Genomic DNA, 110,798 nt, shown 5'->3' with positions numbered 1-110,798 from the left:
AGAAAGCTTAGTGAACGGACTGCAGAATAATCCTATTGCCACCCATATACATCGTGCATAAGGATCACAAAGACAGGATCAGGGAAATTAGCACTCATATAGAAGCACATAGACAGTTGTTTTTCTCTGGATCCCTTTGCTAGTGGAACAGGAAAGAAATAAATAGTTATGGTACAGATTACCCTGTGCCATGCAATGTATATTGGTTTATGGAGTATGTATGTAGATGTGGATGAACACATTTTTTGGTTGACTTATCCATATGCTGGTGCCATCTCAGTTTATCATCAATTTGGATGCCGAGGCAGTGTAGCCATGAAGCCTAATCTAGCATGCACCCATTGATTTTAATTCCTGATAACTTACGTTACTTTGATTTATTTATAATTGCATAATATGAGTTTTTCTAAGAGTAAGTGTCAGTGTGTTTGCTGTGGCTCAATTGTAAGAATGTTATATTACTCTCGTTTCTATATCTGATACAGATGTGTTTCGGTCCTTTATCAGCATACTAGTATCACAGTTTTTTAGGAGCCCTAAGTGTCCCAGATAAATCATTTACATAGACCTAGTACAAAATCTTGGAGCACACTTTACTTATTGTTTGCCCAGTCTGAATTTAGTCATATTTGTGTCACCAGTTGTTAGTGTGATCTTTTGTTCTTTACTGTCATGGTAACATCATCCATATGTACTATTTTAGTTTGCAAGATCATGTCTTACTGACTTACAAGAGAAAGCATTTACAGATACCAAAATTAGCTGCAGCATTCTGTTGAAGTTATCTTCTCAGAATTTTTTGAGAACATGGGGGAAGGGTATGTAATTAAAAGTTACTAATTTTTCTCCAATTTTATAAATGGGTGGTACTACCACACATTTCGGTCTTTCAGGAAATACACTTTTACCAGTAGACTGGTTACAAATGTAACTTAAGCCGGCACAAGATTTTAGTTCTTGCTTGAAATACCAATATAGCCAGTGAGTCACTGCTTTTTAGTGACTAATAGTTGTGATCTCAGATGATTTGGCAAAGCTGATATTTGCTGGTGGTGTATGCAGTATATATCTAAGTACAATGGATCTGCTTTCAGTCATCAATTTTTTGTCCATGTGTTTCAGTGTTTCATCTTCTATTAAATCTTTTGTTCTCATGTATCATAATTTTTCTCATTTGTTAAAATTCTGTCTTCAGTAGATTAAATCGGAAGAGTATTAATGATTCATTTTCATGCGCTTGGAGTAATGGTACTGCTGTGCTTGCTTACTTTCCGTGTCTGAACTAGACTTCAGACTTCCAAAAATCAGCAGCCAATATGGCCTTGTCATTTGCCTCCCATATGGCATTTATTGTGCAGGGCTGGTCTAAATATGGACAGATAAGCAGGTGTTGAGGATCCTGGACAGAACCACACAGACAGAGAGTGTTCTCATTCTCTTTTAGGAAACCCCATTGCTGCAGGTTTGTCTTGCACTTTGGCACTTCTACCCTCATACTGTTTAGGGTTCTCCAGACTGTGTATGGTTGGTCTCCACCAGGTGCCAGTTCTTCTTTTACATCTTTATGGGGGTTTCTGAGGCCGATTTCCCACCTTTTCAAATTATTCTCTGCAGCCGACCCTTTCAGGGCTCGGGTACGTGATGGAAACTCTTCCTCGAACAAAGCCGTCAGTCAGCTGGCTGGTGTCCAAATAAAGGGTGACGCATGTCCTTTTCTTGCTTGGTTTTTTTCGGCTTCAGCAGCGATGTCACATCGTATGTTGGGCGGTGCGATCCCCATGATTAAGTACATCTTGTGCACTGGGGTTGGCGTCAAGCATCTGGTAACAATCTGTGCCATTTCATTCACCGCGACATCAACTTTTCTCGCGTGTGTTGATGCACACCATACTGGAGCGGCGTATTCTACGGCTGACACACTAAGTGCAAGGCCTGAAATTCTCAGGACTTTTGGGTTTGCGCCCCATGATCCGCTTGTTAGTTTCCTGATGATGTTGTTTCTAGTTGAGACTTTTTCCCTTGTGGCATTACAATGATGTTTATAGGTCAGTGTGCAATCCAACGTGACACAAAGATATTTGGGCGTTTTACAATGCTTGAGACGATCACCTCTCCATATTACATTTAATTCAAGATTTTCCTCCCTGTTCTTTAAATGGAATGCACAGACCTGCGTCTTGGAAGGGTTCAGCCTTAGGTGGTTCGCCTCATAATACTGGGACGGAGGTTCCAAGGTACTGGTTAATTTCTCCTCTACATCCATGAAATTGTTACCTTGGGCTGAAACTGCAGTGTCATTGGCATACATAAATTGGCGTGTGATGTTTGGCACTGGTTGGTCATTTGTATATATATTATACAGAGCTGGGGTGAGGATGCTTCCCTGAGGTAGGCCATTCCTCTGATTTCTCCACCTGCTCTTCTTGCCCTGGAGACTGATGAAAAATCTCCTATTATGCAGGAAAGTACCTATCAGTGATGTTAAATGGTAATCTCTTGTCACATTATATACTTCCTAAGGAGCCTCTGATGGTTTACAGTATCATATGCAGCTGAAAGGTCTATGAATACCACTCCCGTGATCTCTTTCCTCTCAAACCCATCCTCAATATGTTGGGGTCAGGTTCAGGACTTGACCGCAGCACGGTTTGCCTGGTCGGAAACCTGCCTGCTGTGGGATGATCTGTTGTTCCTAGACTCTTTCTATGCAACTTAGCGTCAGGCATTCCAAGATCTTAAAACAGTGACATAAAAGAGACACAGGTCGGAAGTTTTTTGGATCATCAGAGTCCTTTCCTGGTTTCAGAAGTGCAACCACTCAGGCTTTCCTCCATATCTTTGGAATATGGAGCCTTTCTACTCATGCGTTTATGATATCTAGCAGCCACTGTAGGGTATTACTGCCAAAATTTTTAATTTGCTCGACTCTTAAGTTCATTGATACCAGGAGCTCTGTTAATCTTCAAGCGGGAAATGGCTGCAGTAAGTTCTGACATTGTAAATGGTGCCTTGAGGTGGTGATTTTTCTCTGTCGGATCACGTGCTAATGGTTCCTGGTACTTTCTGCCATGGGTTTTGCCATTCATAAGGAGTGCAGTGGCGACTTGGTCTGCCGTGACGTTAGTAAATTTATCATTTGACCTTGTGGCGCCACCGTTAAGGTTCTTTAACAGTTTCCAAGCCCACCTACTGTTCATTTTCATGTCCAGGTTCTCCATGAGGTCACACCATTTGGCTTTGCAGTTCTCAGCTATGACTGACATGAGTTCATTCCCTGCTAGAAGTGTCTCATCATCAAATGGGTCGTTATCGAAGAGTTTCTGGTGTCTTTCCAGTAGTGGCTTTGCGTCCTCAGACAGTCCCATAATGTAATGTGTTCTGCATCCTGACGGTATTGTTTTCCTAGACACCTTCTGAATGAGTTTGACAAAAGAGTCCTACATCTAAGGTTGTGGGGGGATTTTTGTTATTTCTACATCAATCAACTCTCTAAATTTCTTCCAATTGGCCTTTTTAAAATTGAACCTTCTTTTGAAAGGAACTTGTTCAGCCTTAACAACTGCATTGACCGTGCAAATTATGGGCCGATGCTGCGTATGGGGAATTGGCTCCCCAATCAGTTTTCCACATTACTAACAAAGATGTTATCGGGATTGTACCCTTTCTTCCATCTGCCACTATTAAAGGAGCTTGGCAGTTTCGGGTCATGTAGGAGCAGTAGATCATGTACCTCAGCCCAGGTCTCTAGTTCCACTCCGCTGCTGTTAGTTTCTTTATAGCCCCATGTAGTGCTCTGAGAGTTGAAATCGCCCAATACAAAATTAAAGTCTTGGTAGCTGAAATTACCAGGCTCGGTGAAGAGGTAATGTTATACTGCTGAGTTCGAATGGTTAATATCTCGATGTCAGTCTGTGATGCAGAAGTGACTCTAATTCCTGGCCTGGCGAAGATGGCACTACTGTACCATGCATGTGGTCTCTCCAAGATCATCTTCATTCCATCTATTTTGGATGTGTGTCTTGTACTGCCCTGATGAATTTTTTGAATCAGGAGGAAGTCACATTGATATTCTTTACACAAGTCAGATAATAAAACTTCTTTGTCTCTCGACATTCCTTCAATGTTTATCGAGATCATCACAAGTGGCCTTGAAAAGACCGTTTGAGTAGGTTCATATTGTTCTTCATTTTCTCAGAAGTCCATTCCAGTTGTTGAAGGCTTAGCCGCTGATAGATCAACGTTGCCCGGGGTGCGCCCGATTGCGGTTCTCTTTTGTGTATTGCTGTCACAATCTTCGGGGAGGCTTCTTCAATGCACCCCACTGCTGTGCTTAGGTTGATGCATACCACATTGTCACGCTACATACTGGAATTTTGCATTCTGTTTCCTCGTATTGTGATTTTGGACACATATTAAAATTCTATTTGTGATTATTTAAAGGGAAAGATCATTATTGATTTGTTCTTTTGCACATGGATTCAGTGAACAATTGCATTTATTAGGCAGAATAACAGCTTTGTTTTTAATGTGCAGTGAAATGGGCATCTTGGAAGTTTAACCATCTATTTGATGGCTGTGTCCTGTTGATCTGATGTGTGTAAAGTCCTCTGTAGTCATGCAGTTTTAGTTGAAATGTTATAAATTTTAAACTACTTCAGCTATGAGACTTCTTTCTAAAGATGTAGATGAAATCATACAAAATCTGTCGATAGGATGTTATTTGCTGCCATTGCAGTTGATTGGTGCATGTAACCTAGTTTTCACAAGAGGTGTGCTGCCACAGTTGTTGGTGACTGAACCTAAACTTGTCTGTGAGACAATGTGATATCAAGATGAAGGTGTACCATTTATTTATATTTATTCTTCATAATTACAGTCTGTGGCAGTTTCCAGCGACTATAGGAAGCCATGTGGTGCTGGTGTGCAAGACTCACACTCCCCCTTCATCATTGGACTTACTTGGAGGTGCTTTGCCGATCTTCTTTTCAGGACAGCCGGCTCTATCAATCTCCCCAACTTCTTCTCCGAAGATATAATGCTGTTTGGAGGAATTTTCTCTACTCTCAAAATGATTCTGTACACTCAAGATACTTTTAAATCAGTCCCACTATATTGTCACTGCCACAAACAGAACATCACATAATAGTATTCACATAAATAAACAATTTTTCGTACGCCCAATGACTCGCGGACCGTCAGAACTATTAAGTACTTTTACAGTAAATTCAGTTCCAGAAATCTCTCGAAGTTCTTGCAAGCCTACCATCAGAATCTCAAGAGAGTACGTAAGTAAGTGTCTTCTTGTTTTCATATAACGTAATTCAACTGTTCACAATAATGACTGACATAACACCATCACTGAGTCAGGCGTGCTTGCTCCTTGTGCTGGGCATGTAGCTCCTGTGGCAAGTGCAGCAACCATTTGCCTGTGTCGATCAACCGTCCACATTGTAGTATTCTCTTGATACACGTCCACCCTGTGCACACAGAAAACTGGCGCAAGGCAGACTCTCTCCCGTCTCTCACTCTCGTACATAAAATATCAGGTGTTTGAGATGGTGGAAAGCCAAGAGTCCCTAGAACTGGTGTCGAAATTCTCGAGGCACTACGTATCCCTCCCCTTATCTCGAACATGCAATATTTTATACATGTTCATTATGTACATTAAGATCATAATCTCATAACGCTAATTTACATTTCAGTCAGTTTATATAACCTTTTTTCTAGCAGTTGTGTATTTAATACATAGCTCTTCTTTTTTTGTTTTGATACTAACTATCTGAGCATCTCACCTAATGTTGAAGTTCATACTTTTATATCTAGGGATCATGTGGACAACATTTCTGATTTCCAATCACAAACTCCAGGTGTCTTAGACTTTTGATTACATCATTCTTTAGTATAATTCCCTGAACTATTTTTTTCTTTAATACTTAACAGTTTCATTCCGTACAGTAGCTTGTAGTCGGGGGAACTCTGGGCAAATGAAAATGCTTTTTTCGACACCGGAAAGTTCACATAAAACATAACAATGTGAGTGGAATAGAGAATAAAATCTTACCACAACAATCTCTACAAAATGTGTGACTTCTGTCACGATACTGTCCTTTTTCCTTTAGGAACATTACCTGTACCTTACTTATGGTTCCCCCTATGAATGCACTTCCTCCTTCTGTTTTGGTAGCTACGCCCCTTAAAATTCCTATTCTACTATGGTACAGGTCAATACCCTTCTTGGTGCCCCTGATCGCACAGTGTCGGTCAGCCCTTCTTGGGTCTGCCTACCTGTCCTTTTCCATCCAGTAAATGCTGGGTGCGCCCTCCTCCTCCTTCCTGAATAGGCTTCATAGTTCATTGCCCTAGTATACCGATTATACTGTAACTCAAAACTACTTGGAAATATTCAAATCCACCTCACTCTCCACTTGTGCTTCTTAATACTTCACTTCATGTCCTAGAGTCCTCCATTACATTGCCAATGTAATACCATCATAATAAACATTAATCCTCATAGTTCTTACCATCAGGTGGCTTGCTGAGTATGGATATAGATGTAGATACAAGCATATCCCTGTTCATGTCTGTATGCAGTGTGGAACTGTTACCGTAAAACAATGTGTGCATACTTCCTTATGTGCATTTACTTGCCCCTACAATACTTGATGGTTCTCACATTATCTCAAACTGCACTTTTCCTATTTGTGTCTTCGTGTTTCTTTGTGTGTAAGTGTATGGGTAGTCGTGTAGCTTGATTCTTTGGCCCACTTATGTAAAATAAGTTGAAGGGTATAGAAAACCACGGAAATTGAGAGGGACTTCAGCGGTAGAAGTGTATGCGTATGGAAAGAGGGAAAGATAGACCAGTACTCAATAGAGAAGTATGAAAGGAAAAAGTAGAAATGGTTGCTAAGATTGAAGAAGTGAAAGAAGATAGCCCAAAGACAGGAAACCCTTCCCACTTTCCCTTCGTCAGCGAGGGAAGGTGGTGTGTGTGTGTGTGTGTGTGTGTGTGTGTGTGTGTGTGTGTGTGTGTGTGTGTGTAGTGTTAGCCATGTTTGTACCTGCACTACCCACCCCTTTCAAAGCTAATACAAACCCTCCCCTCTGCATTACATCCTACAAAAGATATAGAATATTCTGTATTAAGTATAAAACTATGTATCATATTATCACAAATATATAATTATTCATACTAAATCGTATATTCCAGCTATCTAACATCTTTCGCAGTTTCTTTACTCAGGTTTCCATGAACAAACTGGAGAATAGATTACTCTCCAAAAATAGCTTAGGCCAGAATAAGACCTAAGTATACGCTGGTTGGCTTGGCAAAAATATGACCTAACTATACGCCAAGACTGCGTTGGCTGCTGTCGACATTACAGTCGAGACTGCAGGACAAGTCACAAAGACAGGCAAGGGCGCTCATGGAGTAAGTGAGGAGGATGTCATAAAATGTCCTAGAGGGCCCAACTCCCTACCATCTAACCACCAAAGACGATTTAAATACTTTCAGATACTTTGCGGGTCCAATTCCCCACTTTTTTTTTTTTTTTTTTTTTTAAATTCTTATCCGTTGCCATACATCAATACCTCTATACACAGGTTTGTATGGAAAACTGATGAAGAGATCACGTACAAAGACTAATTTAGGCAAAAATAAAACCTAAATATACATATTATGTGTTGTGTTATGTTTCCTCTAAATCTCTCTTCTTGTTAAACTAATATTTCTTAGTAACACCCATAGACAAAATTAAAATCTCATTATTATCGGATTCTAGATCCTTGATGACTAGAGCTGAGCATACTGTCAACTCCCATTTACATCAGGACTAGAGCAGAGTGTGCTGTCAACTTACATCTACATTAGGTATTAAGTGTTCTGGATGTAAATACGGATATACCTAATCGGCAATCCACTGCAGGCAAAGCTTAAGATTATCGCTGATTAGAGCGGAACATGCTATTGGCTTAGATACACCAAATAACATTTTATTTAACATTACGCTGTTGACTAGAGCAGAGCGTGCGGTTGACTTATATATTATGAGACATAACCATATGCTTCAGTCCTGATTTGATATAACAACAAAATCCATTAAGGTGATTATATAACAGCGAATCACAGTGTCCATAAAACAAGCAAGATTTTGTATGATGACGAGATCACTGATTTGCTGCAAATCTTTCTTGCCATGTTGAGATGAGTATGCAGTAATAAGTAAACTATACAACAGTATAAGAATTTGAGAATAGACTGCAGGATAGTATAAGATTTGAAGAGAATTCAGTGTAGGAAAACCAATATGGAAGTAACACCAAACACAGCTCGGGATCCAATTGTCATCATTCCGCCTGTTAACACAAAATGTTAACATCCCTGGGGTATATACAACTTTAGGTCTTTTACATTGTACTTTCCCTTTTCTGATCGATTTATAGGATCTACTAAAAATAGTGTCTTAGGATGAATTATTTTTTGTTCTTGGAAAGGTCCATCATACTTCCAAAAAAATTTATGCATTTCTTTCTTTAAGGCTGAGCTCTGAAGATGCTGCTTCACAAGAACTAACTTGTCAGCTTTATATTGCAGTTCGGTAGTCTTCTCGTTATATTTGCCCATTCGTTGTTGAGCTCTGTCAAGTATGTTCTTACAGACTGACTCCTGTTAAGTTGGAAGTCATCTACAGGTTGCTCGGGCCACACGAAACACTTAATAAGGGGTACTCTGACAAAGGGTTCAACTATTACCTCGAAAGGTGATAAGCCTGTTGATAAATGTGGTAACTCATTTAAAATAAGCTCAGTCTTTCATTTTCGTTGCCCATGGTGTATGTTTTTCATGGCAGCATGTGTGGCATAACTTCCCAATTTCTTTCATAACCGTTTCACAAGGGGTAGAAGAGGGATTGTAGTTGGAGATTGATGTTGGACAAATATTTTCCCTTGCTAGAAATTCCTTAAACTTTTTACTAGTAAACTGAGGTCCATTGTCAGAAAGGAACTGTTTCAGTTTTCCTACCTGGAGAAGGTACTGTTGCAGACAGTGTATTACTGTTGGTGTGTTTGCTACCTAAATAGGATATAACTTAACGTACTTATATCAACACTCTATGAGGACAAAAATGTATGCTGCTCCTGCCTTACCTTTTGGAATTGGTCCAAAGAAATCTGCAGCTGTTAGGTCATGTAAGGTTTTAGGAATGATTGGATACATTTCATATTTTACGTGAGTATTACTCTCTTTCACCTTTTGACAAATTTCACAAGTTTTAATGGCAGATGCTATTCTATATCCTAGTTCTTTAAAATAATAGAACTTATTCATATGAGCAATACATTTCCTTATACCGAAGTGTCCATACCCCTTATGAACGTACCACACTAACTCATCTTCTACTAAACTTGGTATGCATAAATGTCAATGTTGGGTTGTCTTACTGTCTCTCCAGAACAAATTATGTCCTATAGTCTTCCATTTTCCATCTTGATTAGGAGGCAATGACTTCTCAACGCACATAGCAAATATATCTGTGAAATGAGAATCATGTGGGACATTATTTGTTATTTTCTGAGCCATTTCTTGCACCTTGTTGAGTGGATATACTAGTGTTAAAAAAGTTAATCACAAAAATTGCGCCAGGTCCTTCTGTACGCTTTAGTTCTTTCATGCCTAGAATCTGTACCCAACTGAGGAGATGGTCCAGCTGATACATGACTAACTGTACTTGCTCCAACGGCGGGGTACAGAAGTATCCTTCTGCTGGGTGCCTGGTCATGTCGGCATATGGGGCAATGAACAGGCCGATCGGGCTGCCAAGGAGGCCTGCAGAGAGCAGGATGTGGTCCAGTGTCCTATTCCCTTGCAGTCAGTCATCGCTGCACTCCACAGGAAGTGCATGAAGTTGAGGGAGGATAAATGGCTGGCGGTGACGGCCAATAAACTGCGGTTGATAAAGTCAACTGCTCGGCCGTGGGGTTCCTCCTGCCGGTTGCTCAGGTGGGAGGAGGTGGCCCTCACACGTCTTCGGATTGGGCATTGTCCTGTCACACATAGCTTCTTATTACGGCGGTAGGATCCCCCGTTTGTGATGCTTGTGGTGTGCACATCTATGTCCGGCACATTTCTACAGACTGCATTTTATACCGTGATGCACGGGCAGAAGCACAGGTCGATGGGGATCTGCTTACTATTTTAGCTAATGATGAGACGTGTGTGTCTAGGGTTTTTAAGTTTTGTGATGTGTCTGGACTCTGGCCTCAACTTTTAGGCTGGAGGTTTTAGTGTATTGCAGAGTGGCTGACTCCTCCCCTTTTTTCCTTGCGGTCAGCCAGCCACTTCCATCTGCTACATTGTTTTAGCTCCCTCTATCATTTTCTTCCTGTGTTGTCCATGTTTTACTGCTGACGCTCTGCTTTATCCCACACTTTGGTGTGGATGACCACATGTTTTTCAACGATTGTTACCCATGTTTTCTGTTTCGTTTTATATTCCTGTTCTTGGATTTTTCTTGACACCCGTCTCACTATGTTACTGAACAGGCGCTGAAGACCTTGCTGTCGTTTGCCCAAAACCCCTCTACTACTACTACTACTACTACTACTACTGGTAGCCAAGACAAAGCATTGGGTACAATATTCTCCGAACCCTTTGTATACTGGATTTTAATGTCATATTCTTCAAGAAACAACATCCACCACGTCAATCTGCTATGTAGTAATCGACTATTCATTAAAAATGACAGAGCTCAGTGATCCGTATAGACATATATTTCGGACGCCCATATTAGTGTTTGGAATTTTTGTATACGCCATAGTATGGCCAATAATTCTTTTTCTGTTGCTGTATAGTTCAATTCATGTTTGTTGAGACTCCAGCTAGCAAAAGGTGTTGACCTATGGTCTGTACTTTCCAAACCCCCATTCACCTTGGAAAAGTTCTTTGGCTATACCATAGTCTAATGCATCAGTTGAAATCTTGAATGGTTCACCCATCACCAGATGTGCAGTATCAGTGATTCTGATAGTGCCCACTTTACATTTTCAAATGTATCATGTGCCTCTTTGTCCCATCACCATGGTATTTCCTTTCGTAATAAATGCAAAAGTCAAGGGTCGTTCAACTCTTGACTTTGTATATAGTGTCTGTAATACCCTTCCATTCCAAGAAGTCCCTTCAATTGTCTTATGTTTCTAGGTGGCGGACACTCCTTAATAGCCTCTATCCATGCTGGATCTGGTTTAATTCCTTGCAGACCTACTACATGTCCCAAGAATTTTAGCTCTTGCCACGCAAAGTGCAATTAAGACAGTTTTCTTGTAATAATTTTTTCCTTAAATCTTTGTACTGTTTTCTTCAAGGTCAGGCAATGCTCATCACAGGTGGGTAAGATTATCAGTATATCATCTACGTATATTATTAAATCCTTTAATAACTCTCTTCCTAACGCTTCATCTAATGTGCGTGTAAATACTGATACTGAGATATTTAGTCCAAATGGTAACCCATCAAAATGATAGGATTTCCCATCAAATAGAAATGCTGTGTATTTCTTTGAAACTGGATGTAACCAGCTTTGCCAATACCCAGCAGTCAGGTCCGTCGAGCTAAAATACTGTGCTTTCTCAAATTTGGACAATAACGCGTCGATGTTAACAGGTCTATCTCTTTCAGTTCCTATATGTTTATTTAGGGGGCGCGCGTCCAGTACCATCCACACACCTCCTGTAGCCTTTTCACTACTACCAGAGGATTATTTGTAATGCTCGTGCTGTGTTCTATTATTTTATTGTCTATCATTTTATCTCTCTCCTCCTTAACCGTTTCCTTTAAGCTTACCGGTATTGGGTAAGGTTTACGGAAGAACGTAGTATTATCTTTAATCTTAAATTTACATACATAATCACTGATACTACCCGAATTATTGGAAAAAGCCACAAATAGTACACAACATTTATAGTCTCCCGTTCCACAATAAAGCAAATTTCCCTCAAAATTTTTCACGACAAATTCTGATAGCCTATCTAAGCAAAAATTACACATTCCTATTAATATTTTCTACTACTTGGAGAGTTTGATGGAACGTATTATTGTTGATGTTACAATTTACTTGGGTTTTGTATTTGACAACCTTACTTCTAGTTCCAGTTATACCGATTATATATACTCCTGTTACTGATATTATAGCTAAGTCATGCTTAGTTCTTAATGTGTTAAAGAAACCCCAAGAAATAAGTGACACTTCACTACCCGAACCTGTAAATATGTTAACATCAAGATCTTCTACGCTTCCAATTATAATTGGTATTGGATTAATGCTGTTAACAGTATGTTCTTCTAGTAACAACCATTCTTTGGTGGGTACCTTATGCATAAAAGTAACATATTTATTATGATTTAGGGCTTCTAATGTATTTCTATGACCTGGGTCCCGACGATGGATCCAGATCACACTACGTTTTCCTCACTTTTTGTAATCACAGGCTGCTTACCAAATCGTGGTATGACATTCCTATTTTGTACTCTATTATTACTAGGTACAAATTTCTATGTAGTTCCTGGGCCTATATTGGAATGTGGATGTCTTGATAATTTTCGTTACCACTATTCTGATTATACCAGTGTAATCTACCCAAATTAGTTTCATGTCTTTTAAAATTATTATTATTATTATTATTATTATTATTATTATTATTATTATTCCTTCTGTAGTTCTGATTCCCAATTTGATGCACATTCTCATTTCGGTCCTTATTTATGGCATCAATTGCATCTACAAAGGATAACTGTTCTTCTACCTCCTTCCACCCACTACATAATATGTCTTTCCTAGCGTAGGTGGGTAATTGCCTTATCAAAATTATTACCAATCCCTCTTCCTCCATGGGTTTATGTCAATATTTCGATTGTGTAAAATGCCAGTCAGAGTATTTTCTCATCGTACCCCATGTACTATTATAATACTTTGGGTCCCACAAATCAGATATTAACTTTTCATTGGCACTTGTTGACCAATATTTCTCCTTAAACCTTTTCTGATAGTCGGCCCCTAGATGAAAAACTCTTGATGTTTACTGTGCCCCATTCTGATGCTTCTCCTAAAAGGTAACCTACTGCGAATTTATTATTTATTTATTTATTTATAGTCTTCCCAGTTTTTAGGCAAGGCTTGGTTAAATCGTTTCAAAAATGAGTTAGGTGTATGTCCCCATCTTTTGGAACTGCTTGGACAATCTTGAATTCGCTCCCCATTGTAAATCTGTTATGACTTCACTAATTAATATGATATTAGGAGAAGTCACCCTGTTACTTACTCTATCCTGCATAAACTTTAATTCTTTCTGTAACTCATTGACATTTTTCTTAGTGTCATGGAGTTCATAAGAGAGACTTGTAGACAAGTTGCTAGAGGTTACCCTCACGGCAGCTTTTCTGTATATCATTTCCTCGACCTGTTCCTCCAGACCACTTACATTTAGAGTGTCTGAAGTTACCACATTTTCATTAAAATTTCTCTCTATGTCATCAACTCAAGTGTTGATGCCTACAATTTGCGATTGGACAATAGGGATAATCTTATCCTGTCTTTCTGCGCTGTCTTTTAAGGCATGCAACCTTTGCATTGAATGTAAGATTGCATACATTTTGAAATGATCCAAATTTTTCAACAATTCCCATTTCTACATTATTACATTTATCTTCAATGTCAAATTCTAATTTTTTAGTTAAATCCTGAAAGTGCTCATCCTGTCTTTGTTAAACTGAGTCAATATTTGTTCAATGTGAGTAATCAAAGAACTGGTGAGTTCACTCTTTAAATCTAATTTCAGTTTTTCTACCTTATTATTTAAAGAGTCAAATTCAGTCTTTAACAAAACTATTTTAGCTGCTTGATTGTTCAACATTTTGCTTTGGTTACTTAATATTTCACTCTGAGCATTTAACTTGGTGTTCAATTGTGTATTTACTGAGTGTAATGTAAGACGTTGATTACCTAGTTTTTGTCTTAAAGAAGCACTTTGATCATTTAGTGCTTTTCGTAAAGAAGCATTTTCAGTATTTAAATCTGCTCCTTGAGCATCTAACTTAGCATTTAGTTCTTTTCTTAAAGCCGCTGAATCTGCACTCTGGGCTTTAAAATTCACTACCTCAGACCAGTCGGGTAGCTCTTTACTCAATGTCATAGCGACGGCTGGTTCTGAAGTTTCCCCTATTTTTTTTAATGCTATCCATATCTCTATTGATTTTCGATCCAGTGATCATATAAAGCAAATGGTTTTTATTTTTACTTGAACAATAATTTTTTTTTCACTCACCTGGCATAGGGTTAATGCTGCGTCAGCAAACAGGTGTAGAATCGGCACCAGTGAATAGCACAGACGCCGGCAGCATCAAATGCGGACGTGAAGTCAGCAACAGTGAACGACAGCCATTGCAGACAGCAATGGTGGCTGGTTACTGCATTGGCGTTGGTGGCTGGTTACTGTGTTGGCGTCAGCTGGTTACTGTGTCGACATCGGTGGCTGGTTACTGCATCGGCGTTGGCTGGTTACTCCGTCGATGTTGGTGGCTCGTTACTGTGTTTGTGAGAATTGCTTCCTTCCCACATCCAACTCTTCTTATCCGAAGTATTTTCTTCACCACCTTTTGTGTAGTATTTGCTAAATCATTCACCCTTTTTTCTGTTTGGGCTGCACCCATTTCCGCATAACAGTTTCTAAGTCTTGTTACTTTTGGTTGCTATGACAACTCCCAATATCTTCTTGTCTCAATTTGCTTAAAAAATTTCTCCTTTTTGAGTCCTGTCACATCAGTCACCATGTTATGGCAGTTTCCGTCGACTATAGGAAGGCATATGGTTCTGGTGTGCAAGACTCACACGTCCCCTTCATCATTGGACTTCCTTGGAGGTGTTTTGCCGATCTTCTTTTCAGGATAGCTGGCTGTGTCAATCTCCCCAACTTCTTCTCCGAAGATATAATGCTGTCTGGAGGAATTTTCTCTACTCTCAAAATGATTCTGTACACTCAAGATACTTTTAAATCAATCCCACTATATTTTCACTGCCACAAACAGAACACCACATAATAGTTTTCACATAAATAAACAATTTTTCGTAAGCCCAATGACTCGCGGACCGTCAGAACTATTAAGTACTTTCACAGTAAATTCAGTTCCAGAAATCTCTCGAAGTCCTCGCAAGCCTACCATCAGAATCTCAAGAGAGTACATAAGTAAGTAAGTGTCTTCTTGTTTTCATATAATGTAATTCAACTGTTCACAGTAATGACTGATGTAGCACCGTCACTGAGTAAAGCGTGCTTGCTTTGTGCTGGGCATGTAGCTCCTGTGGTAAGTGCAGCAACCACTTGCCCATGTCAATCAACCGTCCACATTGTAGCATTCTCTTGATACACGTCCACCCTGTACACACAGAAATCTGGCGCGAGGTAGACTCTCTTCCATCTCTCACTCTTGTATGTAAAATATCAGGTGTTTGAGACGGTGGAAAGCCAAGAATCTCTAGAACTGGTGTCAAAATTCTCGAGGCACTACAAGTCTGTTATCTGAAAAGCTAAAACAGGTCGTGTAAATCACATTTCCTTGGATAGAAATAAATTATTTATTAACTATTAATTACTTATTTATTTCAGATACTTAATTTTTCAAAAAAAGAGAGAGAGACAAAAAACTGCAATTACTTTTACTACTTAAAAACTACATTAACACTTTTAACCAATTACCCAGCTATTAATCTACTACAAATGTTTCAAAATTTGTTCTCTGTTTGTTCATTTATTCTGGTGCACTTAACTTGTAGATGGATGTCTCCACTACTTGATCTGCCCTCATACTAACCTGTCAACAGCCATAGTCTGCTGGATTCATTGGGCATCAGGCAGCACGACATATATGTCTGCTTGTGTCTGTGTATGTACGGATGGATGTGTGTGTGTGTGTGTGTGTGTGTGTGTGTGTGTGTGTGTGTGTGTGTGTGCGAGTGTACACCTGTCCTTTTTTTCCCCCTAAGGGAAGTCTTTCCGCTCCCGGGATTGGAATGACTCCTTACCCTCTCCCTTAAAACCCACATCCTTTCGTCTTTCCCCCTCCTTCCTGAAGAAGCAACCATCGGTTGCGAAAGCTAGTAATTCTGTGTGTGTGTTTGTGTGTCTTGTTCATTGTGCCTGTCTGCCGGCGCTTTCCCGCTTGGTACGTATTATAGTAGTTATATTACACGTTTATTACCTTATATATGTAACGTTTTTAAATTCGGTGCATTAGTGTTTGTAAAATTATTCTTTCATATAGCGTTAATCAAAAAAATGACATTCATTCCACCTGGGACCTGTGGATGCTACATTAGCTTATTTGTTTCAGCTGTAAATATTTGTCGTGTATTATTGTTTTTCTGACGTGTTCTACATGTTGGAGGACCTCCTCATTATGGATCAATTGCAACGAAAGTAAATCTAATCTAATCTAATCTAATCTAGATTCATACATGTGAACATTTTGTTTGATGTGCATAAGTACTATGATTTTGTGTAGCCTGGAGACTACATATTTTTTGCTCAACAAAATATTTTCAAAAAAAGTTCAGTTACTTAAGCCAAAAATCCACCCAGTAACTTTTTTTTTCTTCCAGAGGACAACTTCCTTTGCCCCAACAGCTTTTCTGCCAAGTGTAAGTCCGTATGGAAAGGGGATAAAATGTCATAAGCATTAAATATTTGCTCACACAATCCTTCAGTTTCCAAAGGAAATATAGAACACTCTTACCAATTTACTGCAGAGCATTTTTGTATGGGTATTCCAGCATAATTTTCTGCTCATGTAGATGCCAAAAATTTTTACAAAGGGCTTGAGTTCATTTTGTCCATTATTAATATATTTAATATTAAAGAGCATATTTTTGTTATTTAATGCTAACCTATTTTTGTGGGACCAATGAGCAGCCTTTTCCATAATGGAGCTGTTCAGTTGTTGTGCATCTTTCACTTCATTCTGTGATGTGACGAAAGTTGTATCATCAGTGTGCATCATGAATTTTTATGGCAGTATGTTAATTAGTTAATAATCAGCTAGCTAGTTACTTTCATGCTCCATGGATCATTTGCATAATAAATCGTAATGATGTGGTACGAGTCATTTTACGTAAACATTTTGTTTAAATTTGTACAGATGGGAGCTTTAGTTTGTTTTCAAATTTTCCTTTGCTGTCTGTTCGGCATTTTCTATCTTTGGGTTAGTGATCAAATATTTTTTGTTACACTATTGTGCACCCGTTTTTGAGCTAAACGTAACCTTAATGTGGGGTAATTAATATCATTTTCCTTTCTGATATTGTAATTACATGCCTCATTGCTTCTTTTGAACTGTAGTGGATTGTTTACAACAAACTCTCTGAGGAAATAAATACACTTTAAATAAGTAGTCAGAATACCCAATTCCTTAAACAGATGTGCACAACATGATGGTGGGTGAGCATGACATATTATTCTTATGGCACATTTTTGAACAATGAACACTTTCTTTCTTAAAGATGAGTTACCCTGAACTTCATTCCATATGACATTATTGAATGAAAATATGCAAAATATGTCATCTTACTGGTTTGCATCTCCCCAAGATTTGTATTGATTCTAAGTGCAAATGTGGCTGTACTAAGATTTTTAGGAATTCCTAAATGTGTGTGTGTGTGTGTTTTTTTTTTTTTTCATTTTAAATTGTGATCAATTTAAACCCCTGAGAATTTTGAATTTTCCACCATATGTATTATTCCCTCGCCATGTGTTACACTTATCACTGCTATAATACTTCTAGATGTGCAGAACTGAATACATTGTGTCTTCTTAAAACTGAGGTTGAGAACATTCATAGAAAACCAGTCAATGATACTTATAAGAACTTTGTTCACTGTTTCTCCTGTTTCTATGTGTATGCTTGGATTGATCACAATACTAGTGTCATCTGCAACAAAAAAAAAAAAATATTGCTTATTGTTTATTATATGGAAGGTCGTTTACATATGAGGAACAGTAGTGGACCTAAGGTTAAACCTTGGGGGACCCCATATGTTATTTCTCCCCTGACAGAATTATGTCCCTGGACTATATAGCTTGAATTACCATTCTTTTGGTTAGATATGACATTATCAGTTTGCTGGATAGACAATTACCTTCATAAAACCTGAATTTTTCTAGGAGCATATTGTTATTTACACAGTAAAATGTGTTGGATAGTTTGCAGAAAATATCAGACTGAGCTAATTTATTATTTTATGCTCGTAAAATTTGGTGAGTAAACATACAAATGCCATTATCAATAGAACAACTCTTCTGAAATCCAAACTATGGAGGATATGATTGTTTTCCAAGGTGAAATTCTGTTCTTGAATACATCATCATCTCAAAAATTTTGGAAAATTATGCCAACAATGATACAGGTTGGTAGTTGTTGACATCTCTCTTCTCACCCTTCCTAAACAGGTGTTTAACAACCGCATATTTCAATCTCTCTGGAAAATGCCTTGAGTTAAAAAATCATTACATGTTTCAGATAAGACTGTGCTTACTACATGGTAACAAATTTTTAGTAATGTACTGGAGACATCATCAAATCCAGATGAGCTTTTATTTTTGAGAGAATGTATAATCTTCTTAATTTCAGAGGGATAAGTTGGTAATACATTCATTTGGGCAAGCCATTCACTTAGACAATAAATGAGAATTTTATTGAAAATCAATTGCTTTATTTAATTTAACAACAACCGGTTGGCATCTGTTTTCAAATACGACCCAAGTAGTGCTATTTCTGTTTTAATTATTCCACATCTTTCAAGTTTCTGCATTGTAATGCTATGTGAGACAATTTCATTTCATTTTATTAGTGTATAATTTTCTATTCTATATAACTCAGAAAAATATATGTATTCTTATAGCTATATAAAAAATTGATTGAAGTTTTAACAGTGTTTTAAGGCCATACATTGTTGGTTGTAATGTTGCTGTCCGAAATGAACGGAGTGACGTCATCACGTTCGTGTATTCGATGCATACTTTTTTTTTAGTGCCATACCCAACACTTGTTTTCCAATGTTTTAAGTATTCTTTAATAATGGCACCTGCTGCATATCGCTTTCATCTTCACTGAATGCCTAAAAATCGAATGCCCAAATGTGTAGGTCTCTGAAAGTCATATTATCGATTCTAAACAAACCTACTTTGTGTTGAATATCTTTGAAATATTGTTGTTTCTCTTTCTGGGGAAGTTGATAAACGCTGCCAACTGCTGATGTGGTGAAACGTGTGCAAGTGCTTAATTTTTCCATGAGTTGAAGTACACATTACTTGAAGTGCAATTATTGGTGCCGCGAGCTATCGTAAGTGTTGTAATGATAAGTATTAGTATAAAGCGATGAAAGCGGTTAGAAAAGTTAAATATATCTACGTGTTAGGTGGATGTGCATGTGTTCCGACTACCGGCTTGCCCATTGCCTTGTATATTGTAAGTACGTGTCATACCGGGTTGTTGTAATGGGCTAATTTCATGGTTGTACATGCGTTTTGTAATTCTGCAAGCTACCTTCTGTGGGGAATTCCGATTTGATTATATGCGTGTGTTTGTACATTGTTTGCAGCTTTTCACTTACACAACATTTCTTCGTGAAATTCGAACATCTGGCAAGAGATATCGTTGATTACTAGGCCAGAGTTGGAATATAATTCTGAAATATAATATTGCACGTTATCAGATAAACATTACTACCTTTTAGAAGGGGTGAGAGAGTGGGAGGTGGAATGATATAATCCTCAAAGTTTTGGAGAAACCAAGTAACAATTCAGGTCTACATCTTCGGTTGTGCACCACAGTGACGATGTCTGACGCTGAATGTATAGTCTTATGGGTTTTTGGTTTGATACCAATATCTGGAGTTGTATACCTGGTTGATCTGTAGATACTGTACATTGTTAGAGATAAATTCACTGAGTTATGTTGTTTTGGAAACACTGTTTTTGTGTCACTTGTTGGTTGGTTATTGCATTGATTACAAGAAGTCCGTTCAGGGTGAATTGTTGACCCATTATGTACATGCTGTCTTTAGTCACACTGAGTACTCAGTCTTACTATACTTCTTTTGAGCTACATTATATCATGTCTCTTTTACACTTCATAAAAATAATAGATTTGTCAGTATGTTTATTTATAGGGATTTCTTATAACTTTGTGCTGCAGTGACACATAGTTTGCAAAGGACAGTGGGGCAGTGAAAGATTTTGAAATATGAACAAAGTAGATTTTTTGAACGTTAACTATCTGCTTTAAGTGACTTAATTTTGCGCCAGTGTATGTGTAATGACCATTCTTATGGTGTTTTGCTAGAAATCAAACATTTGTACTGAATCAAAATGTTTAACTCCTTGCAACAGAAATGCTACAAAGGGAAAGTAAGAGCTCTTCTGTGGTTTGTTACGTAGTGCCTACTAAGTGAGATGAAGCAGACGTCTAATGAACAATCCAAGTCATCATTCTATTCTTCAAGTTGTGATGTCATATGGTATCTGGAATGTTTTTGTTTGTATGTTTCAATTGTTGATTTCCGTTATGTGTCCCCCCCTACAATGTCACTTGGTGGTTCTTGTTGAAAGTGCATTTTTCAAAAGGCCGATAGTGTATAGGTAGGCCTGCAGTTGGCGGTTTATTGAGGGGAATGATGTCTTTGTTTTGTATATTATAGATATAGGCTAAAAGTTTTTTTTTTAATGGGTCATTTATTTCATCCAGAGGTTATTCACAGTAAGATTTCCTATCTCAATAGCTGAGTAAAACTCAACAGATCAAAGCTGAACACTTAAGTATATTAGGCCTATATAAGAATAGGGTAGTTATATTTGTGTCCCTGATGAAAACCCATATTTCCTCACTGTGATCCCATATTTTCAACTAGTGTTGTGAACTAAACCGCAGTTGTTAAATTTTTTTAATGTTAAAATTTGTATCTGTCCATTTGTTTAACGAAGAGCATAATTCTCACTGTGGTTGTTAAAGGAGCTTATATGCTTGTGCGCATTGTTTCAGCGTGTTTATTGGTACTTTGTATAGGCCTGCAGACTACATGTTTCGTGTTTCTACAGTTTTACCAACATTGTGATCTGTGGTTGATAATAAGATCAATGTACTTGCTGTATAATTACGTAAAGGTGTTATAACTGTCGTAATTTCTCTGCAGTTTGTGGAAAAATAGTCAAAACTTACAAAATGGGTATTTTATATTAGTTAACACCATTACTTATATGTATGTTCTTATGTAATTCTCTGTCCCTGTTTGTGGTAGTATCCTGTAGCTTTCCCCCCCCCCCCCCCCCCCCCTCCCCCACTCAGCAGTTAGTACCATGCTATAAATAATTTGTGCCAGAGATATAAATTTAAGAGTTATTGCTTATTCTTAATGAAATTGAGGATTTTCAGGGTCTGAGATGACTACTACTCATTGTGGTGTGCTTACGAGAACTCAGATGTTTGGTGCATTCTGCACAGAGGGCGCATAGTGTACTTTGTGGAATTTCCAGAGTGTTCTCTGCCTTTGTCTCACATCCAGTGCTCTATTTCTTGTCTGTATACTGATGATACTGGTGTTATGGTGATCCTGTGGTGTGTACCATATTGGATACTGATGACTCCTTCTTGTAAAGTATTACATTTGCATAAAACCATCATTATCACTTGTTAGAGTAATATGTGTCTCTTTCTTATAAATCTTCCACAGTGAACACTACAGTAGTCAGATATCCTGACAATAGCCTATCTAATATCAAAACACATAGTAAGGCTGAATGTTGTACATGCATCCTGAAGTGCATCAACATCAGTTCAGTGACTGAACTATTGTACAGGATATTTAATATTCATCAGTGATTCAATCATTGCTCATGTATGGGCTTTGTTATTTGGCTCATTTTCTTTCTTGTAATGGGAAAGAGAAGAGGATTAAGGTTAAATCTCTTATCATAGAGCTGTCTCATCTGGGATATCTTGTTGAGAAGGAAAGTGAATGAAATGCCTGTCTGACAGTCACACTGTAATTTTTCATGTGCTTTCCTTGAATCTCTTGGGGCATATTTATGGATGTTTTTTTCTGAAAGAGCTAGGCTTGTGCTCTACCTATAATGACTTTTTGTCTAAGAAAAATTAGATCTTAATCTTCATTCCTTGATCTGGAATAATGTGTTGCTGCTAAATGGGCCCTTATTATCTGATGAAACACTTTTTTTTTAATACTCTGTAATAAAATTAGCATTTTATGTACATATCCACATAGCAGCAGTCAAGCTGTATTTATTGAACCCAGTTACTGATGCAAATTATAATTATATGTTGAATATTTCTTTCAAATTTCCATTTACATTGCTTCAGCATACACCGAATTGTCTGGCAATCTGCTGCAAAATCTCAACTTCAATATCACTCCATTGTACAATCATATACAAGCTGCTTCTCTCTCTCTCTCTCTCTCTCTCTCTCTCTCTCTCTCTCTCTCTTTTACACAATGCAGATTGTGATAACACTTATACACCGTTATTGCACATCCTGCTGTTCTAGCACAACATACCGAACCAAAAACAATGTATCTTGGAGTTACCTTTAATGTGGTTAATCATTGGAACTATAGATTTTTCTTAATTCACAAATATTAATAATGATGACTGCCAAATATGGCATGTTAGCTTTTAAGTGGTGATATCAAGATGACAACTGCTAGGTTGGCTGAAAGAAGCAAATAACAGTGGGCACAAGGGACAGGGGTCAGCCATTCACTGCTAACAAAGGACATATGATCTGGTCAGCCAATCGCAAATTGATTTCTTTGTTGGATCAGCATGTAAATTAATATACATACAGCATGGGAACTAGTAAAGCTGTACCTTCATATAATTTTTTTATTGCAGAAACTGTTTTCTCTGGGGATGTGATTTAAGCTGGGAGCTAAGACCCCGGTTTAAATTGCTGTGGGTGAAGTAATGACAATTCTATTCTTGGTTGTGAGAAATGTGTGGCCATTTTTTTTTCCAAGTATGTTGCTGTTTAAAAAATCAAGATTTCTGAGCGTGTGATCAGGTTCAGAAGTAATGGCACAGGTTAAATTGTTATGCGTGAAGCGGTGACACATACATTTTCCACTGTCGCAAATATTTGTGTTTTTTTTCTGAATATATCAGGCTTTCTGAGATTGTGTCAAGGCAAGAACCAAAGAGAACAGCTTCAGTTGTCACAAAAGATCTGGTTTTGGTGACTGAATGAGCTGCAGCCTAGCAAAATGTAGGATACATTGGGAAGGTAACAGTTTTGTTGTGGATTGATGAAAGTAACACATTTGAATGTTTGTGGAGACAGATTGACCGGTAGTTTAGAGTGCACTTGTGAAATTTATAATATTGCTTTTAACATGTATTTGGCAATTTTTTCCCCTGAATATGTCAAGATTTCCTGGAATGTGGTTGACTGAGAGCCAAGAACACAGCTTATATTGCCCCAGTTGAATATTTGTGACGACCAATATTATAATATTGTTTCTTATAAGTATTTAGTCTTTCTCCCCAGAATATATTGTGCTTGCTGGGGGTGTGTGTAGACAAAAGCCTTTGAGCACAGCCTAAATTGCTGTGTGTGAAATGAGCAGCAATGATACTTCGGAAATACGGAAGCATCCGATCCTGCCCGTCTGCTTTGACCCATGACGTCACAAATATGGCGGAAACAACCATAAACCACGATTCCAATATGGCGCATATAAAGTCATTACGTACACATTATGAGGACGAAAATACATTGAAAAACAAACACACACACGTTCCACAAAAATGCTAATGATACTAACGGGACGAACTAAATGTAAACAAGTTAATGATATGAACATAATATTGGGAAACATTCCACATGGGAAAAATATATCTAAAAACAAAGATGATGTAACTTACCAAACGAAAGTGTTGGCATGTTGATAGAGACAGTAACACACACACACACACACACACACACACACAAAATTCAAGCTTTCGCAACCCACGGTTGCTTCATCAGGAAAGAGGGAAAGACAAAAGGATGTGGGTTTTAAGGGAGATGTCCGCTTGTGTCTTTATACGTGCAGATGGATATGTGTGTGTGAAAGGGTATACCTGTCCTTTCCCCCCCCCCCCCCCCCCCCCCCCCCCTAATGTAAGTCTTTCCACTCTCGGGATTGGAATGACTCCTTACCCTCTCCCTTAAAACCCACATCGTTTCGTCTTTCCCTCTCCCTCCCTCTTTCCTGATGAAGCAATCGTTGGTTGCTAAAGCTTGAATTTTGTGTGTTTGTTTGTGTGTCTATCAACATGCCAGCGCTTTCGTTTGGTAAGTTATATAAATATAAACAAACTACGCAAAACGACGAAAAAAAAAGACATCACAAAACTCCCCAAATACCATTAAACACAGTATCATCTGGAATCAGACACTTCCCTTGACCTGTATAGCTTAAAAACATATCCCGATACCAATACCAACATTCACAGTCACACATTGGGATCGAACACTTCCCTTGACCTGTTCTCCTTACGTCGTCTCCACGTACAGTCGTCCATGGTCCGAAACGCCGGAACTTTAAGTAAGCCTCATTTCTTCACGACATACTGAACACTTCACGACTTCATCCAAAAATCCGAATAGTCGAAGATATTTTATTAGAGACAACGCTATGTCCCCTATCATAGCCGTCAACCGAAAACTGTTGACCCTGTCAGTCATATCCATACCTACCAAAGACATAAAAAAAAGCAATTTATCAAAATTCACACAAGACACCACACTCGCAAACTAAACCAAAAACATCACTTAACACACCACCGGAGAGCACCACCGACCACATCAAAACGGCACCTCCAAACACGCCGCTCTCACAAACTAAATTCCGTGCCGTTGTGACGTCACACACCACGACAGCCTTACGTCGCGGGTCAAAGCCGACGGGTGGGATTGGACGCTTTGGTTGACACGATATTTGTGTTGTTGCTTGTCACAATTATTTGGCTCTTTTTAACTTCTGCCATCCTGTTATTCCCAGTTGCTTGTAATGCTTTATTATTATTTTACACGAAATCATGTGTCCTGTGCTCTGACTGACAGAAACAAATTGAGTCTGCAAATATTATTTAAGTGCCTTAAAAGCTAATGTGCCATATTGGGTGGATTTTGTATTTATATTTGTGTATTATATAAATATGCTGTTTCAGTGATACATCGCCTTTAAGGTATCTCCAAGACACATTGTTTGTAGTAAGGTTTGTTGGGCTACATTGGTGGTAAGACTGATAATGGTATATAAAACAATACACAGAATGCATTTATATTTTATGAGTAAAACTAAGAATAAGTGCAAACACTTGATTGAAATGGGAATAGAACACAGCAGAAGTTGAAAACGCAGCTTTGAGAGATGAAATAGTGAACATAGCCTAGAAGATCAAATGTGTAAAGAGAAAAGATCTAGTAGAAATTCTTGGATAATACAAGGGGTATTGAATCAACTGATGAAAGGAGGAAATATGAAAATGAAGCAGACAGTACATATGTCTAAAACATGAAATTAACCGAAACATTGACAGAAAAGAGAAGAAGCTGTATGAATATCAAAATCTCAGCTGATAAGCCAGTACTGAACGAAGACTGAAAGGTGAAACGAGCATCACAGGCGACTGCTTGTGGCGCCATGTTGAGAAGGGTATCAGAGGCGCCACTACTGTAAAATTTCTATGCATGGCGGGTATCATTTTCAGTGGTCACTTGGGCACCAATCTGAGAAGTGTGCCAGCACCACTCATGTGCAAGATTTGTACACAGCATGTATTGCAATTAATAGTGAAACCCAGTATGAGTGAAAATGTATGAGATAACAGGAGGGAGATGACAGGGGTGTCAGGTAAGTTGCTTGTGCAGACAAATGTTTTTGAATCGGAATTGAATATATACTGAAGAGCCAGAGAAACTGGTACACCTGCCTAATATTGTGTAGAGCCCTCGCGAACATGCAAAAGTGCTGATGTAGCATGGACTCAACTAAATGTCTGAAGGAGTGCTGGAGGGAAATGATGCCATGAATCCTGCAGGGCTGTCCATAAATCTGTTAGTGAACAAGGGGGTGGAGATCTCTTCTGAACAGCATGTTGCAAGGCATCACAGATATGCTCAATAATGTTCATGTCTGAGGAATTTTGTGGCCAGTGGAAGTGTTCAAATCCACAAGAGAGTGCCTATATAGCAATTGTGGACATATGGTGTGTCACATTGACCTGCTGGAATTGCCCAAGTTCATCGGAATGAACAATGGACATGAATGGATGCAGGTGATCAGACAGGATACTTACATACTTTGAAAGGGTTGCACTTCTGTCACATTGAGCGATACTCTTCAGTCGTCATTGGTCCCATTATTGTGGGATCTTTTGACGTTGGAGATTTGATGTTTTACTGGATTCTTGATATTCATGGTACACTTGTGAAATGGTTGTATGGGAAAATCCCCCCTTCATCGCTATCGTGGAGATGCTGTGTGTCCCATAGCGGCAGTAACCGATATAACAACTGCACCAGACTTTTTTGTTACATATGGGGGTTGCTGGCTGCAGTGCCGTATTCTGCCTGTTTACATATCTCTGGTGCCTATACCAGTTTCCTTGGCACTTCGATGTACATATGGACTACACAAAGCAAAGAAACTTAGCAATGCTATGTCAAGAGGAAATAGACGAAGAAATGCAATACTGCAGTAAGCATTTGACAGAGCATTGAAACATCTAAGCCAAAACAAGGCAGCTGCCTAAATGAAATTCTCTCTTGTGAATCTTAGGAGAGCAAGATACAGTCACACATTCAAGAAGAGCGTACTAATACCAGTTTCAAAGGAGACAAATGTGAGTACGTCCAAACTATCAGTGTAAGATTTTTGTAGAACACAGCAGTCACTTAATGTGAATGGAATGTGTTAATGTTCACCATTTCTTGCTCAACTTTTTTTCTCCAGAAATGATTGTTTGCTATTGGCAATCTGAATTTTATATCCTTTCAACATCAGCAATTATTCTGCTACCCAAACACCAAAACTCATACTATTTTCAGTGTCTTGCTTCCTAATCTAATTCTCTTAATTTGGCCTCATTCGTTAATCTAATAACCTCTTCACAAGATACTACAAAATTGGATCAGCTGATATCTCATATCCTTTGCCATCTGTTGCAGAATTACCAAGTCAATGGCAAAAGTAAAAATCTATTTTCCTCTTCCTGAATTTTAATTCCCTTTCTGAATTCTCCTTGGCTTCCTTCACAGCTTGCTCAAAATGCAGACTGGATGAAATTGGGAGAAGGTTACAACCCTGTCCCTCTCCCTTCTCAAACACTGTTTCCCCTCTTAGGTCCTTCAACTCTTAAAACTGCAGTATGGTTCCTGAACAAGTTTTATATAACATTTCACTTCTTGTATTTTATACCTTCAGAATTTGAGAGTATATTCTAGTCAACAGTGTCCAAAGTTTTAAATCTACAAATACTACTAACATAGTTTGCCTTTCTTCAATTTAACATCGAAGGTAAGTCGTAGGGTCAGTATTGCCTCGTATGTTCCAGTACTTGAACGGAACCCAAACGGATCTCCCCTTGGTTGCCTTCTACCAATCTCTCCATTTTTCTATAAATAATTTGTCAGCATTTAGCAACAATGAATTCTTACACTGATAGTTTGGACGTACTCACATTTGTCTCCTTTGAAACTGGTATTAGTACGCTCTTCTTGAATGTGTGACTGTATCTTGCTCTCCTAAGATTCACAAGAGAGAATCTGTTTTTTGGCTTCTTAGTGTGGTCCTGCTTATAACATGGAAAAGAGTAGATTAATGTTTGTTTCAGAAAGACTAATTGGTTTTGAAACCATCATTCTCAATTTCAGAACCATATTCTTCAAGCAGCACCGGAATTTTTGTCTCTGTCAGATCGTATTCCATTTTATGACAAACTTTTGCAATCAAGATGACTACAGAAGCACATTGTTATCAACAAATATGTGTGAACTGATGACACCTGTAACGTGTTTTTCAAGTTTGGTAGCACTTTTTGGAAACAGGAACATCCATCTAGCAGCTCTCTGAAGCACTGAAAGACAACTGTCTTGTAGCCATCACTGCTCAGAGAGTCTTTGAGCTCTGGCATGTTAGGGAAATCACGACATGCTCTTTATTGCTTAAAATTAGATGGGTAGACTAGATGATTAATGAAGTGGTTCTGAATCATATCAGAGAGAAATTAATTCGTGTAAAATCTTGACTAAAAGAAGTGATAACATAATAGGACACATCTTCAAGAATCAATAAATTGTCAGTTTGGTGATGGAGGAAAGTGGCAGTGAATTGTGGAGGGAGACCAAGACTTGAATATAGCAATTGAGTTCATGTGGTTGTAAATTTTGGCAGTTAAGCAGAGATGATGAGACTCTCACAGGACTGACTAGAGTGTAGAGCTGCAGCAAACTAGTCTTTGGATTGAAATCTGCAGCAGTGGCAGCAATAATGGCAACAACCACCACAGACATTATTGCAAAGTGCCGACACAAATTATATATTATTGGCAAGAGTCATTGCCCCCACCCAAAAAAATTTCATTCCATAAAGTACCATTGAAGCAAAATAAACAATGTTCTGTTCTCTCTCTGTTCACTTTCAAGCATTTGTTCACAGATAGACAAAAGTATTCGTAAATTAGCTCATGTTGATTGCTCTTTGTTTCTTTTTCCTTATAGGACAGTATGTGATGACTGCACATGCTGAAACATGTCACAATAAGGAGAAACAAACACATCATATATTTCTGTGTAAGACAAAGGTCCATCACAAATAAACCATCTGTGCTGGTTAGTACAGTTTCTGTAAGAGGTACCTATTGTACTCCCAAATAGTTGGCAATTTTTCTTCTTGTCCTTAATAATAATCAAGTGTAACCATTTTAAAAAAAAATTAGATACGCAATAGTGTCTGTGAACATAATGTTCACAGAAAAGGAACTAGAGGTTGGATACAACACAGAGTATGTTTGTTTTGTTAAAAACCAGTTTGATGTAGAAGAGTGTAATGTTATCAGTCACATTACAGATAATCAGTGCAACTAAAGAGGCTGCTCAAGATCTACCCACAAATATTCTGGAAAATTTTCAGCCATCAAAGTGGAAGGTTTTGTAATGTTAGCTGTTACAAAAGCTTTAGAAGCACAAATTTGTTTTCAAATCAATTGGTATCCCGTTTATTCATCCCACATTGGTAGAATTATTTGTGTTGAATTTTTTGCTGTGAAATGCTTCAGTTTTCAGACATTTTGTGTGCACGAGTAGCAGTTATAATGACATTAATGTGTTCCTTTTTACAGGTCACCTTATAGCACAATGGGGCTACTTGTCAAGTCTCGTGCTTTTCGTATGTCTACGGATAAGCAGGAGACATTGTTGAAGCTGAGTATTTTATCTCTAGCAGCCATTCTATGTAAGTTTTAACAGTATACTCACATTAATTTTGTTTTGATTTTTTTAATGTTGCATTTTTGTGGAAGCTTTGCAGTGAATTCACGTGTTTTTTTTTTTTTTTTTGTTTTTTTTTTTTTTTTTAAAAAGGAGCTTCATGTCTGTCTGGAAAATTTAGAGAGCTCTGAAAAGAAACGTCCTGTGCCTGTATGAGCACAACATAACCACAGGGTTAGATAAGTTATGTATGAAAGATTACACTATTGCAGCTTACTCATGAAGAAATAACATGGGGAAAGGAGTTGCTACATACATTTAAGACAGAAGTGAAGTTCAAAAACAATGAGACTATTAGATTTGTAATTATCAACACATAGACGTGTGCACTTGTGAATTAATGCTGAAGATCCCCACTGGGAAATTTTGAACTATTTGTGAGGAATCTGGATTCCTTACTGTGCTGTCCATCGTAGGAGCAGGAAGCAGTTACTAGTTTCGTCACTTCAGTGTATATTTGTTGAAGGATACTGACAGCAAAAATGATCTACAAACTTTATTTGGGCCCTACAATTTGATCTCAGTAATTAACTTGGGTGGAGAAAGACAGTAGGGCCGTAATCAATAATATTTTCACTCTGCAGCAGAGTGTGCGCTGATATGAAACTTCCTGGCAGATTAAAACTGTGTGTCGGACCGAGACTCGAACTCGGGACCTTTGCTTTCGCGTGCAAGTGCTCTACCAACTGAGCTACCAAAGCACGACTCACGCCCGGTACTCACAGCTCTACTTCTGCCAGTACCTCGTGCTGCGGTAGCTCAGTTGGTAGAGCACTTGCCCGCGAAAGGCAAAGGTCCCGAGTTCGAGTCTCGGTCGGGCACACAGTTTTAATCTGCCAGGAAGTTTCAAGAAAATAACTGTTTACTTAATAACAAATACTGTCTCTAATAGTGATGCACAGTTAGCATAAATAACGTATCACCTTTCTGTGTGGATAGTCCTCACTGGAAATCAATTAGAATAATTAATGACTCCAGACAAATGTTTTTTAAGAATAATTTACGGGCGATAACATGGAATGTTATTTATAATGAACCAAATACTGCCATTAAATTTGATCTATCCCATCATAAATTCATATCATTATTTGAAAATAGCTTCCTGCATAAGCTAATCAGAAAGGACACTAAATGGCCATGTAAAAAAGCATGGATCACTAGAGGGGTTAAAGTATAATGTGTAAGGAAAAGGGAAATATATCTTTTGGCAAGAACAAGTAGAGATCCTGCATTAGTTGCTCACTATTCAAAATTACTAAGATTGGTTATTTTTTTAAAAATTAATAAACTTGCACCTAATGTCAGAAATCAGTACGTCTGACAACTGACTTATGGCACACGGAATTACTGAAATGAGAGCCAGGACAACCAGCCACAGATTAGGACAACATCACTATTGAACTGAATGGAAGGGATATAAATGATAGTCACAAGTAGCAAATGTGTTTAAGAATCATTTTTTAAATTTAGTCAAAAGCATAGGCACTGACAGTTCAAGAACAAAATCACAGCAGTATGTTGAAAATGTAACTTAAAATTAGTCACATGAATGTGTCCCAGAGCCTCTTCTTCTTGATCTATTGAAAAAATTATACATTCTCTCAAAAATGAAAGCTCATCAGGTTTTGATGGTGTTTGCAGTAGAACACTAAAAATTTGTTCTCAGGTAGTAAGCCCAGTATTATCAGAAACATGTAATGCATCACTAAATCAAGCCATTTTTCCATAGAGACTGAAATATTTAGTTGTTAAAACCCCTCTTAAGGAAGGGCGAGAAGAGAGGTGTCAATAACTACCAACCTGTTTCACTGCTGGCATAATTTTCCAAAATTTTTGAGATGATGGATTCTAGAACAGCAGAACTCGAAACCTTTGCCTTTCATGGGCAAGTGCTCTACCATCTGAGCTACCGAAGCACGACTCATGCCCGGTCCTCACAGCTTTACTTCTGCCAGTATCTCGTCTCCTACCTTCCAAGGTAAGCTCTTCTGTAAGCACTTGCCCGCGAAAGGCAAAGGTTCCGAGTTTGAGTCTTGGTCGGGCACACAGTTTTAATCTGCCAGGAAGTTTAATATCCTCCATAGTTTGGATTTCAGAAGAGATGATGTACTAAGAATGCCATTTGTATGTTCATTCACCAAATTTTACGAGCATTAACTAATAAAATAGCTCTGGTTGATATTTTCTGCAAACTATAAAACACATTTTACTGTGTGAATCATAATATTCTCCAAGATAAATTGAGGTGTTATGAAGGTAATTGTATAGCCAGCAAATTGATAATGCCATATCCAACCAAAAGAATGGAGAAAGTTGTACTTGGTAATTCAAGCAATATAGTCCAGGGACATAATTCGGACGGAAGAAATAAGGTCCACTGTAGTTCCTCGTATGTAAACAATCTTCCATATTGTAAACAACAAGCAAAATTGGTTCTTTTTGCAGATAACACTAGTATTGTGATCAATCCAAGCACATGTATAGAAACAGAAGAAATTGTGAACAGAGTTCTTAAAAGTATAATTGACTGGTTTTCTGTGAATACTCTCACCCTCAGTTTTAAGAAGTCACAATGTATTCAGTTCTGCACATCTAGAAGTATTACAGCTGTGATAAGTGTAGCACATAATGAGGGAATAATAAATATGGTGGAAACTATATTGATGAGAATTTAACTTGGAGTTATTAAAACCTCTTAGTACAGTGACATTTGCACTTAGACTCATTGCAAATCTTGGAGAGGTACAAATCACTAAGTTGACATATTTAGCATATTTTCATTCAACAATAATGGAATAATGTTCGGGGTAACTCATCTTTAAGAAAGAAAGTGTTCATTGTTCAAAAATGTGCCATAAGAATAATGTGTGGTGCTCACCCATCATCATCTTGTACACATCTGTTTAAGGTTGGGCATTCTGACTGCTGCTTCACAGTATATTTATTTCCTTGCAAAGTTTGTTGTAAATAATCCACTACAGTTCAAAAGGAACAATGAGGAACTTAATTACAATATCAGAAGGGGAAATGACATCAATTACTCTATATTAAGGTTGTCTTTAGCACAAAAAGGAATACACAATGCTGCAACAAAAATTTTTGATTGTTTTCCAAAGTGATATTACTTCATTTTTCTTTAAAAGAGAGAGTGAGAGAGAGAGCGAGCTTGGAAATGGTCAGAATTTAAGCGTATGTACAAATTAATTTGCAATGTGAATGTCAAATGACCTTGTTCCATGTCCTTAAGATCTACCGTGCAAAATGATTCACGCAACACGTAACTAACCAAGCCTTTCGCAAGGTGTGTATCTACACATGATTAACTTCCAAAGATAAAAATTTTACCTTGTTTCACGTAACTGTCATTTGTTGACATTTTAATTTGGAGGACTGTTAAGGCAGTACCCTAACAAACACAGTAGCGTTGTATTCTGTCTGGAAATTCCTGAAGCTGATGAAACAGTACACTAATCTATCTATTCCTGCTATGTGCTATGTAGTTAAAAGAGGGAAAGCATGTTCTCATTTTGTTTGCTTTGGTGGTGTTTTGTTGTTGACCAGGAATCAAAGTTAAAACTGTTGATTTCTACAAATTTAGCATAAGAAATAGCTTCTGGTTCATCAGCTTTCACTGCTTTTGATAAAGAGCAGTGGTCAGGATAGTGCAGTAGGCATGAAAATGTCTGAAAACTACGTAGGTGCTAATGGAGCTGTTAAGGTGTAATCTCACTTTTACTGCTGTTTGAAATGCAGTTTGTATTGTGTGTCAATAACAGAGCTGTTTGTGTTCTGTGTTTATCATGTTCCACTATGTCACCATTTAAACCAAATATAAGGGGACACACAAAGAACTCTCTCTCTCTCTCTCTCTCTCTCTCTCTCTCTCTCTCTCTCTCTCTCTCTCTCTCTCTCTCACACACACACACACACACACACACACACACACACACACACTCAGCTGATACGTTGTTACAGAAAGATTCTACTTTGTATGTAGAAAGAAAACCTACTCAATTAGTCTTCTAAACTTGCTCCTTTGGGTTTAAAAAGTAAATATTTGTAGCTAACATGGATGACATTCCACAGAGTATATTCTTTTAGCACAGTAGGTGAACTTGTAATATGTTTGTAATTGTAGGTTTATGTAATGTACACAAATGATAGAACATTAAAGCACAATATCACAATATATATTCTAATTTACAGCATCAAAATTTTAAGGCATTGTTCTCTAAAGTTGTAATAATTATTTTTTTTACAGCATTTGCAACTAGATTGTTCTCAGTATTGAGGTTTGAAAGTGTCATACATGAGTTTGATCCATATTTCAACTACAGAACTACAAAATATTTAGCTGAGGAAGGCTTTTACAAATTTCACAATTGGTTTGATGATCGAGCATGGTATCCTCTGGGGAGGATAATTGGAGGTAAGCAATATTAGCCAATTTGGGCCAATCATTATGGATATTTCCTTTTCAGAGGCAATACTGTTTGTGATAGCCTTTATCCTTCTTTTCCAAATCTAGAATAATATCCTGCTGAATTTGCACATTTCGTTGTGCCCTGCTATTAGGTCTGTCAGTGCTGTTTGTTTCTCAAGATGTCAAGTGAAAATTGCCATGTGAGTTTACAGCTAATTGTAAAACTTTATACTTTTTGTAATAAAAATGGAACTATTAAGGCTAAATTTTACTTTAGTTCAATTTTGACCTTAGTTCAAGAAACTGAACTGTGATCAGGACCAAGTTCTATTGTATAACACATAACACTAAACTTTGACACACTGAAAGAATGATCAATGTTGATCGAAATTGGCACAAAACATGCTTGACAACCACTAAAATCAGATATTGATACAATTACCACACTTTGACGGCAGGTGTTACCCATGCATCGTAAATACAAATCAACAAAATGGCCTGAAAATAAGTTGCTGTTGACTTTAATTCACATAACATACAGACAAATTGTGACTGGAAATATTTGAAAATATTAATAAAATAACCAAGAAAGCATCCACAAATGGCAGGGTGTAATTTTAAGATGCATTTCACACTTGCTATATTTCATCCCTATTTAATTAATGTACTGTGTAAACTGGGGCAAAAACAGTCAGTCGTCCGTGGTTGTGAAATGCATAAAACTGGAAGTGGTAATTTTTTCACGCTTATTGTTATGGAAAAAGGGCAGAAGCTAATTACAGGCCTGAAGCCACAATTTATTGTTATTTCCAATGCTACAATGACAATTGAAAGTTATATGCGGTGGTTTGTACGCATTTAATACGCACAGATAAATTTTTTGAATCAATTTGCTGTGTAAAATGAATTCATGATATTATTTTTTATATTCTTGTTCATTTCTTGTTTTTAATGTGGATGCAAATAAGCACTGAATGTTGCAGTTCATTCAGAATACCAGTAAATGAGTAGATGAATTTTTCATTTCTGTACCTTATTGCCTGTAGTTGCCTTTGAATTCCTGAAGATATTTTTGTTCTGTCATTGCAGCTATAAGAAAATGTGTGTTTTTTTTTCATTTTAATTAAAGATATTTGCAGTTTGATTTGTCTGTGTGTGTTCGTTTGCTAAGTCACATCATCTTTGTTTTTAGATATATTTATATTCCTTTAAGTTAGTTAACATGCCATAGGTGAAGAAAGTCTGCCACTCATTTACTTATAGAAGCTGTTTCGTTATTGGCTTTTGGTGATGAAGTAAAGGCTTCTCAGTCTAGTAATGTAAGAGAGAGAATTAATTGGAAGAATCAAATCTGTCTGTGGCTTATTTAGTTTTAAAACTACTGATGAAAATAAAGACATTCCTTAGAATTTGATCTGACTAACAACATATTTCAATAGGAGACTGTTTAGGAGACATTCAGATTTCTTCAAATTTTCCCAATTAGGTACCTGTTGGAAACTTCCAGCAACAAAAATAATGATTAAGTTTTTTACATTAAATTTGGAAATTTTATGCATATAATTATTAAAGGTGAGTAATTTTGTGCTCTCTCAGTATGAAATTGTTCCATCCATTTCGGTATTGATTATGCGGCCAATTTTTAATTATTTCTGCCAATCCATATTTTTCTGTCATTTTGGTAATCAACAAATAGCTTCTACTCTTGTGGAATAAACGCTGTATTACTTTTGAATACATTGTGGGCGTGAACAGTAATCAATGTGTTACAAATATGTGATTTACCACCAAGAGGAGGTTCTTGCTCATTGGTCTGAAGATGCTCACAGTAGTGGTCAGAACTGGACACCGTAATAAATAAATTGTGACCAAGATTGTTTTTGATAGTTTAAAAAAAAAGTTGTATGGCTTGTATGTGCCAGTTCTTTCCTTAAAATGCTAGTTTTTCTTCTGAAAGTATTTGACATATATTGAACAGCTACATCATACTGCATGCATGTGAAGTCTAATTTCCTCCTCATCTTACTCAACTGCCTTATTGTGGGAAGATTTAAGTAGTAGACTCGCCTTTGTTAGGCCATCGAGATGCTGATTTTAGGTGTTAATCTTTAAAGTGATTGCCATTGTAATTCCTTTGAAAATGTCTTGGCAAATTTCCCTTGCATCCTTGTATTTCTAAGCTTGTGCACTGTCTCTAATGACCTCGTTGTTGGTGGCATGTTAAAACCTATCTTTGACTTTTGTAAATGTAAGATGATGAAAGAGGTATTTCTTCACAATAGATTTCTTTATGTTGGTAATTAGTCTTATCAACCTTTCAGCATAGTAATGACATTGTGTTATGGCAGTTTTAAAAAAAGTTGAAAATATCCTGGTACTTACAGATGAATTCTGTTTTCATTCTGCTATAGGAACCATATATCCTGGGCTGATGGTGACTTCTGCTGTCCTGTACCACTTAGCTCAGCTAATAAATGTCACCATTGACATAAGGAATGTTTGTGTGTTTCTTGCACCATTCTTCTCAAGTCTTACTACAATAGTCACTTACCTGCTTACAAAGGAACTTAGGGTAAGTAATGCTTGATCTCATTGTTTTTCTAATTAACAGTGCTGATTCTTTTTTCCCCATAAGGAAGTTATTCATTGACTATAAAAAAAAAAGCTTGGGTGTCACATTTCTATGTTGTTTGCTCCTTTGGCCTCTCGAATTACATCAAACAATACATATTTGTGACACTTTGTGAGGATCAGTTCCTGTAGTTTAAGGAGCTATAGCCTACGAATAACAGCAAAATTACTCTGTTAACAGTTTGTCGGTTCACGTTTGTTGTAGATTCATTATAGTGATCCTGTGGGGGGGGGGGCTTGGGGGCTTTGCAGACCAGACTTCAGACAGGGAATTAGGAATTAACATATACTGACAGTTGGGTGACCTAGTGATTTTATTACACAACTAATACTATAAAAATGTCCTTCAGGGGCACGTACATGACACATGTGGACAGCTGAAGTATAGAAATCAATGGAAACTGTATGTACGTGCAACCTAAGTTAGTAGTTTATTTCACCTCCATAATGTCGTTAACTTTTTGGCAGTTACTCCGAATGTTTCCATGCGCTACACAGTGTTATGCACTATGTTAATCTTGTTTTCTCTAATCATTATAAGCATTGGAGAATATAAGAGATTGAATAGAGCATTAATAATTTAAGATATATCCTTAAGATATGCAATAACCTAAAATATTACAGTTCGCTTACACTTATATTATTATAAAGTAACTGTGGCAGTGAATTGCAAATATATGTATTGATAAATTCACATAAATTGCTCTGTCGTGTGTCATGGTCATTGCACCCTAGGCGCAAAGGAATATCATCTACTTCATGATGCACAAAATTTCAGTCTGTATCGTATTTGTTGATTTGTTTCTGTAAACCACTAATTCCTTGTACCTACCGTTCTTTTTGTTTAAATAGAACTGTAAGTATTCTATTAGTTATTGGCAACTTGCTACCTGAGATCAGTAATTTAATATGATGGGTAAACAAACCCACTTAAATAAGAGTAAAAAATGAGAAAACAATAGGTTAAAACGGTGTTATTATGGAAAAATAATAATGAAGGATATCAGTGGTCTATCAAAGGAGAATAATGGGAATTCTATCACAGTGGATTGGATGGTATGGATTTTTGTTTGTTGTTTAAGCTGATGTAGTGATTTGAACACATAAGAAAGCAACTATTGAAATGCCTGATATAGTGTGTGGCCTGTATGGAGCAGACACATGGATGTTGAGAAAGTGGGACAAGAGGAAAATTGAAATTTGTGAAACATGAATATTGCTCAGAATGGAGAAAGTCAGCTGGACTGATAGTCAGCTGTGAGGAGGTACCATGGAGAGTTGGAGCAGACAGGATGATGTTGCTAACAGTGAAGCTAAACTGGATAAGACATAATTCGAGATGAGATTGCTTTCTAGTAGAGGCAGTTACAGGTTTTATTCCAAGGAAGAGAGGGAAGAGCATAAGAAGATGCCGGATGAAGTTACTAGACTGCAAGGTGGTTAACAAAGAGGAAAAGTGTTGTCTACGCTGAAGTCTTAACCTGCCACAAGGCATGTAACCAAATGATTGTTTTTATCGTTTTTCAGCTCTGTAGGGGGGGGGGGGGGTAGTGGCAGAAAATTGTTTACAAATTGACCGTGGCTTCCTTAAGGCCCCCATAAACAAACATTTTGTCAAACTTAACTTTGCTTGCCCAATATTTGACCATGTATGATGCTGTTTGACATTCTTGTCAAGCGTAGAGTGTGTTTGACGTGTATTGTCAGAAATTCTGATTAGCGGAAAGTTTGATAAGATGGTGGACATTGTTTGTGTTGATAATTCACTGCAGATGTTTGATTGTTTTATTACAATTTTTCTCACTGTATCGTTAGTTTCCACCATTGTGGAAACTATGGCCAAGGATAAAATCAAAACAGCATTGACGATTACCAAAATGGTAGAGGTATCACATTTTTCCAATTATTACACAGGGAGAGGTTACAAACAAAATCAGTTTTACACCTAACATACAAGTGGTAGTGCAATGAATTAAAAGAAGTTGAAATTCTCTGGTTGTTCCACGGATGATGTGGGCTATAAGTTCCTATGTTGTGGTACATATTTTAATGAATTGTCATTAGAGGAGCTGGTAGAAGGGAATATTTTTTCACATACATAAGTCTTTTTCAGTGCAAGGGCTAAATAACTCTAGACAAATTATTAAATGTTTCACTGTTCATATGCAGGAAGTTGATGTAATCTTGATGTTCTGAGTGTAACATTTCCGTTAAGTTTTTCACATATATATTTCTCTCTCCTTTTAAACCATTCCATGGACTAGAGTCTTGTTTTCTTCTTCTTTAAACACAGCATCAAAGTCAGTCACAGGACTGCTTTGCTTGCATTTGTTGCCATTCTCATTACTGTCAAAATACATACATGAACAGCATCTGCTCCAAAGTGAGCTGAAACTGACAAATCTTGTTTGTATGTGTATGGACTTTTTTGATAAATATATGGCTAGACAAGGGCTCATCTGACAAACAGGTTTGCTCATTTATGGAGACCTTTATTAAAAGAACAGATTGCTGCTCATCTTATAGTGGAGATGTTGAGTTGCAGGCAGGCACAACAACAAGACTGTAGCAAGTGAGATTTTGGACAAAAGGCTTTCATCCACAGTAGACAAAATACACACATACAAGCCACTGAGGCTGGACTGTGAGCAACAGCACGTGGTGAGAGAAGCAGTATGGGTGGTTGGGGTAAAGAAGAGGCTGGGGTGAGAAGGGGGAGGGATAGCAGGGTGGGGATAGGGAATGCTGAAGTCCTGCTTGTGGAAGCATACAGGAATGTGGTGGGGACAAGGCACTGCAGCTAGGTGCAGTATGAGTGTTAGACCAGGAGGAGGGGGAGGGGTAAGGAGAAATATAAAGACTGGTTCAATAGGAGGAATAAAAGGCTGTGTACTGCTGGGGTGGGTGCAGATAAGGGGACAGGGGGGTGAAGGACAGTGACTAACAAATTTTGATGCTGGAACAGGTACAGGAACATGGGATACATCCTCCCCTTCCCTGCTCCCGCTACACAGCCTTCTAGTCCACCTAAGCACCCAAAGTCTTTTTTATCTCTCGTTTTCCGCTCCCTTCCCCCACCACCGCCCCCATCTCCTCCCCCCACCTCCATCTAACTTCCAGACTGCACCTAACTGCTCTATTCTGTCCCCTTTGTCTCTGTATTCTCCCACAAGCAGCATCTTACCCAGGGTTGCCACAGGTTCTGGAAATCAGGGAATTTCAAACACATCAGGGAAATTTGAAGAAAAAAAAGAAACAAACACTGGAAAAATCTTGTTTTCGTCTCAGTAGATGAAATTGTTTGTTTACTGAGATGCCATGCATCGTTGGTGTCTGTGTGTAGCTGAGAATGTGCACTGCTGCCCTGCTTATCGCTTCTTTCCTTCCTACCCTCCCCTCGCTTTGCAGGCAGTACTGCCACCACTTCTTGCCTCTAGACTAGCAGCTGCCAAAGAGAGGCATGAGGAGTGATTTGTTTGTATCTGATTCTCAGAGATTGTTGACGCCATGGCCGGAGATGGCAGTCATGTGCACATGAGCTGTCTCTGTGTGGTTGTGTGAATACGTGTGCGCTCTCGTTTTCTGACAAAGGCTGTGGTCAAAAGTTTAGTTGTAAGATGTGATAGTCTTTTCTAGAAGCCTGTCTGCAGCTCAGCGATCACATTTACATGGAGTTGTTACCTATACTCGTTAATATTGATTCTCAGAGTATTTGTGCAAGTTATCTGTTGCATGGATTGATCACCGCGCTCTCATCTCATCAACATGGCATCTGTAACGCATGAATAGCTGTCCAAATAAGTGAACTTCCACAGTGGGCCAAAACCGCAGGCAATTTCTGCTGGTATTTCTAATGGATCGGGCATGCCAATCTGAAGCCCATCAGTCCGTCGAATCAAGTCTCACTGACCTGCCTCCACGACAGGTCTGCTTGTGTGAGGCATAATGTGGCAGATAGAATTGATGACATCTTTACCATATGGACTCATGGTGAGACAGACCTGCTAAAATTCCTAAAATCTTTGAATACCTTTTCCCAATTAAATTTCACTTGGTCCTATTCCGAATCCCATACCTTTTTCCTTAATGTTGATCTCATCTTTACTGAAGGCCAGCTACACACTACCGTCCATATTAAACCTACCAACAAACAACAGTACTTACATTTTGACAGTTGTCATCCCTCCCATGTCAAACGTTCTCTCCCATGCAGCCTTGACATCTGAGGCATACCTGTTTGTCCGGATGCAGACTCCTTACAGCACTACACACCACTCTCACCTCAGCCTTCACAGCACATAATTACCCCACCAGCCTAGTTAAAAAGCAGATTTCCTGAGTCATCACGTAATGCTGTTACTGCTGGTCCCTCCACAAAACAGCTTTGGAGCACGCCATTACTGATTCAGTATTATCCTGGTCTGGAGTGCATTAATCAGCTACTTTGAAAGGGCCATGACTTCCTAAAATCATACCCTGAAATGAGATCCCTTCTGTCTGAAATTTTGGCCCACCACACTTAAAATAGCTATCAGACCCTATGCTCCTTCTGCACCCGTCTCCCTACCCTATGGCTCCAACTCCTGTGACCATCCCCACTGCAAGACTTGCCCTATTCACCCTCCTACCACCACCTATAATAGCCCTGTAACTGGCAAAACACACTATCGAAGAGAGAGCCACCTGCGAAATGACAAGTCATATACCAGCTATTATGTAAACACTATTCGGCCTTCTACATAGACATGACTACCACCAAATTATCAATTAGCATGAATGGGCATAGGCAGAAGGTCTGTACTGGCAACACGCAATAGCCTGTTGCAGAGCATGCTCTACAACATGACGTTCTTGACCTCGGCATCTGTTTCACTACATGTGCCATCTGGATTTTTCTCCCCAGACACTGCAGGTCAGAACTTGAACTACACCATGTCCTTAGTTCTCGCCACCCAACTGGCCTTAGCTTATGTTAATTTCTTCCATCTCAGCATTTCTTCGCTGTAACTACTCTTTGCCTCACTCCGTTTTAGTTTTCTACATCTTTTATTGTTATTCCTATCTATTTTGCACCGCCCCCCTCCCACCTCTGTTACGTACAATGCCCTTAGCTTTTCACTCTAATTAACTCGTGCAAGATGTTTCAGTAGTAATCTCTGTCTTTCATATTAACCTGTATTCCAGCCTTAAAGCTCTCAGGTTTTCAAATAGTATCCAATGCTGTCCCCATCAATCTATCTTTCCTTCTCATCCCGTACAATAAGTCTCCCCTGACCTGTGGTGCCGGATAAATTTCCAGAAATCTACTGCTTTTCCTTGACATTTCCAGGCCTTTCCCTTAATCTTTCTTCCTTCTCCTTCAATCTTTCTGCCTGAAGAAGGAGCCACCTTCTCCGAAAGCTTGCCAATTAGTAGTCTTTTACATGTGTGTTCTGCCACCGCTGGGCGAGTACATTTTTTATCTGTCCAATTAAATAATTTTGTAAAATCATTATCTGTCATTTCAAGTTGAGAAAGAAAGGTCCTATTGCATTGCAATCATGCCATGTTCTTTTTTCAAGCACACAGCCTTTCTCACTGATGCGTTAAGGCAGTTAAATAACATAATGTAACTTAAAGTTACACTTCATGTGACAGTCAACTGTTATTGCCATCTACAATAAGATTAATGCCTTCATCAACAAACTGCATCTATTTGACAAGCAGCTTAGTATAGGGAACTTAACTTTTCCCCCCAATGTCTTTCATCTTTACAATTATCTCCAGTGTGTAACTTCATTAGAATATTGAGAAAAGAGGCTGCCAGAACTTTAGAAAAGCAACTAGAAGTGATTGATTCACAAAATTGCCGGCTGCCAGAACTTTAGAAAAGCAACTAGATAGAAGTGATTGATTCACAAGATTGCCATCAGTTCAGAACAAATTTTTTGTTATGGTATTGTGATTTACATGTGGAAGAGTTCCCCAAGCTACACAGAAATTTGTCCAACTTTACGTCGGTGTCAACATTTTATTGTGGACAACTTTTTTTCCAATTTGGGGGGGGGGGGGGGGGGTGTCTGCAGAAAGGTTCCAGCTTCACATTACATTTTTAAAGAGAATATTATGTTCTGTGATAGCATGGGATCTGACACCAAACATGTCATCACTTACTAATGAACAGAAACATTGTGTTTAACAAATTTAGTAAAATGCTACAGTAAAACTGCAAATTAACAAACCTCTTTTTAAGGAAATCTTGCTTTTAGTGAATATTTCTGGTGGGCCCAGTAAAATGTCCATAAGAACAATTTTATTCCTCTTTTACTCCTCCCCACTTTCAATGTACCCCACTTTAAGAAAAAAATTGCTTTTGAAGAGTAAACATGAAAGATTTCTCAAATTAAAATCCAGTGTTTATGCATTTTCTAACATGTCCAATTGAGTTTCAAATTCCTTTTATTTTTATACTTAATACATTGGTCATGTAATGTTGTAAATGGTAATAGATTCATTCATTTGTCACATACGTAGAGCATAGTCAATGAATTGAGTATCCATTAAGTGTTACTGGCAGATAAATTGAATGAATCATAATTTATTTCCACACTGCCTTACATGCGACTTTGGTCACATGATCTGACGTCGTATATACTGAGTCTGCAAAGGGCAAGAATCGTAGTTATTTCTTTGTTAGTTTCAAATTTTATCAGTTTTACTTTTGTGTGTTTGTGAGGTTGTGGTCTGCAAACATAGAAAGCTTACAATTTACCAAAAGCTTATGATCACCTGTGACGTTAATGGCAGTCATAACAAAGCAAAAGAAATATGATTCAGCACAGTCTACACGTGTGGCACTCTCAAAAGTAAGGAAGCATTTTAACTGCAGAAGCTAACAATTCCAGTGGTTCAAAAGGAATAACATTCAGTAAAATATAAAATATTCTTTTATAGTGATTTCAGGGAGTGATAAGTGGCAGCAATCCTATTTTTCTACAGACCTTAAGCATTTCTATTAGCAGAAACATACTGCGAGAGAAGGCTAATGAAATCATTCTGAAGATTTACATTGAAACTTTTAGTGTGTCAAACAGCTGGTTGTATTGTTCTAAAAATGTCATAATCTATTGTTTCAAATTGTAAGTGGAGAAGGTGAGACTGCAGCTATAGAAAGTGCAAACTGTTGGAAGAACATTACACTCTACTATTGATACATGACTATGAGCCTAGAGACATTTTCAACACTGGTGAAATTGGTCTCTCTATAAATTATTTTCTGAAGAAATCAGTCTTATTAAGGGAGAAAAATGCCATGGATGTTATAAAAAGTAAAGCAGAGATGGCTGCACCATTGTGTATAAATAGCAATAAAAGTGGAAAAACTGCCTCCTCTAATAACAGGAAAATTTAAAATTCCCAGGTGTTCCAAAAACATAGAAGTGCTACTTTGTACTTTAAGAGTACAAGACCTGTGCCTGGGTGACATCAAAGTCTCTGAGATTTTTCAATCATTCAAATACGAAAATGGATCCAGCAGGAAGGAAACTTGTACTTATTATTAACCAGTGCCCTTTATATCCCAAGGAAACATAATTTCTGAGGAATGTAACTGTTGTGTTCCTTCCTCCAAACTGCTAGAGTTATCTGCAGCCTCTGGACCTGAGCCCAACAGACTCTGTTAAAGCCATGTACAGAGTAGCAATTGTGAGAAGCCAGTTGCATTCCTTGAAAGGAAGTGATTGACTCGACATTTCAGCATTCATTTGTTGCTGCCTGGAAGTCTGTAACGTATCAGACTGTTAAATTGTTTCACGAAGGTTGTTGTTAAAGGAGACATTGTTCCAGAAGAAGAATGGAGTAGAATCAATGATTTTGGAAAATGTGACAGCCCAGGACATTGTTCGTAGTGATGATGATGTTTTTACTTTCGCACCTGAAATTGATGCAGCTGAAATGTCTGAAATGTTGTGAAGGAACGCTGAGATAGGAGACGGTGGTGGCGTTGAAGAATCAGAAGAAAAGGAGGCAATTACACTGAATTCTGCAGGGTAAAAATTGATACTGTCAGGAATTTCTTTTCCTCTTTCAATGCAGATAAATCAGTTCTAACTTTAAATCCATCAAATGGAGTGACAACTTCTTTAACCCTGATATTTTGGAAGAACTAAACAAGTCATGTGCAGTTTTTAAGTAAAGGTTGTGTTATGTGAATAGTGTAATAATTATATATTTACTTATTTAAACTGGTAGCCCAAGATACTGGTAATATTGTTATTAAATAACATCTAACTTGCTTGAATTAAGATTCTGGGTCACCACTTTCATATACTATGGCAAAACCCAGCTTGAAGAAAGAAAGAAAAAAAAAGTCCGCAGACATCTGCTAAAAAGGGCTTTTACGGAAGTACCAAACAAGAAAAAGGCCAGGATGGTATAACAACAATATAATGAAGGGTAGATAGATACTCGCTAAATAGAGAGAAAGTTGGGCTGCAGACAGGCCTAGCGAAGAGACTGCTATACTTTAAAATATGCTAGCAGGCTCTTGTTTGCACACACATGGACACTTGAGTTGGAACAGCCTGGGCTATAGAATCCCCAAAGAGTACAACCTTCATGGGGACACAGCTAAAAGTGGAATGGCCATATTTATCCCTCTTACCCTCAACACCAGCTTGATAGCATTTAACCCTTTCACTGTTACAGATATGCCCTCTGAATTCCAAGCTGTGTGCGGTTTTGTTGTGGCTGTACTGCTGGCCAAATGCTATTAGTTTGAAAAAATATATGTATTTTTACCCATCGTACAATCTGATCTTTGCTTGATAAAGGACTGAATTTCTTTTTGTTGTTCATAATAGGTATTGGACTGCATCAGATTGAACAAAGATTGCATGAAATTTTAAAGAGTTTGCAGAGGTAAAAATGCATTATGTAAACTTTGCATGTGATTGATTTTAGCAAGGCTTTTTGCACGTGGTAGGCAGAGAGGTGTATGATAAATAGTGAAACTTTTTATTCACTAAGATATGGAAGCAGCTCATGTGCAGCGGTGAGAAGTCGTCAGCTCCGGATACATACAGATGTCAATAGCAGTGGAGGAAAACCCAAGCGGCAAATGTATATACGTCCACAGCACCCAGGGATGGCAGAGCAGGACGTGTATACATACCCACACCAGCAAAATGGTTAATGCAATAGTGTGTGTAGGGTATTGGGTGATATTGTACTCATTAATTGCCCATGAATGAAGTTCTCGACAGTCATTTGAACTCTGTTATGGAGACTTGAATAAAAATTTATGGTACTATAGGGCTTTACTGCTTAATATCCCCACAGGTCTGAAGTGAAGTGTATAATTACATATATGATGGGGAATAATTGTAGGAATATCGTCATGATCTACCCTTGGCCACTTTGAATTAGTTTCATGTGTGCCTGACAATGCATAATGAGCCATTTTCAGATACATCATAACCCACTTACCAGATACATCATAACCCGCTTATTTTTGAACCCAAAATGGTCATTGTTCAGTAATCAACATATTTAGTAAGTCTTTATACACAATTTCCTTAAGTGAGTTGTTGTATACTGGTATTATTGGCTTACACAAATACAATTTCATATTATGTAGTTAAACTAAATACTGAATACTTGTCAGTAACCAGGAAGAGTGAAGTCTTGTTAACCCACTACTAAGTTGGGCATTGCTACATGTATCATGGATTTTTTTACTGGGTGATGTATTAGTATCTGTACTAGACATTGAGCTTTTCAGTTGAATTGATTTTGTGCAAGATCTTACCTGTTAACTATTTCAGAATGGGGTACATACATATAGTATGTAAATTTGACTACAAGCTGTATGGGTTATAGTGTAACATCTTCCATAGATCACCTGCTTGCTAGTTTGCTGTGGTGTTAGTGCACAAATGCTAGAGCATTGCTAAGGGAAAGAATCTGCTGGTCATAGCCTATTTTTCTTAAACATCTTTTAGAGCTTCACATACACTCCTGGAAATTGAAATAAGAACACCGTGAATTCATTGTTCCAGGAAGGGGAAACTTTATTGACACATTCCTGGGGTCAGATACATCACATGATCACACTGACAGAACCACAGGCACATAGACACAGGCAACAGAGCATGCACAATGTCGGCACTAGTAGAGTGTATATCCACCTTTCGCAGCAATGCAGGCTGCTATTCTCCCATGGAGACGATCGTAGAGAGCTGGATGTAGTCCTGTGGAACGGCTTGCCATGCCATTTCCACCTGGCGCCTCAGTTGGACCAGCGTTCGTGCTGGACGTGCAGACCGCGTGAGACGACGCTTCATCCAGTCCCAAACATGCTCATTGGGGGACAGATCCGGAGATCTTGCTGGCCAGGGTAGTTGACTTACACCTTCTAGAGCACGTTGGGTGGCACAGGATACATGCGGACGTGCATTGTCCTGTTGGAAGAGCAAGTTCCCTTGCCGGTCTAGGAATGGTAGAACGATGGGTTCGATGACGGTTTGGATGTACCGTGCGCTATTCAGTGTCCCCTCGACGATCACCAGAGGTGTACGGCCAGAGTAGGAGATCGTTCCCCACACCATGATGCCGGGTGTTGGCCCTGTGTGCCTCGGTCGTATGCAGTCCTGATTGTGGCGCTCACCTGCACGACACCAAACACGCATACGACCATCATTGGCACCAAGGCAGAAGCGACTCTCATCGCTGAAGACTACACGTCTCCATTCGTCCCTCCATTCACGCCTGTCGCGACACCACTGGAGGCGGGCTGCATGATGTTGGGGCGTGAGCGGAAGACGGCCTAACGGTGTGCGGGACCGTAGCCCAGCTTCATGGAGACGGTTGCGAATGGTCCTCGCCGATACCCCAGGAGCAACAGTGTCCCTAATTTGCTGGGAAGTGGCGGTGCGGTCTCCTACGGCACTGCGTAGGATCCTACGGCCTTGGCGTGCATCCGTGTGTCACTGCAGTCCGGTCCCAGGTCGACGGGCACGTGCACCTTCCGCCGACCACTGGCGACAACATCGGTGTACTGTGGAGACCTCACGCCCCACGTGTTGAGCAATTCGGCGGTACGTCCACCCGGCCTCCCGCATGCCCACTATACGCCCTCGCTCAAAGTCCGTCAACTGCACATACGGTTCACGTCCACGCTGTCGCGGCATGCTACCAGTGTTAAAGACTGGGATGAGCTCCGTATGCCACGGCAAACTGGCTGACACTGACGGCGGCGGTGCACAAATGCTGCGCAGCTAGCGCCATTCGACGGCCAACACCGCGGTTCCTGGAGTGTCCGCTGTGCCGTGCGTGTGATCATTGCTTGTACAGCCCCCTCACAGTGTCCGGAGCAAGTATGGTGGGTCTGACACACCGGTGTCAATGTGTTCTTTTTTCCATTTCCAGGAGTGTAGTTTAATTTTCTAATTTCATCTTTCCGCATTCCTTTGTTTCAAATTCTAATGCTTACAGTTCCATCATTTGTTGGTAAGCAGTTAAATGATTTCTTCTGTACTCGTCAGAAGACATGTTTTCTGATTGAATTGGCTTTAGTTCTAACACATTGCTTTTATTTGTGTGTGTGAGATCTGTTAAGGAATTGATCCTCCTCTTTTCATATTCTTATGAAGAATTGGTATCTCGGAGATTAATAAAATCATTACTCAGTTATCACAATGGGAGATGTAAGTATAATATTGTTAAACACAGCTGTAATGGAAGTGTTAGATCTGTAGTGTTGCATCTTCTTTAGACCGTCTGCTTGCTGATTTGCTTTGATGGTTACGCAAAGATGCTACAGCATTGCTGAGATATAATCCACTTGTTTGTTGTTATTCAGACATAGTCTAGTACCTCTCATACAAAAGTATTCTGCTGAGTAATGCATAACATCCTGTGGTTTGGCCTTTTTCAAATTATTTTTTAAGATGTCTGCTCATACAATATCGAGATTTCAGTTTTAGAGTTGAAGTATTATTATTATTATTATTATTATTATTTGCTTGTGTTGATTGAAAGATTAATTATGTTTTAATTGTCATAACTATAGTGCACTGTGTGCTGCCTTTAATCAGTTTCACAATTTTATCTTTACTTGTTAAGACATGATTTCATATTTACTTTTCTTAAATCCCAACCCACTGCTTTCCCACTTTATTTATGATTGATTAAAAGAATAGATGTAGAGTAATAACACGATTTTGGTGTCCCTATGTGCCCCCCCCCCCCCCCCCCTCCAACCTACCTTCATCTTTCTCTCTCATTCTGTTTACAACAGGTATGTCCCCCTCATGTTGGGGGCTGAGGAACATGCCCTTCCTTTACAACCATACCCAACCTCTTGTTTTTTCCTTACCAAGGAAGGATCTATTTGTTTTGAAAGCTAGGATAGTTTGCTTAGTTTTTGTACATGTGTATTGACTGTTATGACATTTCTCCAGTAAGTAAGAACTGTTCAGTAATTCTCTCACACTCTTATAGATTCCCCATAAGTTTGGGTTTTAATGAAGTCTCTATAGCTCTGAGATTAACCCGTCAAGCCGGTAGTCAAAGTATGTACTGAAGTGCTATGAGCATCCGCATGGACAGTATCTCAACCATGTACTCACCAGTTGCAGTCTTGCAGGTAAAAATATATTACTCTGCCATCTGTCGATGATGGGCAATAAATTGTGCAGCTGAAGTGCTCAAGCTGGATTTTGTAGAAACAAAAGTGTGCAAAACTAATCACACTCTACGTCAGCTTTTAGCAACTGCAGTTTGTAAATAACGGGAAACTGCATTCATTTGAGGGGGGGGGGGGGGGCACATTGTTTAAGTTTTGGGAAGAAAGGCTGACGATAGAAACCTACAACCTCTAAAAGTAGTGAAATGTGGAATAAAGTTCGTTTGAGATCTGCAAATAATCTACAAGAAATTGTTTAAAAAGGGGGGGGAGAGAGAGAGAGAGAGAGAGAGAGAGAGAGAGAGAGAGAGAGAGAGAGAGAGAGAGAGAGAGAGAGAGCTAAAAACAAAAATGAGAACCAGAATATTTCTATTATAAAGCCTGCAGAAAGACAGAGGAAGAAAAATCTGTAAATTTCAGGTTACTTCTCATGTCAAAATAGCTGGAATTCATATTCACCGCATTGTAGGCAGCCTCCAAAAATTGTTGTCTCTGAATGGCTCATAACAAGATATTGCACTGAGAAGATCCTTCCCACGGAGAACAACAACAATTCTACAAATAGAAGCACAGTGTACTGCAAGGGTAAACAAAAGGCAGCATTGTTTTGGAGCAGAGTCTGAGGTATAGGACTTTTGATTGTTTCAAGGTATATCCACTGTATGTTTGAATCATAATAAAGTTATGTAGTTAAAAGTTCCTGAAAATTTCATTACTTCTGTATAAATAATTCACACACTAGACCAGTTCCCTAAAATGCTGCATACCTGTACCAATTGACTGCGTAAACTACTAAAGGTGGAGCAGGCATGTGCACAGAAACTACCGATTTGAAGGGTTAATAATTCCTTTACTAATTGGTCAAAATGGGAGGCATCTTCTTTAGACCATCTTCTTGTTAATTTGCTTATGCTTCAACACTTTTATTTACATGTTAAAAGATTTATTTTACTTGTAGTTAGACAAGGCAACATAGATTATTGAAGCATTCACTTTTTGATAATATCTTTTACCCAGCCAAGTGAACTGATAACCTGGCTAGGGCGGAAACAGTGTCATGTTTATGCTCTAGAAACAGGGAAGCAGCAACAGTGTACACTCATGCATTCTTGCAGGTGGAGCATTACCACACGTTACATGTCTGTACGTCGATGCCTTGCATAGCACAACCAATAAATGTCAACGGACACTTCTGTTTGATAACACTCTTTGGACAATATCACTTTGACAAAATCAAAATTTCATTTAAACCATTGGCCACTTTAATTCATATGCATTTTTTTTTTTTGTAAAATTGTAATGAAGTTTGCCTTTTATGAAACTTAGACTTGTTTGTTCATGGTAACTTGTTTGTTGAGGCACAATTTAAAAACAGATTTCACACTAAGAACATTTTTCATAAATTTCGTAAATAGGGATTTTATTATTCTCTGTGCATTATTAGATTTTGTTTATGTTCTTTCCTAAGATTATTTCCTCAACTTCATTTCAAGGAGATGACTGCAGTTTAGCACTACCAGACTGAAAATGTTCTCACACTTACACATAAGCTTTAATCTAAACGTTGAGAGGCATGTTTCACAAATTCCGTCTTGAAATACTGGATGGTGACACTGTTCCCCATAACACACACTAGACCAATTTTTCAAATCTGTACTCATAACCTGTGACCCAAATCTCTTGATAAGATTTCTGGAACTGATATCATATTTATGGGACAGTTGCAGTTAATTTTAGTAAAATTTCTTGCCCTGGGGCCCTTTCAGCTTGTGGTGGAAGACTATGTTAGTTCTCTGCTCAAACTAGCAATGAACCATACAATGCCCAGTATATTTGTCGTATCATCCACACTAACTGCACAGGAAAAACATAGTAATGTGTTGTCAACTTTCATCTGACCTGGTTACTGATGTGGAATCGGACATGGCACTATTTGGGGCACCCTATCCTCTAACAGCATCGAGGGATGCCTCCCCATGATTATTTTGTTCTCCCTCTCAATACAATTATGCTTTGTGGTCTTCGTCTTCCCTCACCCTATGAGGTGAGTGCATCTCAACCTGGGACTGGATGACCTGTCCCTCCTTTCGAACTTTTCCCATTCTCTCTCTCTTCCCTCCCTATGAAAGAACTTAACAGTTCAGAAATCTAGGATTTTCTGCCCTACTTTTATATGTGCTTTAGACAGTACTTAGAATTTCACCCCCCTGAAGGTAGATACCTCTGTTTACTTGTAATTTGATCGTTTCTCAAAGTGGAATTTCCTTATGATACAATGAACCTGGATAATTGGGTATATGACACTTGACAGCAATTACCTTTCCGTAAACTATGTCAGAAGTGTATTACGTAGGCGTGGCTGACACTGGATGACTATATTGTTAAATATTTGGAGATATTGTCAGGACTAGACCCAGTGCAAGTTATATGTTTAGCATATTAATTCATTAAAGAATTAATACTATATGAAAGTATTGGGAGAGCCAGTCCTGACAAAACTCTACCATCTGGTGAGCAAGATGTATGAGACAGGTGAAATACCCTCAGACTTCAAGAAGAATACAATAATTCCAATCCCTGTCAGACAGCAAAGGACTTGGAAGAGCAATTTAATGGAATGGACAGTGTCTTGAAAGGAGGATATAAGATGAACATCAACAAAAGCAAAACGAGGATAATGGAATGTAGTCGGGTGACACTGAGGGAATTAGATTAGGAAATGAGACGCTTACAGTAGTAAAGGAGATTTTCTATTTGGGGAGCAAAATAACTGTTGGTTGGAGTAGAGAGGATATAAAATGTAGACTGGCAATGGCAAGGAAAGCGTTTCTGAAGAAGAGAAATTAGTTAACATCAGGTATAGATTTAAGTGTCAGGAAGTCGTTTCTGAAAGTATTTGTATGGAGTGTAGCCATGTATGGAAGTGGAACATGGACGATAAATAGTTTGGACAAGAAGAGAATAGAAGCTTTTGAAATGTGGTGCTACAGAAGAATGCTGAAGAGTGGGTGGGTAGATCATGTAACTAATGAGGAGGTATTGAATAGAATTGGGGAGAAGAGGAGTTTGTAGCGCAACTGGACTAGAAGAAGGGACCGGTTGGTGGGACATGTTCTGAGGTATCAAGGGATCACAAATTTAGCATTGGAGGGCAGCATGGAGGGTAAAATTTGTAGAGGGAGACCAAGAGATGAATACACTAAGTAGATTCAGAAGGATGTAGGTTGCAGTAGGTTCTGGGAGATGAAGAAGCTTGCACAGGATAGAGTAGCATGGAGAGCTGCATCAAACCAGTCTCAGTACTGAAGACAACAACAATGAATGTATATTTCAAAACTGTGTGTGTGTGTGTGTGTGTGTGTGTGTGTGTGTGTGTGTGTGTGTGTGTGAGTCATTCAGGTTGATTACCTCGTAGACCAACATGTATGATAAGAGGACTGTCTTGATACAGAAGTTGATCATCCATATTGCCAAAAGTTGTTCTGGCCTGCTGCCACTTTCTCTTTGAATAGTTTCGCACACTATTTTAAAGGTGGGAACCTTTGAAACAAAGCTTTGGCAACAGTTGTTGGTGTTTTTTAACTCCATATTTTCGTCTTCTTCCTCCTTTTTTTTTTTTTTTTTTTTTTTTTAATATATATATATATATATATACTCCTTTTAAACTAAATCACTACTAAGGACACATTGCATCATAATTACCATGTAGAATGAATACTGAACGTGCCTGCGAAGTTCGTTCAAAGACAGAAAAGAGTAATTGTCTTATTATTTTGTATACAGTCACCAAATGTATGTAATGCTCCTTCCATACACTTAGCTTTAAAGTTATCACAAACTGAAAAACACTCATTGTTTTATCATTTTGAGCTGCTTCTTATGCCATTTTTATCATGCACTATGAAGTGGTGTTTATTACTCCCATGTCAACATTAAAAATGGAATTACTCGTTAGTAATATCAGAGGCACTTTCAGTAAGTAATGCTCACAAAGTTTTTACAGCTATTAAAATATGTAGGAAAATGTCCGTGTAGGTGCTTCAGCTTTGATGTTTCTCCTGCATTTTTACAAAGTATTGATCAGTTCATACAGGTGGCTGGGCTGTAGTGAGCCATCAAAATTGTGTATACCACAGCATTCATTAGAAACAACATTTTGTAATTTGTAATGTAAAAAGAGACTATGAGGAAGATTTGTGTGCCGTGTTTGGCACAGATGTAAATGAAAGAGGTACTGTTGAGCGATGCATAAAAAGAGTTGAAGCACCAGGAATTGCAGAAACTGAGCTCCATGATAGGCTACCTTTAGGCCATTCTGTCACAGCAACTGCTCCCATCATGTTAACTGCATAGATGGCATTACTTTGCAGACTGGCTTATTAAAACCGTACAATTGACTCTACAATTATTGGTGAACATTGAAATTATGCCTGCAACATGTGAGACTCTTGTTTGGTGGAAAATTCAGGATGGAATGGCGACAATATTATGAAAAATGATAGATTGCTACTCACCGTATAGAGGAGACGTTGAGTAACAGACAAGCACAACAAAAAGACTGTGGGTATTCAAAGGTGTATTTGAGATGGGTTCCAGGAATACTCACAACAGATCCCACAATTCAAGTAAGTCAGTTCATCTGAACTCTTGGAGAAGTTTGAGGCCACAGGAGAGGCTTTTCTGTCATAGATCATTACAGGTGACTCAACATGGGTGCATCATTTTGAGCCAAACACAAAAAGGCATTCACTGGAGTGTCACCACACTCAATTACTGGAAAAAATAAAGAAGAAGAAGAAGAAGAATTTTGAGGTAACTCCCTCTACTGGTAATGAAATGATGACAGAATGTGGGATAGTGACAGTGTCATTCTTAGCAATGTATTTCCATAAGGGTTAACTGTTAACACAGAGGCATATGTGAAGACTCTGAACAAACTTGAGAACTGTTTCAAATGTGTCCATTCAGAGAAGAATAAAAAAGAACTATTACTCCAACAACACAATGCATGCCCACACACAAGTATCGCCAATTTGCATTTGACATCATTGCCTTCTCCGCCCTATAGCCCAGACATGACACCCTCGAACTTCCTTACATGGGATATACGTTGAAAATAAGAGCATGATTCATGCAGTGAAAACATTGTTACAAGTACTGGACTAGAACTTTTACCAACAGGCATAACATGGTCTTACACTATGCTGTTGTTAGCCATAGAATGTGATGGGGACTATGTAGAAAAATAATATATATGTGAAAGAAATGTTGCTTGTGTACAAATTCTAAGAATGGATAGGTTCTGAGGGGAAAAAAAAGTGGGACGTTATATTTTCATTTTCAAGTAAATTTTCCTCAAACTATATGTATTTGAAAAATGTAATAATGTGTGAAACGGAAAGTTGCTACTCACTATATAATAGAGATGCTGAGTCGCAGTTAGGCACAACGAAAAGACTGTCACAAATAATAGCTTTCGGCCAGTAGTGCCTTCATCAGAATTAGAAGACACACACACTCACGCAAATGCAACTCATACACGACTGCAGTCGCAGGCAACTGAGGCCCAACTGTTTTATATTGTTAGATTTTATATTGCTTGATATATTTGAAAAAGTTATGAAGTCACTCATAAAACTCATATTGTCAGCACAGTTGTTGAGAAACTTGATCACATTAACATTTCTTGTTTTGTAGATATTATTTCGTATAATTCAGGTTTTTAGTGGTGACACTGGTAGGTATCTCATAGAAAAGATATGGTTACTATGAGAATTACCATTTCCAGAATTGTGGTAATTTATTCATTTTCTCCCTCTTTCCTTTCCTCCTTTACTGTGTCACTTAAGTCATTTCAGGCTTATTTTTACAGGATTCTGCGTCTGGATTGGTGGCTGCAGCCATGATTTCTATTGTACCTGGCTATATCTCAAGGTCTGTTGCTGGATCATATGATAATGAAGGTTTGTATAGTGATATTTTTAAAATATTTCAAATTATAATAGTGAAATATTTGCGTGTAAGGATAGGATTTAATGTTTTTGTTTCATTGCAAGCACTGAGAGGGAGTTCAGGAGATACATAAGTGTTACAAAAATGTACGGCCAGACTTTCAGGAAACATTCCTCACACACAAAGAAAGAAAATATGTTATGTGAACATGTGTCCGGAAACGCTTACTTTCCATGTTAGAGCTCATTTTATTACTTCTCTTCAAATCATATTAATCATGGAATGGAAACACACAGCAACAGAATGTACCAGCGGGACTTCAAACACTTTGTTACAGGAAATGTTCAAAATGTCCTCTGTTAGCGAGGATACATGCATCCACCCTCCATCGCATGGAATCCCTGATGTGCTGATGCAGCCCTGGATAGTGGCGTATTGTATCGTAGCCGTCCACAACACGAGCACGAAGAGTCTCTACATTTGTTACTGGGTTTGCGTAGACAAGAGCTTTCAAATGCCCTCATAAATGAAAGTCAAGAGGGTTGAGGTCAGGAGAGCGTGGAGGCCATGGAATTGGTCCGCCTCTGCCAATCCGTCGGTCACCAAATCTGTTGTTGAGAAGCATACGAACACTTCGACTGAAGTGTTTTTAGAGCCGAAGGTATTGCCCCTTGTTAAGGCAGATCCAAATATAATATTTCAACAGGGCAGTAAGTGCTCAGAAGAGACAAATATCATGTGAACCCTTTTGCACGAACAGCCAGTACCGCTGTTTCCTTTTGTTGCACATTAGTCTCACCTTAGACATTCACACATACAATTGGAAATACTGTGCTACCTTTTGAGTTGTTAGTTTCTTCCCAGAGTAGGAAAGATGTGTAGGTTGGGAAACATTAGAAAGAAGGGGCAGATTTCAGACTACAGATTGAAAGGCCCTCATGTTGGAACGACGAGAAGTGCAGGAGATCAGATACAATACAGTGGTAAACATTGGGTCAGCTTTAGTCCACAGATGTTAGGGCGGAGTGAAACATGAAGAGAGATTAAGAGAAACAGAATAGTGAAATTAAACAAATAGTCCAATCAAGAACTGAGAAGAAAGAAGAAGAGAGTTGGTGAGAGGGGACATTGAAATTAAAAAGCAACAGAGAAAATAATTGAGAAAATAAAGAAATACTACCTTAAAACGGGTAGTGGGGTGTTGCAGCAATGCCGAAGTTGCCGTCTCTTGGCGAGAACTAAAATTATTTTAGGTCTTTATTTTTACGGTCCAAAGCATGGGATGGGATTATAGCTACAAATTCCCATGCCTTTGATTCCTTTATGTCCTACTTGGTTAGGTATATTTATTAAATATTATCTTACTTAATTGTTGTGATAAACAAAATGTTTTTGTAATTTTTTTCACAGATCTTAATCTGTAGAAACATATTCTTTGATGGAGCAGTGTGAGGATGTAGTAGAAATGTGAAGAAAGGAAATTGTAAAGTGGCTAATTTTGGTGGTTACTATCCATGTACAAAATTATAAAAAAATGTTCAAATTATATGTTACTTGTTGAAAATGTTATCCTTGTTTTATTCTATGTATTGTACATCATTTTTCATTCTTCCAAATACGGAAATGATAAAAGTATATTTGTCACAGATTATTACGAGAGGTACAGTGTGCATTGTTTTAAAACTTCCTGGAAGATCAAAATGATATACTAGTCTAGGACTTGAATTTGGAACCTCACCTTTCACAGGCAGTACCCTGAATTGTCTATCCAGGTATGACTTGTGTCCTCACAACTTCAATTCTGCCAGAACCCCTTGCCTACTTTTTAGATTCACAGAAAATTTCCTGGGAACCTCACTGCACTAGCATTCTCGAATAAAAGAATACAAGCCACAGCCTAACGGTTGTACCTAGAATCAGTCTGTAGTCTGTCATGAAGTGTCAGACCAGTGCACAGGCTATTGTGTAACTAAAAGGCAAAGTTCGGTGTTTGGATATAGGCCCAGCACATAGTTTAACCTGCCAACTTTTTTCAAATATAGAGGGAATCCATGATAGCTGGAAATGTGACTATTATACATTACACAGGGTGATTCAGGAGGGATATCACATAATTTTTGAGGTGATGCTACATGTGAACATAAACAGAAAAAGTCCTATGAACATGTGTCCAATTTTCGATCGTTACAGAACTGGATCAGGTTAAAGAGGTCACATGTCCATGGACAATTATGAAGGCAAGTGTGAGTATTACTTACCAAAATGCTATGTAGGTACTGTGGTGAACAGAATAATGATGGAACAGGTGATTGATCCATTCTGCTGGATGTGTTCAAGAAAATCCCCCTCAATGCACTTGTCATCCTCATTGGAGGATACATTGTGTTGCACATCAGTCATCATCTTGGTGAGCTTAATGTCGGTGACACAAACAATAAGTGTACACATCCCTGTTTAACCAACCCCATAAATAGGAGATGTCTAATGGGATTAGACTTGGTGATCTGGCAGTCCAGTTAACTGGTCTTCCATGACCAATGCACTGTTAAGGAAATGTGTTTTTCAGATTCTAGGACACTTGTCTGGTACAGTGAATCTATAATCCATCGTGTTGCTATTCCTGCTCTAATTTCACGTCTTCCAAAAGTGGAACTAGGTGTTCTATTAAGAAATGTGTGTATGTTGTGGCTGCCATACAATTGGCAGCAACAAAGGCCATATCAACAAGTCATCAATCAAACCACACCATATGTTCACTGAGAAAATAACTTGGAATCTTGTTTCCCTAGTGTCAAGTGGATTCTCTACCCTTGTATGTCAATTGTGGGTGTTTGTGACACTATTGGGTGTAAGTGTAGCCACATCTGTAAATAAAGTGTATTGTACAACGTCTGTGTGTACAGTTAACCAGTCACAAAATTGTCTGCTTACTGAGCCATCTGGATGCAGATGTTGCAAGGACTGAACATGAAATTGGTACAAGCTCTCAAATGTAATGTACGCCAATTCGCTTTTCTGAAACATCAAGCTGACGGCTAATGCACAGTGTACTGGTGATAGGACTCTATTGTACCATTGCAATAATGTCTTCCCTTTGCTCAACTGACTGGACAGCCTCATGTTTCCAACATCACGTGTATTGTGGGTACCACTCCAGATTCACATAATGTTTGAAAAACTTTGGGGAATACCCTGGCACAGTGGGTGTGTCAATCAGGGAAACGTCTCTGGTATTGTTACAGCTATACTGCCATTACAGAACCTGAACAAAAACATGTGTGCGTACCCTGCATGGGTGAATGTATGTGGCATGTTGGTTTTAATGGACACAATGGATTTTCTCAATTAAACAATGCTTGAGCACGACATACACATAGCCTCATGACTGCTCACTGATTCAATTCATGATTGATTGCGCAATGGGTACGCTTCCAGCTGTCGCCTCAGTGTGACATCACAGTGCTGCCATCTGTTGGTGGAACCCTCTTGTAGGATGGAAAAGTCATCTGTACCACCATTATTCTGTCCACCACTGCACCTTTACAGCATTTTACTAAGTCATATCCACACTTGTCTTCATAATCACTAATGATTGTGTATAATCTTCAAACCCCCCAGTTCTATAATGATTAAAATTCAGACACATGTTCATAAGGCCTTCACATGTAGAATCAGCTGACAAATTATGTGACATTCCTCATGAATCACACTGTGTGTGTGTGTGTGTGTGTGTGTGTGTGTGTGTGAGAGAGAGAGAGAGAGAGAGAGAGAGAATAGTGACGAAAAAATAGGTAACATAAAATTTGCATTTTTTTGAGAGCCTGTTACATCTTGTACAAGAATCTTGCAGCATAGTTGTCTACTTGCCTTATTTACATATGTAATGTCAATCAGAAAATTTATGTTTAGTTACATTAACATGTTTGTTTTTTGTTGCAACAAATTATTTTATAATTATTTGCCATAAATACCAACACAGCTGCTTGGACATCTGTGCATTAGTTGTACTGTAATTTTCTTCTGGAGCATGGACCTCTTAGGTAATGATTTGTCAATTATGAAAGTTGCTGATGTAAGTGTAACATTTTTATCATAGTTGCACGAAGATCTGTTTGATGTACGGTGTTTGCATCTTCTTTAGACCATCTGCATGCTAATTTGCTTTGTGGTTACGCAAAGATGCTAAAGTATTGCTGAGATCAAATCCGCTTGTTTGTTGTTATTCAGATATAGCCTAGCACCTCTCATACACAAGTGCCATTACTGAGTAGTGCAAAATTTTCTTTGTAGCTATATGCTTATTTATTTTTTTGTGATATGTTTTCAATGTCTGATTTTACTTTTAACTGGAAAATCATTTGTATTGGCTGTAAGAAAAGTTGTGTATTTTGAAACCTAGGACACTTGCTATTGGTGGAACAAACAAATTCATACAAGTGTGATACAGGTACATGATATATTCTTATGTCACAGTGTTTTTGGGCAACTGTGAGATCCTACCTATCCATCCAACACCATAAATCCTTAGTCTGATATGTCCCATGGATGACTGCATGATCTAGATGTGTGGCAAGGACAGCTTCTGCTGTTCCATTCAGAACCAAACCCCTTAGTCTCAGAGAGAAAAGAAAACATAAACTGTGATTTAAAAAAAATGTGTGTTTGACATTTTCATGTGATGAATGGAGTAGTTTTCTATCCATACTTGTTTGCAGTATTATCAGTATTGTACTATTAGAGATTTGCTGACATATTAAATGTTTGGATTGTTCTTTGGTGTAAAGTCTAATTCTGTTGTGGAAACTGTGCAGTATTTCAGTGATGCAGATGCTTGTCATATTCAGATGTAATGGAAGGTAATGTGTCAATGGTGGTCCAGTTTATATGCTCGCTTGTGAAGCTCTACAGTATGTGTATATTATCATGACCTTTTTTTGTTCAATAACCTGTATTTTGAACTAAGTGATGATTTTATTGGTAGTTCTGTGTATTCCATAGTAGCTAATATTTTATGGAATAATAAATCACTTCAGTCAGCAGTTTTGAAACCAATTTGTTTTTCTAGATATGTAGACAATATCTTTGTGGTGTGCCCACATGGAAACAGAACACATTTTTCGTCTTCAGACCATCTTAGGACTTGTTTCATTACTCAGATGGAATAAAATTCAGAACTTCCTTTTATGGATGTCATGGCTCATAGAAAACATAATGTCCTCTTAAGCCACAATGTGTGATGCAAATCAACAAAATTTGTACTTTATTTGTGAGCCACTTTCTGCCACAAGTCTTCTCAATAGTCGTGAAGTACGGACACCTGTTGAGCTGTATAGGTATCATGTGCATTTGCAAGCTGCTCTTAGCCTTGTCTGCTCTGTGTTTTTTTCAAAATGGGTAGTCTGAGAAGCAGCAAAGAGATATGGAGAATTCAGTTAGCATCATTTTCCTGTTTTGTGATAGTTGTGTGGTACTCAGGATTTCGCAGGATTTTCAAGAAACACTCAATTAAATCTGTCTTCCATCTCCAGCATGAGCACAAAGAATACTGTGTTCCATGAAAGCCGACCTCGGTTTAAATAGCCAAGAAATATTCAAGATCCCATGTTGGTGTGGCATATAATAAATTGAGCAAACATGTCACTCAAAAATCTTTTATTGCTCACGAGGGTCTAGATAGGAGACATGGCCTCGAACTACAGAGATCCCAAGCTCCATGTCGACTTTCGAGAAGTAGGGTTCAAAAAACATTTGGTGAACTACTTAATCAGCATATAGTGAGCAAAATAGTATTACCAGCAATGGCTGTGCTAAGATATCAGCAGCTGTAGGGAAATTAATCTGGCAAGAACACCCTAATGAGAGCAAGAAACGAGGCCAGGTAGATGAGGACCAACTTACAAGAGGACATACACTGAAGTCATGGCTTTCGGCAGAGCTGCCTACAGTGTGGTTTACTTTTTTCGCCAGGTGGCAGTTGAGGGCTTCTTCTTGGATGATGATGAAGTCCCTCCCCTTCCCCTGGTGTGTGCAGTGTTCTAGCCAGCAATTCCGCATATTGGATTACCACTACAGCTTCCTCAAGTCGCATTATAAGATTATGGATGAGAACTATTCAATCATATTATGCTTATCAATATTATTGTGTGTGTGTGTGTGTGTGTGTGTGTGTGAGAGAGAGAGAGAGAGAGAGAGAGAGAGAGAGAGAGGGAGAGAGAGAGGGGGGGGGGATGTTAGGTACAACATACCTAACACATTAACAGCTTATGCACACCATTGTTTTTTATTTCATTATTGGTAGTGCCTTATGGATATTGTTCAGTCAGATTTATGTTACACAGGCATTGCCATTTTCTGTATGCTGTTGACGTACTACATGTGGATTAAAGCTGTAAAAACTGGAACAATACTGTGGGCAACATTAACAGCGTTAGCTTACTTTTACATGGTAAGTATAGCACTCATTAATTTTGATCACCGTATTAAAGAATGAGCATATATTTTGTGTTGTGTTACTCAAGAAAAATGAGTTGCATAAGTAATATTTTTGGTGTTTCCTGAATTTCTTAAGTGTGAACAATAACTTAAATATGTGTGATGTCAGGATTTCAGAGTTTTATAAGTCTTTACTCAAAAGGCACTTTTTTTACCCTTAGGTGTCATCTTGGGGTGGTTACGTGTTCCTCATCAATCTTATACCACTCCATGTCCTTACTCTGATGGCCACGGGACGCTTTTCTCATAGGATCTATGTGGCCTACAGCACACTTTACTGTGTGGGCACAATACTGTCAATGCAGATCAGTTTTGTTGGTTTCCAGCCAGTGCAGAGTTCAGAGCATATGTTGGTAAGTTGCTGCAGTATTAGCCTTTTTACATTGTAGTTAATTGTGAAATTTGGTTCCAGTGGGGTGTAGGCTATTACTAAACATTTTGGTGGCACACAGTAGCAGAGTTAATCAGCTACAAACCACCTAAATTGGGTGCTTTGTATAGGAGGCAAATCAGATGATCATTAGCCATCATGATGAAAGAAGGCAAGACGAGGCTGAAAATTGCTGTGTTTTAATAAATACTCTTGTTCAGAAATGTCTTGAGCGCTAAAGTGCAACTGAAGTTCTATGTCATTTACTTTGTCAGTTATTTATATTGGTAGATTGTAGTATCTTTGAAATAATCCTAAGAAGGTATGTAAATATATTGAAAGTATGGCGTGTTAATGTCCTTTCATCACGGTTAGAAACCATTGCAGAAAGTGTGAGCACTAATTGCACTTTCAATCACTTTAGAACTTATGATCAACCTGGAAATATTTGGTATATAAAGGATTTAGTTCAGGGTCAGCACTGGTGGAGTATGGGGATCGTGTAGGTTAAGCAGGAAATGCATACTAATAGCCTTAGTTGAGTTAACTGCATCTGTCTATTATCTCCCCAACATACACACATAGAAGCATGTGGTCAAGATCCTGACTGTTCTCTAACTTAAAACAGGCAAGGATGTCATGGGTGTCACTGACAACTCAACTGGCAACTTTGATCCTGGGCCAACTTTTATTTGCTGCCGTGACCTCACGTTGGAGTTAGCTGATGCTGGAATGTGCATACTGTGTGCTGCGAGGTGATGGCTCTGGCACCGTACTTACTTACATGAGCACTTACAGATAAATATTTCGGAAGGACCTTTGATTCCAGAATGGATCAGCTTGTAATTTTCCAGTTTCGGAGTCTATAACTACCTTTATTGAAATTCAATGAAAGTTTGAGGGAGAAGTTTTTAACAAAAAATGTTAAAAATCTAACACTAGTTACGCATGTCGAAGATCTATTTACGAAGAGTGTCCGAAGAGAAATGGTCAGTATTAAGGATGACAGCAACAGTCATTTGAATGAAAGAAACATCATGTGGACACTGCTAAATTCAAAATGTTTTCCAAGATAGAACACACTTAAAATACATTTTATTTATTTTCTGTATTATTTAATACATTGTCCAGTTTAAACGTGTTAGTACGCATATACAAGAGTTACATTTGAGACATGCTGTATGTGAAATGGTTAAGAGTTTTCTACATGTAATGTACACCGTACATGAGTTCTGGCTGGGACACTGGTACATGCATAAAGTCTCTGTGTGCTGGTAGTAATACTACACTGCACCATTTCAACAATATGTTGCTGTTTCTGCACAGGTTGTTGAACTATATGTTCTGGAGAAAAATGGGAGCTTGAAAGAATATCTGCTTCACACAATGCGCTGAAAACTATGGTAAAATATCTTCAATCAGGGATTCAATGTGTTTGAAAGCACTGATAGTATTTGTGAGCAGCAGCAAGAGCATTACCATCACAGAAGCTGTAAACATACACCATATCTATGTGTGCTTCATTAGTGTAAATGTGCGGCATTCTAGCCAGGCCGAGTACAAACACAGTTAACCAATGTTTTCTAGGATACACTCTCAGTCCCTCGCACTAATTTGCTCACAACATGTTATGGACAACTGCACCTTCAGTGGGCCAGTTTGATGGCAGAAAGGCATCCTGAGCAATGAGGTTGAAAGGGACAAGATAGGTTACGCTAGAATAAACAGTCAAAGGGGTTGGATGAGTAGGACACAAACATACACGCCACTAGCCCAAAAACAAATGCGCATTAAATGTGTTCTATCTCGGAAAACATTTGGAATAGGGCAAATGTTCATATGAAGTTTTTCTGCTTCAGATAAGTGTTCCTGTCCTGTCATATTCCCAAATATTGGCCGTTCCTCCTGGGAAACCCTGTATATAGTGGCATAGTTAAGAGATACCACCAAATGCCTGGACATCAACTGTCATGTACTGTTCGCATTGTTTTGCAGTTTCAAAAGTGTTCCGGTAATTGATTGCTTCCAGAAATGTATCACTATTAATACTGCTGTCTTTCTTACCAATCTCATCTGTTCATTAGGCAGAGAATGGTGACACACACACACCCTCATAAGGACTGTGTGCTCCTGCCTTGGCAGTGTTGTTTGTCTCAGTATATAGCGACTGGGAGAGAGATAATGTGGATTGTCCAGAGCTGCAGTAATTGTCATTGAGCCACACCAAAAATTGTTTGTTCAGAAATGTGTGCAGGCATAGAAGCATGCGTGTTAAGAATGTTGTGGCAATTCTGGAACATTGAATAAATGTAATTCCTTTTAGTTTCGGTGTGTGGCTCAGTATTTACCTTTTCTCCCCAATTGCTCTCGTGTATGTTGACTCTGTCTCCCAAAAGCACCATTTAAAAATGCAAGTCCTCATCCAATTGGGAGAAGGAAATTGGGACATAGCTCAGTAGTACAATTAAAACTTATGACTTCCGCATATTATAACTTTTACAACACAGTACTGAGACAGCGCTGTTACAGATGTCATTCTCGCACCATCTCAAGAGACCAACAGACACAAAGATCAGTGAAATAAACAAATAAGGTACTTAAAAAGCTTGCTATTTTAACCTTCAGTTTTCAGTTAGCTTACTGAGAGGTTCATATCTTTGTACGATATCTTTGCCACATAGGGAGGACACGCATATTTATTTATATGTGTAGGTCATTTAAAGAACCTTAACCCTGTCCAAAAAGGCCTTGGAAGGCCCAACAGCACCGACTGGCCACCATGTCATCCTCAGCCCACAGGTGTCATTGGATGCGGATATGGAGGGGCATGTAGTCAGCACACTGCTCTCCTGGCTGTATGTCAGTTTACGAAAACGGAGCTGCTGGTACTCAATCAAGTAACTCCTCAGTTTGCCTCACAAGGGCTGAGTGCACCCTGCTTGCCAGTAGCTGTCGGCAGACCGGATGGTCACTCATCCAAGTGCTAGCCAAGCCCGACACACTTAACATTGGTGATTTGATGGGAACTGGTGGTAATACTGCAGCAAGGCTGTTGGCATTTAAAGAATCCACACAACTAGAAAGTATGTAATACTGGCTGTTACCAACAGCAGTACTCACATATTGGTAGCTTCTTTACAGTGAGTGATGGTGAGAAAATTAAGTAGCGTTAAACTGACAAAAGAAGATAAACGATTTGTAGTTCAGTGCAGCGCAAATTTTATAATGTTTGTAGGTGCAATAATGAAGCTGCCCTCACATGTTTATTCCGATAAGTGTAGCTTGTGATATGCCCCCTCCTCCTCCTCCTCCTCCCAAGTGCCTCAACAAATGGTGACGCACACACAGCATCACCACCAAGCAGTACATGCGCACAAACGCGCATCTATACATTGTGCTGTTGAAGTAATTGTACATCATCCAACAGATTATAATAATTTTTTAATGTGGTTTATGTTCAGTCAGCTAGCAACTACAGTGGTTACTTCGCCACTAGCACAATACCTGGCATTTTACTGTACTTGGAAATGACTTTAAAGTATAATCTACACAAAGGATTTTTTTAATGTAAAATTGGTGATCATGGATGGAAAAAAAGTTGACTTGTAGCATTTTTTGTTAGATGTAAATTAGTTGTTTTCATAAGATCTGCTCTCATGTAATTGCTGTTCTAATTCCTTTTTTTTAAAAAAAATTGTCCTACTTTTTTTTTAAAGCTAGTTTTCTGTTTAGCTGCATGTTTTTACACGGTAGTTTAAGTTTGTTCAGTGAGGTTCCAGTATTCTTTCGCCTTTCTGATAACTATTTCCTATGAATGTTTGAAATAACTGTGCTGCAGCCCTATTGTTTTTGTTGAAGGTATTTGTCGCTAACCAACTAATTCATTAAGAAGTGACGTAGAAGTAATTGACGAATGTGGCAGAAGTATTCTGTTGAGCAGTGCCAGCTGTAGAAATATAATGAATTGTTCTTGCAAATGTTTACCTATGTCTAGAAATGTATTATGGCAATCAGATGGAATTAGCAATTATGTCTCTACCTGTCAAGGCCACCAGTTGTTTTCACGAGAACAACTTTGTTATTTTGTTTTTGTGGTGTATGTGACTTCCCGTGCTTTGGTTGGAATGGTAGTTGTGATTAGTGTAGTTTGTATCTCAAAAAAATTAAATCAAATTGCTTTATAACTATAAATGGAAACATTTATTCTCGTTTCAACATTATTACCACACTTTATTTCCTTCAATAAACAGGATCCTTTGCGCTTTTAACATTTTCTGTTTGTAGTGTGATGTAATTTTATTAATAATAATTTGACCTTTTATACATACAGTTGCTTGAGAATGATGATCACACTTACTAATTATGTGAAAGTTCATAAATCCCCCTCAAGTGAAAGTTGTTATAAAGCTAAATTTTTCTGCTTTGCATGTACAAAGCACTTACTCAGTGCACCTAACTTAGTAGGCAGTGTGCTCCGAGTGTGTGCAAAAGAATCAGTGAGGAAAGATCTCCTTGTTTCCTGTTAATAGAAAACTAGGTTGAACATTTCTCATACAGTTGTTTAGAATTTGCAAACTTTAACATTAGGGAGTATTGATCGGGTAAAATTAGTGTTATTTGAAAAGCTTATGACTGCCTGAAAACAGGTGGATTGTTAAATGCATCTCTCGAAATTTTCATTTAATATGTGCTTAATTTCAGCTATAGGGTTTTTTCTTTTTTTGTGATATTCTGATTTTCTACATCTCAATATCTAGCTGATGTTTCCAATAACCTAGCAATTGTCTCAGATACATGGTAAGAAAATCTAATTTTGTGCATACCATGTATACTAATAATTTCATTATCAATCATGTCATTCTTGCGAGAAAGGGTATCTCACATTTTTAAAGCTGTGGGAGTTTTCTAATAATATTTTTTGTGCTTTATAATTTCAAAGCACACTCTCCATGCAGCCTCAGTTAGTATGCAGGGTGCTTTGAGTGTGTGCAAAAGGATTTGTGAGTAAAGATCTCCTTGTTTCCTACTCATAGAAAATAAGGTTGAACATTTCTCATACAATTATTTGAAATTATTAAAATTTCCAAACAATTATTGAAGGCATAAAATAAGTGTCATTCTAAGAGCTTATGACTGCCTGAAAACAGGTGGATAGTCGTTAATTGAATCTTATTTCTCAATTTTCATTTAACATGTACTGTAAGTTTTGTGAGCTCTGTTCTTACATTCAGCTAAAAAAAGTTCTTTGCTTTTTTGTAAATGTGGTCTTTTTCAGCTCCATGAATTTATTTAAAAGGAACCCTCTAGTCATTACACCACATTATAAAGATACAATTTCCTGTAGCCTAATAATTGTTCCAGTTATGTAGAGATGGTTTCAACTTGTGTAGCTGAAGTCATGTTACAATGATGACACTATCTCTAAACATTTATCACTGGTGCCTTTGTATTGCTTTCTTAATACTGTTACACTGCATTTGCGTGGCTGAGGTTAGCCCCACATATTAATTCTTTGTAAATTATCATGAGTGCCATGACAGAGATCGTATATGCTACACTTTAAATAGCAGAAAAAAAAGGAAAAAAACTGCCTCTCGCAACCTGGTTCCATTGTGTCAGTTCATACTTCTTTGTTCTCCACATCCATGCTACAGGAGTAGGCAGAAGAAGCTAACAATGATTCCATGTTAGCATATTATAAATTAAAGAGCCAACTTCCTCTTTCAAAACTAAAGACAGTACTGTAAAAGGGATGTAGCCAGACGACAGACATGCCACAGCAGGACGACCATTACTTTTGTTACGCTTCTAGCATGTTGGACTTCAGAGAAAGCAGTATATGTTGTGTGCCCCTCTAACATAAAAGAAATGCTTATGTCTTCAGAAGAGAACCTTAATAAATTTTATGTCTACAGAACAACACAATTTAATGATGTAAATAAAATAGAAAGAAACTTCCACATGGGAAAAATATATTAAAAACAAAGATTCACTTGTACAAACAAAAAGAGAAAGTAAGATGATAGAAAAGATTTCGAAATGCAACAGAGACAATAACAAACATAATTGTTGGGTTCAAATTGATGTCTGCTTGTGTGTGTGTGTGTGTGTGTGTGTGTGTGTGTGTGTGTGTGTGGGCGCGCGAGTATATACCTATCCTTTTTTCCCCCTAAGGTAAGTCTTTCCGCTCCCGGGATTGGAATGACTCCTTACCCTCTCCCTTAAAACCCACATCCTTTCATCTTTCCTTTTCCTTCCCTCTTTCCTGACGAATCAGCCGCCGGTTGCGAAAGCTCGAAATTTTGTGTTTGTGTGTTATTTTATTGTGCCTGTCTACCGGCGCTTTCCCGAACAACACAATTTTATACGTAAGGCATATGTCAAAATTTGAAGATAGTGACAGGTGTCATTCCTACCTGTTCTGTTCATTCATTACTTTCTTCACCAGGAGAACTGCTAAACCAGTGTCATTATACACCAAAGTTATAAAGCGAGTATTTACCAACCTCTTCCTCACTTTGTTTCATACTTTATCCCTTCATTCTTTGCAAACAGAAAACTCCTGTGCCTAGAAAATGAGTTGATTATTTTTAATCATGGTATCTGCGTTGAAGTCATCCTGCTAGAATCCCCCCCAGGGGGCTCGCCACTCTTAGGCAGGTTCATGCTTGGCTACCACAGGGCCCCAGCCTTTGCAGCATCTTTTCCGTTCCCTGCTGCATGTCTATCCTCTTGCTATTTTTTCTTTCCCCTCCCTTGGGGAACGTGTGTAGAGTGTTATTGGGAATATTCTGCATTGTCTGTGTGCTAACATAAGAACAGTCTCTCACTGTTTCTTGTTTCCTTTTCCTTTCTTTGTTTCTATTCTCCTCTCCTCTGCTTTGGCATTTGAGGTTTCTCTTTTTCTTCTTCCTCCCTGTGCACTCCTGAACGTCGGCCCAAACGTCTGACGTGTAACAGGTGACTTACCAACACGTAATTCCCAGTCCTTTGTCAATAGGTAGGGTTCACACATACTCCCTGGTACAGGCCAGGCCCAATGGACAGGTGATTGCCTGAGCTGCAACCTTCCCAAATTGCCGATTGCCCCCCCTGGCGGGTGTTGGGATGTGTGACCTGAGGTGTGAACAATCACCTAAGGCTGGTTCGCTCCCTTTTAAAGGGGGTCCCCAGTTTGAAGGGACGCACTATTGGAGATGCTAGCAATCATGTGGGATTTTCTCGCAATGAGCCAATCATCTTCCCAGTCAACATCTACGACATGTAAACATAATGGGCCTAAATATTCAAAGACCCTTTCCATTGCCCTACCGTTCCTTGTGCTCTCATGTACTGAAGACGGCCAGTCCTTCGCCACGGTAAATCTGTTTATTATTCAGGAAGGTGTTGATGCCATTGCCGGCCTACGAAATCCTGCTCTCGTTTACACAATGGGACTTTGCTTTTGGAGACTACTTTTGACTCTCAATCACAACTGCTTGCCGCTTTGCTTCTCCACGGCTACCCTGTTTGTGTCGAGGCCCATAGAACTCAGAATTCTTCCTGTGGTGTATTTACACTAGGCTGCTCGACAGCCTAACTGAGGCCGAAATCCAATCTTACCTATCTGATCAGCGTGTCATTGCCATCCATTGGGTGATGAAAAGGGTAGATTCCTCCTTAGTGCCCATCTGCACTCTTCTTCCCACCTTTGATAGAGTGGTGCTTCTGTCCAGGATCAAAGCAGGCTATGAAATTATCACAGTCCAACTGTGCAACACGCCATCAAACTCTTACCTCAAGAGGCGAAACCATCAGCTACACAACCAGTAATCAGGAAAGGACAGGAGGAGGACTCCCATGAAGAGTTCCTACGTCCAGACAAACAATACTCAAGTCTTCCTCTGCTAACCGGAAAGGCCCAAAGAAGTCCACCAAAGGCCAACAGTCTTCTCCTTCACTGACTTGAAGATCATCTTCGATGGTGTTGCCACATGATATCTTAGCCTGGCTGGCCTCTGTGTCACTGGTATGTGCCACCAAACATTTTTCAACATTGGACTATACAGACCAACAGCATGCCCAGCTTCTGTGGATCCCATGGAGCAGGATCCTCCTGCTTCTGTGCCCTGTGGCAGCTACTCCACACAGGCTGTCACTCAGCAGCCACTGAGATGAAACCCCTTCATTTTTTCCTCATCATGACTCTCCTCTAATGGAAGGTTCATGGCCTTTGATTCTGCAAAGAGAATGTACGGCTGCTTTTAGGATCACAGCATCCTCTTGTACTCTGCCTCACAGCCACTTTGAGCTTTCACATTTCTTCCCGCTTCGGTTTTACCATCCTCCTGAGGTCGGCATTCCATCTCATGGGGGCATCATGCTGCTCATTTGGGATGACCTACATAGTCAACCCATTTCCCTGACTACCCATCTTGCAGCTGTTGCAGTTCACCTTCTCCTTCCCCACCTGACTTTTTCGCTCTGTACCATTTATGTCCCTCTGTCATTCGATGTCGGCAGGGCAGACTTCCTTCAGCTTATTTGGTAGCTCGTTTTTGCTACTCAATGACTTGCATCATCCCCTTTGGGATTCTCCCTGGACCTGTCAGAGAGGTGCCCTCTTGGTTGATCTTCTTAACCTCTTATACCTTAACACTGGAGCACCTTCTTTCGTTTCCGACTCCTTGCACACCTATTCCCAATTGGACCTATCCTTCTGCACTGTCCAGCTTGTCCATCGCCTTGAGTGGTCTGTTCTTTCTGACACCTACCTGAGTGACCATTTCTTGTGTGCTGTCCATTCACTGACTCCTACCCCACCTGCACACACACCCAAATGGCAGCTTACTAAGGGTGACTGGCAGCTTTACTCCTCCCTGGTGACCTTCGAAGGACAAGATTTCCCCAATTGTGATGACCAGGTGGAATATCTCACAAACGTTATTCTTACTGCTGCAGAATGTTCCATTCCTCGCATTTCCCATTTACCTCATTGTCTCCTAGTCCCTTGGTGGACTGAAGCAGCCGCAAGGCAATTTGGGCACAAGAGATGTGCTGTCCACAGTTTTAACTGTCATCCTGTGATGGCGAACTGCATTCATTATAAACAGATGAATTCAAAGTGTTGCATTCTTCGGGATTGCAAAAGAGCTAGCTGGATTTTATTCACTAGTTCTTTTAACAATTCCACCCCTTCCTCTGTCATGTAGACCAACCTCTGATGGCGCTCTGGGACCAAGATCCATTCCCCAATTTCCGGCCTGACATAAGATGTCATTGTGGACCCTATCGCTATCTCCAACACCTTGGGCCGCCATTTCTCTTCCCACTGTCTTCCTGCCTTCCTCCATTGGAAACGAGCAGAGGCAGCTCAGACGACACCCTTCTCTTCTCCGAATCGTGAGTGCCACAATGCTGCTTTTACTATAAGGGAGCTAGATCATGCTCTCAGTTCATCTCGATCTTCCGCCCCAGGGCCTGACATCCACATTCAGATGTTGCAGCACCTTTCTCTTGCGGGCAAGCCATTTTTGCTTAACACAAACAACCACATCTGGGCACAGGTCACATTTCTTGGCCGATGGCGTGAAGCTGCTGTCATACCCGTACCCAAGCCCAGTAAGGACAAAAGCCTTCCTTCTAGCTACTGCCCCATCTCTGTCACCAGGTACATCTGCAGGGTGATCGAACGTATGATTCATGCCCAGCTAGTATGGTGGCTTGAGTCTAGCAATTTGGTGATGAACGCACAGTGTGGATTTTGAGTGCGACATTCTACAGTTGACCATCTGGTTACTTTGTCCACCCATGTCATGAATGGTTATCTGCAGAAATCCCAGATTGTAGCCCTGTTTTTCCATTTGGAGAAGGCCTACGACACCTGCTGGAGAACTAGTATCTTCTGTACTTTTTACATGTGAGGCTTCCGTGGCCCCGCGCCTTGTTTCCTTCAGGAATTTTTAAAAGACCGAGTTTTCAAGGCTGTCTTCTCTTACTTCAATACATACATACAATGACATAGTCATTTTTTTTAACTCCTTTCTGTCTTCGTGTTCTGTAGTTTTGACTTGGGTGCATATGACCCCAGTTGTTTTTTGTGCCGTAAAGCAAAGCAAAACCAAAATCCTGCTTGAAAAGAATTTGAAATCTTTGTATGTTTTAAACCGTGTGTGTGTGTAAATGAATGACAGTTTTGAATACAGAATATCCATTGTCTTAGGCTAAGAAGAAACTGTTCAAATTCCATATGGTTCATATTGCACAGTTGACTTAAATTTTAAAAAATTCTGAGAGACTGGTGTGTAAAAAGATTTTACATTTTCTTTGTCATTGCAGTAGTTTTAGGAGACTGTACTTAATCAGTAGTCACAAGGATTAAGTTGTCATCTCTTGAGTCGATTAGGTGTGCATTTTATTTTTGAAGTCATTAACAGATGTCAGACAATGTTAATATGTTTATTTCTCTTATGGTGTCGTAAGATAGCGATAGCCGTAGGAAACCTAGAAGCATCGGTGTAAGATCAAGAGAAGTGCCTCCCACAAATGGAAGTATTAAAATGCTAGTGGAAATCTGCCGAAGAGCCAGAGCTTAAAGTGCTCATGAAAAGCAGTGGAGCTCACATAGTACTAGATACAGAAAGCTGGTTGAAACCTGAAATTGGTAGCAGTGAGACTTTTGAGGAAAATTTAACTGTGTATCAAAAGGGTAGGCAAATGGGAAATGGAGGTGGTGTATTTGTCACAAAGACAAGAAACTCAAATCAACCGAGATAGTGACAATTAATTGGGAAAATTAGTTTTGTTAGTGGTGGGCGTGATAAGACAAATGCCTTTTCTGAGAACTACCTAGAACAGTTAGTTAAGAATCCCAATCATGATTGAAATATACTGGATCTAGTGGCAATAAATAGACCTGACTCTTCGAGGATATCCACATCGAAACTGGTATTAGTGACCATGACATGGTTGTGACAACAATGATTACCAAAGGACACTTAAAACAAGCGGGAAGATATATAACGATAAAAAAATCATTAAGATCCCATCTCAGTAAGAAACTTGAAACTTTCAGCACAGGGCAGGCGCACGTAGAAGAACTATGCCTTGAGTTTAAAAGAATAGTTTACCATGCACTTAATAGATAAATACCCAGTAGAACAGTTGATAATGGGAAGGGACCACCATGGTATACGAGGACTGTAAAGAAACTAGTAAAGGAACAGAGATTACTGTATAATAGGCATAAAACAAAGTGTAGGGCTACAGATTGAGAGGTGGTGAATAAAATGCATTTGTCTGTCAAGAGAACAATGCATGATGCCTTCAGTGATGACAGCAACAGAATATTGTCAAGTGATCTTTCACAGAACCCAAAGAAATTCTGTTTGCATGTAAAGGCTGTTAGTGGCATCAAAGTTAAGTGTTCAGTCGCTAGCTAATGAGACAGGAATTGAAACTGAGGATAGCAGAAATGCTTAACTCTATTTTCAGATCTCAGGAGAGTTGCCCCAATTTAATCCTTTATTCACAGAAAATGTGAATTAAATAAATATTAATGTCAGTGGCATTTAGAAACAGCTGTAATCATTGAAACTGAACAAAACTCCCTATCAGATACTATTCTGAATTTGCCGCTGAGTTAGCCCCTCTTTTAACTACAATCTATTGTAGAGCCATCAAATAGAAAACTGTGCCCAGTTCTTGGAAACAGGCACAGGTCACACACTTCTAGAAAAAAGGTAGTAGAAGTGATTCACAAAACAACCGTCCAATATCCTTGACATCGATTTGTTGTAGAATCTTGGAGCATATTCTGGGCTCAAATAGAATGACCTCAGTGCTAAAGAGCATGGATTTTGAAAACATCAATCATGTGAAATCCAACTCGCATATTTCACTCGTGATATAATGAAAGCTTTGGATCAAGGCAACCAGATAGATGCAGTACTTCTTGATTGCAAATGACATTTGACTCCGCACCGCCCCTATGCTTATTGTCAACAGGATGATTATATGGGGTATCAAGTGAAGTTAGTCATTGGACTGAGCACTTTTTGGTAGGGAGAACATGTTATCTTGGATGGAGAGTCATCGTCAGATGTAGAAGTAACTTCGGGTGTGCCCCAGGGGAGTGTATTGGGACCCTTGCTGTTCATGTTGTATAATAATGATCTTGCAGATGATATTAATTGAAAAATGAGGCCTCTTGCAGATGATGCAGTTATTTGTGAGGAAGTACTATCTGAAAGAAGCTGCATAAATATTCAGATAAGATTGATAAGACTACAACATGGTGCAGAGATTGGCAACTTGCTCTAAATATTCAGAAATGTAAAGTTTTGCACGTCACAAAACAAAAAAAAAGTATCATATGTCTATAATATTTGTGAGTCACTGTTGGAATCGAACAACTCGCAAACACCTGGGTTTAACACTTCGTAGGGATATGAAATGGAATGATCACTAGGCTCAGTCGTGGCTAAAGCAGGTGATAGACTTCAGTTTATTGGCAGAATACTGGAGAAGTGCAATCAGTCTACAAAGGAGATTGCTTACAGATCACTTGTGTGACCAGTTATGGAATATTGCTTGTGTGAGGGACCCGTACCAGATAGGACTAACAAGAATATTAAATGTATACATAGAGGGGCAGCACAAGTGATCACAGATTTGTTTAATCCGTGGGAGAGTGTCACAGGTACTGAAGGAACTGAACTGGAAGAATCTTATAGATTTATGTGAACTACCCCAAGAAAGTCTGTTAACAAAGATTCAAGATACCGCTTTACATGACTACTCTGGGGATATACAACAATCCCCTACGTATCGCTCGCATTGGGGTCATGAGGATAAGATTAATTACTGCACGCACACAAAGGCATTCTTCCTGCACTCCATATGTGAATGGAACAGGAAGAAATCCTACATGAAATGTAATGGAAGGCTCATTCGGAGAGTATAACATGCCTAGTCTTTTCATAGAAATGTGTGAAAGAAGCAGTATGAATTTTGAGAGGGCTTGTATATTTTGAGACACTGACCACCTACCACTACAGAAATTTAACTTTCCTTCGGGGAACTTGTGCAGGTGATATTGTCTCTCTTTACTGTCTCTCATTGTGAATATAGAATAAAAAAGAAATACAGAAATTTACTGTCAGTTGATTACCATATCTTTTATTTATTCTAGAGCAGGTGATTGTGTAAAATGCACTTCACAGAGAAAGATGGGCAATACTTTGTGGCATCATCACTGCAGTTTGTTGCATGTGAAGCACTCCAGTTGTTCTCTTTTTATCCCACAGTGGAATGAATGTATTAACAGTTACGGTGATTAATATTTACATAATAACAGTTCACCTACTTTTTTCCATCTCTCTTGATTCCAGGTATACATTCCATATTACTCAGAAAACTGTATTGAACAGTTCCTTACGTAACATTTGACTTTTAGTTTTATATCATCCACATTGGATACATAGCCTCACTGTATCTACACTAACATAAAAATCTGTGTTAAATGTTTTATGCTCATCTCTGAGCACATGCCACTGGTAGGATGATGATATTGGAAGGTCCGTTGCATGATATACTGCCCCTTACTGCTTTCCATTACATCACCACGTGCCTTCATATGTGCACATTTCAGTAAATTGTGTCCGTGCATTGACGATGTCATATCTGTACTGATACTTAACTTTTTCCATCTATATTTTGTTCTTCTTGGTCTCTTCTTATTACTTCAGTGATCTCATTAGAATCATAACTACAGTGCTCATTTATGTGATATACCCACACTATGTCCCATGCTATGGGAGTAATAAAATACACACATACTAAGTGGTAAATGATAAAACATCTTATTATGTTTTTTTAATTGTGTTTCATAGGCTTTAGGTGTGTTTGGGCTGTGTCAGCTACATAGTTTTGTGGACTACCTTCGCAGTCGCATGTCTAAAGAAGACTTTGAGACTCTCTTTAAGGCTATGGTTGTGACCACTGTAGGAATCAGTGCTGTTGTTGGTGGAGCACTTACACTTACAGGTAAGGTCAGTTTTCATTCAGTGTTTTGTGATTTGACTTTGACACTTTCAGGGCATGTAGTTTTCAGCCAGTCTTTCTCTTGCAATCAAGAAATAAATATTATACTTGAAAATATACTAAGGGAAGATCTGGCAGGATGTAAATACTTTAAGAGTGAAGGTGAGGCCACTCATCAAATAGCAGAAGCGTTGAGTAATCAAGAGGTGCAATCAAAAGAGAAAGTAAACTTGGTAGCTTCACACACACACACACACACACACACACACACACACACACACACACACACAAACTGCCCATATACACACACACACACACACACACACACACACAAACTGCCCATGACTGCTCTCCATTACATTGCCACTGTTTGTGTTTCATTACCAGTGCTTGATTCCCGAAAGTGGTAAGATTGGACTGAGAAAAGGTCGGGAATTTGTACGGGTGCTGACAACTGCACAGTTGAGTGCCCCACAAACCCATCACCACCATCTCTCTCTCTCTCTCTCTCTCTCTCTCTCTCTCTCTCACACACACACACACACACACACACACACACACACACACACACACACACACAGAGAGAGAGAGAGAGAGAGAGAGAGAGAGAGAGAGAGAGGGGGGGGGGGGGGGGGAATGTGCTGTTCATGTGATGTGCAGCAGTATTGGAAGCACTGCCGTAAGGTATGGTGGAAACATGAGATGCTCTGTCAACAGTTGATTTTAAGTGACTGGTGACTGAACTGTGGCAGATGAGAAATTTTGTAGCCCAGAATGTACGGCTGTGTCCTAACTTATCTGGAATCTCTTGATGTTCAATGTATCCAAGAACATGGTGTTCAGTAAACTGCAGCTGAACTACTAGTCGCACTCACTCTGTTCTTTGTGATTAAAGCTGACCTCTGCAAGCAAATTCAAGGTAGAAAATTTTCAGTTGCAGCACTGAAAGCAAACTGTAACTTCTTGCTTTCATTGGTTACCTAAAACTGTCTTCGTGCTGATTACAAAAGCTGATGTGATACCAACCAACGAGCAGTCCTGGTTGGCACTCGGTTACAGGCTGTAGGTGACAAAGATGGATTGCAAACAAAAAAAGAAGGATAGGAAGAAAAATAAGAGCAAATAAAAAATTCAATGGGATGATAAAATGGTGTGACAAATGATTAAAAATAAAAGATTACACCTAAACGATTTAACTGAAAATAATAATAGTCATTTTGATGAAGACTTATAAATAGAAAAAATATTGTATCGCCTGATGAGACTTGAACCCACAATCTTCTGCACATTAGAACATAACTTAACCCAGTACAGTACCACTTCATGCAATGATGATTTGCTGCCTTCAAAAAGTACAGCCGCAAGCAATGTCATATGATGCTTATCTACTCTAGAATGATCTCTGTGGTGGTGGTGGTGGTGGTGGTGGTGGTGACTAAATATCAGGTCTTTTGTGAAAGGATCCAGTAGTGTTTTGCTAGTGCTGTGTATGAAATGTTTGTGTTTCATTACCAGCATTTTGTGTGTTGTTTATGATTTGGTTATCATGTCCAATGAAATGCGAAATAAAAGGGTCAGACCCCGGGTTCGGGTTCCAGACACTTCGAGAAAACAAGTCGGACAAGGAATTAGAGGTGAACAAATGAGTAGTTGTGGCTGTTTGGGAATGGAGAACAGTTTTGGGTATGACATTGAACACTCTGATTGGAAGAAGAGAGCTTCAACACGTGAACTGTCAACTATCAAGTAATTTTAATCAGGCTATAGTAGAGGGAGGGGTGGCTAGTACACAAGCTAGGCTTATGGTACACAGGTACCAGAGTTGGTGGTGTGCGGTACACAGTGAAGGTGACATAGGTATGTGGATTGGGAAAGGTTGACAGGACAGAGGAAAGGGAAACATAGAGGGTATGCTTGTAGTGGGTTAATGGAAGCTGAGGCCATGAATGTTATGGTAGTGAAGGATGTGTTGCAAAGATAACCCCCATCTGTGAAGTCCTGTAAAGCTTGTACTGGAGGGAAGGATAATCAGCTGTAAAGGAGTACCCCCTTCCCACCCAGTATCACCTCGGACCGGAACAACTGAACCTATCTTTCACCAGAGTTTTGGTTATCCATCATCATGCCCAGAAATGAGGAACATCATACCCGAGATGTTCCCACCCTCCTAAAGTGGTATTCGATCTCCCATCCAACCTAAAAAAGACCTTTGTCTATCCCTATGCCACTCTGACTCCAAACCCCTTGCCATTGGGATCATATCCCTGTAGAAGACTCGTGTGCAAGACTTACGGACCCAATTCTTCCACCTAGCACTTGCTATTCCACTCCTGTCAGTTGCTTATCCTATCAGTTGCAGGGACACATGTGACAACAGCAATGTCATATACCAATTCAGCTGCAATCACTGCACAGCTTTTTATGTTGGTATGACAACCAAACAACTGTTCACCGGAATAAATGTCCACTGCCAAACTATGGACAAGAAAAAAGATTCCTACACAGTAACACAATATGCTCATGTTCAATTGCTGCTTTACTTCTCTCACCAACATCTTTTCTGAACTACACAAATAGCAATACATCCTGGCCTCAATCTCCCAATATCCCCACACTGTCTACCCAACAGTTTCCTCTTCCTTTGTCCTGTCACCCTCTCTCAATGCACTTCTTCATGTCACCTATATTGTGCACTGCACCCCACAGGCTCTGGTACCTGTTTATCACATGCCTATCGTGTGCATCTACCATCCATCCTTCCTACATTCATAGGCAGCAAACCTGCTGCCCCCCTCCAACCCGCTAGCTACCAATCCCCACTCCCCAATCCCTATCCCTACCTATTTGCCCCACCCTAATCCACCTGCCAAAATGGAGTCCCTGCATTGGGCATCCAACTGCATACATGAGCACATTATTTCTACTCTAGTTTGACAAAAATTTATTCCGAAAGCTAATAAGTTTTCTCCCTTTCTATATGTGCATGTTGATGACTCAACACTTATTCTGTTGTCTGAATGGTCTCCTTTCCTTCTATTATATTTGATAAAGAAAGACATAGTCGCTGAGAAGTTTCAGTGAGACTTTGTTTTATCGGTGACTAGTTTTTGAAAGGTACTATACACTTAAAAAGAAACTGTCATTTGTGCAATGAATGCATTGTGCAATATTTCATTTATCTCAATTATTAGTGATAAATTGGTTGAATTGGCATTAAATCTGTGAAAATTGCAGTACAGCTTAAAAGTGCAGAATACATTTTGTAAGTACTTATTTTGTCAGATTCAGTTACAGTAATTGTATGTACATCAAGATAACTGTCATTTTTATTTGTGTTGTCATCAATTTATAGGCATATCCATATTTATTGTGATTAAACACTGAAATTGTGGTGTTCTTCTTGAGAGAGGTTATAGCAGTCAGTCCCTAACTAACTTTCATAACTGAGGTGTTTTTTTTTTTTTTTTTTAAATTGATTGTTTCATAGATTCTGACAGTATTTGAGGGATTCGTATACCGTATTTACCCAGTTATAAGACAAGGCATTTTCCCATATTTGTCATTCAGTAAACACAGAATTGTCTTACAGTTACTGATTAAGCACTTGCTGCTGAGATCATTTCTGTTTTGTGCAATAAACTAATATGGGAGTTGTCTTACATTTACAGGTGAAGCTTTGACAGATGAGGTCTCATACAGCTTTATTTTGAAGAATTTTAATGGTTTTGTGGAGAAACAGTGTCACCAGCTTGGGGAATTTCGAGAGGGAAGCTGCAAGAGCAAACAGGAAATTTTGTATTGCTCCCAACCATCAGAAATATACCACATACCTTAGTTTTTTATGGAAATCTTGCATATTTAAACTCCAGTTTGCCAGATTCAGAATGCAGTCAGAATTGGTATGACTTTAAAATTGGACAACAATTGTATATATTTTTACGAAGGACAATAAAAATCTAGATGGGGACCAGTTGGGTCCTAAGCATCAGTTGGATAGTAGGGTTTTGTGCTTTAATGTTGTCAGTGCTGTCTGTGAGGTATGATAGCAAGAAAAGGGTGAGTGCCAGCTGCTGGTTCTACGTAGATAGTGAGTGAGCAGCAGGCAGATGATATGTTGAAAGCAAGAGAAGGAAAATGGTCACATTCTCACATCAGTAAAGCTAAGGACTCTCTATATCTGGAGGGGAACACCTGTGTTCTCATGTCCCACTGTAATCACAACCTCTGAAATAGCAACATATTCAGAAGAGCAGCCAAATACAGTAAGACCACGATAATCCAGTAGACGTGATTAGTCCGGAAAAGTCACAAATTTGCCCGTAATTTTAGCCCAGTGCTGTCGGCAGCTTCGAGAAATGTCTTGACCTGTTTGGTGTGGCACCTTTTCACTAAAAATTGTCTGCCTAACTGAGCTGTAATACACTTGTCAAAATGAGCCGGTTGCATTGTTAGCTTTGTGCCAGTATCGCTGATTCTTCGTTCAGTTTAGATAAAGTTACAGTACTTGCATTTGCATTAGAGTTGTGCGATTTTATTTAATGATTATTTAATCAAATCATTCGGACATTATCAATATTCAGCTACCTGTACATAGACTTCAGCACAGGAAAAAATTCATACATACAGTTGTTTTTCAAACAGAAAAAATTGCACCTAAAATAGCCAAACGCACACACATTGCATATTAAAAAACCCAATTCAACAGCTGGAATAATTTGTGTTACAGTTGCTTCGGTTAAATCTTAGACACTGGGCAAAATAAATAAAAAAAAAATTAAGTTAGAAATTGCAGATGAAGTTTGAGTAAGTATTTCAGTGCTAAGAGAGGCAAAGGGAAAGCCAATAACTAGGCCCACATTATTTGAAAATGCCAATTTTTTTCGCAAGGAATTAGATCTGCCCATAGATGAAGTTCATTCATTTTCAAAAGGTCAATAAATTCTGTGTTAACTAATGAATTGAGTGCATTGTCAGCAGAAAAAGTTGATGAATGGTTTATATTGACAGAAATTCAGCTATTGAAGAAGAGCTGATATTAAAAAGTGTTTTCAACCCCCAGGAGGTACCAAAAACTGAATGACAAAGCAGAAACACCTACAGTTCACATATCTTAGGCTGACTTTTAGAAGCCTTAAACACTTTTGTGAAATTTGCTGAGAGTGGCTCCTGAAGTTATGAATTTATTCTTCAAACAAAATAATTTTTGTCAAAAAAGAGTTCATTTCAAGGAACAAGTTATCATTTATCCAATTTTCCAGAGGACTCTGAATAACATTTCAGTTAAACCGTCGGTGGCAGATACCAGTCCGCCACATGCCGTGCCCTCAATGTCAGAGATTGGTGCTATTTCTAAAGACAGATCTTTTGAAATCTGTGGTGCTTATTTTATTTTTTAACTGGCATACAAAAAATTATTTATGTATATAGACCTTTCCTAAAACTTTGAACCTTAAACTGATACCTAAATCAAGTGTTTAAAAATTACATTTATAATCTGATACATTTGATAATCCAGCGTTGACAGATCGCTGCATGCCAGATTATCAAGGTCTTGCTGTATTTGTTACAACCAAGATTGTAAATTTTATTGATTATGGTTTCACTCACTGCAATTTAAGCTGTGCTCTTGGGTCACACTATAACCTATACCTCGGAAATTGCAAAATATACGGAAGAAACAGCCATATATTTCTGACTACAAAGGTTATAAACTTCATTGCTGCTCACACATAGAAACACATTGCCTCTTTTCTTACTTCTCATTGATTAAGTGAAACTACATTCCAGATAATAATACCAGTGATGATTATTAGTTGTGATGCCACTGACATATGGCATGATTAGCAAAAAGAAAAGAAGATAAAAGTTAATACAAACCATTTCTTTTTGTTTATTTTATGTCCTCTTGTATTATCAAAATGTACCCAATCAATCAAGTGCATAGGATCAGACTAGGTGTAATGTTAACATTTCAGGTAGATACTTTATATCAGTAGAAAAGTTTGTAATTTTGTTTAGTCACAATATGTTGAAAATAAAATTTTGTTGAGGAGTCTCGTGGGGGGAGGTGGTGGTATTCCTCTTATACTTGGGTAAATATGGTATTTTCACATATAAGAATAACACACAATGATGCCGTGCTCTCTTTTCTTGGTATTTTTCCTGTGTTATGCACTAACTTTCTCATAGTATTGTGTGGTGCTATACTATAATGCCTTTTACACATCCCGACAAGTGTGCATCAAACACTGGTAATGAAATGGGGCATGAAATTTTATTAATTTTTCTTCCTTGAAAGCGGACGAAAGAAATTATTGCTATAGGTTCTCTTTCAAGTACAAAACGGTTATTAATCTTCTGATATTATTCTCTTCCAAATAATTTTTTGCAGTTGCAAATAGCAATCAACATTTATTGTTTGTTCATCTATAGGTACACAGTGTGGTGAAATGCCTGAATTCGACTCAAGGCTGTTGTTATCTACATTGTTGAATATTGTCTTCATTGACAACTCTTGCAGTGTAGTTTTCTAAAATCCTCCTTGGCATTCCGTATGGTTCTGTGATGTAGGGATGTCGGCAGACAAATGCCCTCTACTGCAGCCCGCTGAAGGAGTACTTCAAACAAATAACGTAATACAAAAGAAATATTTGAACTAATACGGGGGGGTGTAATATACATATAAATGGCTCCTTTCAGCATATTTTATTATCATACAAATTATAATAGTGTGTGTGTGTGTGTGTGTGTGTGTGTGTGTGTGTGTGTGTGTGTGTGTGTGTGTGTGTGTTGGTTGGTTTGTTTGTATGTATTTCCACTAGAGAAAGAGCAAAAGCTTGAAAGCCAGTGTAAATACACTCCTGGAAATTGAAATAAGAACACCGTGAATTCATTGTCCCAGGAAGGGGAAACTTTATTGACATATTCCTGGGGTCAGATACATCACATGATCACACTGACAGAACCACAGGCACATAGACACAGGCAACAGAGCATGCACAATGTCGGCACTAGTACAGTGTATATCCACCTTTCGCAGCAATGCAGGCTGCTATTCTCCCATGGAGACGATCGTAGAGATGCTGGATGTAGTCCTGTGGAACGGCTTGCCATGCCATTTCCACCTGGCGCCTCAGTTGGACCAGCGTTCGTGCTGGACGTGCAGACCGCGTGAGACGACGCTTCATCCAGTCCCAAACATGCTCAATGGGGGACAGATCCGGAGATCTTGCTGGCCAGGGTAGTTGACTTACACCCTCTAGAGCACGTTGGGTGGCACGGGATACATGCGGACGTGCATCGTCCTGTTGGAACAGCAAGTTCCCTTGCCGGTCTAGGAATGGTAGAACGATGGGTTCGATGACGGTTTGGATGTACCGTGCACTATTCAGTGTCCCCTCGACGATCACCAGAGGTGTACGGCCAGTGTAGGAGATCGCTCCCCACACCATGATGCCGGGTGTTGGCCCTGTGTGCCTCGGTCGTATGCAGTCCTGATTGTGGCGCTCACCTGCACGGCGCCAAACACGCATACGACCATCATTAGCACCAAGGCAGAAGCGACTCTCATCGCTGAAGACGACACGTCTCTATTCGTCCCTCCATTCACGCCTGTCACGACACCACTGGAGGCGGGCTGCACGATGTTGGGGCGTGAGCGGAAGACGGCCTAACGGTGTGCGGGACCGTAGCCCAGCTTCATGGAGACGGTTGCGAATGGTCCTCACCGATACCCCAGGAGCAACAGTGTCCCTAATTTGCTGGGAAGTGGCGGTGCGGTCCCCTACGGCACTGCGTAGGATCCTACGGTCTTCGCGTGCATCCGTGCGTCGCTGCGGTCCGGTACCACGTCGACGGGCACGTGCACCTTCCGCCGACCACTGGCGACAACAGCGATGTACTGTGGAGACCTCACGCCCCACGTGTTGAGCAATTCGGCGGTACGTCCACCCGGCCTCCCGCATGCCCACTATATGCCCTCGCTCAAAGTCCGTCAACTGCACATACGGTTCACGACCACGCTGTCGCGGCATGCTACCAGTGTTAAAGACTGCGATGGAGCTCCGTATGCCACGGCAATCTGGCTGACACTGACGGCGGCTGCGCAGCTAGCGCCATTCGACGGCCAACATCGCGGTTCCTGGTGTGTCCGCTGTGCCGTGCGTGTGATCATTGATTGTACAGCCCTCTCGCAGTGCCCGGAGCAAGTATGGTGGGTCTGACACACCGGTGTCAATGTGTTCTTTTTTCCATTTCCAGGAGTGTAGTTTTCTGTTGGATGTTGTTGCTAAGCAGCACACATCAGTCAGCTATAGGTGAGCCGTTGCTTTTTCTTTATTTTAATTAGTTGTAGATAGTTGTAGTTTAATTAGTTGTACATACACTTGCTTGTTCATAGATGACACTCTTTATCTTTATGGGAAAATTCCTGAATTCAACCTAACCTAGCCAAATTCTCTAGTCACATCCTAATCACTTAGATGTTATGGGTTATGTTGGTAAGTGCTTCAGCTTCTGTTGGTGATTGGTTATTGATGACCATTATTCCTGTGTAAAAACAATATCTGTTACAGGGTGAATACGCCCCAGGACAACAGAAAAAACTGAAAAAAAAAACTCAGGAATTTTTACATCCAGGAAAAAACTGTGAAATACCCTATAGTTTTTCAGAATTATGGGAATTTTTCATTGTTTTAGTTTTCAGTTAAATTTTTGTAATTTTGATTGATAAGAACTGATACTCCGACAAAGAATTTTGTTTTAGCCTATTACTGCAGCAAAGACACACAAACAAGGGAAAAACACCAAAATGAAAATCAAACTGCAAAGAAAATGCACCATTTACAACAACAAAACACAATGTATACACAATTGCCTGCCGACAGCAAAATGTGTCGAAGGCTATTGGATGAAAACTATGCAATACTTTGTAACAACAAACTGCTTTTGATAACTGTGACGTCACAACTGTTTACATTATTTCATTTGATCAATTGTCAATGGACTCATGTGCCCTTGCAGAGCTGAAGTGGCTTATAGGCAGTGCCTCCTTCCACCTCTGGCTACCTGAAGTGTGGCTGTTTGCTGTATAAGCAGAAGCAGCAAGGAGCCAGATGCTAACTGGAAAAAAATTCATCGCGTGCCCAAGCTGCCAGAGTCGTACATGTCTGTGATGTAGTGGGGTGGTTTCCCCATTATCACATGTATGTTTCATGGTTTTGCTGTTTTCTCTTTGTTTATAGCTCTCATATTGAATGAAAACAAAACAGATTACTGTGGCTGGAGGCTATCAAGTGAATTAAAATACACCCACATAATTACCAAAGACTAAAATATGTCATTAGTTTCAGTTTCCTGATTTTATTTTAGTTCCATGTAATTGGCAATCGAGCATTAATCGTCTTGCAAAACAGTGAAGTTATTTTTGTCAGATTGCTGAAGAAATTTGGCTTTCATTACTCTTCCCAACACAGATAGCCAGTTTATTTGAAACAAAGTGTTTCATTCTACACTTTCGGCTAGTTTCAACTGTTCACTGAATTTCAAGTGAAAATTTGCATCATCTGGCATGTACGGCGTAATTCCATAATAAAGAACCAAACATGAGATAATACAGTGCTGGTACTCCAAGAAAACTGCATCACAAAAAACACGCAGCAAAGCTTAACACCAGGTAGAGGGCCTACTTCAGTGTCAGTCTGGACATACGAATGTGCACATCAAGCCAAACGATGCATTTTAGTATGTTCTACGAAATTCTGATGCTCTTGGACTATTCTGATGTCCTGCTTCAGTTGTGACGTAATGTAAGAGCTCTTAACGCTATATACAGTACATATGAACATAGATAAATGTTCACTTAAAGATAACTAAGTATGCAAGAACACCATTCTTCAGTAAATTATAGGCTGGCTGCACAATGTGTTTTATCATTGTAAATCCCCCCTACTCCTGGAGTAGAATATAAGCTGCCAGTTATACAGTTTCTTTGCTTTGCAGAAAAACTTGTTAATTCTTTATTCTGTTTAAGCAATTCATGAAAAACCTATTGTCATTAGTTCTGGCATATAATTCTTTTCCTTTCTTCTTCTTCTTCTTCTTCTTCTTCTTCCCCTCTCCCCGAGAAATTTGTATTCCTTCTTACTAGCTTCTTGTAGTGCTGTGTGGATGTAAACCTGATTGGAAATGCTACAAAAGTATTGTAGAGCATGAACAAAAAATGTAGTCACCACGTAGCAAAATATTACATAGGGTATTTTCAGCTGTAGTGTCTAGTTTTGAAATGAACATTATGCCAATTTTCACAGCTTATCTACATAGGATGTGATAAAGCAAGTGCTCCCCTCCGTACAATGTGCTCCAATGCTGAACATGGTCACATGATATCCCACTGACAACGAAATTCCATACAGTAATGCGCTGAAAGGCGTATGAGCAGAGCAAACACCAAGCATGGGCTTTGTATGTCATCGTAGCTGTGCATGGGCAGTAATACCTGTTTCTTGGCACACACGGGCAACTGTTCAAACCAACGTAACATGTCACGGAAGATATTGTGAATGGTGGTTTGAGAAGCGCTACTTTTAAAGTAAATTTCCTTGCAAGAATTATGCTATGTGTGAAATGTAAGATTAATTTCTTAAGTCACAGAGGCTTTGACTTCTGTTGAAAACTTAACACATTGAGGACCAGCCACTTAGAAAAATTTTACTGGCACACTTATGTTCGATTTATTTTAAAGGATAGTTGCTACTCACCAAATATTGGAGATGCTGACACGCAGAAATGCACAGCAAAAAGACTGTCGGCACACACACACACACACGTATCTGGCTCCAGTTGCCAGAGACTTGCGATGCCCCACCCAGTTCTATGGATCAGTTTTCACCTGTAAATTACCATGGTTGGCGATCAGACTCGTAATTATAATGGGCTGGCAACTGCATGCAGTAAGACCACAGTGTTGTTTTCACTAATCGCTCTAAGCATGGCAGACCTAAGCTCTTACCATACAATCTTTAATTTTGAGTAATGGGAACCTATATAGTAGCTTGACAAGCAAACAAGGGGGATGAGAGCACACAATATGTCATAACCACTGTGAAATAATGACATACACCGCATATGGACAATATGGATCCTACACATGTACTACTTTTGTTACCACAGCAAAAGACACTTTCATCAATACAGAATAAATCTGTTTTAACCTTGAGACACTTTTGTGTGAAAAACACTGAAATGTTGAGTGAAAAGATCCTGCTAAGCATTGAAGATGCATAGCTACAGAGGTGGCATTATTTGTAATTTCTATAACTAGTAAACATATTTCTTTATCATTATCTTCACACAGAATTGACAATGAGTTTTTACACTGATGTTTCCTGATAATTTTCAACATGAAGAATTTTTAAACTGCTACCATTTCAATGCAACGTAACAAAAACACTTTGCTACACTTTTGTTGAAACATAAATTTAGTTTGTCACACGCTATGAATCGGTAAAATCGTATGTTGTGAACATCACAGTAATAATCTTTTTGTATTAATGAAAATGTGCACAGTATCTTTTGTTTTCTTCTGAAACTGCTTTTATTTTGCTTTTCAGTGTAATAAAATAGCTGGTACTTTGTACACAATCTAATGCTTTACTTAAAGTGGCAATAATCATTTAAAGCACTTTATATAGGCTTACGTATAACCAGCTTATGATCTGAAAAAGTTGCTGATTAAATATCACAGGATGTGTAAAGAACACACTAAACATCTATTGAAATAACAACACTGTTTTTAAACACTTAACTTATACTAGAGGAGACCAATCATGACTCTTACAATATGCCTGTCACTATGAAAACTGAACTTCGCCCTAGAAATAAATACTTCATTTGTGGTGGTTAGCAACATACTGCAGCCTCTGACGAGATTTTGCTACCAATGGATGGTTTAGCAGCTTTTACACGACCTCCATGTCATAATTCCCATCATAAAATTTGGCCAATATAGCAAACAATGCTGCAACATAACATCTGCCTCCTTCACAGCAGACGATGACTCCCTACTGGCCTTCGCAATAACATTGCCACTTCTGCTTGTTGATAAATAGCTGCTTAATACTATGGAATTATGTGTAGCAATAATTTCCCATCCATCCAAGGCTGGTTAGCAATGATTGTGCTCATTTTAATCACCACACAATACAGTATATGGGCATTGCACCATACACTACTTCACAACCCTTGTGACTCACAAAGAGAACTGTTCTATACTTTTTGTAACAATGTTTCTCCCGCCTTACCCTTCCACAGGGAAGTTCATTTACATTTTAACTTAAGCCTAGGGCCATGACTCATTACAACTTTAATCCTGAGGGTTCATAATACTTTTAAAACAAATATCTATTCAACAATTTGTAGAGATTAATAAAAAAAAGTATTTACAGCTATACATTTAAAACAGTTACAGATTATTGGTTCCATACTTCGCAGGCTGGTGGCAGCACCTTACAGCAGCGAGCTGTGTTACTTTACCGTGCTTCTGTTAGATGGCATATGCACCCTCAGTGCTCCTGCCCTGCTACTGATCATATTTTTTACACTTAGCGCTACAGTGCAGCTGCTGCTTGGTTATAGATGACACACAAACATAGCCAGTTACTTCACAAGTTCTGTTGCTTATGTGTAAACCAGAGCAATATTGGCAGGAGCTGCCATAAGTTAGGATGTGAATATGAGATACCCTGTCAATAGCTGATTTTAAGTGACCAACAACTGTACTGTGGCAGGCAACATGTTTTGCAGCACTGAATTTAAACTTGCTCTGGCCCTACCATAACCCCACAACGTGCAGTGTATCTGAGAAAACATCAGTCAACTTGCTGCAGCGGCAGAAGTGTTAATCATGCTCACTTTGTTCATGGCGATTAAAGCTTACCTCTATGAGCAAACTCAAGACAGAGAAATTTTCAGTGCTAAAAGTAAACCATAATTTCTTGCTTTCATTTGTTACCTGAAACTATCCCCATACTGGATACACAAGCTGATCCTTTACCAGCTGGTGAACAGTCCTGGGTTCCACTCTGTTGTAGGTTACAGAAAACACATTCTTGGTGGCACATAGGAATAAAGCATACTGTTCAAAAGTAAGAAAATTAATTTGTGTTTTTACCTCCACCGATCGTTAGCTCCAGACAGCTGCGTTGTAGAAAAGTGTGTCTGTACCTCTCAATTCAAAGTCACAACTTCCCAAAGTGTATGATTAGTTGGAATGAATAAGAAGGTCCCGAACACTTTCTTTCAGAAGACCTTCATAATTCCACACTTTGTCAATTTTGCTTCATATGCATCACAACAGCCCTCCAATCCATTTTGGTGACATTTTTCAGGCCCTGAATAGTATTTATAAACCTCCAGGTCAAAATTTATATAGACGGTAGTGAGTCCTAAACCCAATAGTTTGGCATCAGGCACCAACAGCATAAATTAAATATTTTAGATGAGAGTTTAAATGTGCCATTGATGAGACACATGTTGCTATTGCTAAACTGCTAATGATTCTGCTACATATGGATATTTGTGGGGCTACCCTGGAAAATATGCATAATTGTCAGTAATTATCCCTCACTGAAGGTAGCCATTGTTTATAATCCTTGTTTGGTTTGCAAAGGTGGAGCATTACTTGTCACAGGAACTAACAAACAAGTCATTAATGTGTGATGTAGAAGAATGTAGTACCCTAGAAGTTGAAAGAAATGTTTAGCAATAATCATTATCTTGATTTACTGCTGTCAATAGAAACTTACTAAAACCTGTATCAATACGCCCACAGATGGAGGGGGTTGTGAGTCAGCCATTAGTGCGTGTTGTGCTTAGCAGCGTGTTCTGGCATTGAGGTGGTCAATTCTGTTGTTGGTCACTGTTTCGTGGTGGCCACTCATTTGGGTGCACAGTTGTTCAGTGCTCATGCTCACATAAAAAGCTGTTACAGCAGAACTGGCATATTCCGTGAATGCATTCGCAGGTGGTTCTGCTCTGATAGAGTAGGATGTACCAATAAAAAGTGTTATGTTTGGCTTAAAAGTAAAAAGTCATGCAGTTCATGCTGAACTAAATTTTAGTTCCAAGTTTGTGATAAAAAGTATCTATATGACCTAAAATGTTACAGTTGTGAGTCACTCACTCATTCATTGTAATTAGGCTTAACTTTTAAGGAAGAAATATCTGAATACCCATACATTCATTAAAAAAAGGAGCTTCAAAATTTATCTAACTCTTGATTTTGATAAAGCACTTGTTACAACAGATGTGGCTAGTGACAACACATTTCAGGTGATCATATTTAATAAGTTCTAGATTCAGCAATATGGATTTAACTTATGATTATGAAACACTGCACTCCTACACAAATATGTCAAAATTCTACTATGTAATTAGCAGTTCTTTATATACTGGAAATATTAATAATCCAGATATCTTACCAGATAATCTCATTGATTTATCTTGGTTGAGAAATAGGGCAACATTCCACTGTATTGTCATCATTTAGTTCTGTTTCAGTTTCTTTCTTGGCCATAAAACACGGGTAGCCGGTATTTCTTCTTCTTCTTTTAATTTTTTTATTTATTTGTGGCACATAAAAGTTTATATTCAATTCTAGTGTTTGTTAGCTGCAGTAATGTGCCAGAATCATTCAAAGTACTACTCCATATTTTCACTCTAAGCACCTTTGAACATATTTTGGTTTCAAGATTTAAAATATTTTGTGCATATTTCTTATCTATGTTAGTCTTAATGACCATGCCAATACCAATAAAAAAGTGTGCTGCACATAATTTTTGTTTGTTTTTTGTTTTAGGAAAGATTTCTCCATGGACTGGACGTTTCTATTCACTCCTTGATCCTTCATATGCCAAGAACCACATACCCATAATTGCATCAGTATCTGAGCACCAGCCGACCTCTTGGTCCTCATTCTATTTTGATCTGCAAATATTGGTGTTCTTGTTTCCTGCTGGACTTTATTTCTGTTTCTCCAAACTTTCTGATGCTAACATATTTCTGGTGCTCTATGGTGTCACTAGTATTTACTTTGCGGTAAGTAATTGTAAGAAAAAAGGATTGCCTAGATTTTATGTAACTCTTTTTTTTACTTATTGATGATTTGTATGTAAACTTTCTGAAATATAGAGGCTGCTGAGAAATGATTTGTGATTTCATCATTTTTTTAAAATTCATTTATGTAATACTATTAATGCCAGAAGCTAATTAATCTGTGCTTTGTAGAAAAGCTTTTACTTTGCTTTTATCACTAAACAATACATTTAATTGCAAGTTACATCCTAAAAGTTGCTCATTTCATAAGATACTCCATACCCAAATATTTTTAAATTTGAAGAATTTACTTGAGAAATAGAAGATATGTGAACGTTTAACTATTGGAAAAGTATTAGGATAGTTGTGCGTTATCTTAAATTCGGTAGTGAATAGATACTGAAAGTATAAACAAGCATTGCTGCTTGAAGTTTATGGTGTCAAAAATATCAAGTTCTGTTACAATACACGTAGATTTTATAAGACATAGCATGTAGAAAGAGTGATTGAATGAAGAGGAGTAACCACATACTGTAAAGTCTTCAGTAAATGTGGGAGGTCGCTTATTATTATTTGCACTTAAGAGACTGTTACTATACATGATTTATCTACTGGAGGCCTATGGTCCAGGAACTGTATACCGAAGTCAGCGTTAATCATCAATAAGCTTCTGGCTCTTTGTGTCACCAGGATGTTAACTGGAATAGGAAATAAAATTAGGCACCCATAACAAGGAATTCTTAAAGAAAGGTGTCAGAGCAAAATATAGTTTGTGTGTGATGGCCTAGGAGCCATTAAGATTTCAGCTGGTTTGTGTAAATAGTTAGATTCTCTGTACTGTGTAAGTGATGAATTTGCTTCACTTGTCCACACAAAAATGTATATTTGGTGGACACAGGCTTGCTTCATATTGCAGTAGAGATTTTAGTTACTGGAAGTTTGTGAGTACACATTCTCGAATAAAATTGTTACTGCTGCTGCTTTGTTATGTTGCCGCTTTTAACAGAAATCAAAATGGGACAAAGTAAGTGTGATTGCAAACCCAGCGAAGAGAGACAATGAAAAGTATCGGGGAAATGTTAGGTGCAGTGGTCTCCTCAATATTGCAAGGCAGCAGTCATGAAAGAACATTAACAAATGTTGAGTAGATGCTTAATGTTTCCTTATAGTACTTTGTATTCCCCTGCAGTCTTCCCATCAGCTAAATGAAAAGTTGTTTGTCTACAATACTTGGGTAGATGTGATAAATTTCTACCTTTTCAGTTTCTGGAAGAAATGTCTCAAGAGATATGGTTACTTGAATACACACACTGGTGGTGATGTGTCATTTGTGTTTCCAAAGCAGAAACTATTGATTGTTGTTATTTCATTATCTATCTGATATATTAAATAAATGAATACTTGTAAATGTCCATGTTATGAAAGTAAGGTTGTTCTGTGACGAGTATCTTAATTTGATGACTCCTTACATAGAATTACTGCTTAAAAAGTAGAATCATACACATTGAAAAATTAATGATTGCTGTTCTGCCTGAAAGTCATCTTACATAATTCTAATTACTGCATCTGCTATCATCTGCCATGTTGGATACTTGTCAACATGAGAGAATTATAAAACAGAGGGACATATATCTCTCTCTCCGTAATTTGTCCAAATTAGCGACAGATGTTCTTCCCTGAATACTGAAACTTTCTAGATCATAAATTTGACTACTTACATATAACTGCTTTTCTTTAATGCTTTTGGCTTTGGACTGAGGTATTTTAACGGGATAAGGAAGCTGCAGGGCATCAGTAAATGCACAACAAAAATCAATTCCCTCAGTAAATGAATACCACCAGAAAATATTAAATTTGTCAATGATAAGATTAGTCACAACAGAGAAGCAAAATGGTACTAGTGATAGTTGTGTTGCCACAAACATCATGTTGTTTTGTAGTGATTGTTTGTTTATGATGCCACTTGGGCAATGGGCATAGTAGAGATGGTGTTGTGGCAACTGTTTGTGTTTACAGTCATGGGATTATAAAAAACCTCATTTCCAGGTGCAAAAGAAGTGAATGCAATAAGTGAGAAAACTGACCTGTAACTCAGTTGGAGATGGATAGGGGAGGGAAGAGAGAATTGAATTGCAAATGATGTTTGCAAATGACTCATCCTCATACTCAGCTTAAATGATCTTTAAAAGAACTACAGAAATTTGAAAATATGAATTCTTTTCTTCTGGAGTGTAATTCCAGTAGCTTAATTGTTGCCACATAGGTCAGTAAAAACACGTTAAATTTATGACTCTTGCTGACACGTATGAAGGCTATTCAGAAAGAAGGGAATGTTTTGGCATTTTAAAAAACCAAGTACAAGAAATACATTTTACTATATACACCTGAAAGAGCGTCTGACATACTACTTTTCCACATAGTCACCAAACACATTGAGGCACTTATCATAGCGTTGGAAAAACTTTGAAAGACCTTCGTCGTAAAATTCTGCCGCCTGATGCTTCAGCTAGTGAGTCATGCCTGCCTGGAGTTCCGCATCGTCATGAAAGCACTGCGTTGCAACCCAGTTCTTCATCGTGGGAAACAAGTGTAAGTAACTTGGTGCAGGTCGGGGCTTATAGGGTGGATGAGGGAAAATTTCCCATTTAAATGAATTTAGGAGTTTTTTTGTGTGGTTTGCCGTGTTATTTTGAAGTGCTCTTCTATGGCTTGCAAAGTTAGACAGCACCGGACAGAATTTATGGTTGCTTCACGTTTGAGATAATCAATGAGAAGCACACCTTGCCTACCCCAAAACACTGTCACAATCAATTTCCTTGCAAACATTTTCTTGGTTTTTGGGAGACCTTGTGTGTCTCCAATCCATGGACTGTAATTTTGTCTCACAATTAACGTGTTTCACTAAAGTCTCGTCACCGGTTACGATTTGATCCAGTAATGAATCACTTGTTGCACCCATTCACTGTTGTTTATGGTGCTCTGCAAGCATTTTGGGCACCCGTCATGCACAAAATTTGTGGTAGCCTAGCTTTTGAGTGAGAATTTCAAACAACACAGTCCATGCAACTTGTGGAAAAGAAAGCAAAAACTGCATTATTGTGAAGCGGCGGTTTTCACGAATCATTTCATCAACTTTAGCAACAAAATTGTCAGTCACAATGGTCAGGCGTCCACTCTTCTCTTCATCATGAACATTGGTTCGTCCATTTTTAAACCAAATTCACCATTTCCAGACGGAAGAGTCAATCATTACATTGTTTCCAAACACTTCATACAGTTCAAAATAAATTTCTGTGGGTTTTAGGTTTTTTGCCAAGAAAACTGTATCACAGACCTCACCTCCCAACTGACGGGATTCTCTATTGCAGCGCACATTTCAGATTCAAATATCGAAAAAACCAGATGCGCAGAGATGTTCCCACAGTCACAAATGGATGCCGACTGAGCTGCCAAGCACACACATACCAAAATATACGCAATCAGCATGTGCCTAGTGACGTCAGATGGAAATGTTCCCTACTTTCTGAATAGCTCTTGTATGTCAGCCAATTCGCTTCTCTCCGTACCATTGTGGTATGCTCCATTCACTGAAATTTTGTAATTTCACTATAGTAGTGCTTATTTGACAGTTTTAGTTTGTCTCCCCCTTACAATATCAATGTGCACATAAGAAGGTGGGTGGGGAAAAGTACAGTGCCAATGAGCAGTGTACCATGTGACACTTCAGCCAATAGCATCATTGTGCCACGTTTGTGTGTAGCACTTGCTTAGGGGTGCATACAGAACATTCGGTGTTGATTTAATGTTAGTTGAGGTATGATGGGTTTACTTAGCAACTGTAGTGCTCATTATGGGTGACTTAAAGCAAACATGACAAGTATTACATTAAGAAAGTGACAGTAACAGTTTACCAAGCCTATAAATTCTGTTAGGGATAGTCAGGAGAGAGAGAGCACAATGCATAACGCTGTCACCTTTCTCCATCCATGCAACTTTGAATAACAATGATTCTTTCTGCGTCAGTATTATTTTATACATTCCTCTGTGTGTAATATCAAAAATGTCTAGGTGTTAAAATGAAATTATTTTAATTAAGAGACTTGCTCATTTGTCAGAGTTCAGTGTCAATTTCTGCTGGGTTTCACAGTTGCTGACAAGCACAGCAGCTCGCATGAACTGTCAAGATTCAATAACTCAGAGTAGAGAAAAGATGAAATACTTTATTTTTCTTTAGAAAGGTAGCATCTGTATTGCAGGCAACATATGCTTTCTTTGGCTATGCTTGTCACTTTCCCTTTCAAAATTGTCCTCATTCAAGCAAAAGCTATGCAAATTATACCACCATTTTCAGAAGGTGAAATGATAAGTGATTCGTCTGTGTGCAGTGTAATGCAGGTAGTTCATTAAATATAATCCGTGTAAAGCTTGAAAAACTGAAACAGCAGGAGGCAGTAATTGTATGTCTGCTTCATTTCTTGTCAAATTTAACAGACCATAAATATCCATCCAGTCAGTCTTAAAGCTACTGACTTGGAATTTGACTCCTTGTGGAGCAAAACACATTCAAATCAAATTACACAATTTCAGAGAGTTTCCTGATCAAGTGCAGCTATTATTTAGTTGACAGGTGTGAAAATTACCAATCTATCTGTTTAATACGTCGGCTGCAAAATACTAATGCGAATTCCTTAGAGACGAATGGAAAAACTGATGGAAGCAGACGTCTGGGAAGATCAATTTGGATCCTATAGAAATTTTGGAACACTCGAGGCTATACTGACCCTACAACTTACCTTAGAAGATAGATTAAGGAAAGACAAACCTACATTTCTAGCATTTGTAGACTTAGAGAAAACATTTGACTATGTTGATTGGAATACTCTCTTTCAAATTCTGAAGGTGGCAGTGTTCAAATACAGGACGAAAAAGGCTATTTATAATTTGTACAGAAACCAGATGGCATTTATAAGAGAAGAGGGGCATGAAAGGGAAGCAGTGGTTGGGGAGGGAGTGAGACAGGGTTGTAGCCTATCCCCGATGTTATTGAATCTGTATATTGAGCAAGCAGTAAAGGAAACAAAAGAAAAAATTTGGAGAAGGAATTAAAATCCATGGAGAAGAAATAAAAATTTGAGGTTTGCCGGTGATATTGAAACTGTCAGAGACAGTAAATGAGGTGGAAGAGCACTTGAACAGAATGGTCATTGTCTTCAAAGGAGGAAACAAGATGAACATCAGCAAAAGCAAAACAAGGATAATGGAATGTAGTTGAATTACATCAGGTGATGCTGAGGAGATTAGATTAGGAAATGTTACACTTAAAGTAGTAATTTAGTTTTGCTATTTGGGGAGCGAAATAACTGATGATGGTCAGAGTAGAGAGGATATAAAATGTAGACTGGGTATGGCAAAGAAAGTGTTTCTGAAGAACAGAAATTTAACATCAAGTATAGATTTGTGTGTCAGGAAGTCTTTTCTAAAAGTATTTGTGTGGAGTGTACCCATGTATGGCAGTAAAACATGGACGATGAGCAGTTTAGAAGAAGAGAATAGAAGCTTTCAAAATGTGGTGCTACAAAAGAATATTGAAGATTAGATGGGTAGATCACGTAACTAATGAGGCGGTACAGAATAGAATTGGGGAGAAGAGGAATTTGTGGGACAGCTTGACTAGAAGAAGGGATCGGTTGGTAGGACATATTCTGAGGTATCAGGGATCACCAATTTAGTATTGGAGGGAAGTGTGGAGGGTAAAAATTGTAGAGGGAGACCAAGGGATGAATGCACTTAACAGATTCAGATCATTTCATAGCTTTGGTTACTGGTAATAAGTTGACACCAGTACCTATGTGTTTAATTTGTACACTACAGCACTGAAGATGATCACTATGTGATTGAAAATCGATTTTGCTGTCAGTAAACCATCAAAATTATGACCAATGCTGACCTTCCTTCTAGATTCAGAAGGACGTATGTTGCAGTAGTTACTCGGAGATGAAAATACTTGCACAGGATAGAGTAGCAAGGAGAGCTGCATCAAACCAGTCTCTGGACTGATGACAACAACAAAAACAGCATATAGATTGAAGTGGTGAGTGAATTTTTGTACACTGGTCAGAGAATTTAACCCGGGTCTCCTACTTACTAGATCGATGCAATAGCCACTAAACCAGCTTGGCACAGCGGTTTGCACAACTACATGAATTACCTTGGCATGCCTCCCTCCTCGATCCAAATTCTCACTGCCATCCCAGTCTATTTTAAACTCCCCTTTACATATGAATATAATTTCTGATGCTCTCCATGTTCTGGAATAGCACCTTAGCGTATTTGTATAAGTACCTGTACCTGGGTATCGGGCTGGATCCCTCATTTACGTTCGATGTTGAGGTGCTATTCCAGAACATGTGAGCCTTTGCAATTCTGTTCATGGGGAATTTAAAATAGATTGGGAAGATAATGAAAATTTGGATCAAGGAGGGAGGCATGCCAAGGTAATCTGTGCAGTTGTGCAAACAACTGTGCCGAGGTGCCTTAGTGAGTACCACATCTACTTAGTAAGCAAGAGACCCAGGTTTGATTCCCAGCGTTTAACAAATTTTCACTCACTGCTTCAGTGTATACACATAAAAAGACATTCATAAAAAAGTTTGATGTGATAAAGTGATACTCTTAAGCTTTAGACTGTTTGCTGTTGCTTCAGAGAATCAATCTAAAGTCTCAAAGAAACAGTCAGATTGTTGGTAGTGAGACAGAACTAGTTAAATGAAAATACAATATCATAGTATCACACTTCAACATTTTAAGGTTAAATTTACTCTGTTTGACTTGACAAGTCTATTTAAAAACCATTTTATCTTATTTGTTCACTGTAGGCTAAAGGAGTTTTAACTGAAGTATGTACACATATTAAGCAGAGAAATTCATCTTATTAGGAAGATTACATGATTGTTGAGAGCCATTGCTAAATTATTGTGAATAGAGAATGAAAATTTGTAGTGTGCATATTTAAATAATTTTATCAAAACTGCAGTGAGAAAACGATTTTCATTGTTGCAATTGCTTGGAGTTTGTGCATAATGTTAATGTGGGGAAGAGTCTAATGAGATGATTTGTGAGCTTAAATGAGATGGACATCATTGTGAGCTGCTAATTTATTTTGGCATTAAAATAATGCCATAAGCCAGGAAACGAAATTATTTACGTATTTATTAACTGTCCATGTATTTTCTACTATCTGTGATCTATGAAAAACAGTTTTTAACTGTGATGCATAGAGTATGGAAAGTTATTAATTTTACAGAATACTTTTATTTTTTTTAACAGGGTGTTATGGTTCGTCTAATGCTGGTTCTTGCACCTGTGATGTGCATACTCTCTGGTATAGCTGTCTCTGCCATGCTAACGACATACATGAAGCAGATAGATGCCTCTAAGAATGTGGATAAGAAAAGCAAAAAATTTGAAAGCAACTATGTCATGAAGAGTGAGGTAAGAAAATAGTTTATTAAACCATCAGTATGCTGTGTTATTAATTCCTCTCAACATTTAAGTTTAATTCTCTCATAGGCTTTTGCTACAGATGATCCTTGTTTTACCAGTGGCGAATACTGGACGTTATGTTATTCGTAAAGTGGTTTTATCTGTTGATTAAATTAATATTCTGACACAAATGAAAATAATTTAAAATTCTAGCTTTGTAGATAAACTAATAAAAATGATCTTAAAAGAAAAATGTGTGTGTTCCTCTGTCTTACAGACAAATACTGAAGAAAATTATTTGTGCCACTAAAATTCTTGATCGGTACTGTGAAAGTTTTCATTGACTGAAATGTTGACTTATTATGTTCTTATGGCATTGCATTCTTACAGTGTTTCCAGTAATAAATCTCTGTGCAATTTGAAGACAGTTCATTGCCGGGAAACATATCCGGTAAGATATTATGAAGGCTACCACTGTTGGGAAGATTGGTGTCTCTCAGCAGGCAACAGACACAAACACATTTGAGCCTTCATCACGGCATCTCGCTGCACATAATTCAGCTTCATTGGTCATTGTCCAGTTATTGCAATAGGTGGCTGGTGCAATTGTGTAGGGTTAGGAGCTGTTGCTGGAACACATCATGACTGCATGATTCACTCCCCATGTGTGTCGCAGCAGACTAAAAATATAAGGAGACTAATTAGAAATAGTATGTTTCTTCATTGAAATCAGTAATTCACTTAATGTGTCAAGGCACAGTCGGGATTGTTCTTTTCATTACCGAAGTTGTTGATCAACTGGTTGCATCCAGCAGTAGTAAGCAGTGCCGCAAGGGCTATGCTCGATGTAATAGTATTTTGGCAGCAGACGTTTGTAGCATTTAGCATGAATATAGGCACTGTCACCTTCCTAGTAGCCGTGAGCCCAACGTGCTTCTTTTCACTTGCATGACCCGACAAGAGCTGCTTGCTCATGTTGCTGATACAGAGGTTTGTTTTACATAGCGTGCAACTGAACACTGAATTTTTCAGTAGTCCACGAACTCCCCTATGACACTTGTCGTCTGTGCACAACACCAAATAAGGAAAGCATGGCCCGCACAGTTTGGCTCAGTCGGCTGCAGCTAGATCCAACTGGGTAGCTGGCTGGCTGCTGCAGTGGACTGAGCAAGGGAAGGGGCTAGGGCTGCTGAAACACTGATGGCGGAAAGTCACACAGCACCTGGTTGCAGATGAACAGTGATGACAGTGCTACATTGAGCCAAACAGAAGGCAAGCAAGTTCTTCTGCTCAAAAGCAAATTGTGTACCATCCTTTTCCAGGGTTTATAGGCAAAAATGCAATAATTCTGAGTTTTCCAGGACAATGGACATTCTGCCAGGTTAAGAAATCTGTACTATGCTGCCCAACTTTTTTCTCTTCATTTAAAATAGAAAGCATTAACACACACACACACACACACACACACACACACACACACACACACACACACACAGAGAGAGAGAGAGAGAGAGAGAGAGAGAGAGAGACCCTTTGTCTCTCATAAAAAAGAACCACTAAAGCAAGCGAAATGCAGTTACTTTTGGGTGAGGATTGTCAGAGCCTTTGTTTGTTACATTAGTTACATAAAGTAATGACTTGGCACAATTCAAATTTATGACATGTTGTGTTGTTTTTGGTCTCAGTCCATAGACTGGTTTGATGCAGCTCTCGATCCCTACTCTATCCTGTGCAAGCTTCTCCATCTGAGAATAACTACTGCAGCATACATCCTTCTGAATCTGCTTAGTGTATTCATCTCTTGGTCTCCCTCTACAATTTTTACCCTCCATGCTTCTCTCCAGTACTAAATTGGTGATCCCTTGATGCCTCAGAACGTGTCCAATCAATCGATACCTTCTTTTAGTCAAGTTGTGCCACAAATTCCTCTTCTCCCCAATACTATTCAGCACCTCCTCATTAGTTATCTGATCTACCCATCAAATCTTCAGCATTCTTTTGTAGCACCACATTTTGAAAGCTTCTACTCTCTTGTTTATTTATTGTCCATGTTTCACATCTATACATGGGTACACTCCATACAAATACTTTTAGAGAAGACTTCCTGACAGTTAAATCTATTCGCAATGTTAACAAGATTCTCATCTTCAGAAATGCTTTTCTTGCCATAGTCAGTCTACATCCGACCACCACGTTGTTTTCCTCCCCAGATACAAAATTTATTTACTACTTTGTCTTATTTCCTAATCCAATATCCACATCACCTGATTTAATTAAACTACATTCCATTATCTTTGTTTTGCTTTTGTTGATGTTCATTTTATTTCCTCCTTTCAAGGCACTGTCCATTCTGTTCAGTTGCTCCTCCAGGTCCGTTGCTGTCTTTGGCAGAATTACAATGTCATCCGGAAACCTCAAAGTTTTTATTTCTTCTTTGTGGATTTTAAATTGTACTACAAATTTTTCTTTTTTTCCCTTTACTGCATGCTCAATATACAGATTGAATAACAGTGGGAAGAGGCTACAACCCTTTCTCACTCCCTTCTCAACCACTGCTTCACTTTTATGCCCCTCAACTCTTATGACTGACATTTGGTTTCTGTACAAATCGTAGATAGCCTTTTGCTCACTGTATTTTACACCTGCCATCTTTGTCATTCGAAAGTGAGTATTCTAGTCAACATTGTGAAAAGCTTTCTCTATCTTATAGGATTAGTCGTAGGGCCAGTATTGCGTCGTGTGTTCCAACATCTCCACAGAATTCAAACTTATCTTTCTTAAGGTCGGCTTCTACCCCTTTTTCCATTGGTCTGTAAAGAATTTGTTAATATTTTTCAACCATGAGTTATTGAACAGATAGTTTGGTAATTCTCACACCTCTGAACACCTGCTTTCTTTGGGATTGGAATTATTACATTCTTCTTGAAGTCTGAGGGTATTTCGCCCATCTATACGTCTTGCTCACTAGATGATAGTTTTGTCAGGGCTGGCTCTCCCAAGGCTATCAGTAAGTCTAATGGGCCTTGTTTCAACTTAGGTCTTTCAGTGCTTTTCCATTTCCATAGTCTTGCCCTGAAGTACATCACCCTTGTATAGACCCTCGATAACTCCTTTGACCTTTCTACTTTCCCTTCTTTGCTTAGGACTGGCTTTTCATATGAGCTCTTGATATTCATACAAACAAGTGTTTCTCTTTTCTCCGAAGGTATCTTTAATTTTCCTGTAGGCAGTATCTATCTTACTGCTATTGATATATGCCTCTACATCTTTACATTTGTCCTCTAGCCATCCCTGCTTAGCCATTTTGCACTTCCTGTCGATCTCATTTTTATGACGTTTGTATTTCTTTTTACCTGCTTCATTTACTGCATTTTTATATTTTCTCCTTTCATCGATTTAATTCAATATCTCTTCTTTTACACAAGGATTTTACAAACTCTCATCTTTTTACCTACTTGATCGTATGCTGCCTTCACTATTTCATCTCTCTACTCTATCCATTCTTCTTCTACTGTATTTCTTTGCCCTGTTCTTGTCAGTCACTAATACTCTCTCTGAAACTTTCTATAACCTCTGATTCTTTCAGTTTATCCAAGCCCCATCTCCATAAATTCCTACCTTTTTGCAATTTCTTCAGTTTTAATCTACAGTTCATAACCAATAGGTAGCGGTCAGAGTCCACATCTCCCTCTGAAAATGTCTTACAATTTAAAACCTGGTTGCTTTTCATGACATATCAAGACGAATTTTTTAGCTTGTCAGCTGATATAAATAGTGGCTACAGTTCTGAGCAGTTTCCTTGGTTTTTTTTTTTACATTATTTTGGTGGAAACATTTCTGAATTCAGTTGGTGTCTGTTTGGTAGTGATAAGTTTATTTGGGAAGTACTGAAATCGGCATTTGTTTTCTTGTTTTCCCTTTCGTTGGTAGAGTTGTAACATTTTGACAGATATTGTTGCCAATTTTCCAGTTGAATTGTCAGAAAACATAGTAATATTAACTGAAAACTGAACTTTGTGCTAACACTTTGTAAATATATTCAGTGTATGACAGTTATGTGTGTAATATCAAGTTTAAGGAGATCACTGTGAAATGCAGCAGTAGAAGAAAATTATGTTACGAATGTTAGTCACATATCTTGTTAGGCTGAATTCATGAAATAATTTTCAGATTGGAGTTATATAGATTTACAGAACCATAGGTACCGTAGTAATTAAGCAGTTGGTAAGTTGATCACACTGCCTTTTATCAAGTTACACTTTTTTGCATGGTTCAGATTTCTCTTCTTCCCCTGGTTAGTCACATATCTTGTTAGGCTGAATTCATGAAATAATTTTCCGATTGGAGTTATATAGATTTACAGTACCATAGGTACCGTAGTAATTAAGCAGTTGGTAAGTTAATCACACTGCCTTTTATCAAGTTTCACTTTTTTGCATGGTTCAGATTTCTCTTCTTCCCCTGGTTCAGATTTATAGTCTCCAATTCTACTTCAAAATAGTCAATGAGACGCTCATACAAACAATTTGTCACACATCTATTATAGTTGTAATGTAGTGTGTCAATATTTTGGTTCTTTTATGATAATGTTTAGTGAAATACAGTTCATAAACCAATAAACTTAGGAAGCTGTACCTACCCCTTTAATAGAACAAAGTGTTCTTTATTCTCCTTTACAGATCGCCACTGTTTTCGTTTGTGTGATGTCATTTCTACTGGTTTCCTATACATTTCACTGTACATGGGTGACATCTGAGGCATATAGCAGCCCAAGTATTGTGTTGTCAGCACGATCACATGATGGCTCACGCATAATATTTGATGACTTCAGAGAGGCATACTATTGGTTGAGGATGAATACTCCAGAGGTTAGGTCATATCTATACAAACATTGCTTAATGTTTATTACTTTCGATTACCACTTAATAAATGTTACAGATATTTATACTGACACTTCAAATAAAGATGAAATTAGTGAAACTGAAGATATCATTTTATATTTCATTGATATTTATATTTTGCCAATTTTTATTTCCACTTGATATATCTGCAGTGAAAAAATAGAGGTTAGCTTTTAATTTTTTTTTACTTTTGTTTCTACCACTTCTTAAATAAGTGATGAAATGAATGTCAAATAGGTCAGTTGTTATACTTGATTATGGAATTCTAAGTTGTTTTTGAACTGTTTGTTTTTTGGATCATTGTGTTTTACCACTCAAAAAAAAAAAATCACACAAAAGTTACTTTAATACTTCAGTTCCTTTTTTTAAGCCTATAGGTGTTATAGAGTAAGAGGCACATATTGAACAAGTATATATGTTGTGTTGAACAATTGTAGGATGCACGAGTTATGTCCTGGTGGGATTATGGATATCAGATTACAGCAATGGCTAACAGAACAATCTTAGTAGATAACAATACATGGAACAATACACATATTTCAAGAGTTGGTCAAGCCATGGCCTCATCGGAAGATAAGGCATATGAAATTATGAGGGAATTAGATGTGGATTATGTTTTAGTTATATTTGGAGGACTCACTGGATACTCTTCAGATGGTTAGTATTGTAGCACTTATTTTCATGTATGACATTTCACCAGTTGTCGAGTAGATTGGTAACTAAACAATGAATTTCTGGCTCCAGGCTAAAAATTTGCATTGTTGAGAATTGCTGAACTGAGTGCTCTTATTTTTAAATGGTATGCTGCTTTGCGAATCACCTGTACATTCTTGATATTACTTTGCAGATATAAATAAATTTCTGTGGATGGTTCGTATTGGTGGCAGTACAGATCGTGGCAGTCACATTAAAGAATGGGATTATTATTCACCTGCAGGAGAGTTCAGAGTTGACAAAGAAGGCTCACCCACTCTGCTCAATTGCCTCATGTACAAGATGTGTTATTACCGCTTTGGACAAGTTTACACAGAAGGAGGTAGGTGGTGATATTCTGCATTGTTGATGGCTGTGAATCTGTTACATTAGGGGTGTAAGAATGTGTTTGTTTTTAGTATCACATGGAGAAAATGTATGTTGAACATTGTTCTGAGTACCAGTATACTGTTTCATTTGGTTCTCATTAACTTGTTAACAAAAACATGAGTGGGTTGATATGTGACATTCTTATGCTCTGTAAATGTATGGATAATTTAAATTATAAGTTTTAAAAATATATTACATTGTATCCAAACCATGACAAGTTCAAAAAAATTCTTTAACTTTTATAATTTTCCTAGCGGTTCTAGGCGCTCAGTCCGGAGCCGCGCGACTGCTACGGTCGCAGGTTCGAATCCTGCCTCGGGCATGGGTGTGTGTGATGTCCTTAGGTTAGTTAGGTTTAAGTAGTTCTAAGTTCTAGGGGACTGATGACCATAGATGTTAAGTCCCATAGTGCTCAGAGCCATTTGAACCATTTTTTTTTATAATTTTCACCTAGTGGTCACATTCTCATGAACAGCTTTTTGTGTATTAGACGATGACATTTCGATTTTGCAAGTAGCAAAATGTTTGATGTACTTTGATGGAGTAATAGATTCTTTCGCATAAAGGGAAGCATCCCATGTATGATTAGAGAGGGAAAAATACAAGGAGCTAAGGATTGAAGAAATATGTACCGTCTTGCTTGCCTCTTGTCTTTACTGGTTTTATGTACCCTATACTTAATTTTACGTCACCCAAAACTGCAAGTTATTAGCTAATAAACGATAAAGGCTGAAACTTTTTTAAAGAGTTCTTGTTCACCCGGTTACAAATAATCCCATCTAATTACGAGGTTTTTTGTTTTTTAAAAAGAAAGGAGGGGGGGAGGATGTCAAACCAGCTGACTGGAGAGGCACCACACGACACTTTAAATATAGTTTGATGGCATCCATTACAAAATATACGCATTTCAATTCCACGAAGCGAAATATAGCGATATGCAATAGATGAATGCTGTGTGAAGATGTGTGGCACCTCACTTTGGCACACTTAAGACCAAGTAACATGTCTTCCATTTCTTCGAACACATATGTTAAATGTATCAGACTTTTCAGAAAAGTGTGTGCCTACAAAAAGAAAATAATTTTGAAAATTCAATTTTTTTGACGACCTATCTCAAATGCTTTTGGAGGGGGGATAGTCTCCATGTGACCCGCATTTACATTTAGTGATTTTGCTGTTTCCTCTTTGTTTACTGGTCTCACTTCAAATGAAAATGGATTTCTGTGGCCGGGAGCTATCAAATGAATTAAAATACATTCATATAACTATGGAGGGCTGAAATATTTTATTAGTTTCAGATTTGATTTTACTCTCACCTTTCTGACAGTTAAGCATTAATCGCCTTGACGAACAATGAAGTTATTTTTGTCGGTTTGCTAAAGAAATTTCGCTTTTATTAATCTTTTCTGCAGAGGCAATCAACTTATTTGAAACAAAGTGTTTAGTTCCAAGTGCACAATTTCATCTTCTAGCACATATGGCATTATCCCTTAATAAAGAACCAACATGAAATAATACAGTACTGGCGTTCCAAGAAAATTTACATCCCGAAAACTACACTCAAAAGCATAATATCAGGTCGAGGCCTACTTTATTGGGAATCTGGACCTACGAAAGTGTTCTTTAAGTATGCACTTTAACTAGGCACATTTTAGTATTGCTCATGAAATTCCGATGTGTGATGTCTTGTTTCTTTTATGACGTAATTTAAGATCATCTAATGTTTTACACATACGAAGATACGGGCTTCCTACGTCATCGTAGCTGAGCATGCAGGGTGGTGCCTGCTGATTTGTAAAAGGTTGCAGGAAAATATTGTGAATGTGGTTTGAAAAAGTTACTTTCTAATTACGTTTCCTTTTATGCAAGTTGAACTATGTGTGAGAATATACAGTGAATTTCTTAAATCACAGAGCGGGTGACTCTAATTGAAAAATTAACTCTTTGATGATGAGCCATTTATATGAATTTTTAGCCCAGAAGATCAGACGTTTCTATGTCGTTATTAAAAATTTTCCTGGCACATTTGTGTGATATATCTTAAAGTGTAACATGCACAAAAATGATGAGCATTATATGTGAAAGCTTAGCTTCTTTTGCAGCGTATTAACCTTAGAGACCAATATTATATGTGAAAACTTTGCTTTTCTTGTAACAACGCTATTTATATTAATTTAAACCATTAACTTTTCCTGTTTGTGTGTTTGCGCTACTCAACAGTGATGTTGCTATTGACTGACTACATCACATGTCCTATGCTCTGAATATCCACTGTCATCGGGTGGCGAGATCACCCGACATGAGCTATGACTGGCTGCTGTTACTTGGAAAGTGACTTGCAGTGTTTGGTGGAATTTGAATTTATACCTTTGTAATATGAAAATATGCAGTGTATGGGTTGCTGCACTTAAAAAAAATCATTTCAAAACATGTTTTTTTATTCCCTCCCTCCCTCCCCACCCCCCCCCCCCCCCCTTCTGATTTTCATTTTCTAAAGTGCTGGGAAATTTACACACCCATGTATAAAACCATATCTATCTAAGGATTGATAAGTTTTAAAGTTTGAAGATAAAATATACTGTCCTCTGCGGTATACAAACACCTGTGTTGCAGTGAGAGAAAACAATCTTATGTTCTGTTAACAGGAGAAAATTATAACCATACATATAGTCATGGAACCTTTTTAAAGCCAAAAAAGAAAAAAAGGCTTCCTTTTCATATTGACTGTAGTTTCATTGTCAGAGTCTTGGACACAACAGCAGTTGGTCATTCCACATCATTAACTTGATGGGAGATAACTGCTCCCAGCCTGTAGTCTGATGCATTTGCTGCTACAATGGGCAACTTATGAGGGTAGTAGGTGATTAAACAAGTGATTTTAGTAAGTGCCTGCTTCAGTTTGTGAAATGAACTGTTATCCACCATATTTCCAGTGCCACTTCACATTCGTGCCTAATAAAGAGTGTAACAGTTCCGTAGTGGATTCAGTGTAAGGAATAGATTTATATAATAATATAATTTATAATGATATTATATATTATTTGGATGACGACTGATTTGAGTTGCTTCACAGCCATGAGGGGTTTAAAGGTTTTGAATGGCCTTGACAAGCTTTGCTGTGGACTTGATACCTGCAGCACTAAGGATACGACCTGAAAACTAAATCTGTCTGCTTCAATATTGTGTGAGAGATCTACTGGACCCATCCCCATGTCAGTGGTATCATCCAGATAACTACTGGTCCAGGGACACCGCTTATTAAGTGCTCCAAATACTATTGAAATACCACTGAGGCACTGGAGGTCCCATACAGTAAACAGTTGTGTGAAACTAAGACAAATGGTGTGATGGTCACCAAATCGTGTTTTGCCTGTTTATCCTAGAGTAACTACAGATAAGCTTCTTTGAGATCTGTTTTGCAAAAATCAAGTGTGGCTTTATCTTTCACTTCGGGGACTGGGTATGTATCCACAACCATTTGTACATTGGCAGTGGATTTAAAATCATGGTAGACACGGAGAGACCCATCTGGTATTTCTACCAGCACAATTGATCCTCTCGCTTTGAAAAATTTTGCTGCTGCTGAAGAATTCGGTGTAATGTGCACTTCAGTCCCTGACTCGTGTTGTCTTGCCATTAAATATAGTTGCATATTTCTGTAAGAAGCCCATAAGGTGCATGTGGGATACTACGATACCCTCACCTAATTGACTGAGTTGTATATCTGCAGACCCATCTAGGAGAATAGATGAGGATCCAAAATATTGCTTGGATCCTGTGATTGGACTACCAACTACTTTTTGTGACCATATCCTTATACCAAACAGTACAAAGTTGACCATTGTGTCTAACCGTCAGTATCTTTGAAAAGTGACAATCGTTGCAAAAGCACCTGTACCAATCTGGAAAGTGACAGATGCTTAATTGATTGACACCTCCACGTTTGAAGTTCATATGAAACAGGGTAAAATTGCACGAACCTAAAAGTCGTTAGAACCCGAACCTTCCAGTTCAGGTTCAAAGTCCAGACCATCATCAGTAAAATCTGTGCCATTCACTTTTCAAAAAGAACAATTCTCATGCTAAACTATCTGCAGCTATATTATTTAATAATTCTTGTAAGATGATGATGATGATAAAATGTAGAATGGAAAGTATCTTTTAAGTCATTTCAGTGGCTAATTCCAAAATGTTCTTTATGATAAACTTACCTGTACTTTGGTTAAAATATGTATTCATTGTGTTATTTATTAATATCTTATACCATAAAAATAAATGATATTCATTTGTATTTCACAGGAAAGCCACCTGGATATGACCGGGTAAGGAGTGCAGAAATTGGCAACAAAGACTTTGAACTAGATGTTTTAGAAGAAGCCTACACAACAGAGCATTGGCTCGTGCGAATATATAAAGTGAAAGACTTGCGTAACAGAGGAGTGTAAATAGGTCAACTATGAACTGTAATTTGTGCCAATTACTGATAACAAATAATCTTCAGAAATCCATCTCCTGTACTTCCTCAGGCCTGATTTCCTGTCACAAAGAGACTGCCACGGACGAGTACAAATTGCTCTGCAAATGTAGCTTTAATATATGTTCCTATGTGGAATTACTGATGTGTGAGATAACCAACTGTAGTAACATTTCATGTCATTAGTGAGGTTGTCTTTCTTAATACTATGTGTATTTGTTTAACATCAGTTTGTCAGGTCATCAAATTAGCATGTGTACTTTGTTTACATTCCATTTTTCAGGTTAAGTGTGGTAGTAAATGGAAAAAGGCATGTGTTTTTACTTGATAGTATGTACAGGCTTGATGTGTGCTGGGCAATTGGTATTTCTGTTGTAACTCTGGTTTGTTGGAGGCTTGTCAGTCACCTTTATTTAAGGTGAATAGAATTAAATACTGGGGGTTACTGTCAGTGATTTTGTGAATAAAGCTGTAATAAATTCATTGGCCAAAGTGGTAAATCACTGGTAGGTTAACAATGCACAAGTTTATACGTTATGTTAACATCACAAATAAATTAAAAACCACATTTTATTTTTACAGTAAGCCATTTCTTGTGTTGAACTGAGACCCTAACCAAGCACCTGAAAATATTAACATGTTCTTGCTGGTGCATACCACCAAAGGCTTTTGCTCAACTCCTCCATTGAATGGTATGTAACACCAGTGGCTCACACTGGAGTCGTCCTTCAAGCAGCAAGTACCATGAGCAGCTCAGCTGGAGCCGCCCATCAGGGGGCCCGTACTGGAGTCTTTCATCGGGCTGTGTGTACCACAGGAGACTCTCATCAAATGCTAAAGGGAAAAAGAAAAAGTAGAAAAAATTGTCATATAGTTGAACATACAAATAATGGAAATTTAACATATATTACCCAAAAAAATATGAAAGTTATTTTATTTAATCTGAATATTATAAACATAACTAACAGAAATTTTCGATTGTAGACACACAATACTTCAATATTATAAGCGTAACTTATTGTTTATGTTTTCTACGCAATTTTTGAAAGCATATAAGAGTGCTGGTTGGCTGTAACAACCATTGCAAATAAGTTGTTTCACTTTTAGCTTTCCTCATGACATAATCCCTAACACTATTTTTCTGAATAACAATATGTAACATTTTGCTTGGCGTTCTTGCAGACTCTTCATTTGATACAAGAAAATGTGAAACATGTTTGAAGGTATTTGCTTCTCAATATCTAATTGTTCATTGTGGTACCCTGCTTCGATTTATATACCACACATTTGTTAATTATATAATAATTTTTCTACGCCATTTAATGATTTCCAACACCGCACAATGTTGTTTACTCAGTTGTCATTGCATTTTTACAAGCATAAATGTCAAGATTATGCTTGTAATCTTCAGACAGATGCTGAGTCGCATATAGGCATAACAAAAAGACTGTCACAAATGAAGCTTTTGGCTGTAAGGTCTGCATCAACAATAGACCACACACACACACACACACACACACACACACACACACACACACACAGAGAGAGAGAGAGAGAGAGAGAGAGAGAGAGAGAGAGAGAGAGAGAGAGAGAGATGGCAATCTCGGGCAACTGAAACTAATAA

At 38.5% G+C, this 110,798-nt stretch overlaps 1 protein-coding gene across 1 annotated transcript; it reads left to right on the top strand.

Moving 5' to 3' along the window:
• The first annotated feature begins 19,150 nt into the window (after positions 1-19,150).
• LOC126334556 (dolichyl-diphosphooligosaccharide--protein glycosyltransferase subunit STT3A) lies at positions 19,151-109,759 on the top strand. Its single transcript, XM_049996932.1, has 14 exons — positions 19,151-19,385; positions 29,443-29,555; positions 33,852-34,019; positions 36,425-36,585; positions 55,181-55,271; positions 61,599-61,705; positions 61,914-62,105; positions 75,994-76,147; positions 90,999-91,237; positions 98,561-98,725; positions 103,396-103,584; positions 104,055-104,274; positions 104,465-104,653; positions 109,000-109,759. The coding sequence occupies exons 2-14, from the start codon at positions 29,459-29,461 to the stop codon at positions 109,143-109,145; spliced, it is 2,118 nt and encodes a 705-aa protein (XP_049852889.1). The 5' UTR covers positions 19,151-19,385; positions 29,443-29,458; the 3' UTR covers positions 109,146-109,759.
• The last annotated feature ends 1,039 nt before the right edge of the window (positions 109,760-110,798 follow it).

Source organism: Schistocerca gregaria, chromosome 2, assembly GCF_023897955.1.
Source record: "Schistocerca gregaria isolate iqSchGreg1 chromosome 2, iqSchGreg1.2, whole genome shotgun sequence".
In the NCBI taxonomy this organism is placed as follows: domain Eukaryota; kingdom Metazoa; phylum Arthropoda; class Insecta; order Orthoptera; family Acrididae; genus Schistocerca; species Schistocerca gregaria.
Note: the sequence above shows the minus strand (reverse complement) of the source record. Positions and strands in the feature narration are given on the sequence as shown.

Coding starts and splice junctions, on each gene's coding strand:
- LOC126334556 (XM_049996932.1), top strand. CDS start 29,459: ATGGGGCTACTTGTCAAGTCTCGTGCTTTTCGTATGTCTACGGATAAG. Junction 62,106..75,993: donor AGAGTTCAGAGCATATGTTG/GTAAGTTGCTGC, acceptor TGTGTTTCATAG/GCTTTAGGTGTGTTTGGGCT. Junction 104,275..104,464: donor CACTGGATACTCTTCAGATG/GTTAGTATTGTA, acceptor ATTACTTTGCAG/ATATAAATAAATTTCTGTGG.